We start from the raw sequence: 142,791 nt of genomic DNA, 5'->3' as shown, positions 1-142,791 counted from the left end.
CCTCGCTTTCTTCCTCTGTCACGCGCGCTGGCTCCTCGGTCGGAGCTCGTGCGCATGCAGGGCTGGCACGTGCATTGCGGCTGGCATCGCTTGTAGTAACGGGGCTGTCGGCGTTTCGCTTGGTTCGCGACGCCTGCAGTGCACAGAGTAGTGCGCGTAGCACTCGAGTGCTGGCAGTTTCTGTGGCAACATGTAACGAATATTACATTGGTACAACTGCGCATAGCCCAAACTTCAAACACAGTTGGAGTTGCCCGAACACGAAGCTGAGCTCAGAATTCGCATTAGGCAGTGTCGTAATCGACGGTAATGGTGGTGGTGGTAACTCTTTTTTAGCAGCGTCAATAATTAAACGTGTTATAAAGCCGCAGCGTCGCCTACCCTAGAGGAAGTTACATCATCCTAATCCGCCTCTTTCATTTTCCTGTGCTGCCCTCTGCCGTTTTGGTAGGGGTTTGGTAGGGGCCGGGACAACCGGTGCTGCCAGAAGCAAAGCCTCCGAGATGATGAGACGTTTCGCTACTTTTCCGCTAGGGGAGAGCTCATGCCCGGGGGCGCCACGAAAAAGGCAGAATGTCGTTGGAACCGCTCTCAGTTTGCTGGCTTGTGTTTTTCAACGGGGAAGCTGTGGAGAAAAATTATCTAGTTTTATTACACCACTTACTGTAGGGAAGTGATCACTTCCGTATGGATTCTTAAAAATCCGGCACTAGAGATAAGGTATAACAGAAGCGGATGCGCTAGATGAGTATATGTTTGGTGCGTAACACTTATGTATGTTTATTTTTTGTTCAGCGGACACTCACCACTGAAGAACAAAATTTTTCTATCAAACGACCTCTCGCATCACAACGAGAATCTCCCCACAAAGTGCTAAGCGCAATTTTTTAGTCTCCAACTAAGAAACAAGGCTCGGGAAGTTCATCATTTAGGTTTTAAGTGCGGAGAACTTCAGGGGCCCGGCCTGTCGTATGCTGTCATCGTATGCAGTGATGTGATCAGGGTTCTGCCCAGAGGACCGGAGCCAGCCAGAGTCCCGGGGAGATGTCGAGGAGAGGAGCCCGGAGCTGTTAACCAGTAACGTTTATTACATTATTTACAGGTAGCGTGTTGCTACATGATGGGGTTAGCATCATGGAAGCTCTCGAACTTCTTGGAGCTTCTCGGAGCTTGTGAGAGCTGGAGAGAACTTGTGAGAGCTTGTCGGGAGCGCATCGGCGCTCGCATTTTATGTCCTGGCCTTCCCAGGGTTCCCTGTAGGAAAAAACAATAGAGGCCAGGACAGTCCAATGAAAATTTCCATCTTCACCTCCGCCCCCAAAAGGGGAAGGTGAAACGCCGCCTCCTTCCCAACCCAGGAAAGGAGAAAGAGGCACATCCAGTTCGTCCCATGGCGAGGGAAAAACACTGCACACCGCGCACACACGGCACAGCACGAAGACGTTGAGTCTTACGTGGAAGTCAATTTCGTAGTCTGTTGCAATGATGGTTAAGCGCGAGGCAGACCACGAATTGTGGAAACAGCGGCAACAAGGCGCCACGGAGAACGTGGGAAATGCATCCGCAGACGGTTCTCAGACGCTGGGTCCTTTGTCCAGGGCACCTTGACGACAAAGCAAGCCGCCTCGACGGCCAACAACTCTTCCTAATCTGTCAGTCGGTCAGGCGTGCCCAAAGGGTTTTACGAGGGGCGCAGACAACCTGAGAATTTTAGACGAACGACTTTCGTGTTGTCGCCGCTCTTGGGGCATCTCTGGAACCGCTGACCCGGAAGAAATCAGGGTAGTCTTAGCCGCAACGTCTCATGAGTCAAAGCGGCGCCAAGCCAGGCAGGCCGATCATAACACCAGTCGTAGCTTGGAGTAACGCAGGCAAAACCACGAATAGCATAGCCATCTGCAGCGAATTGAGCGCGCGCTCGGGCCAAGGAAAAGTCTTCTTCCTCTTGTTCTTCGAGCGCCTTGATGATGATAAGTGCGGAGCACTTTAGGGGCCAGGGCTGTCGTATGCTGCCGACGCTTGGCGTAACGCAGGCTAAACCACGTATAAAAATAGAAAAAAGAGGAAGCAAGCAAGAAATAGAAAGAGAGAGAAAGAAAGAGGGAAAATGCGAAGAAAAATACAAAGAGCAAGAAAGAGAAAGAAATAGATGAAGAGAGAGCAAGAAATAAATAGAAATGAAGAGAGAAAAAAAGAGGAAAAAGAGAAAAAGAAAAATTAGGAAAGAAAGAGAAAACCGAAGAGAAACAAAGAAGACTGCCCAGCTCCGCACTTTCTTCAGGCTTGGCAACCCTACTGCGAAGCTGCCTTAATTTTTGGAGTTCAGTTTTAGTGAGTCGACAGCATCGGCGAACCTACACTAAAGTGTACCTGATTAACTTACCTTCAATAGAAATCGGGCCGCTTGAATAGGGTCACGTCTCTGAGGAATATGACATTGCCTGAGAAAGCGTGTTGGATGAAGGTATATTTCTGGAACGCACAGCACTTTTGGACTGAATTTAAGGAGGGGCTCTGTAACATAGTCCAGAATACTAGATATGTAGAAGACAGCTGACGCTCCATTGGAGTACCTGCGCGTACCCATTTTGAAAGAGAGTTTGGTGCTTGAGAGAAGGCGTTAAGTTACGGGGCTCTTTCCAGGCCCCGTAAGAGAAGTTTTTTTCTTTTTTTCTTTTTTTTTTTTTGGAGCGGTCGACAAAGTCGCACCGCTCCTTTGGCTCATGCTGCGTCGCCTCGCTCGAAGTTGTGTCCATCGCCTAGCGGGGCATTGAACATTCGTCGAAAAGGCTTCACCTCAGGAGGGAGGGGGGGGGGCGGAGCGGGGCAGAGCCTTTAGGCTTGCCTGCCCAGAGGCTAGTGGGATGGCGCGCGGTGCAGCATTGTGTGGGCGGACCATAGCGCTTTGTACAATATTTACTAGAAGGGAACTCTGGCGCTGCAATCGCTCAACCACCATGGGAATGATGGGTAGTACACGGATTTGCTCAATCTTCGTGCTTCCGGCCTCGAACGCACTTGTGGCTTTGTTTACTGTTGTGTTTTGACGTTTGTTTCGGATAAAAGAACGGATCGTTGGGAACTTTCTTGAACCGATTTGAATTGGTGAGCCTAAAATGTTTAAGGTGGTGAAGCGGAACTGCCGAACGTTTACTGACCTTTGTCTTGCCACAAAGCGGCTCCAGGCTATAAGGAGCCAAACGGAGCCGAAATGACGAAGTTTAGCAGAATCCGTGCACTACCCATCATTCCCATGCTGGCTGAAGCGCCATGCTTTGCAGCTCTCATAGACACTAGCACCAGATTTCCCTCTAGTGTATTATTAGGAAACTATGGGCTGGGCAGCTGTAAGAACTCCCCCTTGGCTAACACCCCCCCCTCCCCCCCCGGCTCTGCATCCGTGGTGACGCTAACCGCCCGCCAAAGCAGACGTCCCTGCGAGATTCAGCAGAAGCACATTTATATGACGAGCCGTCCGCGTCTGGGAGAAGACGACGAAGTTGCGCCTCAGTTGCTCCGCACGTTCAAGCCGTTCGAGCGAAGAAGACTCCGGCAAGAGCGATAGCGTCTGTAGTCGTCCATGTCAGAGCAAGGATAAATAAAATATGTGGGAAAGCAAACGTCTCACGTCTTCCCACAGGTACAAAACCCTGATCCCCTTCAAAGTATTCTCCCTGGCAATGCGCGCACTTCACCCAGTGCTCCCATCGTTGTTCAATGCACATCTGGAACAAATATTTGGTAACGGCGATCAGCCGGGCCGTCACATTCCGCTTGATGTCTCCTCGTGACTCTAATCGCGGTTTCCTTTCAGCGGCATTTTGTTCTTTTGAAACAGCCAATAATAATGAGATAATGCTTAGGGTCTTACATCGCAAAAGCACCACATGATTATGAGAGACGCCGCAGCAGAGGGCTCCGGAAATTTCGACCATCTGGTGCTTTTTAACGTGCACCTAAATCTAATGCAACAAGCGTGTTCTCCCACAAACACTTATTATTGTTCTGTAGAAGGCGTGAGACAACCAAGCTGGTTCAGGCAGAAACCCGGCAAGCACGAACCACACGAACGTCAACGTCTTCGTTCACGCTGGCACAGAGCTGACACCGATGTGCTGCGGTACACTAAGTACACGGGCCTCTAGCATTTAGCCTCTATCGAAATGCGGCCGCCGCGGCCGGGATTCAACCCCGCGACCTTTGGGTCAGCAGTCGAGCACAGTAACCACTAGGCCACCGTGGCGATTGGGAACAGCCAAAAGTCAAACACAGCCATGTCTGGAATGTTGAGATTACTCTACACGCTCACTATTCCAGCATATCCTGTGCGATTTCCGGACGAAGTTTCTTCATCTCTATTCACAATTTTGGCACGAACTTTGCGGACACTCTCCTCACGCCAAAATCCACGGTAAAAGTTGAATGTCATGATCCAACGCTTGCCCACTATCTCGTTCGCAAGTTCTCGTGGTGTGATGCGACGGTGGTGCCCGTAAGACAATTTAAGCCAGTGCCCGCTGAATGAGATGCCAGTGCCCGCTGAATCATTTCGCTCACATTAAGTGTTATTAAATGCGAAGATTTCTCAGCGAACCGAAGGAGAAACATCTGGCGTCTTTCGTTAAGCAGCTGGCGTCTTTTCGTTTTGCTTTAGAAACATCAGGCGTCTTTTCGTTTTGCTTTTAGAAAACATCTGGCGTCTTTCGTTGGTTTATTTCATCAATCAACGGCGTTTTGAACAAAATTTTTATTGTTTAATCACGCACAGGAGAAATCTCACCAGGCACTACCTTGGAGGTAAACAATGGCTGCTAATGGGAATGAGAGACAGAAGTCGGCTTTTAGCTAACACTTACACTTCTACTTCTACTAACGTTTCCTACTGGAACATGCCAATGGCTGCTAATGGGGAATGAGAGACAGAAGAATTCGGCTTTTAGTTAACGCGCACTCTGCGAAGCTTTTATTGTTCAACAACGCACAGGAGAAATCTCCCACCGGCACCACCTTGGAGGTCAAGATCTGGTACTAGCGTTAAGACTGGTTACGCACTACGACGGGGACGAACGGGCGCCGCTTTAAGGAGCTTCGCCCCTAAAATTGAAAATCACGCTTAGAGCCGCAGTCGAAGCCAGGCGTGCTGCGTGGCATTCAAGGATTCATCCACAGAGCTACGCCAATGCTTGAAACTGCTTACGAAGAAAGACCCTATAATGGAGTCATGCCGCGGCAACGTCAACCGCGGTTGCGGCGTTCGCTATCGGCGTTTGTAACAATGTAATAAACATTACACATTAATTCCTATGACTCGTAAAGCTAAGGTCAACCACTGCTGAACCGGGAGGAATACGGCAAAGACCGCTTCTTACGACGTGCACGTCATCTCACCGTAGCGTGCAGTTCATTTCGACAAAACTGACATCTGTGCTCTAAGGTGAGTACCGACGTCAGGTCGGACCCTAAGATACCCTTTGGGCGTCAGTGCAGTCGACGTGGCTGGTAAGACCATGATCAACCCAGTAGCCAGGGGGGAGGGCCCTAGGATCCCCCCCTCCCTTCCCTCAAATTGTTGCTCCCACAAATAGGTACTTTCCTCAAATAGCCAAGGCCTTTAGCAAGTGCTCCCCTCCCACCCCCCTTCAATGCCCCGAAAAAAAATTCCTGCCCACGATATACCCATAACAACTCAATATGCGCAAGAAAGTCGGTCCAACTAGCAACGCTTCACTCAAAGCACTAACAAATGGGCCACTCAACGCCTAGAGATTCGCATGACACCGGCTCGCAAAATGAGTGGTATCTGCCGATCTTTTTTTTTATTATTATTGCAGCGTCGGTAGTGTATATACGACGTTCGCACTCGACCAACGGTGTGGGTGGTGGGGTCTGCGGTGAAACCCGCTTTCCCCTCCCCTTTATGAAGTATCCCGCGCACGACTATGCTACCCCACATAAAGTCCCGCTTCTAAGCGGCCTGTTTCAGCGGCGACTGACTATTAGAAACGGGGACTTCCCGATAAAGCAAGGCTCTTTTTTCTCTTGTTTTTAGAAATTGCTTCGTTGTAGCAGCAGACGAAAATTCCAGTCCTAATTGCCAGTGCTGCTACTAATAGACCGACCTCACCAGATCATCTGCGCATGCGCGAGTTTCCGACAGTGGCACTGCCGCCATCTTAGTTGGAGTACTCTGAGCACTGCTGGTGCGGCTGCTTGCTGCAGGTATATTGCCGTTTGGCATGAATGTTCGGCACAGAAGACATGCACTGCGGCAGCGGTGGCGTAGTGCAACTCGCGGTGAGATCGGTCTATTTCGGCTTACTATGCACTTGCTAATTTACACGCTTTTCTTGCTTTTCTCATTTGTTCCTTACTTATCCCCTCTGACCGCCTCCCCAGTGCAGGGTAGAAAACCGTATAATTTTCTTCTGGTTCAAACCGTTAAAACAGAAGCCAGGTTTCTCGCCCCACAGTTTTCATGATTATGAACCCGAAGACACGAGGACAAGCGACGTGTCTTCTTCATCGTCAGTGTCGCGTGCCCTTTCGCTTGCGCCGTTTCATAATCATGAACCCTTACCAACTCGCCCAACTATCAGTGCTACCGATGTTCTTTGTCCTTCGCGCAGGCTTCCAGGAGTGTGAATTTCAAAGCTTAACACGAAACTCGTACCAGGCGGCGCAAGCGAGTTTATCGTAAAGCTACAGGTTTCGATTTTCTCGGCGTGGCACGTTGCTCGATATCATATAGCTGTAAGCCACGGCTCGTGTTTCGCCACTTGCAGTAACGCTAGCTACGTCGATAAAAAAAAATGAAAATCTGGAAAACTAAGATACAAACGCGAGTGTAATATAAAAGCATAAACATCGCAGACAAGCAATAATGTATTCTTTTTTCCTAAGACAAAGCGTTCGAGCAACAGTTCTGAGTCTGAGCGGAGGAAAGTTCTACGCGATAAAACCACGGCGAAACATTTCTTTATCGTCCCACTACATGTGTTGAAACAGCGTTACTAGAACGGTGTAAGGGGGTCAAGCTTAGATAGCGTCAACCTCGCCAGCTTCTATCTATCTATCTATCTATCTATCTATCTATCTATCTATCTATCTATCTATCTATCTATCTATCTATCTATCTATCTATCTATCTATCTATCTATCTATCTATCTATCTATCTATCTATCTATCTATCTATCTATCTATCTATCTATCTATCTATCTATCTATCTATCTGTCTGTCTGTCTGTCTGTCTGTCTGTCTGTCTATCTGTCTGTCTGTCTATCTGTCTGTCTATCTGTCTGTCTGTCTGTCTATCTATCTATCTATGTGCGTGCTGGAAGTTCTTCAACTGCAGCGAAGCACGTCGTGCAAAATTAACCGCCGCTATTAAATTCGGGTATTTCGCCAATAATGCCAATCGGTTTTAACGAGTAAACTTTGTGGACGTGCTAAGCCAGGTATATAAGGCCCTCCTCAAAAAGTTAGAGCCAGCAGCGACGACGACGTAGCTACTGAAGCTGGTTAGCGAAGCTAGCTAACTGCCTCGCATACCCTCTAGTTAGTGCGACGCGCGCCTGGTTGTCCGGACTTCACGTACGACCGGCAAATCACGTAGTGTAAACTAAAGTCAACGGCACGCAGTGTACAGTTGAAGCGTTATCGCACCGCGACGTCTGAACTGTGGAGACGTTATACATACTGGATGAAAAAATGTGGTTGATCCCTCTGATATAGGAATCGGTATAGAACACGAAAGTGAAACAGTTGGCACATAAGCGGAAGTCTTGGAAAGACTCGCGACCGGGATACATTGTCCGGAGACACTACATTGCACGCGCCGGAGCATCACGCAAATCACACGTGAACCACAGGCGTTCGCAAACCGTGCAGGCGAAACCGAACGGGTTGTCACTGAATCGTTTGGTGAACTCGCGGTCCGCTGCAGCGAAGGGTGCATGATTTGCGGGTCGTGGACCATCCTGTGGGTGTGCTGGGCATCCTGCGTCGTATTGTCGAGCGGCGTCCCGCTGGCGGGTCGCTTCGGCGAAGGTATACGATCTTTTCGGTCTTGGTTCGGTGTGTGTATGGCAGCCAGTTGGGTCGCGATGCGGTCAACTTCTGGAAAGCGAGAGGCAGAGTTCTCAGCTTGAGCCGTGAACGCGCGAAGGCCTCCGGCTCCCCCCTGGCGTGTCCATCGCTGCACCAAACTCACTTGCGCGACGTTAGCTCGCCGACGTCGTTGTCTTTCGACGGCGCTTAATGCCGCAGTTCTCGTAGTCGGTGCCATCACACTCGTATCAGTACACAGCGGAGGAACACCGTTGGTGTATGTGGAAGCTGCACTACGCTGCACACTCTAGCACAACGCGAAAGACGAAGCACGTAACTGAATCGTCACCGAGTCAAATCAGCGCGTATAGCGCGTCGCAATTGCAGCCTCCGCGATCAATTTCAGAAACATTTTCAGAGCCAATTGCGGAGGCCACGCTCCGCTGCGCTGAGTAGGGCGAACGCCACCTAGGTGGCGTTGGTAGTGTTGGTAGTGCTTCTTGATGCCAGCGTCCATTCGAATGCTGGCATCGAGGCGTCCATAGAGGAGGCGTCGTAGTCTCGTAGTGCTAAGCCCACCGAAGCGTCCACTGTCGGTGCGCGTTAGTGTCATAATGCAGTACTTCTCTTTTCTGCTCGTAGGCGGCGGCACCGCCCCGAGCAAGAGCGCAGGTACACGGAGGAGTGTTAGATATATAAGGCGCGTCTGTGTAGCTCTCTGCAAATGCGTTTGTGGCGCAATGGGTTAAACGCTCGGCGATCTATCGTCGCAGACCGAGAGGTAGTGGGTTCGATTCCCAAATTTTCCATGTTTGTGGAACTTTTTCTTCTGGTTTTTTTCTTTGTATTATGTTCGTGTACATTTTAAGAACGTCATATCCGTGACGGAAATACGTCAGTGAAGTCTTGGTGGACCCCGGCATACAACACTTTCGTGTTAAAAGGCGTCGCGGCAAAGTTCACAGCGACGGCAGACAAAAAGCATACAGACGAAGCGCATCTAACAACTGATCTGATATTAAACGAACAGACAAAAAGGGGTGGACAAAGACGTAAAAGGAGAGGGCACTGTAGGCAAACATGCGCGGTCTTGTCCACCGTCGTTGTCAACCCTGCAGCGACTTGTCAAATCTGCAACTATCCCCTACAAAAGTTCTGTTATACATACTAGCGTAAAGGCACTCACCGAAGAAGGAATGGAAACGGGCACCGGGCTTATAATTCCGAAAACAACGAATCAGTCGTTGCTACAACACCCTCGGAGAGTTCTGAGCGTCGTGAGAAGGCACGAAGTCCGTCGTATACGCACTCGCGGACGCCCGGTTGCGGACACCCTCGTCGCGTACTTTGGTAAGAGCCGCAAGGCACCCGACTTGAACTGTAACTGATGTCAGTCGTTTTGCACCGTAACACCGTAACCGCGACTGAGGTTCCATCCTCAATACTTGCGGACTCCGAAGCTTGCGCCTTACATTCAACCTCGGGCGGTGACAGCCATGATTACGCGTACAGTCGAGCACGATCTGAAGGTTATCGCGGGCGCGTCGACCAAGAACTACAACAGCGCCATGGCCCAGAATCCTCTTTTGCGAAGAGAGACGTATCAGGCAAGCTTCGCTCACTCTTTTTGCTGTTCCTTAAACGGCGATCACTCCCGTCTAAAAAAGGCGCATTTCGATTTCTTTTTTTTTTTTTTATGAAGACGCGATATATTTCGCGCAACTTAGCAAGCCGTTCAAAAGAAGTAGTGCGAAGCACCAGCTTTACCAGATCTTTCTCAGCGATCTCGTTATCGTGCGCGCAGATAAGAGCCGACGAAAAATACACTTGATAGCAACTAATGGAAAGCTTAATACAGAGAGAAAGGGTGTAGAGTTCGTCGTAGGGGCGATTGTTGTAGCACGGAACAAGCGAGGGCGAGAAGAATGCATAATCTTGATATCAGTGTTCCTATATACGCACCACTAGGCCCCTGGGACGCTAGGCCGGTCGACGCTCGCACGATAATCTCCATGTCGTGCTCGACTGTACTACGTGCACAGTGGCGGAAAGCATGCCGTTGCGGTGTCCAGCCAACACCAGCTATTCGAGGGCCCGGAAACTCTCAAGTTCCAGCCATCGCCGAAAGGGGCGAAAAAATCGACCACACCGCTACTAAAAAAAAGAAAAGAAGAAAAAAAAAGATTAGTGCTTCCCCTCAAAACCCTGCCCTCTTGAACGCACAATTTCCCGCTACGGGCACCGTAATAAGCGCAATATACTCGTAAAATTATTTTTAAGAAACATAACTATCATTTTCGCAAACAAACGGCCCTTTCTGACATAACTGAAAGACAATATTTGAATTCCGCGTTGCGTGTATTACTTATGAGCACCAAATTTGTTGTTTACCGATTGCGATGCAATAATGTTCAGCAGACGTTCACACGTTCGACGCAATCGACCTGCCTCGTGACTTCTGCCTGGAATTCTCTGACCAGTAACGAAGCACGAAAGCTGCGCCGCTGCTCTTCGACGGCCACATCTAACGCGCAAATGCCTAGTCCAGTCCACTGCTTTCCGTTTTTTTGCAAGCACTTTTTTTAACACGAAAGTGTTTTATGCCGGGGTCCACCACGGCTCCACTGACGTATTTCCGTCACGCATATGGCGGTGTCAAATATAAAGACTAACAGTGGGAAAAGAAAAAAACGAGAAGTTTCGTCACCGGGAATCGAACTTACGACCCCTCGCTCAGCAGCACGAAACCTACTGCCGCTCTCTGCAGGAGCAAGTGCAGCATTGTGGCCAACCAAGAGCCCGAAATTCAGCTGTATCCCCCACCAACGGGGGATCGTTTGTCCTGTCGGGCAAAAAGGTCCCCGTGTCCTCTGAGGAGGCGCGGGGGTCACACCCACTTACTAATCCGTGACGTCGCGGTCACGTGATCCGCAATCCCCCTCCACCCCCCCCCCCACCCCGTGTCCCCCGCAGATTTCTCCCTCGTGTGAATACCCCTTAAAGTGCCACACACTTTAAAAATACCGCGCTAAATCTAGCGCTTACGTCGTTCTCGTCTAGGCCTTGGTGTAGTTCTAAATCCTGCGTTTAATGCAGCTTCCCTACCGTGAAACCTGAGGAAGTTCGTAGCACGGGCAACCCAACGATTCCCTTGGCAGTGGCGCGCATGCTGAGGCGGTGGCGCCCTCTGAGGCGCGGCGCGGGTCGCAGCCGGATGTTTCGGAAGCGTTTTTGCGCTATTTGAGCTGAATTATTGCGATTAATTCTTGGTTATTTCTGTATTTTATGTTATTTTGGACCCTGTTCGATTATTTCACACCGGTTTCGAGCATTGTTAGCCTTGTTTTAGGCCTGTATTGACCACTGCGTGACCATGCGACATGAGACATGGATGGACGACAAGCTAAGCCCCTAAAGTGCTACGCACTTAAAAGCAGGCGCTGAATGGTGGTTCGCTTGCCCGGCAGCCGGCGGCTGCGGCGAAAACATGCCGCATACGTTCCTTGGACACCGCGCAGCCACCCCAGCGGGGCCCGGATATATGGCGCGCACCCGATTACAGTGTGACGGGGCGGCTGTTAGTGCGTGCATCTACCGGCGTCTTTCCTTCGTGCGTCGTCATCGCGACTCGCCAAGCTGCATGGACCGTCGATATTGCAGAGATCGACACGGGCGAGAGACGCGCGCGTTATACCGCAAATGCCGATAACATTCAGTTTTCGAATAGCGTACGCTAAGTTGGCGTTAGCGTTTGCGGCCCGCTATTTTCGCCACTTAACGGGAGCCCGCAAGCGGTTAGCGTATGACGCATGCGCAGTTGCGCGAAAACCCAACGTAAAGCTTTGCGTACACTATTCTAAAACTGCCTATTGTCATAAGCCAAGCGCCTAACCCGTACGACGCATTTCTTGTGTCGGCATCGAAACTCCGCTTTCGTCGACTTTCACCAGTCGGCTCTTATTTATATTCGAGTTTGCCCTACAACATGCCATTGAGCAAGAACGAACTCGCCCAAGAAAATATAATTTTGGAACGAAGCACGACAGGAAAGCGACTATGACAGAAATAAAACAGATTGGACGCGGCCATGTTAGTCGTATTGGTCACAATTGTTGACGCAGCGCTGGTTTAATTGTTCTGGGTAAGTTTGATTTAAGCCTATGCAGGATTTGGCTCATTTTTTTATTCTAAATTGCCTTTTGAGTTCACGTTACAATAAGGAATTGTCCCATTTTGATTGCAGATATTTTAAAAGTGAAAGATACTTAGGCGCGCTTTACGCTCCCGTAAAATTTAGCTCATTTTTGGTTTCTGGATTTCGCTCTTTTTTTATAAAAAAAAAACGCCACATATCCAAACCTGGCAACAACCAGTTAAAGCATAGCAGCAACCGGCGTTAGCCTAAGCACTTGAGGATCGACCAGCCTGGCTGTGCCAAGCTTTGTGCGACTTGGAGCAAACTTTACGAATTTCTTTAGGGCTCACAAGCAGGTGCAATAGCTAGTTTGCTACGCTATGTGCGCTACTGCGTACGTTCTTCGGCAGGCTATAAAATAAATAAAGAACAAAATTGCGAGCCATTCCACTCTGCCACGGTGACTGACCCGCAAATCTGTCTAGCACACGGTACCGAGTTGACACGGCGCGGAGGCCTGCTTGGTGTCAGAGGCCAGGTTGTGAACGTGTCCATCAACGTTCGAAAAACTGTACAGAGTCTACCGCGTCATATCGACGATGACGCCGCAACCGAGGTGCACATTAAGCGACGTTTGCCCCTCAAAGGTCACCAACTAGGCTGCATTCACCGCTTCGCGACATACGTACGTCTTGTATGGCTTGCCGCATGCGCGTTCATGCACGATCTTCATTGGTGCTCGCCGCCCGTCGGCGCCGACTTACTCTTTTTAACACAAAAATGTTTTATGCAGGGGCCCACCAAGACTTCACTGACGTATTTCCGTCACGGATATGACGTTGGTAAAATGCATACTTACGAACGAAAAAGAAAAAAAACAAGAAAAGTTCCGTCGCCGGGAATCCAATCCGCGACCTCTCGGTCCGCGACGATAGGTGCTGGCGCTTTAACCTCTGCACCACCGACGCACATGTACGAGGCCCCACAAACGCGCCTTATATCTGTCACACACTCTATCTCGCACGGTGCTCTTGCTTTGCAAGTCGGTGTCGTCGTCTGTGAGCGGCGAAGTACTGCGTTATGACATTAACTAGCACCGATAAGGTGCGATTCGGTGACGACGCAGTTAAGGCGTCTTCATGACAGCGAGGGATGCTGGCCGCGCTAGCATCGAGGAGTCGCCCTAGACACAGTTGCATTCTTTGCCTTTCGCTTCATGTTAGCGTGTGACGGCTCGTTGTCCGAGTAGTGCAGCTTCCACATGCACCAACAGCGTTTCTTCGCCGCCTACTGCTTCGAGTACGATGGTACCGACTAATAAAACTTCTGCAATTAGTGCCGCAGAAAGGCAACGAGGTCGACGGGCGAATGTCGCGCGTTGGTGAAGCGAGACAGACGCCAGCGGGATAATAATAACTGTTGAGGTTTAAAGTCCCAAAACCACCATATGATTATAAGAGACGCCGTGGTGGAGAACTCCGGAAATTTTGACTATCTGGGGTTCTCTAACGTGCACCCAAATCTAAGCACACGGGCCTCAAGCATTTCCGCCCTCATCGAAAATGCGGCCAAGATTCGATCCCGCGACCTGCGGGTCAGGAGTCTACTACCGTAACCACTAGACCACCGTGGCGGGTAGTTGCCAGTGGAAAGGTCCGCCCTCGCTGCCATCTTTGCGCGGGGGGTCACGATATGCTGTCCAGGTATATAAGTTAACTTCAGCTACCACAAAGGTTAAAACATGATCATGGGCGTTAGTCATCGGGATGGAGATGTGCCACTAGGCGTGAACGTGGGTGCATCAACGTCAAACGGTGCTATAGCTGCCACACACCAATAGACATCGTACAAGCTCTCATATATCAATGTACAGTAAATAATCAACTACTTTTGTGCAGACGCGTTTCATTTTCGTGTTATATCGATTCCTATGACGAAGGGATTAGCCATGTATTATTTTCTTAGTGAGTAGGCTTCGCTGAAACACACAATGTGGGAAGGCTCACCTTACAAAGACCAAGCTTACAAAGATGACATTAAAGGAGTACTGACACAGAAATTTTCAGTTGTTTTCTCGCGTCAAATGAAAGGCCAAGCCCTCGAAGGATTAGAAAGTGTACTGGTAAGCATAAGTGCGTCCTGAAAAATTAATTACATCGTAATTTTTGAAAGATACTTTCGGTTCCTGCTGTACCCTGACGTCACGACACGGTATGGGCTTCTCGTCACGTGTTCGCTACTGCACATCTCTTTTGGCAGAACCATAGCATCTGTGCACCATTGCCACTGCTTTATTTTGACACAAACACGCTTCCATCAGCTGTCAACTCTGCCGCGACAAACATCGATATTACGACAAGCCAGGGAGTGCATTTCGTTCACTGTTCGTCGTACCGGTGGACGATCGACGTAACGTGATACTGGTGCGAGTAACAAAAATCATAGGATCATAGGGACCCTTCGACCTTCAACACCAGCGCCCCGGGAGTGAGCAACTTGCCCGGAGTGAGCTTCGGAAAGTGAACTGTCGTGCCCTTGCCTTCCACAGCCGTCCACTTCAGCTCGCCGGGCAGGCCGATCAACGTGATCTTGCCTTCAGAGGCCAGGTTCAGAGACTCCAACTGCAGCTCTTCGTCCGCCGGCCACCTGAGCACGAACGCGTAGACGGCGTTCCCATTGGCCGTGTACCAGACGTCGGGCGCTGCCGCGTCCTTTTGGTGCTTCCACGGCTTCGATCCGTAGACTGCTTCGCCGTTGACGGACAGCCACCTTCCCAGCTGGAGCAGCCTCTCTTCGAAGGCTGGCGCGATGGTACCTTCCTTGGTAGGGCCGACGTTGATAAGCAGGTTACCGTTGTAGCTGATTGTTTTCACCAGTTTGTCGATAAGCTGCTGGGTCGTGTAGTAGTCCGACACGCTGGCTTCGCGTCTGTATCCCCAAGCTGACATGTCAATGTTGACGTACTGTTCCCACTTGCGCTGCTTCAGGCTGCCGCTCTCACCCCCACAGCCGCTGAAGGAGTCGCCATGCTTGCATCGGACGTCCTGACCCCAGTTGTCATTGACCACCTGTCATGAGTAAAGGGGCACGCGGCGCGCGCCGGACAGCGCAAGGCGTCGATGGTGTGCGGGGAATGGAAAAATACCCGATGGTGTGCACCCCCGCCACGTCGACGCAAGCCATTGGCCGGAGGAAGGCGCGTGCCACGCGACCCGAACTGAGGTGCGGAACCCGAGAGGATCAAGCAGTCATTGTTCGTTGGAGTCGTCAAGGAGCAAGGTGTTGCAAGCCAGCGTCGCACCCGCGACGAGTGCAGTAGGGCTCCGTTCTGGGGGCAGCAGCAAGAGAGGCTCGGGAAGGTGGCCGTCGACCTTGGTGTCATCCAAGTGAGGCTCCCCGGGCTTGCAGCAGCCCCGTCACAGCAGTTCGCAGGGCACCTACGGCACTCCCACAGCGCGGCAAGACGACAGCGACCCACGACAATCACGGAGAGCCACGTCGGCAGTTTGACCCGGTGGCACCAAGATGATAGGCCGAGGGTTAGGCCTAACCGGACGAGACGACGTTCTCGAAGGAAGACCGACGGGTCAGCGACGAGGACGACTAGCGAGGCGGCAGCTTCGACGACGGCGACTCCCAGACGTCGAGGAGTAGCATCGACGGGACTCAGCGTCGACTTTGGCGCGGAAGCGAGGCGACGGACTCACGCGAAGTAAGAACGTTCCATTCGCATCGCTAGACTAAGGCGCCATAGTTGCCAGACTTTCGGGCCACTCAGGCCGAGCCTAGTTAGAAGTGGTTGTTATAGTCAGTTGTACCGCTGGGCGTTTTTGAATATGTCACTTGTAATTAATTTTTGGTGTTAACTTCTTGTTTGCCGTGGTGTGTTTTATAAAGTGTGTTTGCCGTGACGCCTCGGTCTCCCGCCTCGCTCACTCTCCCAACTCCATCACACATTGCAAGCGCTCCCGAGATACGTGACATAATAAGTGGCGAGCCTGTGCCAGGATTTTTCCAGCGTTGGGCCCAGTCACGTACCGTCGGGGGTTGCAAGGATGGATTGGGAGAAGTTGGCGGCCGTGGCCAAAGACTTAGGGATGGATAAGGAGGAGACGACGAGGTTTTTTGAGGTCGCTCAGAAGGAGCATGACAAGCAGCTCGCACTGCAAGAACGGGCACGCGAAGCGGAGTACGAGCGTGCGCGTGAAGAACACGAGCGCGAAAAGGAACGTGCGCGTGAAGAACACGAGCGCGAAAAGGAACGTGCGCGTGAAGAACGCGAGCGCGAAAAGGAACGTGCGCGCGAAGCGCGTGAACAGCACGAGCGCGAGAAGGAGATCCTCGAGCTTAAACTGAAGCTAGCCGAGGTGAACGCTTGTCCGCGCAGCGACCCTAGCAACGCGAGTACTCCCACGTCAGCGTCGGCCAACTCGCCTATTCCCAGGCCTAGACAAATTTGCCCGCGTAAGCTAATGGCACCCTTCGATGAGCGAAGGGACGACCTCGATGCATACTTGCATCGATTCGAAAGGATCGCTATTGGGCAAGGCTGGGAGAAGGGCGAGTGGGCAAACGCTCTGAGTTTGTGTCTCGTGGGAGAGGCGTTAAGTGTGTTTGGGCGCATGCCAGCACACGAGTCTCTGGACTACGATATTGTAAAAAAGACTTTATTGGAGAGGTTTCGGCTAACTGCCGAGGGTTTCCGGGACAAGTTCCGAACGTGTAAGCCCGAGAATTCAGAAACTGGCAAACAGTTTGCATGTCGACTATCCAACTACTTTGATCGTTGGATAGAATTGTCCGAGACGGAAAAAACGTACGAAGGGGTGCGCGACAGGATGGTTGGCGAACAGTTCCTAAACCGGTGCAGCAGTCAATTGGCGGTATTTTTGAAAGAGAGGAACTTGCACACGGTGGAGGAGATGGCCAAGCAGGCTGATCAGTTCATGGAGGCACAAGGGATAAGGAATTTGGAAAAAGACAAGGACAACAGTAAGGAAGAAGGGAGCAACAGTGAGGCCCCAATGGGTAAACAAAGGGCACAGCAGCGGTGTTTCTTGTGCGACAGAATTGGGCACATAGCCATGAACTGCCGCACAAGCACTAGTCGACAAGAATCCCATGTGATATGCCAATTGTGCCAGAAAAGGGGGCACAAAGCGAACGAGTGCAGGAATAGACCGTTAGAGCATACGGCATGTGCAGTAAGGGCAGAAGAGAAGGAAGAGGTAGTCGGTGCGGTGATAGATAGGTCGGAAGGGGTTAATATGCCAGTGGTGGAAGGTAAAGTAAACGGCAAACGGGTAACGGTATTGAGGGACTCAGGAGCAGATACGGTGTTAGTGAGGAGAAGCCTGGTGAATGGACGAGATTTCACGGGGAGAGTCGGAACAGTGGTTTTTGCAGATGGGTCCAGGGTGAGACTACCAGAGGCCAAGATAAGGCTGGATACCCCTTATTTCGTAGGAGAAATTATGGCAAAGTGTATGGAGGATCCAATTTATGACGTTATCTTAGGAAATAGGCCAGGGGTACGAAGGGTGGACGACCCAGCGCAGCAAGGTGGCTATGTCAGGCCAAGAAAGCAGTACAGGAGAAAAGAGAAGGCAAACAAAAGCCCTGAAAGCTCAGAAGCTAGAGCGAAAAATGTGGGTGGAGAAGGACAACGCGAGAGTAGATCGAGAATTTTGGAGCAGGTAGGGGTAACCTCAGAGGAGTTCTCGAAAGAACAAAGGTGTGACAGAACCCTGAGGCACGCGTGAGATAGGGTTGGCCGTAAACGTACAAGAGAAGGGTTTAGAGACGGAGTGTTTTACGAAGTGATCAATGATTTGATTTTCCGGAGGTTCTGGAAAAGCGGAACACCCGTCACACAATTGATGGTGCCCACATGTTATAGGCAGGCAATCTTAGAATACTGCTACGCGAGTGGGTTCAGAGATGCCAAGAACCTGCGAAGAGAAGTGACGAGAGAGGCATTTTGGCCAGGGATATATCGAGATGTTAAGCAATTTGTGAAAAGTCGCCAATGAAGCTATTGGTTGTGTCATTGTGAAGTGTGGTACCTTGATATGGATTATAGTGTTTTGGACAATGAACATGTGGTGGGTAGAACCAAGGATAGTGGTGTTGTGAAGTGCAGACAAATTGTGAGTGAAAGCGTGCGACGATGTGGTGAAGGGAAGGTGAGCCTAAGCCAAGCAAGGAAAAAGCACGCATCACAAGCTACGGGACACCGTCAGAAGAGCAGAGGGCCGTAACCCCAAGGAGGAAGATGAAAGCAGTTTTTTACGAAAAAACTCTTCAAAAGGGGGCCCAATGTCATGAGTAAAGGGGCACGCGGCGCGCGCCGGACAGCGCAAGGCGTCGATGGTGTGCGGGGAATGGAAAAATACCCGATGGTGTGCACCCCCGCCACGTCGACGCAAGCCATTGGCCGGAGGAAGGCGCGTGCCACGCGACCCGAACTGAGGTGCGGAACCCGAGAGGATCAAGCAGTCATTGTTCGTTGGAGTCGTCAAGGAGCAAGGTGTTGCAAGCCAGCGTCGCACCCGCGACGAGTGCAGTAGGGCTCCGTTCTGGGGGCAGCAGCAAGAGAGGCTCGGGAAGGTGGCCGTCGACCTTGGTGTCATCCAAGTGAGGCTCCCCGGGCTTGCAGCAGCCCCGTCACAGCAGTTCGCAGGGCACCTACGGCACTCCCACAGCGCGGCAAGACGACAGCGACCCACGACAATCACGGAGAGCCACGTCGGCAGTTTGACCCGGTGGCACCAAGAGGATAGGCCGAGGGTTAGGCCTAACCGGACGAGACGACGTTCTCGAAGGAAGACCGACGGGTCAGCGACGAGGACGACTAGCGAGGCGGCAGCTTCGACGACGGCGACTCCCAGACGTCGAGGAGTAGCATCGACGGGACTCAGCGTCGACTTTGGCGCGGAAGCGAGGCGACGGACTCACGCGAAGTAAGAACGTTCCATTCGCATCGCTAGACTAAGGCGCCATAGTTGCCAGACTTTCGGGCCACTCAGGCCGAGCCTAGTTAGAAGTGGTTGTTATAGTCAGTTGTACCGCTGGGCGTTTTTGAATATGTCACTTGTAATTAATTTTTGGTGTTAACTTCTTGTTTGCCGTGGTGTGTTTTATAAAGTGTGTTTGCCGTGACGCCTCGGTCTCCCGCCTCGCTCACTCTCCCAACTCCATCACACATTGCAAGCGCTCCCGAGATACGTGACACCACCACCGTGGACCGGACGGGGCTATCGTTGAACAGCCAGGCGAGGAATGATGTGCTGTTCCAGTAGGCAGAGCCAGGTGCGTCCAAATCCCCGTCAGTCCGCAGTACATCGGGATGATACCTGCAACGTGAAGGCAGCTGACCATGAGCTTGTGGATTGCGATGTCACCAAAAAACAAAACACCCAGGTTAGGAATAGTTGCAGTCGGTTCCGTTTGTTCCAAGGACCAGACGGGCCCCATTGAAAGCCACCGTCTTTCCGAATGAAATCAATTGGAACCAGTCAGCACCACTTAAAGGGACCCTGAAAGGGTCCGACGATTTCGTATAAACGCATTGAGCCGGTAAAGCAAGTCCTAAGGATCACTTTCAGATCAATTTAAGCTCTCTTCGTGAACTGTGTAATTTATTACAAGGTTTTAAACATGTGAATTGCTACAGATCGCAGCGGCGTAGTCGAACGAGTTTTCAACTTCACGCTTCCATTCTACTAGCATGGTTCCCCATGGCGACCGCTCTGATTGGTTATGTCCAGCCTACGTCATTGAACCTCCGGTGGTCTGCCCGTGTTACAACGTGCTGTGTGTACGTGAGCTACGCCACGTTCTCTATCTCGAGCTCTCTTTTCTCGGACAGCATGAATTGCCCTAGCTGCGTTGCGTGCTGCAAATCTAGCGATTGGTGACTATTGAAGCTGCGACATCGTGTAAGGCATGTAAGGCAACTGGCCAGTGTAGCCCCGTCATCTCGTCGCTGCAGTGAGCCTCGGCTCTCGCTATCTGATCAACGCCAGGATCCACGCGTCTGCGGCTGTAAATTCACCCCTAAAGACTCAACCACATTGACAGAGTATACGTTTATCGGTGATCGTTCTCAAATACTTTTTGTTTGTCCGCATACTTGGTGTTTTCAGATTGTCGGCGTACAAGAGAATAAAACAAGAACAGGTGGTAGTATTCAGGCACCCGGCGGAGCAGATCTCAGCCACTCCGAGCACTTTGCTACATATCCCTTCGCATTCTATGCAAACTGTATTTTCTCAGTATATCTCCCTCAAAAGCTGTATACAGTCGTCGCCTATGCCCACTTCTTTCAATATATCCCACAAGATTTCCTGGTTAACGTCGTCACACGCCCCAGTGATGTCTAGAAAAGCCACGCATATAAGGGCCTGTTTTCTATTTTAGATATTTCTATACACTCAGTAAGAAAAGATAGATTATCGTCTAATTGTCTGCCGATCCAAAATCCATTCTGAAGTTCTTCCAAAATATCGTTATGTTCTGCCCACGTTTCTACCTTTAATTTTACTGCCAGCATCGCCTACCTGTATATTACCGATATAATGGTTAGCGGTATATATGCGCGAATATTATCCTTTTCTACCTTGCCTCTGCAGGTTAAGTTCATTCTACTTTTTCCCAACTGTCCGGTATTTGCCTGTGCTTTAAGCATTTTCCTACGGCTTTCAACAGGGCTTCTTTGGTGTTATGTCCTAATTCGTTGATGAGGATGACCGGCAGTGCGCTGCCTGAGCTAATCGCGGAGGCCACGAGCGCCTGGCTCGCGAGGCGGTAATGTGACCTCACGTGACGACGAGCGTTCGGAAAAGTTATTCTACCTGCTTTTTATATTAAAACACGGTTGAAAATCTCAATATGGAGGCGGTTAACCACAGTTTCACTCACTCCTGTGAAAGCAGAACCTTGAGCGTAATGAACATTTTGCGAGGAGGCGTTTGCGGTTGTAAGTTTACAAGCAGTTCGGAAAAAAAAAGTAGTTTGTCGGTCTAGACCTATTCACTGCTTAACTTTAGTCTACCTTTAATGACGCAGTCTTGGCGACTGCGATATCTCACTGAAAGAAACACAGTAGCAATTGTCAATATCGTAAACGAGCATCGTCGTCCCAGTATCACAACGACACCCCGACAGAAACGCAACAGTATTTCTCGTAACAACATTCGTAAAAGCTTCGTGTCGATCGCCTCGATGACTTGGCACTGTTCTCACCTCTCCACGAGTTCCCTCAGTTCCGGAAAGGTCTTGGCGTGCGGGAAGATGGCCCTCGTGAAATTCGACTCCTTGTCGGCCAGATAGAGCGGGTGGAACCATTCCGACAAGGAGTGGTACACGCCGAAGCGCATTCCTTGCTTGCGCCGCACTGCACTTGCCAGGTCACCCACCAAGTCGCGGTGAGGTCCGACGTCCTGAGAGTTCCAGTTGGCCGACGCGTTTGACGGCCACAGAGTGAATCCGTCGAGGTGCTTGCTTGTTAACACCACGTACCGAGCTCCAGACCTGCATTGTTCATCTTCATCAGAGGCGACACACAAACCGCTACGCGTGCAGAGTGATCAGCCATCACCATGAGTAGGACAGTGCGTGTTAATCTCACGCGCTTTTCGTTAGCATCGACTTGTGTTGTGAAGCAGCCATGCCTTATCATATGAACATAAGCGTGCGCAGGGCTCTCCATTAAGCGGGCGAAGTTTCACCACCGCGGCCCCCCACCCGCTGTCACTAATACCCTTGCAATAAGAACGCAGCTAAAAGACGAGGTATTAGGAGGGGCGGCCGTCTCCTCTGCACCCTGGTGATGCAAAGCTATCGGTAAATTGACCATCGATAGCATCGATAGTTTTTTTAACTATCGATAGTGCAATCGGTAGTACCATCGGTAATATTACTAACGACAATACTATCGATAGTGGTGTGAATAATGATGCTGTTGAGGACCGGTGATATTGCCAAAACATTTCCGATACCCTACTATGAGCTTCGCTTAATTTAAGGGCAATTTTCGTCGAGAGAAACAAATTTTATTCCGCAGTGAAAATGGCAGAATATGTCCATCAATAAATTCCTATTCAAAAGCAACCAGTTACACCATACAATTAACAAACTTAGTTCTTGATATTCTTTCTTTATTTTGAAATCATGAAATGCAATATAAACTTGAAACCGCGCAGTTCCACCACATGTACCGGCTTCCTTTCTGCTACAGATGAACAGTTCATATTATTAATCATATGTCAGCCAAGCATTCCGATGAATAACATAAACACGTAAACTTTCTTGCCCTTCAGCCTGCTCCTCCTGCTCCACTATGTACCACGCATTCGTGGAACCAAGTTTATGCTGCAATGAGTACCATCTAATTTACTATCGCTAGCGCTACCAATAGTAATTTTTTTCACCATCGATAGTTCGATAGTGATTCATCTATCGATAGTATCGATAGTTCTGCATCGCTACTGCATCCCCTATGAACACGCAATGCATATGACGGTTATAGCATGCATGCCGCATCGCGCGGGAAGTCTCGAAGGTCAGTAGTGTAATCTAACACTTTCGAGCAATGGGAGGCACTTTTCGCCAGCTCTGACCCAGAGGTGCTGCTTGCGCTTCTGGGTCACATCTGGCAGGCGGCAGTAGCCAGTGAAGCCCTGGACTTGTGGCCCCACCCACCGAGCTCATGACCCCTTACCCCAAACCCTTATTAAAAACATCACACCATCTCCCGCTAAAGGGGACCATGAGGCGATGGGAAGCAGCGTTTCGGCCTGTCGTGCCCGCGTTTCAGAGGGGGAGTGGAGAGGGCGAGAGAGGAGTGGAGACGGGATGGGGAGACGAGGTGTGGAGAGGGTTTGCGCATGCTCAGTAAGGGTGGTCACGCCGCCCACCACCACCACCGGTTTGAACTCCGCTATAAGATGCTTCGCACCTAACAAAGTTCTTCTTCTTCTCGAAGAACTGGGCTTGCCAAACAAAACCTATATCCGCAGGTCGGTGGGCACATCCGAAAGCCATGACTAAACTAAGAGGAGCAGCGAATGTCTCTGCATTGAGCGCCTGGATTTTTTTGACGCGTACACAAACCTCGTCATACGAGTTCTCACGCATTCCATCCCCACGGCGAACATGGCTATTGCCGCGACTGGTAACTGAACCCAGCGATGTTCTGCTCAGCATATCGCTGTGCCAGGACCGCTCCGAGTTGTGCATTGCTCTAGGTGCCGTGGTCAAACACCCGTTTCATCGTACTGCTGGCCCAGCACAGTTCTGTTCAGTGTAATAAACTAGAACACAAAGAGTAGCCCTGTGCTGAGCTTGGCTACCAAGTACGAACTGTGCATGCTGCGCCCACAGAAACTCACTTTTCGAAGACGTCGGCCCAGCGGTCCGGGTCGAACAGTTCGGCCGTGAACTGCGGCGCGAAATCCTGGTACGTGAACCCGGGCTTGTAGTTGCGCCGCATGAACTCCACGTACTTGGACTCGTTTCCCACGCGCCACTTGTGCCAGAACCACTCGCCGCCATAGCTGGGCACCGAGTAAACGCCCCAGTGGAGCAGGATGCCCACCTTGGCCTCGTCGAACCACGACGGCGTCGGCCGGGCGTCCAACGACGCCCAGTCGGGACTGTACCGGTCGGCCGTAGGCAGGACCGTCGCACTCGACAGTGCGAGGAGTACGAGGATAACGAAGCTAGACGCCGAGGTAAGCATCTCGTCGAGTATATCGTCTTGCAACGACGTACAAGTCGGTCCCTCTGAGCTTCTATATATACACTATACAAAACTACGATATCTGCATTCAAGGGAATCAGTCTAGCCAGGCTTGACAGCAGTGCACTGTCTCCGGTTGCGAGCGGGTGTAATCACCTTCCGATATCTCGAAAGATCGAATGTCGCGTACGTAGTGTTTGTGTCCCGCTCTCTTATCACAGCGCCTGCATTACGTTTCATTTAAGGACTTATATAGATAACCGAAGTGTGTGAAAGACGAGAAACGAGCGCATATAGCGTTTTTTAAAGACGATAGTCTTTCTTGGGATACTTAAACGGAAAAATTTTGGTCTGTCTGTCTTTCTGTTTGTCGGCACGTCACTCGATTCAGCCACTCGGCCAAAGTTGAACCGCTTGCCCAAGGGCCAGCCATCTTGAACGGCTGACTAGGTTCATACTTGTGCACATTGTCGATCAAAAAGCAAACATTACGCATATCTGAGGCGCAACATCACTAGGTAAGTATTAGGTGGTGTGTTCCTTTAATAGAAAATGCATATACATACATAATTCTAAAGACCCTAGTTTCTTTAGCTGCGCTGAAAATGCGACTACGCTGAAACTTGCCTTCCTCCGTGCCCTCTGCACGAGCTCATTGTTGTGTTTCGGTTTCGGTTCTGTATTGCACTGTACGAATGCCATGGGGCGCCGCTCTGGCATTCCTGCTTTACCCAGGCGACGTGAATATAAAAGAGTGTGTGGAGAGTACTCGTTGAGTGCGGACGTTTCTTCTGCTTCAGCGCTTCGCGCCAAATCGCGTGTTCGGGCTGGCTGGCGTCCCCGCCGGTCGCATTGGTCACCGCCGGTCTTCGCCTGCTGCTGTGCCGGGACTACCAGCCCGCAACACAGCACTCATGTTTCCCGACGTATTGCCAGATGGCGTCCATATCTCACGCAGCGCCTCTTCTGTCGTCTTTAGACGACATTTGCAGCGAAGCACGCAGATACGCGGCCAATTTTTTGTTTTCAGAACATCAATAAGGGACTCAAAGAACCGTAGTGATATAGCTAAGAAGGGACAGACGCCCGTGTTGTTGATTTCTACTTCTCGCGTCTCCGTTATTTTATCGTGAATTGCCGACTCGACCCAGCAGTCTGCCCTCCTTATACGTATATATCGCGGAGTTCACTGAAGTTACATCTTGCTGACTTTATTTCTTTTCATTTTTTCATGCCTTTATCGCTGTCTTCAATGAAAATTTAAAGCTAATGTTAAGCCTCTCTCTTACGAAACGCGTGAAGATCGAGAGTGTCATTTTTGCAAGAGCGCAAGGAACTTCGTCATCCTGCACAAAATTAATGCTAAGGTCATCGATTTATGTTATAATCTGAGGAATCCTGATTTTAAAGTGTTCATTCTGTACTTATTTACATCACCAACGAAAGGCTTTTGTCATATAAATAAAAATGGTGCAGTTTTTTTCACACACGTGCGACTACTTTTGGCTACCTCTGCGGTCCTTCGCTCAAGTTGGCTAATTTCTGGCTAGTTTCCCTTTATTCTTGCTTTTCTATTTGTCTTTTCGACCTCGCAATCCTGGATGTGCATATCTATAGTCAAGTGCAACGATCGACTATTGTTTTTGCGCAGTCATAGGTGCACATATGTAATGTTTACTACATTGATGTAAAATCGGACAGCCAATTCTGCAAACGCAATTGCAATTGTCCTGACATAAAGCTTGTACAGGGTCTTTTCCAAAGGACTTTGAAGCACTGGTGTGGCTGTGTGGTATAATACTTTACTGTCATGCAGAATGACTAGGTTCGACTCCGGCTATGAGCCATAATTTTTATGTGCTTCGAATGAGATATATCACCAAGCGACAACGACCACGCGGTCTCCGTTCTGCGACACCGGCTTCCGAATTAAGATCCTAAGCCTGTGGATACACAGTAACTATCCACAAAGTAACACTCTTTTTCTGCCAGTTGGCGTCACGTCACGTCGTGACGCCAACAGGCAGAAAAAAGAGTATTCGACACTCGCCACCATGGCTTCGACTGGCGCTGACTAACACTCCTAGGTTTAAATGAACATATATACCCCATAAAGTGGACGGGAGGATGACCGTCGCCGTAGCTCAGTGGTAGAGCATCGGGCGCGTTATTCGAAGGTCGCAGCTTCGGTCCCTGCCGGCGGCAAGTTATCTTTTAGTCCACTTTACTTTCTTCCCATTTATATTCTAATTACCACAAATAACACCCCCTGTACTTTCCTTGGCATTATTGTCTGTTAGTTCTCATTAATACTGTGTCTAACAAAAATAAACGAGCCCTTAAAAGTCACCTTCTTTCCTACATTGAAAAGATGTAGCAGAACAGGCGGTATTAGTCGCATCAACACGCGGTCGCTGTATTCGCTGCCGTCAGTCATTTCAATACTAAATTAAAATGCTCTGTTAAGTGCTATATGCCCAAGCGCAAACAACACATCATCCTTCCTTGACATTGTGAAGGCTGGGTAGTGGCCACAATTACAGCGATGGGCCAAGATAATGCAACCGATGACGAATGAGCTCAGGTGTGTGCCAAGGCTGCGATGTCATAAGCTGCCGCACCCAGCTTCAGTGTTGGGCTGCGTCAGTCCTTCCAAAGGGCGTATAAACGTTGTACCGCAAAACACGCGATATATATAACACCAGATGCCCAAGACATTCACCAGTACTGTGGCCTGCCGGATCGTGTTCAAGCTCAGTAGTGGTAGGCAATGAGAACTCGCTTGTATTTCATTGCTGGTGGGCATTGTTGCCCCCACATTGGCTGGAGTCCTTGTGGCACACTAATCAAAAAGGGTACGCGTTTCGTTTTAAGACGGACAGAACAGGAAGGCGTAGAGAACACCTCGAAAGCGGTGATGTCGCCACCTGACGTCCAGGTTGTTGCGTCGAACGTGCGGCGTGTTTACAGTAGTAGACCGCAATGTAGTGGTATAAACTCCCTCGAGTTGTAACCGGCATACTGCTCCAATTGCTCTGGAAAAGTCATAGTTTTCTGGACACGCCATGTGCAGTATCCCGGTGCTAGAGAGGCCTTCCACAACGCATGCCCATTTCCGTGCAGTATGCTATGCGTTTGTCACGAACTCGCGAAGAACTGTTCGTATATGTAATCTACATACCGCACAACGGGCCTTCTGATTCCCCTGTGACGCCGCTGAACACATTGCTCACCAGTGCCTTCGATGTGCACCTAACTCCTTATGACACTGTAATGCATTCTTTTTTGTTTTGTCGTTACGGCCGTTCAGGAAAGCGCTACCTGCAGTATATCGCTGATTGCTCATCCACTATGCAAGCCCATTACTGTGCAGAAACTTTAACAGCGAAGCTGTCAGTCAAACCATAAAGACGTCAGTGGTGTTGCAAAAAACTCGCCTCGCCGTTGCCTAGCAACCGCCGAGCGCAGCACGCGCTCTGCGATGGAGACCGCCGCGCATAGCGACCAATGGGGACGCGAAAAGAAACGCAAAATAAAGTGGGGGAATCCCGTTCCGCAAAAGCATGCCTGGCGTAAAGACAATTCGAAATAAACGAGGAGTGGGAAATATGCCAAAATGAGCTTTTGCGTAGAAAACCAATTCTAGGTAAAAAAAAAAGACTGGAGGGTAGAAAGCAGCGCCTGACAGAGCGGGGGTGGTAGGAAGTGAACCAATGTGTATGAATTGTGGCTGAATGTGTCACCCGCAGAAACCCTTGCATATTTGGTTCCATAGGTTAAGCTGTGGTAGAAAGTACCCTTGTGGGGAGGAAACTGAGACGAGATTTGAATGTGTGACGGGCTACTGTTTGATGCACGGGCTGTGCCCTGGCTTGTGTTCATTCAAAAATCAATTGCGATGGTGAGAAATATGTTAGAAAGAAAACAGATGAGAATGCATGAAGAAAGCGAAGTCAGTTGTGTCCATTAAAAAAATTCATAAGATCAATTCTTGGCCAATCCTCCGGAGTGGGTGTTAGCCATGTGGCAGAGGGTACTACAGCAACAACAACGATGAACCGAGACGGTGCACTGCGATGATATTGAACGTCAGTGGCATGGTCCTGCGTCGCGGCAGGCGGTGAAGGTTGCAAGGGTTGATGCCTGGAACACCTAGCGACCTTGGAGAAGTCGATGAGTGCGATGGAGTATTTATTTATTTATTTATTTATTTGTTTATTTATTTATTTATTTATTTATTTATTTATTACATAAACCTACAGCGCCCGAGTTGGGCATTATCGTAGGGGATTATTACACACATAATATTGTAATAAAAATATCACAAATCAACAATATCAAGTAGGAACTGGAACTCTGGACTGCTGAAGGGGACAGACAAGCTATAATACAAAACGACAACAGGAATGGGATGAGAAGTGGAAATATGAAGAAGTGCGGCGATGCACGTGCCATCCCTGCAGGGGTAACCCCGCCTTTGTTGGTTGAACGTACATGGATGACAGCGACATGAATCCTGACTTGCCTGAGAATTAAAGGGGTCTTTTAGGGGCGAAGCACCTTAGGGTCTAGGCTTCTCCGTTGTGTGGTGTCCGAGCTCACCGCACAACACCGTTTAAAATCCCCCAAAAGAGGTTCAACAATAGGCTAATGCCAATCACAATTGTGATAGAACAGTATAAAACACCTAGAAGCACAAACCCTTTATACTAGTCAGCGATTTCAAAGCAGACATTAGGACATTAGGACCTAGCTTTGTCGTCGACGCTCACTGTCCGCTGTCATGGTGGTTAGAAAACCGTTGCTATAGTCGAAACATACGTGTGTATGTGAATTAAAAAAAGGTTCACAATAGACGAACAACAATCATAATTGTCACAAAACAATATAAAACACCTACAAGCACAAACCCATTATGCTAGTCGGCGACTTCAACGTACACAATATGGAACTAAGGACCGAGTTTTGTCGTCGACTCTTTATGTCACTTTATGTCACTCAATTTACATTATATGGGGCAACGCTCGGGCAACATATGTGAGACACAAAAAAAAAGTTTGAACAGTACACTAATATCAATCATAATTGTGACAGAACAATATAAAACTTACAAGCACAAACCCTTTATACTAGAAGTACACGTTGCTGGGCTAGTCGGTTCATGTCATTGCGCTCCCCTGGACCCCTTCCCTCGTTATTTCCTCGCGCAAGAAACAGCCACACTTTGTGGCTTGTACTTGGACCCTTTATACTAGTCGGTGACTACAACCATAGTCTCTGAGGGACTATGCTACAACGTAGACATTATGGACCTTAGGACCTAGCTTCACCCACTCGTCATCATTCACTTCGTGGAGATGCGTTATCTTTCTGCCACAAAATAAACACGAGAGGACGCTGCGGTGCAAATGCGTATGTAAGCGCGTTCCAGACCAAACATTCTCTTTCTGCCATGGATGAAAACGAACGTAAGGCGCGGCATGCGGCGGCTCAACGGGAACGCCGACGGCAAGCTACTACTCCGGAGGCGAGGGCGCGGGAAGCGGCGGTAAAACGGCAAAAACGACAAGCGGACCCGGAGTTGAGGGCACGGGAAGCGGCGGCAAAACGGCAACGCCGACAACAATCTGCTACCCCGGAGGCGAGAGCTCGGCAAACGGCGACTAAACGCCAGAAGCGTTGCCTACCGGAGATGGGAGGCGCCGATGCACTCCTCGACCGGAGCTTCGGGCACAGCTGCGAAGTGCGTGATCGCCTGTGGTACGATGACGCGTTGACGAAAATCGCCAACACACGAAACGAACAGTCGCGAACCAACGCCATCACAGTGCTGCAGCGAGAGAGCTCCAGCGGTGATCATAGTGAGTACATGGTTTGCTCAACGTGCAAAGATTCCTTGGTAGCTGCCAGGTACACACGCGTTGTCACTCATTTACATGCGCGAGTGGGCAATGTCAAGGGAGATTTCCGGTTACCGAACGATCCCCAGTGCTTCGCCCACCCATCGTCATTCACTTCGTGAATATGCGTGGATTTTTTGTTGTTTGTGCAATTGTAGTGGCGCAGGTGCAACGGAAGGTATAGGGGTGCGCTCTGGATATGAAGTGTAATTGTAATGAGTGTTGATGTGAAAGCTTCAAGGCAGAGCTCGGGAAAGGTGAAGTAGGAAATGAGTGGAAGATACATTTAGAAGGCATCTGGGGAGTGATAAAACGCTGCGGCGGTGAAATAATTACAGCGGAATTCTTCATAACTGTTAACGAGTTGGAGTAATAACGCAGGGCACCGTTTTGAATATAGAAAGCGAGTGTGTTCTGAGCGTGTAATTGTTGCACTGTTTGGAAGACGCAAGCGGGAGGATATACGCAGTGTTTGTGAGCGTGCGTTAAAAGTAGTGTTGTTCATCCGAGCAGGGTATAGGCACCCGTCACTGACCAGAGGGCGCGATGGAGCTCTTATCGAACGCCTGAGTGTTGAGGGCACCAGCCGCCAGGGATACCAAGAAAATGAAACGCTCGCTGGACACATCGACGCGCTCAAGTGTCTCCCTTCTGGGCGCCTCTTTCAATGAACGCTTCCTACGTGCGTTCGTAATCACCTCAGGGATGTTGCCACCGCCTTCAATGCAGCACAAACGCGTTTAGAACGCGCTCTTTTCAGGCTGTGCAAGGCAGCAGAAACGCTACAAACGCGTTTCAAACTCACTGCATTGAGGCGATGGCAAGTCACGTTCAAGTCAAGGAGCGTTTCTGAACATAGAGGATGCGGAGGATAGACACTCGATTTTGCTGCGTCCACTCGCTAGGCTGTGTTTTCTGGCGCTACCATCGTATCTCGGAAACTGCATTGCAGGGTGCCTATGCCGCACGCGCATGTGTTCGTTGTAGTGACGTTGAATCATTTGCGGTAATCTTGGAAGTGGCCGTGTCCAGGGTTGCCAGGTTTGGCTACATTGCGCCAATTAGGCAACTTTTTTTTTTCGGCCGGTGACGGCAGAAAAAGCGTCTTGGCTACTTGGCTAATGTTTGGCTACTTCCTTGTTCCCTCGACTCGAAACAAATTATCAATAACTTGTGACATTGCAGCCGCTGCCATTCGAGTTTGCATTGTCAAAACAATTCGTGTTTCCAAATTGAATTTTGCACTTGCATTACACAAAAGAAAACACTTTTGGATACGTGGATGTGACTCGGCGGAAAAGTGTTGCAGGGTGCCTCATTTTGGGGACCACCTGTTCCTGAGCGTGCCTTTAAACTGTACTTAGTAGGGAGCAGGAGAATTGAAACCGCTCCGTCGCCAGGACGCTCTGCACTCATCGACATATTAGAAATCGGATATCCGACGAACTGTCCTGTGCTATTTCTTGGGACTATGTACGGACTGCGACTCGGGAATATTAACTACTCGAACTTAGTCATCGCGCGTGAAACGATTGCGAAAGCGACGACAATTTATGCTTCGATACCAGCAAATATGATATTCAGTGCACTCATCTAGTACTCATTTTCATAGTCGCCACTAGTTTGGTAGTTAGATTCCTTTTAAGAAAAGTCACGCAAGACGCGTTAAGAAAGTGTCACCTCTGCAAAAGCGCACAAAATTATTGCTTAAGTCAAAATTTATACTTGAATTTCCATTTCTTATGATTTTGGGGGACTGTTGCTGTGCTTATTTACACTTCCACTAAAAGGCTCTTCCATTTAGCCATTTAAATAAAAACGAAGTAGCTGTTTTCACTCTCGCATGGCTACTTCTGGCCACTCTTACTGCCCTCGGCTCAAGCTCACCGGGATTGGTGAACAAAGTCAGTGCAAACGAAATAATAACTGGCTCTGTTAACCGAGCTTTCGAAAAGATGGTACTAATATTCTTTTAATATGGATCGTGAAGTGGCAAAAGGATAGAAATAAATGACCAGTCGTTTCCTCTTGATCACAGAAAAAGCACAGAGGAGAGCCCACTCAACCTGACCAGTGCAAGTAAAAATTAACGGAGTGAACGCGGCATCGTAACTTCGTGATGACAACTTCCATCAACCTTGAGTAGGAGAAAACGCTGCGCCAGGGAAATAAGAGGTGCTTATAATCCGGTGAAGCAGTTATCATTGGGGTCCGATAGTCCTTTTCTGAATGAAAGAGAGCGAAATCTCGCCGTCATGGTGTGCGTTGTTGGTGGGAGAAAATGGTCGGCGGAAAAACCATCGTCTTTGCAAGTGAATAGGCAGTTTTCCTTAAAAGCAAACCTTTGCGGCCAGGCACCCGGATTTGATGAATAAATTTTAGATGAGCTAGTAATTCAAAGAGCTTTAGTATAGGCGAGTCACCAAGCTCAGAAAGGGAAGAGCACACAGTTAATGAGTCGGTTATAATAGCAGCTACTGTAATTGAAGCGCTTAATTTGAGCTAAGCTAAAATTATTGTCATAAATTCAGCAAGAAGGATAGGAACAAAATCAGGCAACCGTAATGCAACAGACCAGTCGAGTTCAGGCAAAATATTCCAATGCCGAATCTTTCCTCACCCCAATGCGATGCGTCCATTGCAATGATATCATCTGTGGTTTAAGCATTTAGATTCTCTTGCAAGAACCAAATAAATATACTATTTAAATCCAACAGTTTAGTAGTGTTTTCGTATAGAACCTAATGAAAAAATCAACTCACTACTTCGCCAGTCTCCTGTATTGGGTATGAGCCATCTTCTGAAGCTAAGAGAGGAAGGTGTAATCTTTTTTTTTCTAATTACTATTCGGGACAACGATTAAAGTGTCTCATCTGAATGTTTGAAAAACAATTATTGCACTCTTTTCTTGTTGTGTACGTTTGTATTTATTTATTCATTTTTATTGTTACAACACTGAAAATACATTTTTTAAAAAATCATAAGATCAATTCTTCGCCAATCCCCCGGAGTGGGTGTGAGCCATGTGGCAGAGGATGCAACTACAACAACAACATTCATGCTACTAAACGTATCCCATTTTAAACTCTACTTTAATGAATATTTGTAAAGTAATGTTAAACATTTGTTCAAATCTAACATGTCCATTCCAAATTGTTCGGATCAGATAAATACAGCTGCCTGGTCTGCTCGAAATTGCAGGATTTCGTTAATATATTACCTTTTATTTTCTTGTTTTCTTTTATTTTTTTACTTCGAGATTTTTTTTCTTATTTTTTTATTTACAGGCATTCTTGAAGTTATCATCGAAATGTTACGATACGCAGTCTTGGCCCAGTGTGTGTATGTGCCATAGTCTAGAAGATACAAAACAAACAAACAAATTTTGTCGCTTGGTCAGATAGCAGGAGAGAGATCCATAAGTAAGTCAAGTCGATTTAATAGCTACATCAATCGGTAATAATTTGTTTAACTTATGTCATCATGAACAGCGTACTTCGAGCGGTCGCGCGTGTCCTATGTCGACAGGGCTTAGCAGGCGGCTCATACTTTTGTGCACGCTGTGTTCTCACCGCTCACTCGGCGTTGGCGTGATATAGACAGCAAGAAGGTCGCTTCGCTATAGCTGCAGCAGCGGTCCTTTAGGCCATGGGGTGGTGTTCCATAAGTGCCCACTAAATGGACTGTCCATTTCAGCACGCTCCGATTTGCTAAATCTTGATAGCGAGCGGGCCGGCACCAACAGTGAACCCCGGCTTGGATCTCTATCCAATCGGTTCACGCTGAAACGTAAAGCCCATTTAGTGTATACACTTACAGGATACCACCCCCGTGTTACGCCAGGTCGGATGCTAATGGTCTAGCTGCCAGCCTTACTTCGTATACCATTACATTTTGTTACTATCGCATTCACTGCTTCGCCCTTGCGGCGGAACTGACTTTTTCAAGCGAGCCAATTGTTGATACAGATGACGACGAGCACACGTGGTGCGCGTGGTGGGTTTAGGGCACGCGGGTGCATGCAGCAGTTAGAAGAAGAAGGCCTTCCCTCCTTGCGCAGCAGCGAGGCATCTCACCAGCCAAGTTGGCGGGTCAGTACCAACGAGATTTCTCTTTTCCAAGCGAAGCTTGATTTGACTCACAGGCTTTCTGTAGCGGCGTCGTCCGCGAAAAGCCCGGCGTGCGGCCCTCGAAGGTGTGTCGGCCAGAGGCGTACTTGTTTGCGCCGTGTTTCATTGCTATATGCAATCTCTAGTCACGCGAGAAGTGATGCCACGTGCACAGTATCTGCACCGGTTTCTTAGATCACTCGCTCTGCGGAGCGCGCACTGCGAGTGACCAGCTGCTTTACAGCTGTGTGCCTGACTAGCCGTGTTGTTTGTTCAGGTCATCCAGTCGTGGTCACCATGAGTCTGAGCCCTGACGAGACAAAGCCTGGTGCTCCTTCGGAAGAACCACCCGCTACCCTGAACGACGACGCCGGGTAAGCTGTGACACATGGACTTGCCAAAGACTAGTCATAAACTTTTCATAGGCCATGTAAAAGGACACCCAAATACAGCGCGGACAATGCGCGAGCGCCGCATAGCGCGGCCTGCTTTCTATGATTGTTTGGTTTTACGTCCCAAAACCACTATATCATTGAGAGACGCCGTACACTCTAGACCAGGTCCCGCTTAAAAGTCCTATGTATAGCCAGGACACCGGACATTTTTCGTCTAGTTTCCTGGATACAGCCAACATTTAACCAAACCGAGTACAGTGCGGTGCTCCGAAAACTTAGACCGCCTCGGGTTCTTTAACGTGCACCTAAATCTAAGCACACGGGCCTCTAGCAGTTCGCCTCCATCGAAATGCGGCCGCCGCGGCCGGGATTTGATGCCGCGATCTTCGGGTCAGCAATCAAGCACCGTAACCACTAAAGACCACCGCGGCGGGTAACGCGGCGTGCTTTTCAAAGCAGCCTTTAAACAGGCGAGGGGTGTCAAGGTATAAAGAGACAGCATCCATATGGTGCAATAGAGGAACCAACACCTTATGGCTTAAAAAAAGGCTGGGTAACCATACTAATCAATGCCCGTTTCAAGCGGGATGCTTATGAAGGACATAATTTGAGGAGTAGCCAGAAATAGTTCTGGGGATCATCCAGTGGATGGTCCCCCTGTATGATGACGTCCTCGGATCGTCATGGAGCGCGAAAGAGATGCCCTAGCAGCACACGGCTCAGTTATGCATGGTGCATAGACGAAGGTCGCAGCGGCGCAATTTCTCAGGCGAATTATGCGGAAAATGTGGGGGACGATATATCCCTAGATAAATTTCTAGGCTCTCCTTCAGCAGTACGCGTTCCCGTAGCCTCAGCCGACAACATATCTCGATAACATTCTCAAGTTAAAAGACTGGGCGTGCAAACACGGTGGGCATCAAGTTTGGGGGGGATAAAGTGGCCGCAGAAAGCGCAGGATCGGATTGATTGACGAAACAAGGCAGAGGCCTTTGCCCTGCAGTGGGCACAGTCAGGCTAGTGATGATGATTGTCAGTTAACCGACGGTTGGTTCACGCATGCGCTACCGCTATTATCGCCCAGTCTTTCAACGTGAACACGTACCAACTAGCGCAGCTCTGTTATTCTAAGCATTCTGAACTTGCAGGACCCGTAGCGGGAACGGAAATCCCCCAGAGGATCCACGCGACAACGAGCGCCACGGCGACCACGCGAGTTCCCGGCAGTGCGGCGATTTCTCCAGCAGTTCTGGAACGCGACACGCCATGCTCGACCACACGTACACACAAGCGGTCGAGAAACCGTACCGCTGCGCCGTGTGCGGCGAAGCGTTCACCCGAAAGGAGTACTTCCAGAAACACGGCTGCACCCCCAAGGAACACAAGCCGCGCCAGTGCGACCAGTGCGGCCGCCGAGGGTGCGCTTGTCGCCGGCAATACCTCGCGAGGTACGCTCGCGCGCGTCACACGGGGGGCGAAGAAAAGCCGCACAAGTGCTCCTTGTGTCCCGCGTCGTTCAACGACAAGAACTCCCTCAGCCGCCACGTCCTGACGCACACCGGCGAGAGACCGCACCGGTGCGTCACGTGCGGCCAGTGCTTCCGGATGCCTCACCACCTCGCGTACCACATGCGGGTGCACACGGGCGAGAGGCCCTACATTTGCCGAGCGTGCGGTAAGAGCTTCTCGCAGATCAACAGCCTCAAGGCCCACCACCGCACGCACACCAAGGAGAAGCCGTACGCCTGCCCCGTGTGTTCGACCGCCTTCGCGCGGAAGGACCACCTGAGCAGCCACATGCTGAGGCACACGGGCGAGAGGCCCCACGAGTGTCACACATGCCACAAGAGATTCTTTGAGCGGTCCGTCGCTCTGAGGCACGTGATAGCGCGACACTGCGTCGATAGCTCCGGTGCGGAGGACGTAGCCGACGAGGACGTCGACGAACCTGCAACAACGCCTCAGCAAGAAGCCGCGAGTGCCCCTGTGTGAAAACAGCCAGAACTGTCCCAGCAGCCGCGCATCAGCTTCGGGTGGGGCTTGTGACGTAGTCTTAAGTCTACTACACTTCTTTGGCATCTAGTTGACATTCCCCTTCAGATTGTCGGCGTGAAAGCCGATATATACCTCACGATTCTGCGCACGGAATGTATATGTATACGCACTACCGCTCGGGAAGTTCCCCTTGAGAAATTTTTATCAGCTTTTCATAGGATCTAGATTCTAAGTTAATGTCTTGCCTTTTTCTCCATAACCTGCTTGTATTCCTTTCTTGGCGTTCAATGATTGCCTGTTAGCGCAGTTTTGCCTACGGACAGCGTTAAGGAAATAAACTTTTCGATACGCTCGCTGTTGTTCACTTTGTACTGCCTGTACTTGCATGTTGCATGTCCCTTGATGCGATTTGCAGTTGCGATTGCATGCGCTGCGCTGCATTGTCATAACGGAGGACAAACGATAAGGCACGTCCGTTTCGCATGCTGCTCAGCTTTGGTGTAAACAAGCAGCTCGTTCTGTTATTATAACATCTTTACCTAACGTTAGGTTTCCTTTCTCCTGGCATTAGGAAGCCGGGAACAAATATGGACCAGCCAATACTTTAAAGAAATATTTTACGCTACACTCTCAGCTTCTCCGTGCAATACAACTATTCCCTCACTTCGAATGATAAACGATAACAAAGGGTCTGTCAACCGCAGCCTGGCAAACTACCTCTCCATGCAAACGACTTCCTTTGCAGTCAATAAAGCTTATCCATCCATCTATCCATCTCCTCTAAGTAGAGTCGCAACGCAAGCGAATAAATGCAACGAAGCCTAGCCTGACGTTGCCTGCCTTGTCCCGCTGTACGGAATTCGCGCCACCAACTGAGTTCATCGCCTGATACCACTTCACGATGACTTCACTCCAGTTTCGTAAAGTGCGAAACTGGAGTGGGATGCTGCGACCCACAACGTCCTCCTCGAGCCCTCGAGTTGGAAAGACGAAGCAATACGCTCTTCGGTTACTTTGGCAACCGCAATGCGACAGCATTTCCTTGCTTCCCATAGTGAGTACAAACCATGTAATGAAAGGTCGTCGCCATCTCTTGATGGTCGTTGGGCACTAGATTTTTTTTTTTTTTGAAGCAGGAATGCATGTCGTGCCCTGCTTAAATTTTACAAATTACAAATGGCGCGAACTTAAGTACCATGCTAAATTAATCTCTTCTAATCATGTTTCTCTTGTTGCATTCATTTACAACAAGTTAACGGAACTGCTCTCTACTATAGTGAACTCCGTGGAATCGCTTCGAACACATGTTCTGGATTGTTCCGTTTAAGTAAAGCCGCTCTTCTTATTCTCTCCTTGTGATTTCATTTTACTGTAACATTCTAACGTGTTTTCGCCTTTTGAATCGTATACTGCAATACGCTTATGCTCGGGCTAAAATGCTTGCGGTGTGACGCAAACAAATAAATAAATACAATGCATTACTACTGTCCCTTTACCGCCTTACCTTCAAGTGTACATGAGTATTGTTCTGCTTCTACCGTACCGCCCGGTTCGTGGCCCCTATCCCGCAGTGGTTGCGCCATATATCGCAATGCGATCGGCCAGCCAGTCTACCAGCGCCTATGTGCAAAATTTACAAGCGCGCCCTCGACCTTCCGGTAAACACCTCTAAGCAGCGCCTTCTGGGCCTGGGAATGGTGAACACCTTCCGGTGGCTACAAGAGGCGCACTTGACGAACCAATGCAGTGACTGGACTCTAAGACGCCGTCCGGTAACGTCTATCGTCTATCCCAAACCCTGTAAGGGCCTTACGAAGGCGTAGGAGCGAATCCTCCTTCACCTTTATAACGAAACTCTCTTGTGCCCGGAAATATTGAAACACTTCGACCCCGCTTGCACGGGGAAGCGCCCGCACTGTGAGGAAAGTTCTGACGTTTTTCACATGGTGCGGGCGCACTAAACACTCCAAGCCTACCCCCTCTATAGCCAACCCTACGCTGGAGGACAGGGAGGCAGCCCTTCTCGGCTGCTCTGACCTGACGGCGCAACAGGCCTTGCTCGAGCGGGCCGCTGCCGACGCCAGTGGGCTCCCGTAAGAGGGAGCCCACCTAGTGTTTGCACGGGAAGGCGCCTGCCCTCCTTGTAAAAAGCAGAAAACTGCAAATAAACATCATTTTCAATTTGTACTTTTGCGTTAAACAAGGCGAACACACGAGAGAAGACAGGACAGATGCTACTAACTGGTTAATTGCAATGGTTACAATGAAATATATTTCATTGCAACCATTGCAATTAACCAGTTGTTAGTAGCGCCTGTCCTGTCTTCCCTCGTGTGTTCGTCTTTCTCAGCCCAAAAATCAATATGTTACGTACTCGCCAACTCGCCCAGCAGCAAGTTCTTATGCAAATAAATGTTTTTCAGTCAGTCCGTATAAAGAAGACGAACACTCGGGGTGCGCATGGCGGGTTTTGGGGCACGCGGGAGCACGCAGCAGTTAGAAAAGTGCCTTTCCTCCTGGTAGATTCATTTTATTTTAATATCTATTACTAACATTAATCCAAGCATTTTTACCTGGGGCGGAGACAGTACCCTCCACCACACAGAAAATTAAGCAGACCACAGGCTCTGACACTCAGGCTACTTGAAGTCGGGGCGTACCCTAACCCCGCGCTATTGCACAAGATCTATCCTGAAATACAGCCAACTAATGCATGTTCATTATGCGCAGATATCGCTAATCTCGAACATATGCTCTGGCGGTGCCCCGCGTTACACGGCGGCGAAGTCATCACGCCGTCAAAATGGGAAGATGCTATCACAAGCTCCGGACTCGAAACACAACTATGGGCAGTCCAACGGGCCCGCGACGCAGCAGAGAGACTTGGTCTTTCTGTTCCGACGTGGGAGCGGCCCGCAACGTGCTAGGGCGCGTTCCGAGGGACCGAAATAAAGTTTATTCATCCATCCATCCATCCATTCATCCATCCATCCATCTATTACTAACAAAAAAAACAGCTTTGGTTTTGTTTTTCTTTTACACATTTGATCGAGCGCCAAAATTTCCTATAAAATTTGTAATGTTTCTATTCAACAAGCTCCCTTTCTCTAATGTACTATAACAGTATATAAAACCACTCAATTCTTGGCCAATCCCCCACAGTGGGTGTGAGCCACAGTTGAAAGTGAACAAGAACATGTAGCAGTGAGACTGCGTCGGCGCGTCGCACAGCACCGGCCAAGCCACGTTGACGGGTCAGTATACCAGATTGTTATGACTCAGATCATGCGGTGGCGGTGCGATACGCGAAAAACCCGGCGCCGTTGTGCGGCCCTCGAAGGGGCGCCGGTCACAGGCATATTTGTATGAGCCGTTTCCCAATAATGGATGTTCTCTCGATCGTGGGCCTTTCGGCGATCAGCCGTCTCTGAAATGGCAATCTGATCTTTTACCGAGGCCACTTGTCATTTCACGCTGCCACATTTCAGTGTTGCCTGGATACGAACGCGTTACCGTTGTTGTTGTTGCCTGTAGGAACTGAAGCGTTGCGCTGCTAAGCACGCGGGTGCATGAAAGAATTTAATAGCTAGAAGGGACCATTGCGCAATCTGTTAAATAGAAATAAAGAAGTAAAAAGTATAGTACGTCAGGCACGCACACGCCCAGCTTCGCTTGCCTCCATTTTCTCAATAGGCAAGGACTCCTGATATTTCTTCAGCTGCGGCCCGGAAAGTGCCATAGTATATAAGGCACAGTTTATCTGCAGTAGATTTTGTCTGGAAGTAATTCGGGTCGAAAAGCCCGTGGTAGCAACTCACTGCATTAACAGACGCGGCTGCTGCAGCGCTCAAAGTGACCTTCGTGCTTGCTATGGCTTCGCGCAAATTGTCACGATGAGAGCAAAGCCCGTACAAAACTAAGAGCCATCTGTTGAACCACCCTCTAGAGATAAGCGCTTGAGCACAGGCCACCACGCCATGTAAGTCAAAGTACGGGCGCCCTCCGGCTCCTATATTCAGGGGCGCGACGAAATATGACGGGGCGATGCCTTTTAAAGCGCGCCCTTGGGCCCTTTGCACCGTCTTGCGGGTGATATCGAACAAGCCTCCGCCACACTGAAGCACCTCCGAGATGTGCGTACCATTAAAGGTAAATGGTGTATAAAAATAGCTTGCCATTAATATAATGGATGATGTAGTTGTGGTGGCCGAGTTGCATAACTCACCGCGCCGCAGGCCGAGTGGTCGCCGGTTCGAATCCCCTGTCGCCCGTTTTGGAAGACCTTTCTTCTAGATCATTTATTCTTTATGGGTTTTATATGCATAGCTACACGTATACCAGCGGTGTTCCAGACAATTTACGATTGGGAGCAATTTTTGGAGGAGAAAAAACTGTGTTTTGGAGAAGTTTGGAGGAGTATAGCATTATACCTGTAATGTTTTGGCACGTATTCCTATTAATGCGTAAAGAGGAAATGCTGCTATAATGAACAAGGAGGCAACACCAACAGACACCAGAAGGAATCAATCAGGCTCTTCACGTGGAAGAATTTCACATGCTGGCTTCACTGCAATATACTAGACGTGCATTGCCGTGCAGCAACAGCGGCAAGGCGAGCTTTGCACAAATGGCATCTGTGAGTGACAGGCGCAAAAACATTATTCGAACCAGGAAAACTAACCTAACCTGAAAAGCAGCAATATACCTATTGAAAGAAAGCACAAAAGAAAAAGGTAGTCACGAACGAGAACCTTCTACTTGGGATTGCCTGCATGCAGAATACAACCTACCATGTGCCCAACTTATCAAGGCTGGTCCCACTTCGTGCTCAATAAATGATGTTAACATTTAGTCCCGCAGATAATCGCAGAAGACGTGCATCAAGCACAGGGGCGATTTGCAGTCAACATGAATGACGAGGGCTTCGATGCGCGCAAGTGGCAGCAGCACCATTCCAAAACAGGCTACATGGGCATTTATGCTTAACAATACTATCGCCACATTGTATAACATTGCAGAGCGGGAGCGACATGCAACGTTTTTTTCTTTCTTGTTTTTTATTATCCAATAAAGTGTTGCGCATTCATTCTTTTTTTTTTTTTGCATGAAGACGCAATCTACACCGCACAGTGTTTGCAGCCGTACAACCGGCAAGCGCCACATTAAGGTGCACATAGTGGCTTTGGAGATACTAGCTTTTTTTTTAACGTTTGCACAGACTAAAAATTGTCGCTAGTGCTCCCGTTGGACATTTTCTCATTTACTGTATTCGTCAATGTGGCGGTCAAAGTACCATGATTCACGCCACTTGGCTTTCTCTTCTCTTTCTTATTACGTCATTCCTTTTTCTCACACTTTACATTCACGCCTGTCCGGCGCTTTCTACAAGAGTTGTCATACTGTGTACCTTTTTGCAGGTGACCATGATCATCATCTTGGCGAAGATTATTCTAGCCGCATGTAAGTAAAGCCTCACATTTTTTGGCAATCACGCACACCAAGCCGAGGCTAAATTTTTAGGTAAAATGTAGGTAAAATGTACAAATGTTTAGGTAAAAATGGCACTCCGGTTCCTAACGTGAAGTTGTAATTTGGTGAATAAACTTCTGTTGCAGACATTGGCTACGAGTCGTCGAAGCTGCCCCAACGGTGGCTTTACGATCTAGGCTTTGGCCTGGAAGGTGTGAGGTTCAGGTCGGCGGCGTCATTGGTTCAAGCCAAATGGTACGGCAATGCCATCCCTGGAAACTCCGTCTTCGCCACCCTACAGCGCTGGGGAATGGCCATGCCCGGATATATTCGCGCCATCTTCGCCGTCATCCCGGCTTACGCAGTGCTCACTGCAAATATCTGAGCCACTGCGACCGAGGTGAGCTCTCCTTAATAGTTCTAAACAAACCTTTTGGAGATATAATTTCCACCTCACCACATTTCAGCGCAGCTAGAACGTTTCGCACGCGAGTAGAGCCGAACAATGTGTACAAATGCATGAGCATACACCCGCGCTCCATAGCACGAGGGAATTTTTTGGCCCTCTATGAAAGAGTTAGGTCCCACCTTATAACTTCCACACTGCCTCATGAACTATGTCCATCAGCAACTCATCTACTTCACTCACACGCTTACTTTTCTCTTCAACGGGACCAATCTTCGTTCGTGTCATCTGTCGGTGCAGGTAGTACTGCTTGAGTGTACTGGAACCTTCTTGTTAGACACAACCTAACTGAACCAAGAGAGAATGAAGCCATAGGGGCCATTATTTGTAGTTTCTTAATTATGACGTAAGTGGAAATAAATTAAAGTGAATGAAAAAATTACACCATCTCCCACTCAAGGGAACCATGAGGGGATGCCAAGCAGCATTGGGGGCGCACACCAAGTTTCCGTTACGTTCACTCGGCGTTTCCGTTAGTGTGTGAGGTTTGTATTTAGTGTTTGTGTTATCATTACGTTGTGTTTGTGCGTTGCTTTCCGTTAGCGCCGAGCAGCGAACGAGTGGCGCCGACGTTGACGTTACAACTCATCTGAACGGGAGCGAAGCGAGAATGACGGAAGCCGACCGAGCGCACGCGCTTATATACACATGAAATGGGGGAGGGAGAGGAGAGAGTGGGTTACAGGCTGTATTTGGCTGCAGCGCGGCTGCATCACGTGGGAGGAGAGGCTGCGCCGCGGCTGCAGCGCGGGGGAGGAGAGGAGAGAAGGCGACCTAACACCTGCGTAAAGGAGGAGAGTGGGAGAGAGAGCAGGCGCATGCGCAGTGGCGCGCGGACGCCACCACCGAGGACGAACACAGCCCCGAGCAAAAGCTGTTTCGCATCTAAAATCAATTTGACGCTGGCAGTGACCGAACCTACAACCTTTCGATAACGCCTCCGATGCTCTACCAATAGAGCTACAGCGGCGGTCGATTTCCAATCCACATTAAATTATTGGGTATTTGTGTGCGCATTGGGTATTTCTGCACTACAGCGGCGGTGCAATTTCTTGAGCGACAAATTGAGGTGATTTGCCACCAACCGTTATCGTTAGATAGCATGTTAGGTGCAGTGCTCCAGCCCTTCAAAACAGCGACGGCTTTTAGAGTCATTATTCAATTACCAGTAAGAAACTGGCCTAATCGGAAAGCTTTAGTGACAGACTACTTCATATAGAAAAGCCTAAACTTGCCCGACATCCTAGTCGTTCATGTTATTATCAGGTTCACTTGCGCATTTCATATTTCTTCGTATTCTTTCTTTGTTATTATTTTTCCCTTTTCTTCTGGAATCTTTTAATCAAGTTCCCCATCCCTATATATGCAGAGTAGCATGCCAGCGGGCACGCCGGCAGAAATCTTTTTCCAATAAATAGCCTCACTCTCGGGGCCCGAGACGGCTGTCGGGTCCCTGACAGCCGAATATGGGGACGGCGAGAAACACACCCACGACCAGAGTTGCCAGTTCCGCTTAGAATAAGCGGATTTGGGCTTCTTTTTTCACCGAGTCGCTTGTAGAATTTTCCAGTCGCTTGTCGCGTCTTTTTGGGCTTGTTCGCGTCTTTCCTCCAAATACAGTTATTTTACTGCTCCTCACAGGGGCGGCGCCAATGGGGGGTTCGGGGGGGCTCCAGCCCCCCCAAAATTTCCGCCTGCCCCCCCTTTGCCCCCCCAAGAGCAAGCATAGTCAAAATACAATGCATATGTTCCCAGCCTCTCTGCCCCCCCTGAAGGAACCCACTTGTCGTGGGTGCCCCCCCAGTAAAAAAATCCTGGCGCCGCCCCTGGCTCCTCACGTTCACCAATAGAGGCTTTGTAGATGACTTTGTGTAACTGAGTGTTGTAATCAAAGGCACGCTGGAGTATTCAGCAAACATTATTCATGCACTGGCAAACGTGCATTGAGAAGAGTGGAGACTACCTTTAGGTTATGTTAAAGAGCAAATATGTGCTTTCGCTCATAGGTGACCATATGTTCGCTGTACCAAATAAAGTTATTTCTTTACCTTCTCTTCGTATTTGAGCGACTTCTTATTATATTAAAAAAATATTTTCAAGAAAGAGAAAATTTATTACACTTCCGCTTCTTTTGGCCTTCTTTGCAAAAGTCGCGCGCTTTTTTTTGGACCTCTTTTGGGATGATTATTTGCTTCTTAGCTAGGCAGCATCTGGCAACTCTGTACACGACGCAAGACTGCGAATGCCGCTGCGGCCAACGCCCGGTCAGCGCCATTGAGGATTGCGTTGGTGCTACCTTTAATGGATTCTTTTTGTCTCCAGATAATCTGCTGCCGGCGTTGTTCGAATTCCTATTACAGTTAACTCTCACTTGAGTGAACTTCAAGAGACCTAAAGAATTAGTTCACTAAACTGAATATTTACTAGAATACGGAACATCATTGGGCACAGCAGATGTCAAGTCAAATGTATGAAATGCGATTATTTTTAAAGGAATTGTGTAATTTTCATTTGGACTGGCGTCCTTAAAGCGCAAGAAGAAACAAAGCTGTCCAGATAGTATGTTTCTGTGCACTGCCTCTGGCACATCTTGCTGCTGTGACACGAAGTCTCGAAACTTTCTTGCATATCCTAAAGCCTCGGCTACACAGGATGTGACCTGCCTCAGCCATTACAACTTCTTTGTCGCACTCCTCTTCTTTCGGTTCCGGACGAACACTGGAAACAATTTCCAAATCTGATAGCTCTACGTAGGCACTGAAGCTCAACTGGCTCGTTTTCGTCTGCCGCACGGCCGCTTTGCCTCGGCGGCGCTGCATGCACAAGCGATGTTGCACCGTCACCGTGGACGGGCGATTTTAGGCGTGGCTCGCATCGGCTACGCCAGTGCTGCAGAGAGCAAAACTTCATGAATTGGGGAAGGGGGGGGGGAGGTGATGAATTAACACAACATGCAGCGTGAAATAGCTGCCTTTTAGTTCCCACTGGCAAACAATGGTTAAATTATATGCTACTTATTGCCATACCATTTAAACAATTCTCATTAGCGTGCGCGTTTTTCTTGCTGACCGAGAATGAACCTTAGAAACATTCCGTTTACAAACATTTCGTTTTTGTCGTTATGATTGTTTGCATTTTTTACCCATTATTAACTTCTATTTCTTGTGCGTATTATGACTACATATGTTCTACAGCAAGTTTACATTGTATGTGTTGCAATGTAATAAAACATTGTTACATTTTATGTTAAGACGCGTTTCTCATGTACAACTGCATTACGTCATGTGAAAACATGCGTATATTTTATGTAACATTTTATTCTCTTTTTTTTGTTTCCTTTTTGTATTTGTGGGGGTAAAAAGACGATAGTATATTTCTTGCTGTTTCATGTTGCTTTCTGTTGGTGCCAAGTTCAAGGGACCGTGGGCCTCGTCGAGCCGTTTTGTGGCTTTTAGCTCACGGCCCTCAACATCTGTATTTGTCGAAATCTGATGTTGAAATAAAAAAGTCACAGTTTCGCCGCAACGGCGAAGCAATGAATGCGATAGCAATAAATTGGAATTTAACGCGAAGAACGGAAAGCAGATTTAAATTGCCAGCGCGTCGCTCGAGCCCAAAGGACGCACGAAAAGAACGCACGCAGGACGAGTGCGAGCTATCATGCGTCACAGCTCGACACTTGAAGCGCTACTGCTCAAACACAAAGCAGGACTCACGAAACGAACAGGTACACACAGGACGAGCGCGAACTAACTGTCACAGTTGTTACTTATTTCTGTTTGAACAGCGCGCTCCTTTCGCAAACGCGGCCGCTGCAGCGAGCGAAGTGACCTTCGTACGTTCTGCGACTTCAGCGCGGACATCGCGGGGAAAGCACAAGACATACAACTCCCTGCGCCCGTTGCGCTCCTCGCTGGTAATGAAGAAACACTTATAAGCGCCTGCCGTCTCTGGGTCCGTCCAGCGGTAGCTGGAGGATCTGCGTTTCGTAGCGTAGTGGTTAGCGCCACGCGCTGCGGAGCGAGAGGTCCCTGGTTCGATTCCGCGCTTCGGAAGCACTTTTCTGATTTTTCTTTGGGGCTTCTAGATATATGTATACATACTTATACATATACGGTGCATGACGGCGGCGACGGGGACGGAACAAAAACCAGCCGATACTGTCCATATAATTATCGCAATAAAATGATTCTGATTCTGAAACTACAGTGCTACGTCAATTCGATCTCAACAGCTTCTCAATCAGTTGTGCGATGTGCAGATACACTCAACCTGTTTCTAGCTATGCTTGCTCTTCAAATATGCAAGCCTAGATAAAGTATGCTTGCGTGAATATTTTTCGTAGAATACTGCAACAAAAGCTTTTACAGCAATCTCACGGAGAAGGGGAAATATGAGTCAGCTCAGCCGCAATGCAAAAGTGTTATGCGGTGAAGCATACCAAAAATCAGAAGAGGCCGCTGTCGCGGGACATAGTGTGCCTCTAAAAACAACTTTTTTTTAGGATGGGTTTCGCGGACCCCCAAAAATGGCTTCGCAGACCCCCATTTGAGAACCACTGTTCTAGTATCCAAAGGCTCTCATTCGGCATGTAGGCGTACAGCGGCTGAAAAGAAAGTAAGCACACAAAAAATTACACCATCTCCCGCTAAATGGAACCATGTGTTAATGCGAAGCAGCGGGCAGATGGTTCGCTTGAGCGGGAGATGGTGTAATTTATTGAGAGGACGAATGAGAATGTATTGAGAATGTATAAGAGAAGAGAGAAAGACGTTTTGTACGTGGTGGTTGCGTCTTTATTTAGAGACCGTATGCGATTCCTAGCGTCGGCACACGCGGCGCTTTGAAGACGACGGCCTTGTGGTCGGTGAAGTGTAGCGTCAAGGGCGCGCGAGAAGGGGGAGCGTAGAAGAGGAGAGCGGGGGAGGGGACGAACATGCGCAGTGGGGGTGTGGACGCCTCCCGTGGCGTGCTTGCGCTGGCGCTAACGCTGACACTGGCGGCGGCGTTGCGCAGGAGAGAATGGGGCGCGCGAGAGGGGGGGAGCGTAGGAGAGAGGGGGGGGGTGCGCAGTGGGGGTGTGGACGCCGCGGGAGAGATGGACAAAGACCCCGCCTTAAGCTTTTCGCATCTAAAACGTATCTGCGCCTGCCCAGGAAACAGGCGATACTTATCAATCCGAAACGCCTGGAGGTCTATGTGAGAGATAACTGTTCAGGCCTGTGATTTCTCCTTTAAGCAAGTTAATCGGCGGTTGGCTCACGCATGCGGCCCCACTATTACCTCCCAGCCTAACATGTATACCTACAAACTATAGCCAGTTGCAAACTATAATGTAAGCTCCGCCCATAGCTGCTCCTGGCCTACCCAGCGAGAATTTGCATTAATGCCCAATCCAATGGCAATTGACTGTTCACGTGACGCCAAGCCCCTCCGGCGTACTTGTGGCGCTGATTTCCCCATACAGGCGCACGTTCGTGTCGCTGGTTTGCAGTCAAAAACTTTAACTTCCTAGCAAATTTTAGCAGTGATTCCAACCTCACTACTCAGCCAAACTTAACATTTTAACAAGGGACGACGAACTTTTAATTCACAATATGGCTGATATTAAGTGAGTCGATTCATGTGTCCATTGGCGTAAGATTAGCTTTTTCGACCATGGTGTCAATCCTCCTTAAAGGGGTACTGACACGAATATTTTCAGTTGTTGTTTTTTTGCGTCAAATGAAAGTTCAAGCCCTCAAGAGCCTAGAAAAGGTAGTGCTAAGCGCGAGTTCGCCCTGAAAAAGTAATTACAGTAGGTTTTTAAAAGCTAGTTTCGGTTTCTACTGTACCCTGACGTCACGACATGGTATGAGCTTCTCGTCACGTGCTCGCACAATATACAGTGACGTTTCCACGGCCGCTCCGCAACGTGGCTCCGTTGGTGACGCAGAAGCGGCCATTTTGGAAGTTTTGATGACGCACAAGCGGCCATCTTGGAAGTTTTTGTACCTAACGTCATCACAACTAGCCAGACTGCTGCGTGAAGTCACCAGAATTTGTACTGTAGCCTGACGTCAAGCTAGTGTCGATGTCAGTAGGTGCGCCATGGAAAAATTGACTTTAATATCAAATTAAAATGCCTTATCAGCATTTTCTGAGCTTCACACTTGCTCAGAGCCGTCTCTGCATACAGGAGATATGCATGGCACAGTAAACTCGCCTTCGAAAAAAGGTGTCAGTACCCCTTTAACGCCAATATCGCACATAATCGGTGCTCTACGATGCACCTTTTGATCCTGTACCTTCCAATACGGGTTGTCATCATACATCATATCATCATTGTTATATATCAATCCAGTAAGGACATTTTTATGTCCTTACTGACATTTTTGTCTTTACTGACTCACACGAGATATTTTTATCAAGAACTTCCCATGAAAGAGTTTGCGGAAGGAGGTTATGGCACCCCTTCCCCGAACTCACGTCTCTGATCAATAAATAATGAAGTGGCGCATGAATGCTAGTGTGCTCAGATATGTGTGAATAGACTTGAGCATAAACATAAGCCGATATAAGGCTGACAGTAATGCTGAAGATGAGTAGATAGGACCATAAGTCGGCAACAAAAGGTGCAGCTCACTCGGACTCACTCGCGAAATATATTTTGCGTTTCGGGCTCACCCGGACTCAGACTCACCAATATTTTCCTGAACTGGACTCACTCGGACTCAGACTCACTAAAATTTTCTTCAACCGGACTCACTCGCACTCAAACTCACCAAAATATTACTCTTCCGGACTCACTCAGACTCACTCAGACTCATAGCCCGATCTAAGTCTGAGTGAGCCTGAGTGAGTCGACCCATGAGTGAGTTTGCCGAACTATGCTTGTAACCGACTATAGCTCAGAAAAGCTATAGAAAAGCTAGAGGGTGTTGGATCAGCCCTCTGTTATTCTAAAAATTCTCAACTTGCAGGGCCCGTCACAGAAACGGAAATCCTCGAGAAAGCCCACATGAGAGCGAGCACCACGGCCACCACGCGGGTTCCCGGCAGGGCGGCGTTCGCTCCCGGAGCTTCGGAACGCGTTACGCCATGCTCGACCACGCGTTCACACACGCGGCCAAAAAAACAGTACCGCTGCGCCGTGTGCGGGAGCACGTCCAGAAACGCGGCTGCACACTGCGACCTGTGCGCCTGCCGGCAGTACCTCCCGAGGCACGCTCGCATGCAGAAGGGCGAAAAGCCGTACAAGTGCTCCGAGTGTCTTGCGTCGTTCAACGAGAAGAACTCGCTCACCCGCCACATCCTCACGCACACCGGCGAGAGACCGCATCACCAGCGCGTCACTTGCGCCCAGTGCTTCCGGACGCCGCATCACCTCGCGTGCCACACGCGGGTGCACACGGGCGAGATGACTTACCCTTACCGTGCGTGCGGCAAGAGCTTTTCTCGGAAGATAACGACTTCCCCCTGAGAGTGACTTCCTTTTGAGTGAATAAATTTTATCCATTTATCGAACTCTAAGCGGTGTCGCAAAGCAAGCGTATGAATGCAAGCAAGCCCAACCTAATCTTGCCTCTCTCGTCTCGCAGTAAGGAATTTCGTTTACAAAATTTTCATTACATACGCGTTGCCCTCGCTTGTGCGCCACCCCTTGATCTAATCTCCTGTTAGCATTTCACAGCGACTACGTGGGCGTCGGCAGGGTTTTTTTTTTTTTTTGGAGGGTGGGGGGTGCACACCCGTGTCGCATAGCGGTGGGCAAGGGGGGGCACTCCTGTGGCTTGGGTGGAGGGCAAGTGTTGGTGTGGTTTGGGGGGGAGGGGAGCACCCCCTGCCAACGCCCATGGAGACTATGATGATGATGATGATGATGATGATGCAAACTTTATTGGGGTCCAGAGGAGACTATACCCCAGTTTAGTAAAGTTAATTGGCACTCCACAATGCGGAACTACATTTGACAGTGGAGCTATGTAAGCCGACAGTTAGTCCGTGCGGAGCGAACAAAAAACTATCATCATCATGAACAGGCACATCTTCTGCATCGCTTCCAGAACACGTGCACCGATTTGTCCGGCGTGGGGTGCAATAACTCAGATGGGCGAGAGCACGAGTACAGACAGCGATATATAAAGATAGAGAGAAAGAAAAAGAAAACTACAGAAATTTCAGAAAAAGAATTTGAGAAAGGAAGCTATAGAAAGGAACAGACATAGAAAAGATAGAAGAGAGAGCGACACAGAAAGAGAAAGAAATAGAGAAAGAAATAGACAGAAATAAAAAGAATCACACAAAAAAGAGAAAAAACAGAAAGAGGAGAAAGAGACGAAGAAAGAAACCTAAAAATAATGAAAAACAAGGCAGGCCGCCCACCTCCGCACTTCTTTCAGGCTTGGCGCCACTATTACACAACTGCCTCAACTTCTCTTTTTTTTGTTTTTTTAGAGATTATTGCCACGTTCAGCGAAAGAGTGCAACGAGCTTCCCGCAGCCCCCAATCGTAACCATTCAAGGTCGTCGCCAAAGCTACTTTACGGGTACGCTTAAGTGCTGCCATCTGTGGCTGATAACGCTGCCGTTTTGCATACGTAGTAACTAAATGAACGGCACTATACGGCAGCCTCAAGAACACGAGAACAGCTCTGTTACGGATGCACTCGGCTTTTCCCGGCATTAATTTGACGTCACAGCATACCAAATCGTGAAATCCTTCGCGTAAATGTCCGAGATGGCGGCGCCCAAGAATCAGAAGTAAAACGTATGCGTTTAGTTATTTCATAACAATAGCTTTCCATTAGTAGTGTCTATGAACCACTCATCTCTGTAATGAAGGAAAGAAGACTTTTTTTAAGGGCTCCTTTTTCATTGTTAGACACAATATTAATGAGAACTAACAGACAATAATGCCAAGGAAAGTATAGGGGGTGTTATTTGTAGCAATTAGGATATAAATGTGAAGAAAGTAAAGTGGACGGAAAGATAACTTGCCGACGAAAAGATAACTTCTTTCCTTCATTCATAGCGAGGGTCTCGTTCTGGCAGACTTGATGCCTTCAGGTAATATGCGAGGGATTATTGGTCAGCTGCCGGCTCGTAAAAGATCACGTGCTACGTGACGTCAATAGGCAGAAAAAAAGTGTTCCACACTCGCCGCCATGGCTGCGATCGGCGCTGACTAACACTCCTAGGTTTAAAATGCACATATATACCCTATAAAGTGGACGAGAGGATGACCGCCGCCGTAACTCAGTGGTAGAGCATCGGACGCGTTATTCGAAGGTCGCAGGTTCGGTCCCAGCCGCCGGCAAGTTATCTTTTCGTCCACTTTACTTTCTTCACATTCATATCCTAATTGCTACAAATAACACCCCCTATACTTTATTTGGCATTATTGTCAGTTATCTCTCATTAATATCATCTCTGTAATGTCAGTTTGACCCTGCACACAGTCAATCTTTGCTTACAGTTATCGAAATTTTCTATAACTATGTCGTCATCCGCCTGCGACCCACAACGTCCTCCTCAAGCACTTGAGTTGCAAAGAAGACGAAGCAACGAGCTCCACGGTTACCTTGGCAACCGCAATGCCAGAGCATTGCATTGCTCCCCATAGTGGGTACGTACCTTATAATGAATGCTCATCGCCATAATTTCTTGATGGTCATTAGGCACTAGACTTTTTTTTTCTTTGGAACAGAAATGCATGCGATGCCCTGTTTAAATTTACAAATGGTGCAAATTTATGATTAGCGCCACGCTGAGTTTCTTAACGGCTTCTAATCATTATTAGCATATAGCATCTCTTTATTGACGCATTTATTCATAACAAATCGACTAGACTTCTTTCAGCTACAGTGAACTCCGTGGAATCGCTTACTAACACATGCGATTGATTATTCCGTTTAGATAAAGTCGCTATTTCATTCTTTCCTGGTGGTTTCATTTTACTAGTATTTTAACCTTCTGTCGTGCTCTTGCCATTTGTATCGTATATTTATTCGTGTACTTGACCCTTACGCTCGGCCTAAAAGGCCGGTGGTATGATGCAAATAAATAAATTACTGTGCTATTGTCATTTTATTATCTTGCATCAAAGTTTACTCGTGTATTGTTCCGCTTCTACCGTACCGCCCGAATCGTGGCCCCGTGGTGGGTTGCACCATAGTGGGTTGACCCCGTAGTGGGTTGCACCGTAGTGGGTTGACCCCGTAGTGGGTTGCACCGTATCTCGCAAGTGATTCGGCCAGCCAATCTCCACGCGCCAACGTGGTTCATTCGGCGAAGCTTCTCATCTCCTCGGACGACGCTGTGCGGAAGGCTAACGTGCTCCTCAACTCAGCAAGTCGGTAAGTCGGCGATCGAGGCCACCAGCATGATGAAACGCGACGTGCTTCAAGCGGCGAGGAAGGGAGTATTATGGTAATTAGGATGTGAGCATCGCTCAACACGTCGAAAAGTAGCCATCTGAGAAAGTGATCGCCACGTCACAGCGCGCGATGGGTTTATAGTGCGTCCCTCCGAAGCTAAAGGTATATGGCAGCGCGCAACCGAAAGTCTGCGCATCGATTAGAAACTACCGTGAGCCATACGCTCCGGGCGAATACGGCCTCTCTGTTAACGTGTTGGACAGATGCGGTAAAGTTAACGGCGAAGGGTGTAGTCACCGTGGTAGTACAGTGCAGTAGAATGGAAAGTTGGGCTATTTGGAATGCGTTCATGATTGATGCAGCGCTAAAGACGAAGACTTTAGCGCTGAAGACGAAGACTTTAGCGCTGCATGTCCTCGTCTTTAGCGCTGCATCAATCATGAATGTAGTACAGTGCATGGTTACGGTGCTCAGCTGCCGATCCCGAAGGTCGCGGATTTGATCCCGGCCGCGGTGGTCGCATTTCGGTGGAGGCGAAATGCTAGAGGCCCGTGTGCTGTGTGATTCAGTGCACGTTAAACAACACCAGATGGTCAAAATTTCAGGAGCCCAGCGTGCCTCATAATCATGTCGGGGGTTTTGGCACGTAAAAAACACGGCTATTATTAAAGGGACACTGAAGTGGAACAATGAATCGGTCTAGATTGATAAAGTGTACTCTGAGAACTGTAATGTCGTTAATTTCACCATCATAGGTTTATTAGTAGAGTAGGAAATAAAGGACAAAGTTCCATTTTTCTTTAAAATTACGCGCTGAAATCTCCGCACGTGACGTCACGGATTTCTAAATGTATTTGTCCTATTTTGGCGACATTGGCTCAACGAAATTTCCTTAAACTTGGTAGATTAAGTCTATGACCCCCTCAGAGGTCAATGTAGATAATTTTTACCGATTAGAGACTACGTAGGCCCCAGTAGACGTCGTCAAAATCTATGACGTCACGGTGTTTAGTGCGTGAATTTCAAGGTTGCGTCGCCAGCCGCATTTTTTTTTTTTCTCGCTTACCAAGTGACTACTCGCGGCAAGCGTGATGATTTTGGAATAGTTAAAAGATTACTTTACTAGCATAAAAATCGTTTTTTTTTTCTTTTCGTTTAACAGCGGAGGGAGTGGCATCGCACAGCGAGCTCGCTGGCCAGGCCAAGGCTCGTTGCGCAACGCAATTATGCCATCTCCTAGTTTACCTCCGGCTTCGGTTGGGATTAACGGTGCCTCAACAATGAGGGACGCACGCGCGCCCAATTCCTTCCCTAAACGTGGGCGCGATCGCGGACCAACTCCGTGAAAGAGGTCTATATGTATACTGTAACGGATATCATACGGCTTATAAAGAGCGAGACAGGCGGTACGATTTTCCATGCGATGCGACGGCCGACGCGGCGGTGCGGCAGCCGGAATGGTGGCGGTCCGATGCGATGAAAGGTCACCATTCCGGCTTCCGCACCACCGCGTCGGACGTCGCATCGGATTGAAAGTCGTACCGTCTGTCTCGGCCTTAATGCAAAAATCCGGTCTGGCCGAAAATTCGGAGCAATGACAGCGTCAGCTTGAAGTGCAGCTCAGATGTCTCCATTATGATACGCGCTTAGATGGTGCTTATTGACATTTCTGCTCATATACGTTCAGCAAGTCGGTTTCACCGCGCGACAGCTAAGACAGGCAAGGAAAGGTGGGAAGCTGAAGCAAGTATTAGTGTGATTACCTAACACACGCATGGCGAGAAAGGGCATACACTTTAGCTCACCTCTAAGTTGCTCCGTACTACTGTAGTAAATTACCCTCCTGAAATGCCACAAAAGCCATCTGTAACGTATTAAGTGGTTTGGTAAGCTGGAAGAAATGCAAAGGGCGGCGGTGCCGCCTTAATTGTTCCCGCGCAAAATCGCCTGACGTCACGGACTCCAAGAGTGTGCGCTCAAGCCAAGTTATATAATATGGGCTACATTGCGCCCTAAGTGAGGCAAAGGATGAATTACATCGTCTATAGAAAGATTTACTGCGTCACAAACTCTCCAAGTACGCGCGTCGTCTATAGAAAGATTTACTGCGTCACAAACTCTCCAAGTACGCGCGTCGCAACGCCTTGAAACGCGTGACGCCATGCCGACTAGCGGCATTGGAGTTTCGGCGCGAAATTTGAAAAATGGAAGACCGGCACTTTTTTATTCCTGTAGTTAATCGATTAACAATTAATGTAATCGTTGGGACTCAAAGTCCCAAAACCACGATATGATTATGACGGACGCCGCAGTGGAGGGCTCCGGAAATTTCAACCACCTGGGGTACTTTAACGTGCACCCGAATCTAAGTGCAAGGGCGATGCGGCCGCCGCGGCCGGGATTCGATCCCGCGACCTTCGGGTCAGCGCTCGAGCCCCATAACCACTAGACCACCGTGGCGGGTTGCACTTGATTTCTTACCGCGAAATAAATTAAAAATATAGTTTGTTTGTTTGTTTGTTTGTTTGTTTGTTTGTTTGTTTGTTTGTTTGTTGGTTTGTTTGTTTGTTTGTTTGTTTGTTTGTTTGTTTGTTTTAAAGGACTTTACGCGTTACTGCACCCACAGAGGTGGATCAGTGGCTATGACGTATGGTCGCGGGTTCACGTTCTGGAGCAAAAGGTTCTAAAAACGTTGTTCCGGGGCGCGGCGGGTTTTTCCCCGCCAGAACGATGTTAAGAGTGTGGAACTCCAATCTAATAGTACACAACCGGGGTTCTTTAACACGCACCTGAATCTAAGTACGCGGGTGTTCTTGCATTTCGTCCGGCCCCATTGAAATGCGCCTAACCAGGTCGGCTATCGAACCCGCGTCTTCGAGCTGAGGGGCGCGACACCTTAGCCACTAAGTTTATCACTGCGGGAGCGCCGCACGTTTAAAAATCCCGGGTGGTCAAAATTAACCCGGAGCCCCTTTACAACGGCGTGCCTAATCATCCTATCGCGTTTTTTTTTTTTTTTTCCAGGCCGAAACCCCAGGTTTTTCTTAGGCGTTCCTTTACCGCGGTCGCCCATATCGCTTTCTTTACCTGTGCAGAACATATGGCCCGCAAAGCGAAGACTCCAACCGCGGCGGCAACCACGACGTCCCGCGGCAGCGAACAAGCGGATGCCGAGAAAAAAGACGTCAGCGGCTCCAACGACGCGGGTGGCGCGGACAGGCGACACAGGGTGATTATTTGCCTCGCTTGTTTTTGTTTAATTCATTGCGGTAGCAATTATACTGACACTCCAGGCACATGTTTGCCGTTGCCGTCGACGTCGCCGTGTGGTTCCGTGTAATGTCCGAGAGCGATCACATGGCCCCGCGCGTCGCATGTTGTGTGTGCTATTGAGCGCGTGCGATGGCAGTTGGAGAGGCAAAGCGCCGGCCGTCTTCCGTAGCACAAAAGGGCCAAGTGTCCCGGAGGGGATGCTGCGCGGATCCGGCAGGAACGGCGTGCTCTGATTGGCCGGGCGCGGTCGCCCTACCTTGAGAGGAATCAGCAGATTGCTCATACCCTTGTACGTGCAGCCTTCTCGCCGCTCAGTTTGGTTGAAGCAATAGACAGCACGAAGGTCACTTCGCTCGCTTCAGCGCCTGCGTTTCCTCACACCAGCGTTTTGTTTAGTCACGCCAGGTTGGATGCTGAAGGAGTTACTTCGTTCGTATAACATTCCAATTTGTTGCTATCGCATTCATTACTTCGCCCTTGCGGGAAAACAGCAGTGGTCACATGGTATGAATATACGATAGTTAGACAGGGTTAATATACAGAAAACAAAGTACAGCGGAAGGCAGAGACATCAGTTACAGAAGAAGGGGGGGAGGGGGAGAGGGAGGGGGCAAGAGCAAACAATCGCTCTGTCGTCGGACAATAACACTTTAGGTAATTGATCACCTGCTTTATGTTCTAGACATGCGTACTGCTGGAATGTGCCATGTGTAAATAATGAACCCGCAAAAGGAATGGGCCATAAATTAATAAACTTTCACATTTGAATTCCAAGAGACAGGGCTATGAAAACAAAGAAGTAAATAAAATAGGTTCGTACGTGGTATTAAAAAAAAAGAGGCATTTAAAAGGCCCTTAAACCAACCAGAGTTCGGAATTTAGTTGTGGTGTTGCAGTTGTGCACGAGTCCTCCACACACCCGCAGCCGCAAGAATTTTTCAAAACAGGGCATGTAATAGTGAACCTACACGTGTTTGATAACCCAAAAGCAGCCCCCGCTCATTTTGTTCTTTCCTTCACTAAGCTCCGTTCATCGGCTCGTTTCTCCTCCTGGCAGAGAGCTCGTCCTCGCCATGTAAGGAGGAAGAGCGGCGAGTGTGCATACCTGCGAGCAGGCAAGCAGGTTCTTTTTGTGGATGACGTCACCAGACTTGAATGTCGACGTCACGGCCAACACTGGGGATTACCGAAAGGCCCGTAGAGGAAAAGGGATTGTGTCTTGGAATTTGTGGTGACCCCGCAGCTCGAAGCGCTGCCGCGTTTGGCATTGTTCGTCGCGACACCATTCTAAACTCGATGCGCGCATATACTTGAAATGTTAAAAAGTTATCAGAGGAGGTTCAGGGACCCTTTAACAATTCTGAATTGGCAATGACCAAATGTGGTCACGTATTCGAAATCAATTCCATAATCCCACAGTCTGTAGAAACAAAGTATTTTAAAATGCGAGTCCAAGAATGAAGGGTTGATAGCCGTAGTATGCGAATGGTTCGGGTTGAATGATAAGCTAGCACATATTAAATAGCTGTTCCAACAAGGCATACCATGATGTGTATGAAGAGTGCATCCCAGGGATGCCAGATAAAATTTCACTGGTGAAAAAGTTCTCTCTTGTGATTGTGCCAACTTTGCAAGTGCTATATGGTTCCAGGCAGTGGCAGCATGCTCGAGAATCGCTCTTACAATAATATTGCAAGTTAGTTGCTTCGTTTTTTTTTTTTTAAGAGCTGCTCATGCGTAACCTAGATATCCAAGCTTTTAAGGGCTCTTTTGCAAGCAAGGTTAATGTGGCTTCCACAGGACACATTTGTGATGAGAAGCCAACCAAGATTCATATATGCACTACTTATTGTACTAGAAGAGCATTTAATGCACAATTAAAATGTAAAGGAGGCGACCACCTGATTAAACACACAGCAGCTCTCTTTTGAAAGTGTTTTATCTTCTGGAAACAGGTCTTTCAACACGTCTTAATGCTTTCGAAATGCAACCCTACATTATCCACACCATCGGAACGATTAATTTCATCGAACGTCTAAAATGCATCACTTCTGGCGTGAAGCATGGCCAGCAGGGCTATAACTTTGAAAACCGGTGCACCTATAATGACACTTACAAGCTGCACAAGTAAGACATCACCGCTTTAAGGGGGGACCCTGCTTCGGAGACATATTTCTTTGTTTTTGAGTGCATTTCTATGAAACTTTCGCAGCTTATGTATTTTTATGTCCTGATTTCAAATATGCAATTATTTTTCTAGTACACTATGCTGTTTTCAAGATATCAGATATTTCATGTATATTCTTGGGAGCAAGATTTATTTATAAATTGTGAGAGTTATAAAGCAAATCAGCGTATCACAGTAAGCTGGAATGAATACTGTATGCAATAAAACAAGAATGGATGTTCTAGGCCCATATGAACAAAAGTTATGGTACGTTGAACACTTGGCAAGTGAGCGATGTTGAGCTCGGTCAAACTGGGATCAAGCTGGGAATGTTCAACATACCATAACTTTTGTTCAAATGGGCCTAAAACGTCCATTCTTGTTTTATTGCATACAGTACTCATTCAAGGTTATTGTGATAGGCTGATTTGCTTGATAACAGCTCACAGTTTAGAAATAAAGCCTACTCCTAACAATACAAAAACTATTCAATAGTTTCAAAACTACATATTGTATTAGAACAATAATTGCATGTTTGAACTGAGCACATAAAAATACATAAGCTGTGAAAGTTTCAGTGATATGCTCAAAAACAAGAAACGTGTTTCAGAAGCAGGGTCTCCCCTTAATAGATGAGATGCCAGCAATGACATCATATACGAAGCCTCACTGACGAACTGTGCAATTGAGAGACTACTGCATTACGACAGGAGATGCCAGCAATGACATCAGATACAAAGCCTTATATGGAAAGGGTTCTGTTCGAAATGCGCAACGTAAAATGGCAGAACATGTATGTATTAGCATCAAAGGGCAACCCAATTTAATACTACGTTTAATGAGACATTAAGTGAATTTTTTACATATGGCCAAGCAATGATTGCGATAACCACAAGATATCGATCACAATGATAGCTTCCATGGGAATCACATTTTTTCATAAGTACTGCACCAGCAAATCATTATTTGCGTTGACTCACATTGACGAGGCACATTAATTTATCGTGATAACTGCATCGACAACACTAAGAAGTTAAGACCCATTTTTGCTCCGAGAAAAAGGCTCCAAAATTCCCCTCTTCTGTTGACAATAAGTGAATTTTTCCAAACTTCATTCCACCGACCTATCTCGAAACCATTAAAAGCATTTGAGTTGGTTGTCTGAATGTCTTTGTCTTTCGTGCATTTCTTTGAAGTTTGTATAAATCATGTCACATAAATTTCTATACTTGTACTTCTTTGCATAATTTGTTCATTTGGTTATGCATAGGCAACCATTCTTACTGATGACACCTCAGAGTGTCTAATAAAAAGAAATAAATAAACAATAAAAAAACTGATAGCATGCATTTAGCACCAGCCACGCTAGGCATTTATGCTCCAAGCCAATAGACACAGGCATGTCAATAACAACAACAACTGTCTTCACCTGCATCTTCTGCTGGAGCCTGTATTTAGTGCTACGAAATAAATGAAACGATGTATACTAAGATGTGACAGCTAGCATACAGTGTCCAGCTGCTCTGTAACAGTAGGGCAACAATTGCGCATGACCGTTATATCCTATATTATTCTGTTATAGGGCAGCTACCAACAGGCCTGCAGCGCCACCAGCGAAGCCTAAGCGCAGGCGGAGGGGCATGAGCTCCCGGGTGTGCGGCATCTGCGAGCGAATCTTCAGCAGCCGCTCGGCCGTGCGACGACACCTGGTGACGCACACGGGTCACAAGCCTTTCTCGTGCACCGTGTGTGGCCGCCCCTTCTCTCTCAAAGGGAACCTCATGGCCCACAATCTCACGCACTCGGGAGCGAAACCCTTCGAGTGCCGCCTGTGTCCGCAGGTGTTCTCGCAGCGGTGTTCGCTCAACCGTCACCTTCGAAGAACGCACAAGAAAGGAGGAAAGTGATTTCGTCGAAAGGTCGGACATTTGTCGTCGCCCGTGCCACCAGGGACAGAAGCCTCCGCCTAAAGACAGGAAATGTTAGTTTCAAGATTAAATAACGCCGCAATAAAGCTTTGGACTCGTTGATAGACATTCATATTGAACAAACAACGTTACATCACTCAAGGGCGCTCTCTACCTTTCATTGTTCTGATCGATTCCAACACTGTTTGTCCAACGTGAACAGAATGACCAAAGCCGGCAGGAGGCCAGGCAACACTGGCACAAAAGCATACTGGACTGAATACCACACAGTCAACAGCGTAGTTGTGGCCAGTCAAGCGCAACATGAGTAGAGTTCCAGTGACACTGAGACCGGCCACAGTTGTGTGTCCGTGTATGTCGGGAGAGTTAGTGAGAAGTCTTCCACCCCAGTCCGACAATGTTTTGTGATCAAAGGTGGTGTCTGTGCATTAGTACGATATGGAAAAATGTTTGTTAATGGGTCGAAACAGTGAACCATGGGTTATAGTGTGTTTTCTGGTGTATATTATTTTTTACAGGTTGGTTGTTTTGAAGGGTGTAAAAGTATTTGCTGCACTCTTTCCGTAAGATAAACGTGAACACTTTTTAAATTCTCGTTTTTGTATTCCATGCATGAAGAGCAGCGTAAAGTCGCAGACTTGGCTGATTAACCGACTATTTCACGTAAACACAACTTCTGAGGCTGCACCAAGCAGCACTTCACCATTGCATAGATTGGTGAATCAAAAGAGCTTCATGCACATAGCAGCAAGCTCTCATAGACAGACTGCAAAATGTGGTGATAGTACAGAAAATTATACAGGTTACCACTCTACAAAAGCACAGTTGGCTGAAAAGCTAGTTGAGATTCATAGAACAGTGCCAATCATGTAATGCATGGAGTGCATAACCAATGATCTGTTACGGTAAAGGAAAATGTGTCTCGTGGAAATGCAAATCGCAGTGTCATAGAATTAGATGATGGTGCGAAATTACTCCTACATTTCCATGTACTCACCGTTTGTGATGGAAAGGAAATGTACTCAAGATACATTCTAAATAAAGCTTGTACCCTTCAAAGCTTATACATGTCTCCCAACAGCACACTGTGTCATATCGAGCTGGTCAAAATCGGGCGCTTTGAACACATTCAGGTGGTTCTTTCAGAGCACCACACTCTGGTTCGAAGCACTCCAAGACGTTCTCAAATCTGAGCACAGGGCGCGAGGAAGATTTCCACAGCCCTCATTTTCGCACGACTTTAGCGATGGAGGCATGCATGGTGATCCTTTGGCATCTGTGTACCTTGTTAGTTTGTGACAAAAGATTCACTGTCACGTTACCAAACTCCTCTGGCAAGCGGCTGCACTTTCGGACTGGACATAATTCCTCTGGCTTGGAACAAGAGAGGGCTCCATATCGTCATGATATTAGTCTGAGCACAAAAACGACCAGCTGATAGTGCCTTAAGAAATGTTTGCACTTTGTTGGGCTATGTGTCCTCAAACAAACTCTTTATTGTTTGCATTCTTCTGGCCTTATTTCTCCTCTAGACAAACTTTTCACAAGGAATGCATTTTAATAGCAGCCTACACTAAAAAGCGCACAGTTTTTGCAGAAAAGAAACATGAGCAAACCACATGACGATTTTTGTTGTGTAAAAGAAAGGATCTCATCCTTTCATTCCTCTGTGTATGTGTCTCGATTCTTGCGCTGTTCTTGCGATGAAAAAAAAAAATTGTGCAGCTTGCATTAAGGCACACAAGGCTGGGTCACAACAGAGCTCGTGGGAACCTAGCTGGTCCCGTCTTGGCTAGGCTTTTTACCCTTGTAGCTATATCTTTCCCACCCCTTGCTGTACTATACCATATGCTTGCTTTCTCCTTTTTGTCTCTGCTTATTTCTACTCCATTCTTTCTCTCTCTATGTATTTCTTTCTCTTTCTTGCTCTATCTTTATTTATTTCTTCCCTTTCTTTCTCTGTCTTTCTTTGACTCTCTTTCTGTCTCTTTTCCCTTTCTTTCTTTCTATTTCAGTTTCTCTTTGTTTCTATGCTACGCATTACTCTCTCCTCGCCTCCTTTTCATCCTTCCCACGCTCACATCTCTCCCCCTCACCCTCATTTCCCTTTCTCACCCCCTTGCTATACTATACCTATACAAGGCTATGCTATGTTGTGCTAGTGTGCTTGAATAGCCGAGTTGTTGCGACGCTCCCCTTCGGATCGTGAGTACGTGGGTTCGAATCTCGCCTCACAAAGAAGATTTTTCGCCAAGGATTTCTCTTTCTCACTTTCTTTCTATCCCTTTCTCTCTCTCTCTCTGTACTCTTTCTCTCACCCATGAGAGTTATTGCATCCAATAGGTGCAGATGTTCTGGGAGCAAAGCAGAAGAGGAAGAATGGTGAAGAAGAGGATGAAGAGAACGCGTGTCGGTTCATGATGATAATTTCCTATGTATGACACAAGGCAAACATCGAGCATAACAGCTCTGCTATAAAAATAAGGCACCCCAAGTAAGACCCCCTCCCCCTTTATTTTCTCGTATTTTGTCAACTAATACATATTATAAGAGGTTTGCGCACTTTGGGCTTAAGGTATTTCTAGCACTGTTGACAGAAATTGGTGTGCGCTTCTAGGCAACTATGTGGATGAGGTATGCAATAAAATGCTGGTGCATTCCGGCCTGACCTGGAGTACCGCATTTTCCGATATAGACGAGGCAACCTAAAGCTTAGGTGCGACGCCAGCGCAGGATGCTCCCCTGGTGGCCGATGAAAACGTCTAAGGTCGTCGGCTCGCCCGCAGAGGCGACTGCGCACTGCCACGAGTGCATTTTCGGCGAAGCACGTGCCGCCGGTGATTGCGTTTCAAAGTTGCAAAGAAAGCCACGTCATTCCACAAGTCGGTACACACCGTTCTTATACCACGCAGTGCCGCATCAGCCTTGAGAAGATTATAAGCACTCAATTGAACTGTGAAACTGCATATTCAAGGGAAATGCACAGGCAAAACAAGCGCCAAGCTGTACGCAGATCCAAATTGTCATTTATTTTGCGTGCCTTATTTTGACCATTGTCGTACAGCAGGTCGAGTGGTCCTTACGCATACAGCAATAACGTTTAGTCGACTCCTCCCATATCTTCACGCCCATTCAGTAACTTCAGGAAAGTGCACACTGGAACACCAGCTGATGTGAAAACCCGTTGTGGTACTGCACATACCGCGAAATATTTAACAGTGATCACGATTGCATGTCTGCACTGGTGCTCTCCGATAATCCTACTTGCAGCCTGTGAGCCCGTGAGGCAGCCACGTAACAGAATGGGTTTTGTATTTATTTATTTATTTATTTATTTATTTATTTATTTATTTATTTAGTACCCACAGCGCCAGAGGCATTACAGTGGGGGAGGGGTTTACAGTCAGTTTGGACAGTTCAATATTTTGTCATATATAAAGCGTGGAAAACGGTAATAGCAACAACAACAGCTACAGCAGATCGACAACATAAGTTATTCACAGCAGTATGCAGTATATGTGTGAAAAAAAAAAAAAATTGTAGATTCATCACATAAATGCACAAATGGCGATTGCATTTTTTATCATTACTACCTGCATTAGTTTATTCTGATGAGCCTTTGAAAGTCCTTGTATCATTTATTGTATGCAGTCCTCACCAAAACAGAGACTATTTCTAATCGTTTTGTATATATCGTTCATCCACTATATGATGACAAACATTTGTGTACTTCCCAAAAGCGGCCGCTCAATCTACTTAACTTTTCCTTTTTATTTCAAACCCGTTAAGAGGTCCTATTGGTGCAACGGATATTGCAGCAGTCCGTTATTTCTAGACATTGACTATTGTGTACAAAGCCATTGTAACAGGTTACAAAAAAATCTCGCCCGCGTTTCTGCTAGCCGAAAGAGTGTATGTGTGTGTGTGTATGTGTGTGTACGTGCGTGTGTGTGTGCATGCGTGTGTGTGTACGCATCTTTGTTTTCCCACACATTTGAGCAATGTGGCATTTATGTTGCTGTGAAATGACATTGAGAAGAAATAAACAGCAGTCGTGTTTTTTTCATCACACTGTTCTACTTTCGGAAACCGCAGGACCAGGCAAACAGCAGACCTCAAACTTGGGGAGAACTTATGTGCACAATCAGAATAGTAAAGCTAGCTAACGCGAACGCACCTTTCTTGTTTTGCCCTTGTACATTGCTAACAACTTGATGAGGGCTAGTTGGTTCATAATTAGAGCAGAGAATAAAACAGCACGACGAGAACAAGGACAACAAAAGAACGAAGCGCTTGTCCTAGTCTTCATTCCCTTGTTGTCCTTATCCTCGTCGTGGTGTTTCAGCCTCTGCTCTTGTGCAGCTCACCCTAGAAATCGTTTACCAAGAAGCCCAGCTTAAAACCCGTTTTTGGGGGGACACGCCTGTTTTCGGGTGGTTTTCATGCCAAACTCTGGTTGGCATGAATTAGTCCATGCTGGTTGTGTCATTTATAAACACTTCCCTCACATGCACACACGTTTTGAAACAGGGTGACTAATATGACTTTTTTTTTCACGTTTATTTTCCTATCAAGGTTGCAGAAGTTCTCGTTATAAATGTTTTGCGCGATCGTGGGGCCATTTCTTTCCACCATTCTAAAAGCATGACGCACTAATTTATTTTCACCTTTTCATTTTCTCGAACATCTGGGCATTACCGTCACCGAAAGGGTGACTTTCATGGCCAGTCTCTTGACAAACATGCTCTACACCATCCCCACCGACACCGAGACCACGACCTGCAATTAAATATAACGCTAGAGCAAGCGCAGTGCGAGGTTAACGAGCAAGCACACTCACATAAGCACCGCGAGCAAGAGCACGTGCACTGCTGCTCAGCACAACGCGAGAGGAGAACCCGCGCACGAGCGCCTTGAAGAGCACACGCGTAGCGTGAGCAGAAAAAGAAAGAGGGAGAGAGAGAAAGCACGCGCGCGCGTGCAGCGGGACACAATGCACGCAGCCACAATGTAAACAAACTGCCGGCGGAGCGCCGTGCGCAACCGCGTAACGAGATTTCCGAAACAGGGGGCGCTTTTCAGAAAGGCGCAGCAGCACCCCCTGGCCCAGGTTTTCTCGTCTATATAACACGCATCTTTGTACAAAATAAACCCCCTACTAACCTTTACGACTTTCGCAGAAAAAGATTGTACGTAAGACTCATCTGTGTATAACAAGCATCTATTTTTGAGTCATTCAACAAAATAAAACAGAATTACACAAGTGAGTACACTTATTGCGAGTAGTCGCAGTTGTACCTGGCACTGAATATTCATTTTATGCAGCAGCATAAAAGTTGTAAATGATGCTGTGCTAAAGCATAGAAAAGGCACTGCAGGCTTTTCCGTGCCTTAGGATAGCTCTTACGAATAACCTTTCATTGAACCTAGTTACTTTTTGGAACTCTCAAGGCACTCCCGATTACTTCTAATTGAACCTAATTACCCATTTAATATCTTCAATTACTCTTAATTCCTCCTAGTTATGCTTTGGGACTGTTGAATTACTCACAACTCTACTTATATTTACACTGTCATGCTGATGCTGGCAGCTGGGGTCTCATGTGATGTCACAATTTTTTCTCTTGAACTAGTATTCTTAATTGAACCTGATTGCTTGTTGGATCTCTTGAATTACTCTTAAGTACTCTTGGGACTCTTGAATTACTCTCAATTCTACTTCAACTACACGCTGTCGTGTTGGGCTTCTCATGCGGCGCATCACGCAAGAAGCAAGCGGCATTTTCGTTACCATGTGTTTTGTCAACGCCGATGGCGGTCACACTTTGCATCTCATTTTCCCTAGACACTGGCAAGGCAGGTAGCCGGTATTCTGGACACAATGCCTGATCGAGATAACCACTCCCACAATCCTTTCGTTGAATATCTTAATTGTGTACCAGCATGGCCATGGTGCTGCATATAGGCACCGTACATTGCAGCTTTCCACAGCGCACAGTAGAGCCAGAACACACAACCTAGTTGTCGGTGCAGTGAAAGAAAAATCGGAGGGATTCAATGCACGCTCATCGTGACACCTCAGGGGCTCTGAGGCAAACCCTTTCAGTGACAGAGTTGCTTTGCGTGACCAATAATCTCGCGTGTCCAGCGACTGAAGCGACTAAACTTGCCCACCTTGCGTGCACTGCCAATATGCGTGCACTGAAAGCGTTATTATGACGATATATCCAAAAGTGGTCACCTCAGAATACGGCCCCGCATTACTTAGCACGAGGCAAATGTTTCCAATCCCTCAAGCCTTGCAAAAGCACATGCTTCGCATGACTTGGATGTGTTTATGGTATATATGACGACTCTACATAAGACACGTGGGCACCGCCATCTTCGGCTGTTAAGCGAATGTTTTCCTATTTCTGTATATCATGACTTGAAATAATAACAAGGTCATGAATGCACCAAACCAACTGTTTTCATGCGTATGTGTCTGCTGTAGCAGTTCGTTTAGTTGTTAAAGGGACACTAAAGAGAAATGATAAATTAGTTAAGACCAGTGGTTCTCAAATGGGGATCCGTGAAGCCATTTTTGGGGGTCCGCGAAACCCATTCTCAAAAAAAAAAATGGCGAAACTTGCACTAATTCACCAAAAAAATTTCTGGCTACACTCCTGGTTGCTAGGCTTTAGCTAGGTGATGCTAGGTTGTTTCTACAGTTATTCTCAGCACAGAGAGGTTCGAGTTAAACCATCGACAGTCACAGACACGACACAGATATCTAAACTCCAGAGACGGAAACTAGAGCTGAAACCGAGCATTCACATCTCTCATAGATCAACGGGCATGCCGTCATTGGCGTAGGCTTTCCATCACTATGGGCTCTTCTTGCAGCCACCATTGCCTTTCCCGTTCCTTAGTATTCTCTTGTTGTACGTACTCGGTGTCTTCGCTTCACCGCCGCCATTGCTTGGCCTGACTGTTGCCTTTTTCATTTTTAGTCGACCAGTGGTGAGCAGTGGGATTTGTCCAATTTCTGCGGCGCATACCTGTGATGATAGTCATTCCTTGGGCTAACTGTTGCCTTCTTCATTTTTATTAGACCAGGGGTGAGTACAGGGATTTACCCAATTTCTCCAGGACATACTCATTTACAATGACGATGGTTTTCTCCAGTCACACGTTTTACCTCAGGCTCTAAAAGCTTCGTTGTTAAAACGCGTTTTTTAGAGGCCCACTACATACCCCCACATGCGGGGACGTAGCCACCCTAGCACATATGCTCTGGGAGTGCAAGGCAACATACACTAACCCTGATACTGCTTCAGCCAGGTGGGAGGCAGCCCTCCGCAGCTCCCTCCTGGCTGACCAGCTCTGGGCTGTCCAGCAGGCCCGTGGAGCGGCCGGCAGACTTGGCCCGACGGTCCCGACTTGGGAGTCACCCACTGCGCGCTGACGCGCGCCTTGCAGGACCTCAATAAAGTTTTGCAACCAACCAACCAACCACTACATACCATGACAGAGGCCCCTTCTGATTTTTGGTATGCTTCACCGCCTATCATCTTTGCATTGCAGCCGAGCTGACTTGCGTTTCCCCTTTTCCACGAGATGTCTGTAAAGCTTTTGTTGCAGTTTTCTACAACATATGCACGCGAGCTTAATGTTTCTAGTTTTTTTTTTCTAGACTTGCATATTTGAAGTGCAAACAATACTAGAAACAGGTTGAATGTGGATGCCGACTGCTCAACGTATTGGCAAGTTGTTGACATTGAATTGGCGTGGCATTTTAGTTTGGCAATTCTTTGCCAGAGAGAAACAAAAATGCGCCTATTTCACACTGCATGTTGTTAAATTCATGACACCCCCCCCCTTTTTTTTTTCTCTTACTGCAAAGAGTCCCTCATCACTTCCAGCCCTCAAGGGGTCCCCGAAACCTCCATGGCTGAGAACCACTGGTTTAGGCTGATAAATTATGCTCTAAAGACTCTAGTGTCGTTAATTTCATTCCCATAGGTTTATTGATAGATGAGAAAATTAATGGCAAATGTGTCACTTTTAAATTTTCTGCCTAAATCTCCGATGACGTCACGGATTTCAAGGTGTTTTTTTTGCATTTTGGCCACAGTGGCTCAACAAAATTTTCTGAAACTTGGTACGCTAAGTTTCTGGCTCTCTCTGAAGACAATGTCATACCTGCCAACCTTGGGGCTTCTGAAATAGGAAGACTCGCCGCGGGGGCGGGGGGCAGGCAGAAAAATGTTTCGGGCGACGCCTGTGATCGGTCGACAAGATTGTTCCGCATGCGGCCCCCGCACCCGTGGCCTTGTTGGAACATTCGAAGCGGGCCTGTGGCCTAACTGAAACACTTACTATAGAGGCGTTCCAGGCTCTCTGTTGTTACTGTGCCCTCTCCAAACTGGGCCATAAAACGGAGGACGGCACACCAGCATCAGCTGTTGGGGTGTGTCCGTGTTTGTGTGTCTGGTGAAAGGAGGAGAACCCAGCAAACGAACAGCAGTGGCCAGCAAACCTTTCGAGCTGCGTGGACGTTCCCTTTTCTTTGGTGTGTCATAAGTAAGTTCATGTTGTTTTAACCATTGCTTTTTGTTTCACTGCAGTTCTTTTGCAAAATTGGGGTGAGGCAGTTTATCAGGAGAGTTATGGCCGCGATCATATAATCGGGAAGATAAGTCAGGAATTGGGAGCCTTCCAGGCAAATTGGCAGAGGCAATGTACTTCGATTTTACCACTTATGAACTACATAGGACCTAGCAGATGCCGTCAAAATTCTACGACATCACAGCGACTGGTGCAGGAACTTCAAGGTGGCGTCACTACCCGCATTTTCTTTTTCCGCGTTTTCTCGCTTACGAAGCATCTTATCACAGCAAGTTTGGTGTTTCCAGTATTGTGAAAGAGTAATCTACTAAAACGAGAAAAATTGTTTTTCACTTCCGCATTTAAAGATACAGAACGGCAAGGCAAATGGCCAATTTGACGGTACCTAAACCCATCCGTAAAACAGTCTACAAGCATAAATATCACTATAAATCAGCTTGGCAAAGATGAAAATGTAGCAGACAAGCAATGAGGCTTGGGTTGCTGGCATGTGGAAAGCCATCTCGTTTTTTTCGCTTCCCTAATGGCAGGAGTTTACGACGATGGTATGATAAATGAAAGCGTCATAGCGCCATTTTGCCGATTCACGGGCCTAGACACCAAAAACCTTCGTGTGACAGGAATTATTATCATGTGACGGCAACATCACGAGGAGTACCAAAGCGGAGGCATCAGCAAACCCATCTTTTGCCTGCTACATTTCTTACCGTATTTACTCGAATCTAACGCGCACCTTTTTTCCGGAAAAACGAGTCCAAAAATCGCATGCGCGTTAGAATCGAGTACCAAAAAAAAAAAAGAAACTCGGTTATCGTATTGCCATCGACATTTCAAAATGGCCGCCTCCTATGCGCCTTGGCTATAGTATAGTGTTCTAGAATATTGGGTAGTGAGCCCACTCTCCGGGGAGAGGGTACGTTGCCGCGGCGCAAAAAATGTAAACGAGTTTTCGTTTTCCTGAGTGCCCGCGTGGCGGCGCTACCATCGTCAGCAATGGGAGCCTTCGCGCCTTCGCCCCGCTGCTGTAGGGCTAACCTCCTTGGGCTGCTGCTGTGTTTCGTCGTCGCTGCAGGTTTTCGGCCGCGCATTGCTTTGTCAATACGTGTCATTTTTCTGTTCCTGTAGTTGTGAATAATGTAGATTGGTAGCAAGGCTTGTTCACGGGCTGCTTTTCATGTGAAGAACTCCATGCAGACAGCATTTTAGATGTGCTGACCATTGTGAAAGCAAGGCTTTGGCAAGAGGTTGGGTGCCGAAGCCATGCCTCAATGCTCTCTCAAAAAATAATCCAATTCTATGTTGTTACGCGACTTCATTTTTACATTAAGGGGCTAAACACAGACAGAGCAGGCAAACGCCAAAAAGCAAAGCACTTCAAGATAAGCCGCTGCACTTAATTTTTTTTTTCCTTGCTATAGAAGATTTTTTAAATTTTATTATTGTTCCTGCGTTTAGATTTTACAAGTGTAGGTTAAACTTGAAGTATGAATCTTCTCTGAATATTCTTTTTCTGTTTCACTGACCCAAATACAAGAAAATGCCAGATTTGAAAAACAAACAAGATAGTATGTTAATTGCCACTCGCCATGCATAGTGTAGCAATAAACCCTTAATTCAAGTGTGAATGGTGGCTTTTGTCCTTGGCGTACCATCAACAGTGCGATTAATATGATCTACCAGAACGTCAGTAAATCTGTATAAAAATGCATGTGTTTGAATGGAAATGTGTCTATTATTTGTCATTTTTTTAGTATTTCTTCTGATTCAGTGTCTTCACTTATTGTGTGAACAATATGTGTTGAGTATTCATGTGCTTTTGTGAACTTTTTAAATTTATGCTATGCTAAGTATGCTATTGAAAATATTTAGCGTCTCTTTGTGAGTATTTTTCTAGCATCTATTGGGCTGTTTTAGGAGACATGCTTTTTGCCGCACACGCTGATAAGTACAAAATGGGGCAAGGCCCTCTTCAAGCTATTTCAGCTTTTTTCCGTCTGTTATCACTTTGAAAAAAAAAATGAAAGTGATTGATACGCATGGCTTTTGTGGAGTATATAAGGTCATTGTGCTACCCCACCAAATAAACTTTTCACTTATTTCCGCGAACGATTGTTGTCTACATTTTTCCACACTTTCATTACAAATTCATTTTTCTAAATACAGGAGTGCGGACAAATAGTTCTGTAGAAAAGAGTGCATATGAACCTTTTAGGCATGCATATTATGGTGTCAGCAGAATTGCTAACTGAATTTTGCACTCAGCTGATAGCGGTGTTTGCATGCAATTTCTTACACAAATATAATTTCCAGCATGTGAGGGGTCTTCAAGAAGCAAAATCTGATTGCATGGTCTACCTTTACTTTCGGTCTTTTATTTCTTGGGCATGATTAGGATAGGTCTTTCCTGCTGTGCACTCCCACACATTTTCTTGCACTTTTCAGGAGAATACCGTATAAACGCGTGTAAGGGCCGCACCCGTGTAAGGGCCGCACCCCGATTTTTTGAAGTGCATATTCTAAAAAAAAAAAATCCGCGTAAGGGCCGCACCCACACTTTCCTCAACCAATACGTATTCAAAATGCGCGCGCGCGTAAGCTTCTAGGCGTAGTCGATAGATGGCGCAAGAAAACGCAACCATCGTCACCAGAGTATGTATATATATATTTTTTGGATTTTATTCGTGTTAAGATGTTCGTGAAGTGGGCTAAAAATTTTAACTTTTTTATTAGTATTCATAGACTCGCCAACTAAAGTTAAAGCAGGATTTTATCTTTAGCTTCTCACGTCTCTATACAAACGCGCTATCGGCGCTATCCATATCGGCATTAGCATCACCAACTTTGGCATGGCGTTCGCGTTGTTCGGTTTGTGCAGTTACAGTGTTCTAGAAGTTAGTAAAGTTCAGCCAGCCATTTGCTGTAGTTTTCTGCACTGTTCGATGACCTTCGTGCTAGCTTGTTTTCTACACGGCGTTCACGTTTTGGCAAGATGGGCAAGTACCTGAATAGCTACACTGCTGGCTATAAGTTGAAGGTGATCGAGTATGCTCTCGAGCATCGGAAACGTGCCGCCGGCAGAAAATTCGACGTTGACGAGAAGTGTGTTCGACGCTGGTGTGCTCAAAAAGAAGCCTTGCGAAACACCAACAGCACTAAGCGCGCTTTCCGAGGAGAGCAGTGCAAGTTTCCCTATTTGGAAGATGATTTGCTCCGCTATGTGACTGAAGTGCGGAATGATGGTCTTGCACTCACAACGGACATGCTGCGTGTGAAGGGACTAGCCTTGGCGACTGTACTTGGGTGGATCCTATCTGCGTGGAGCTCGGTGTCGGCGGACATTGTGTCCCGAAGTTTTAAAGTCGCCGGGATATCTAACAGCTTGGATGGCACGGAAGATGACTGCTTGTGGGGTGACGGCGCTTCGCAGCGCACCATCTGATCTCGGACTCCAAGTCTGAGGACTCGCCGAGTGACGACGATTGAGCACGTATGTCGCAAGAAATGTCGTATACTGCAATAAACGCTCTTCGTTCGCTAACTGGTGCGTTTTTACTTAAAAAAAAAAAAATGTCGCGTGTATGGGCCGCACCCTGAAAATAGGCCCTCATTTCTTGAAAAAAAAGTGCGGCCCTTACACGCGTTTATACGGTATATCAACTGAGAGCGCGTAAGGTGCTTAAGTTTGTAGTAATATTGTTTTATTTAGTGAGAGTATGACCTCACTAAAGAGACTACCGAGTACAAACGCTAGCATGAAAATATTAGTCTCTTTTATCTAAAGGCAATCGATGTCAGTGCACGTTAAAGAACCCCAGGTGGTCGAAATTTCCGCAGTCCTCCACTACGGCGTGCGTCATAATCAGAAAGTGGTTCTGGCACGCAAAACCCCATAAATTAATTAATTATCTAAACGCAATAAAACTGCGAGATCTTTTTTTTTAAGCGAGAGCTCGCTACTGCAATACAAAACTGGCGGTTTACGGCGCCCGCTGATGACGCGCTCATGTTTAGCGATACTTCATGCGCCAGAACAACGGCCAAAGCAAGAATATGCTCACGCAAAAGAAAAAAAAAAGCAACGAAAATGGCTATGTACAGGCGTTGCACAAGAGTAGTTTGTGCTTGAAGCGCTGGCAAACTAACCTTTGCGCTGAGGGCAGCAACGCGTCGCTTACATTGCAGGTGGTGGTGGCGCCATCTACCAGGTGAGACATAAAGTGCGTCAGTGCACGGTCTCCAGTCAGCCCACTACCCCTTTCTAGAACACTTTAGCTATAGTGTTCTAGAATATTGGGTAGTGAGCCCACTCTCCGGGGAGAGGGTACGTTGCCGCGGCGCAAAAAATGTAAACGAGTTTTCGTTTTCCTGAGTGCCCGCGTGGCGGCGCTACCATCGTCAGCAATGGGAGCCTTCGCGCCTTCGCCCCGCTGCTGTAGGGCTGCTGCTGTGTTTCGTCGTCGCTGCAGGTTTTCGGCCGAGCATTGCTTTGTCAATACGTTTCATTTTTCAGTTCCTGTAGTTGTGAATAATGTAGATTGGTAGCAAGGCGTGTTCACGGGCTGCTTTTCATGTGAAGAACTCCGTGCAGACAGCATTTTAGATGTGCTGACCATTGTGAAAGCAAGGCTTTGGCAAGAGGCTGGGTGCCGAAGCCATGCCTCAACGCTCTCTCAAAAAATAATCCAATTCTATGTTGTTACGCGACTTCATTTTTACATTAAGGGGCTAAACACAGACAGAGCAGGCAAACGCCAAAAAGCAAAGCACTTCAAGATAAGCCGCTGCACTTAATTTTTTTTTCCTTGCTATAGAAGATTTTTTAAATTTTATTATTGTTCCTGCGTTTAGATTTTACAAGTGTAGGTTAAACTTGAAGTATGAATCTTCTCTGAATATTCTTTTTCTGTTTCACTGACCCAAATACAATAAAATGCCAGATTTGAAAAACAAGCAAGATAGTATGTTAATGGCCACTCGCCATGCATACTATAGCAATAAACCCTTAATTCAATTGTGAATGGTGGCTTTGGTCCTTGGCGTACCATCAACAGTGCGATTAATATGATCTACCAGAACGTCAGTAGATCTGTATAAAAATGCATGTGTTTGAATGGAAATGTGTCTATTATTTGTCATTTTTTTAGTATTTCTTCTGATTCAGTGTCTTCACTTATTGTGTGAACAATGTGTTGAGTATTCATGTGCTTTTGTGAACTTTTTAAATTTATGCTATGCTAAGTATGCTATTGAAAATATTTAGCGTCTCTTTGTGAGTCTTTGTGAGTCTATCTATTGGGCTGTTTTAGGAGACATGCTTTTTGCCGCACACGCTGATAAGTACAAAATGGGGCAAGGCCCTCTTCAAGCTATTTCAGCTTTCTTCCATCTGTTTTCACTTTGAAAAAAAAAATGAAAGTGATTGATACGCATGGCTTTTGTGGAGTATATAAGGTCATTGTGCTGCCCCACCAAATAAACTTTTCACTTATTTGCGCGAGCGATTGTTGTCTACATTTTTCCACACCTTCATTACAAATTCATTTTTCTAAATACAGGAGTGCGGACAAATAGTTCTGTAGAAAAGAGTGCATATGAACCTTTCAGGCATAATATAGTGTCAGCAGAATTGCTAACTGAATTTTGCACTCAACTGATAGCGGTGTTTGCATGCAATTTCTTACACAAATATAATTTCCAGCATGTGAGGGGTCTTCAAGAAGCAAAATCTGATTGCATGGTCTACCCTTACTTTCGGTCTTTTATTTCTTGGGCATGATTAGGACAGGCCTTTCCTGCTGTGCACTCCCACACATTTTCTTGCACTTTTCAGGAGAATATATCAACTGAGAGCGCGTAAGGTGCTTAAGTTTGTAGTAATATTGTTTTATTTAGTGAGAGTATGACCTCACTAAAGAGACTACCGAGTACAAACGCTAGCATGAAAATATTAGTCTCTTTTATCTAAAGGCAATCGATGTCAGTGCACGTTAAAGAACCCCAGGTGGTCGAAATTTCCGCAGTACTCCACTACGGCGTGCTTCATAATCAGAAAGTGGTTCTGGCACGTAAAACCCCATAAATTAATTAATTATCTAAACGCAATAAAACTGCGAGATCTTTTTTTTTTAAGCGAGAGCTCGCTACTGCAATACAAAACTGGCGGTTTACAGCATATATTGCATCCGGCGCCCGCTGATGACGCGCACATGTTTAGCGATACTTCATGCGCCAGAACAACGGCCAAAGCAAGAATATGCTCACGCAAAAGAAAAAGAAAGCAACGAAAATGGCTATGTACAGGGGTTGCACAAGAGTAGTTTGTGCTTGAAGCGCTGGCAAACTAACCTTCGCGCTGAGGGCAGCAACGCGTCGCTTACATTGCAGGTGGTGGTGGCGCCATCTACCAGGTGAGACATAAAGTGCGTCAGTGCACGGCCTCCAGTCAGCCCACTACCCCTTTCTAGAACACTTTACCTTGGCCATTTCTGCCATTTTTTCAGTTCGTACGTGTGCTGAGGAGATTGTCATCCCGTTCTGCGTTCGCATCGACGGCATGGAAGTGCCGACTCCAAATACTCGATGAGTGTACCACAATGCCGCATTTAAAAGAATAGTTATTACATGTGCAGAGAGACGGACGGAAATCGGGCCGCATCGCGGTCGTTCGAATATAGTTCGGAGTTCCCGAAACGTGCGTGCGAGACTGGCGCAAACAGAAGCAGAAGATTTTTTACAGCAAAGCTTCACGAAAAGGTTTCAGTGGACCAAAGCAGGGCCGGTTTCCCGAAATCGAAGAGTGTTGACAGCGACAAGGAGTTGTCCGACAGCGACGAGGACTGATCCATTACGCGACTCGTATCGCCGCCGTAGTGGTGACAGTTTTAGCGGCAAGGCCCGCTTTTTGACTTTGTGTTTTACTTTTTTGAAACTTCAGTTCTTTAAAACCCAAATACTTGTTCTTCTGAATGTGCGAAGTTTGACTCCTACGGACTTTTTTTGTTCTTTTCTCTCACGAAAAATGGGTGCGCGTTACAATCGATGTATTATTATTTTTTTTTTTTTTGGTCGCGGAAAATTGGTGCGCGTTACAATCGAGGGCGCGGTAGAATCGAGTAAATACGGTACGTGCACATCCGCTTTGCGGCATCAGTTCCACTGAAAGGCGTAGCATCATCTCTCAGCAAAGAGATCATGCCATCGTCTCTATCTTTGTCACGCAAATAAGCGTCACGCAAACAAGTGTAGGCGGAAAAGCATTCTTTTTGACACCTTGGCACCGGATGCTCAAATGTTTTTACGCTACACGTGGTCGCGATGGTTTGGCAGTTGTGTTCCCTCAAAAACGTTAGGAATGGGCAAATATTCGACTGCCTTGAATATTCAAAGGAATATTTCAGTATTCGAATTCGCTTCAGCACAAATTTAAATTATTCAAAATTTCAAAGTATTCGAAATGAACAAATGGACATATATTTGACCACATGTGACCCACTTGAAGAGGTAGTTTCACTGCAGCGTGGGGCTGCTATGCCATGAAACCACCTACCTATCCAGGGGAAATCCACACTGCTGATAAGCCACAATAAAAGAACTTGTTGTTGGGCTAGTTGGTAGATCATATCCAAAACTTAATTAGAGCGCAACCACACGACACATTCACACACCCAGGCATCAACCACGTACAGCGCTCACTTCCAACTGATTTAGTCATCGCACGGGCTTGAATATATACATGTGGCACATGTGCGCATTAACATCCGATAAAGCCAACACACACACAATCAAGACATACATTTCCTTCCTGTTCCTTCCATCTCACAGTCTAGATCTGATGAAGTGAAATTCACTGGGAAACAGAGATACCGACGGGGTGCTTACACAGCGGTCCTTGTCTTTTTCTATGGAAAATGCCTCTAACACTTCACGTGCAGTTTTCCTTGTGCTTCTGCCCAGAATCTCTGTCTCAGAGAATCCTGCGTCACAGCCACACATTATAGCATGCGCAACCAGGTGCGCATACTTGTCATCTCGTTTTATTAATTTTTGGGCGTGTTCCCTTAACCGGTCATTAACACATCTTTCGGTTTGACCGATGTACACCTTGCCGCAGGATAGGGGTATGGAGTACACGACCACCGTGGAACATTTTAAAAAAGGCCTCTCATGCTTCTTCTCGCAGCCGCGCTTTTTGCTATTGCAAATACGTTGGCACAACTTCCCGATTTTCTCGGGCGCCGAAAAGACCATCGGTACACCGTGCCTAATCGCGGCTTTCTTGAAATTGTGCGAGAGCTTATGGATGTATGGCACAACTTGTGGCCTAATCCTTGAGGGCTGGGTAGCAGTCGTCGCTTCCCTTGTTCCACGTTTAAACTTCTGCAGCAGAGACTCAGCAACGGCCGTGATGACCGATCGAGGGAAGCCAGCAGCCTCTAATCGGCTAACCTGATTATGAAAACTACGTTGCATGCTGTGTGGGCAGGACCTCCTCAGCGCCGATACCAAGCAGAGAGAGGCTACACCCCTCTTGACAATCTTTGAGTGGGCAGACAGGCCCCCCCGGCTATGGGCCTGTCTTACACAAAGCATTAAATCCACAGAACTGTTGCAATAAATAAGAAAAGGGTACCACACACGGCGTTTCATTGCAATGTTGTAACGACCACGATCTCTGAGTAGGAGGAGGATCAATATATATATTGTAGGGGTGTGCAAATAGTGAAATTTCATCTCAAATCAAATTCGAATCGAATAGTGTTGAATAGTGGCCAAAGATATCGAATATCGAATAGTATATTTACATGAAATGTGTACCGCCAGTTATGGCAAGACAAAGGAAAAATCAGGGACACTACGGCGTGCCGACAGCTTCATTACGCACATGTTCGGGAGTGGCTTTTGTTTCAGCTTTTATGGGCGCGCAAGCATGTTGATAGAAGAGCCGCCATTCCAGTCAGCAGCGCCACTCCTAACCTCCTAATAGAGGGGGGTACGGTAGCTAGTTTTCGTTCCTCAAGGTCATGCAATACGGCTCATCTGACAACGGTAATGCTGTGCTTCATCACCATGGGTGCTCCGGGCCCAAAAGTCTTCGGGGCGCCCGTTCACAGCAGCGTTTTAACTGCGCGCCAGAACGATGAGATTTTCTGAACTAGTTGTGCGGTGAGGCAGTGGCGACTGCCCAGCGTGAACAAATTTTTACATGCAAGGCCAAACACCGAGGGTTTCTCAGGCCAAAGTCAGGTCATTTTACGGCGCTTGCGGGCATATGCAAACGAACTACGCAAGAAGTCCGTGCCTTCGTTTCTGGAGCGATGTTGTGAAGGACTCTACGTGGAGAAATGACATAATCTCCTTTAACATCTACATGCGCTCGCTTTTGAACCAGGATGTCGGTGAAAGTTTAACAAACCGCGACGTTAGCGTTAGTTCTAGCCACCCCACCCTAACCAAGTTTCACTACACTCAAACCTCGATATAACGAACACGGATATAACGAATTATTGGTTATAACGAAGTAACTCAAGAATAGTCTTGTCATATATACAGTGTTACAAGTATATGTTTATAACGAATTTTCGGATATAACGAACTTAATTTCGTGTCGGGTGCGACTTCGTTATAATGAGGTTTGAGTGTATTGGCCTTTGTCGCGTTTTAGATATTCGTCCTGTCGAATTATTCGAAACTTCGAATACTAGCTATTCGAAAGTCGAATCGAATTATTCGATTACGAACTATTCGATTCGAATTCAAAACTCGAATATTCGCACACCCCTAATATATCGCCATCTTTTTTTTTATTATTCTCAGTTGACTATACCAATTCCCTCCCCCCCGGAAGCTCTCTGCACCTACCGTCGTTTTGCAGTGCGTCTGGGATCGGCCCACCTACGACCATGGAGGAAGGAAAAACTAAGGAGAGGCCCTATCGTATCCCAATGCATTGCGAAAAGTGTGGCGGAAGTGACGTCAGATTTATGGGGCAAACAAGCCGATATGGGGCAAACAAAACAGCAGAACCACCGCGGCGTGCTCTCCGCGGTGGTTCGCTTCTGTTCGGATTTGTAGTCCCGGCGTAAACTTAGCGCGTATTGTGCGGTTCGCACGCAGTAAAATGTTGCAAGCAGACGTTTACCTGGCTGTTCGTGCGCGGCAGGCCCGAGCGTTGCGTGCTGAAGTTCTTCGAGGAGCGTTTTTGTGCAACAGTACAGAAATTACCGGTACGTGCCGTAATCAAAAACATTCTGCCCCTGCCACATCGTATTCGAACTCACCTAGCAGTGACTTACGCGTTCTGCTGAGCGTTAGGCCTTTCTTTTCCTTTCTTGTAGCCCGATTTCCTGATCTATTGCCCGATTAGCGGTTCTTTGTTCGTGTATATGGAGTGAGCGCAGTAGCTATTCGGCGCAACGCCAACCTATAGTTGACGTAACTTCACGTCGAAAAGAAGACACCGCCGTATTGTATACGCGATCGTGCACATAAAATTTGTAATTCCAGTGCGCACACAACACAAGCACACAGCGAGCGCACACCGCACGATACATACATCACGTAGTCCGATAACAACAAAAGTTTATTGCGCTTTCGTTTGAACGACACAGCCTCTAAAACGTACGATGTCTTCAGCGCATGGTATGTACGGCGCGTCAGACGCCAAAAACAAAATTTCACGTGTGTTCCGAGTTGACACAACGAGTAAGAAGCAACAGAGCGCACATCCGAGTGCTCCGCATGCAAATACCATGCCTTAGTGATCAGTAATCAAACGAACGTATACGTACACATGAAAAGTGACACCCGGTACTGCTCGCAGTATACACGCGATTTGCACAGGGTATACGCAACAGCTGGGCATTGCGTAGCTTTCCTAAAGAACACACACAAAGAGCAGCATGCGTGAATCGACTACACCGCTAGCACGGCGAAAAACAAACAAACAAAAAAAAGGCTGCAAAGTTTCGCGATGCGCGCATGCGCTTGCGAACGTCGCAACGGAAGTCGCGAAAAGTTTCGCTGCGCCTTCGCTAGGAGGCGATGCGGGTGTTTGCGATGTGGCGGCTTCACGAGTGTGACGTCAGGGCCTCTCCTTAGTATTCCTTCCTCCATGCCTACGACCATGCGACGATGTCATCTGATGATGTCATGTTATGTGACGTCACACCGACATCAGTATGACTTCACGATGAAGTCACGCCATAATGATGATTTTTCGCATAACTCGTGTTGGCATCTACGGTCACTTTTTGCAATTGATGAGGCATCTGAGGCTTTTGCCTCATCAAGGAGTGCAAACACTTCTCTTGCGCATGCATAATGCAGAACGTATTCACAAAAGCTTCTATAAGAAATGCTGTGACACAACAGACATGAAGGGATTGAAGTGCAACACCCGTTACTTTCTATAAAGGCAACGTTTCTACAGCAGCCAAAATGTCTCTCACCATTTAATCCATCACTGTTGGAGTTCCAGTGAGAGGCCAAACCCAAGTTGGCCAGCCATGAAAAGCTGGACAGGCGAACAAAAGGCGATGTCACTCATCCTTGGTGCATAACAGTCAGTGGTCACCGTAGCAGCAGCGGAGGCCGGGGTCAGCGTTTCATCACACCTGGTTCCCTACACGAGTTGGAAAATGCTAAGTTCGTACCCCAAACACAAAAAGAAAATTGCTGGCAATTACAATCTTGCCTAATGCAAGATTTGAGCGCAGCTGAACTCATGTTTTCTGGTTTGCCAGATGACGTAAATTCCGACGGCATGAATGGTGTGCACTTCTGCACAGGTACTCTTAACACGACACTCTTAACACGTGGATATTCCTGAATACGGGTGTCGCCAGAGCCAACATTTCGACAAGTGGTCTTGTCTTCTTCAAGGCAAGTTGCTGCCTTGAAGAAGACACGACCACTTGTCAAAATGTTGGCTCTGGCGACACCCCCTATTCAGGAAGATTAACCCTTTCAGACGGCACGTATGAAGATGAAGAGCTGCCTGTAAATGCATCATATTTACATAACATTAATTCAAGGCACTCTATATTCTATTGCCGCAAAAATAATGCCACAATATGTTGGTTATGTGTTATATAGTAATTAATCTTAATTAATTTGTAATTAAATATCTATTTATCCCGAAGTCATTCATGTTCTGTTTCTGCATAAACAGAATCAAACCTCAGGCTACAGATATAGGGAAAATTTGCTTTCGGTTATGTTCACTTCGAGCAAAGAAGAGTTGTACTTTTGATGTGGCTCGCGGAAAGCGGCACGTGGAAGGACTCGTACAACATGGTTAGTGCCTTCAGAAAAGTGATCAAATGCAACAGTTCACAGCAAAATGATGTTGAATGAAGACACATTTATTACGCAGGAGGTTCAATTCATCCAACCATAATGTATCTTGCTCTATGTTAGCCACTAGTCAGCACAGCTAGCAGTTTACACAATTGCAATTATTTACAAAGTGTCTAAAAAGATTAATTTCTTCAAGCGTCCATCTTCTGCGGAACTTCACTTTTAACATAACACTCTTAAAGTTACCACACACTACCATAAGAACCACTGCCATGTAATCGTTGAACATTCCTTTATCCATATTGAAGACTGTAGAAAAAGATGAACTAATAAACGCGTGCAGGCGACCACTGCGAAAAAGAAGAAGTTGGAACAATAAACGGCTGTCGGTCTGGTTCCTGGGCGGATCGATAGTTTTCTTTATAAAGACTATTGAGAATGACGGCCACTACTGGAGACGCAAGCACTGCGATCGTTTGGACGTGCAGGGTTGGATCACGCGATTTCACATTGCTCCGGCGAAGGGAAGCTGACGGTTGAACACGTTGCTTTAAACCGCGATTTCTGGCGTTTTCCCCTTTGAACAGCGTTGTTTTGCTCTCACTTCATGCATCCAGACACCTAGAGACTACACAATGTGGGAAAGTGCAGTCAAAGTTATCAGAAGCAGGATACTTTATACTGCTCCGTGCCACAGTGCGAGCCTAGCGTGAGCTTTCACTTTCACCGTTACCCTGCTTTGCAAGAGCGTGATACCGCTGCCCCACCCGACATTCCTTTAATGTTATTGCCAGCTCATGGAGTTCCTTACTCATAGAGGACGTCTGTAGAATGAGCCCATCCAGTGACTTCTCCTTTATGTTGCGTTACAGGCGACAATGTGGCCAGCTTCAAACACTGATTCGCCTTCTATAATTCTTGGAGTTTCACATCCCAAAACCACGACATGACTATGAGGGACGCTGTATTGGAGGGCTCCGCAAATTTCGACCACCTTCATGGGGTTCTCTAACGAGCACCTAATCTAAGTACACAGGCCTCAAGCATTGATTTGTCTAACAGCAGCCATGAAGTGTTGTACTGCTTATCAACGAAGTTGTATATGCTGGATACTGGTATTTTCACTGAAACATAAAATTTCCAACACAGCTATCTGACCTAGTTGGAATCGGTTCATGCTTATGAAGTGTGAAACACACGGGGACGAAGCAGAAATACACACAGGACAAGCGCTTGTCCTGTGTGTATATCTGCTTCATCCCAGTGTTTTTCACACTTCATAAGCATAAAATTGCCATCTAGACCATAGTAAGCCACCCCTCGTAGCATGCTAGTTGATTCAAATGCGCAAGGTAATACAGCTGGCTGGCACACGGTGCGTTTACTATGCAACTGAGCCCTATCGGAATCGTATTTCTCTATCGCGACTGGCCCCTGTGTGCAAATTGCATAACAGAGTGAGTCGTCGAAAATTGTCATCCCGATGTAGCTCGATGGTGATCAAAATGCACCGTGTGGCAACCGCAGAAAATTGGCGCAATAAGGAGCAACAGATAAATATTAAAATCGTGCTGCAGACAGACTTGTGCTCACGTAAAATGTTATCTAGTTACAACTCTGAATGAGGCACGCGCATGCATATAGCTCTTGTGCGTTTACCTCCAATAATTTGAGAAATGCTGCGGCTGCATCCAGCTCTAAGCATGCTGGGCTGCTTCCCACAAAGCAGAGAAACCGCTTGCATCATGCTTTATAAGGCTATGCATACTAAAGAGGAATGTAAATTAGCTCACGCCATTGCTTTCTCGTGTCAACCGCGACCCATCTTCAGATGGGAACCTCAATGAATGAAGTTACACGGTGGTCACGCTGCATGCATTTCTTCCAGCGAAAATATGTTATTTTTTGCCTCAAGCACATGCTAAAGCCCTTTAGATGCCTAGTTTCATTTTGACACAAAATGGTTGTTTACCTTTAACAAAAGCAGCGTGCTCGGCCCCCGTGGCTTCCATATCGGTGACCATAGCAGACAACGGCAGCAGTCAAGGTGATGCCCAAGTCATTTTGAGGAACGTATTATTTTTTTGGAGCAGTTATTTATTTTGCATTTCGTACAGCCAGTGACGAAGCCACAGCAACACTTTGCTGACTTCGTCAAAGTGAAGTACAACAACTATAATAAAAAAGATGCGAAAGCGGCTGTGGGCTGAACGGGAGAGGGCTGGCGAAGCAATCCAACCATGCACGTCACACGGACGCCTCCGCATAGCAGCGCCCTGGTACATCCTTGCGCCCGACACAGTAACAAATTAGTTCGAGAGCGATCGATCTTCAGATGTGTCGGAGACACACTCTAACTCTAATTACCGTATTTACTCGCATAATCGGCGCACTCGCATAATAGGCGCACCCCTAGTTTGGTCGTGGAAAATTCGATTTTTTTTAATTCCGCGCATAATAGGCGCACCCCGAACTTGGCCGTGATCGGAAACGATTCTACCCCCCAGCGGTACAGTTGGAACGCGGTCCCCGTACCCTGAAGAAAAAAAGAAGGCAAATCGACGAGCAAATAAAAAAAATTCGAAGTGCAACGACCTAACCAACGTGTTTGTCGAAATAAAACTTGAAAAAAAAAGCGTCCATGAGCGAAAAAAAAAAACGGCTGTTCCATCAATTACTGATACCCCCCAAATCGCCGCGCTTTTTGGAGGTCACGTGTACAACGCCGGGGGCTCGATCGCCATCACCACCATCAGAGAAAAAGAAAGAAACGCCATTTTGCAAGCGGTGTGCGTATGTTGTGGTCGTGTATTCAACTTTGGTTCCACCATGGGGAAGTACGCGAGCTACACGGCTGGGTTTAAACTGAAGGCAGTGCAGTACGCGCTGGAGCACGGCAACCGGGCTGCAAGCAGGCATTTCGGTGTTGGAGAAATCAGTGTTCGGTACTGGAGGGATCAAGAAGAAAAACTTAAGGCGACGAAGAAGACACGACGGGCTTTCCGCGGTGCCAAGACCGGCAGGTATCTGAACGTCAAAGAGCAACTGGTCCGGCATATACGGGAGCTACGGCAAGACGGCTGTGCTGTGTCATTGGATATTGTGCAGACTGAGGCGCGCAGAATAGCCCGAGCGCAGGGCATCGAAGCAAAAGAGTTCAAAGCCAGCTCCGGATGGACAACTCGTTTCATGCGGCGCCATGGCCTCGCACTGCGAAGGCGGACCACCTTGTGCCAGCGCTTGCCCGCAGCATATGAGGACAAAGTGGTGGACTTCCACCGTTTTGTTATAAAGCTCCGACAGCAGAAAGACTTCATTTTGTCCCAGATCGGCAATGCTGATCAGACCCCCCTTTGCTTTGATATGCCTCGGAACACGACAGTGGAGGAGAAAGGTGCACGGAGCGTCATCGTCAGAACGTCTGGCGCTGATAAACAACGATGCACCGTAATGCTGGAGGTGACAGCGGATGGGCGCAAGCTACCGCCTTACGTTATTTTTAAACGTAAGACGCTCCCAAAGGCAAATTTCCCTCAAGGCATCTACGTCAGAGTCCAGGAAAAAGGCTGGATGAGCGCGGAACTCATGGTGGATTGGGTGAAAACAGTCTGGGGTCGGCGGCCGGGTGGTCTGTTGTTGCCGTCCATGCTTGTCCTGGACAGTTTTCGTGGGCACCTAGTAGACCGCGTACGAGATGAGCTAAAGGAGCGGCGCACAGATCTGGCAGTGATTCCGGGCGGCCTCACATCGATACTGCAGCCTTTGGACGTGTCCTTGAATAAACCTTTCAAGGACAATGTTCGAAGGCTGTACACCACCTGGATGGCTGGAGGACAACATCAGCTGACTCCAGGTGGTAAGATTAAGAGGCCGCCTGTGCAAATGCTGTGCGCTTGGATCGTGGAAGCGTGGCAGGCGATCTCCGACGAAGTCGTCAGGAAAAGCTTCAAGAAGACTGGTATCTCGAACGCACTGGATGCGAGTGAGGATGAGATGTTGTGGGGTGCGGATGATTCGGACACCGAAAACGATTCGCCGCTCGGCGAGGATGAATGTGTGATCTCCGACTCGGACTCCGAATAGGGAAAAGGAGGAACACCTACGACTTTTGTGTAAATAAATTTTACGTGTGTGTGTGTGTGCAGTTGACGGCTCTCGCTTGTTCATTAAAAGGTACGTAGGTATGTTTGTTTTATGCTGAATTAATTGGTAAACGATAAAGTCGCCTTTTACTTGACAAATGTGCAGATTTAAAGCGCGAGAACCGAGTCGAAGAAATTTTCGAAAATTTTACCCCGCGTAATTGGCGCACCCCTAACTTCGAGCCGGATTTTCTGAAAAAAAAGTGCGCCTATTATGCGAGTAAATACGGTATGTCACTCTACCATGTTCAAAATGGGTAAAGGAACACTCAACAATTACACATGACAGCGAGAAGCAAAAGGTGGACACAATGCATGAACGCACGTTAGCACCAGCAGTATGTCTTTTCATCGAGAGGTATCAATGTGCGCTGCATCCGGACCGAAACGCACAGAGGACAGGGCCATCTAGCAGCATCAGAAGAAACTAAAATGCCACGCCACGTGACTGCATTCTGAAAATCTTATTAGCAGATGCATATGCAAGGCATTCCTTCACGCCGTTTTGTCTTTCAGTGTGCTCGTTCGCTCGATTACACAGAGGCACACATTGACGCTCAACAAAGGGATGGGCATTTGAAGACCCTTTCACATGACTCAAAACACAGCAACTTTCAGGCTGCGAGGATTCGTATGGGCGCCGCGTTAACTCCTGCCGTCCAGGCTTCATGGACATCCAGTGCACATCCTCCCCCAACGACATGCCCCTTCTGCGTTGCCCCCGCCACAGAGGCAACGATCGATCACCTACTTGGGACATGTCCGGGCCTTCACAAGGCTCGCACCCGCCACCTACGATGCCTTGACTACCACCCCGGTCAACCACCTGACTTAACACGCTGGGCACACGGCCCTTTGCATTGACCGCTCCTGGCCTTTATCCGCGAAACTGAACTCTTTCTTTTTTATTTAACTTATGCCGTAGGGCATACTGGCACCAATAAAAAAAAAAAGAAAGAAACGGCCCATCACTCCCACTGCAACAGTCAGCACCAAACAACCAACATGTTGGAAATTTTTCGCTCTGTTCACAGTGGCGGAGAGATTTTTTGGTCGGGACCTGTCACAATTGCGCAGACGAGTTTGTTTTTGCTATGGCTGCTGGTGTGCACTTTGAAATTAATTTAGATTGGAAAGTGTTCTTAAATGACAAAAAGCGAGTACTCTTCACTAACACTGATTAAAAATTAACAACATCATGATGCAGAGATAGTTGCATTACAATTGAAAAATTACGCAGTGTCTGCCACAAAGAATGGCAGCAAGCAAACTTGCTCGCCGCGCCAGTCGCACAGCGAAAATCGCAGACCATTCGCGTCCTATGCGAAACGAAGCCGCCATTAACGGCAGCCGAGAAGAAAGCGAACTGAGCGATTTTATTCCGCTACGATCGCAGCGTGTAAAACATGCCTGAACATCTGCGCTCTAAAGCGACAAGAAATAAAGTGGGGACAGCACCCACCACCATAAGGTATAGCCCGCTTATACCTCAAGGCAGATATCGAGGTCATGAACGTCCTTTTATGAACATATAACAATGGGCCACTTACTGTAGCAGCAGTATAGTGCAGGCCTACGAGGCATTTGTAGGCTGGAAGACAACAGACGCAGTTTCACATTCTCTGGATCAGCAGTCCAGCAAGAACCGGCCGACCTTGGACACCAACACGCTTGACGGGGGTGCATCCACATTTCGTTGTTACCGCTGCGTGGTGGACACCGTGTTTTCATTTTTTTTTCACACATTTCTCAACATGACTGAAACACCACAGCATACAAAAGGAAAGACTTCTGAGATCATGATAACATGGCTATGAGCAAAAAAACTCACAGGGTCCCTTATGCATTCGCCTAAGATGACTCGGCAAAAGCCACCTTTTTTCTTTTCCTTCTAAGTCTATTGTTTTGATCCCCTGCCCCCTAAAGCTTTCTGCATCTACAGTGGTTTCGCACTGCCTCAGGGATCGGCGGCATTGCAAGCTTTCTGCATTTCATGTGCCTCCGGGATCGGCCCACCTATGACCAAGTGACGATGTCATGTGATGACGTCGTCATGTGATGTCATATTATGTGACGTCACTATGACATTGATGGTGTCACAAATTTTGGTGACCTGTGACATCATAGGGTGAAGTCACCACACAATTTCTTGCATACTCGTGTTGACGCGAGCGCCTACGGTCACTTTACATGTTTTAAGATGCATCTAAGGGTTTCGCCTCAAAACTAGAATTCTGTAATCGTGGCGGCCACACAGAAGTTTTGCATACGCTGAGCTTTGCCACAGTGTTAAGTTGAACAGTACTCAACAGACTCGTCAACAGACACGACAAACAATTCGATAAGCCTCTTAACATATGTTCCAATAGGAACCTGTGAAGTACATGAACAAATAAGTAAATAAATATCAAAGGAACCTGGTGCTAGGCAACTCAGGTCGAAGAAAGACGCATATCTGCAGTGAGACTTCAATTTCTATGTTGGTATAAAGACACCTCACACAAGGACGAAAGAGAGAAATAATATCACGCATCCACAATGCTCCAATGAAATGGCGAGAAAAAGTTGCTCATCACGTTGCTGAATGACATCATGCAACGTATGATGCACTGACACTCACTATAAAGTTGAGTACAAGCTGGTTGCAGCAGGTTAAGTTAAATTACACTTATCATAAATGACAACAATGAAAAGTATCTCATGCTGTACTATGAATTAGAGCTGTGCACGGGCCGTATTTCCGAGCCCGAGCCCGGCCCGGGCCCGCTGACTTTGTCGAAGGCCCGCCCGAGCCCGACGGAAAAGGGCTGCGAGCCCGCCCGGCCCGGCCCGACGTACGAAAACACAATCCCGGGCCCGGCCCGGCCCGGCCCAGGTTTTTGAAGGTTCGCTGTGAAAACAAAACACCGTTTTCCGGTAATTTGGCATTTTACTGAGCATATCAAATATGATCAAACGACACACGATGAACAGTCTCTATTATACACATTACAAATTACACGTAGACGGCCTCGTGCCAGCAACAATGGAGTCCGCTCGCCAAAGCCGTCACGTGTATGGGGTATGCCCATGCAAGCGTCAGCTTGCACGAAGGGGATCTACGTCGGGTCACCGTCACGTGCATCTTCGCTCATATCTAACGCGAACAGTCGTGTAGCGCCGTCACTAGCTCAGGTGGTTACTTCTCTGTTTGTCGGAGTCCAACAGAGCCAGTGCTTCACCTGCTCCCCTTTTGTTTAAAGTAGCGAATGGAAAGGAAAAGCGGTAAAGGGTGGTTCGGAAATGGCGCTGCATGCGTGCTGGAAAACAATTCCCGCTCATTCTCTATATTTCGGGCTTGAGTAGGGGCTTTGCGCCGGGCCCGAGCCCGGCCCGATAAAGCTCCAAGTAGCCCGAGCCCGGCCCGGGCCCAAGGTGAAAATACGTCGGCCCGCCCGAGCCCGGCCCGCGGGCCGGGCTCGGGCGGGCAAACTGGGCAAACATTTTCTCTTTCATTCAAAGAAATCATCTGTGACTCGATAAACTTCTGTGCTATGCCACATGATGCCACAGAATGGTACTATGTTCTGATAGTACTGTAACATAGTAGGGTGGTAGTTTGGGCTAGTTAGTGTAGCAATATTACCGTGGGGGGTGAAAGGCTAAACAACGGACAACTTGGACAAGGTCGGACAAACAACACAGTATAAAGTTGTGCCATTCGTCTGGCCAGTGCTCTGAACTTCACCACACAAAACTGACTAGTACAATAAGTGAAGCCAAGAGAAAGGCCTATCGAGCTGCATCTTACTGGTACTTACCTATGGGGCAGAACCATGCGGACTTACGAAGAGAGTTCAACTTAAATTGAGGACGATGCAGCGAGCCACAGAAAGGAAAATAATGTGCAACCTTAAGGGACAAGAAGAGAGCAGAATAGGTCAGGCAACAAATGGGTGTTGAGGACATCTTAGACGAAATCAACAAGAAATGGACATGGGCAGGGCATGTAGCACATAGGCAAGATAACCACTGGTCACTAAGAGTAACAGACTGGATTCCAAGACAAGGCAGGTGCATGAGGAGAAGGCAGAGAATTAGGTGAGCAGACGAAATTAACCCATTCACTGCCAGAGCCAGCAAATCGACGGGCGCACCAGCAGTGGCAATCTTGCCAAATCCGCCGAATCACTGGGCTCCTGTGTTCAGTACTTTCTAACGCTACTAAGGGGTGGCACCGCTTGTCAGCTTATCTAAAGACACTTGGATAAATTACCTATAGATGGTAGCAGTTACTTGTGCTGGGTGAAGGCACATTCGTGATGATCTTTTCATTTTGGTGTTCTTTTTCATCTAGTGGTAGAAGAAATGGCGGCACCCAGTGCCTTGAAGCGACTGAACGGGCTCATTTTCCATGCCAGATTCCTATTAATGCCGCAAAAAGAACCCCTTGAGGCAGTGTCAAGTGTGCGAAGCACAAGGAAAGGAAAAAAAAAAAGTGCAAACCGCTAGGAGTGCGAAAAGTGTGGTGCTGCCCTCTACAGGTCACAGTGCTTCAAAATTTTCGACACTTTGAAATGCCTGTGAACTGAAAGAACTTCAGAGATCAAAATGTGAATTTTTGTGAGATGCAAATAAATGTATTTTGATGTGTTTTATAGCAAATACCTTGGCTAGGCGCTTACGACGCAGAGAAAAAAAAGGGAACGTGTTGCACACGCGTGCACTTTCACTGGAAAACACGTGGTACAGGGGGCCCATACAAGCTCGCAACGGGCGGCAGCGAATGGGTTAAGAAGTCTGCGGGCAGAATGTGACTGCAGCAAGCACAGAACCAGCTTAATTGGAAAAGCATGAGAGAGGCTTTTGCCTTGCAGTAGTCAGGCTGATGATGAAGATGAAGATAACTTACACCAGACTTTCTTCAGTACAGCTTTGTTCTGCAGGCCCGAGGTCAGGCATGGTTGATCGATATGGCATCCTTGATGAGAACTCAGGCCCAAGATCAGGCATGGTTGATCGATATGGCATCCTTGATGAGAACCCAGGCCCGAGATCAGGCATGGTTGTTCGATATGGCATCCTTGATGAGAACCCAGGCCCGAGATCAGGCATGGTTGTTCGATATGGCATCCTTGATGAGAACCCAGGCCCGAGATCAGGCATGGTTGATCGATATGGCATCCTTGATGAGAACCCAGGCCCGAGATCAGGCATGGTTGATCGATATGGCATCCTTGATGAGAACCCTGGTTGCAGCACAGACATGTAAAAATTGCAACCCTATGAAACATAATCTTGACTAAGCCGAAGCAAAGGTCATCGTGACAACTGCCACATACATACTTGATGTATGAAGGATAGAATCCATGCTGAAATTCCCTTATTTACTCTGAATGAAAGAAAGAGTGTGACTTTCTTAAGGCCTCGTTTTTTCTTTGTTACACACAATATTAACGAGAACTAACAGACAATAACGCCAAGGAAAGTATAGGGGATCCTATTTGTAGTAATTAGGATATAAATGAGAAGAAAGTAAAGTGGATGAAAAGGTAACTTGCCGCCGGCAGGGACCAATTGTGTTTCTTCAATCACTGAGTAGAAATTCGGAGGCAACTGCGTGACACTCAACTCTCATACAAAGAAAGTATATCAAAGTAGTCCGTTGTCCGCTTCCCCTTTTTCATGCTCGTCGTTTTTTAGCGCTTACTCTTTCAGTGTTCAAACAGTAAACAGCAGGCGAAAAAAAAAATACAAATTCAAGCAATGGTTTCGTCCGGGCTAGTTGTTTCATGCTTACTGCAGCATATGGCTAAATGTTTACACATAGAAGAAGGAGCCACAGAACGCATTGTTGGCGCGTCTACCAAGTTATCTCTTCTGTGCCCCACCTGGAACGTTTGGGCTGTGTGCGACAGTAGGCGTGAAAGATACGTACATGCAACATAGTTGTGGAGTTTCAAAGAGATATGTGTGTGCTTTTTCACAATTTCATGTCGAAGTTGTTACCTGTGAGCAGATACACATTCGGGCAATTTAACTAAAATGTTTGCCTTCATGCTACGTCTTTTTTTCGCAGGCAACCATCGCCCGTATAACGGATACCGTCCAATGAACATGTTTGCTCTACACTATGCGTGTAAAGACACATCTAGAAATCACATTTGAAGTTGCTTAGCTTTTTTTTTCCTTTTTCATTTTTGTAATATAGAGTTCATTGTGCATACAGCTCCACTTATTTTGCATATGATCGTGTTACCTATTTAGTATTCGTGCTTTCCATTTGCTTGGACCTTGAAAGAAGTACGTAATCAATCAATCATTTCAATAACTGAATAAATCAGGCCCGCGCGCATTTCAGCACATAAGTTCCTCCTAGAGCCATTAAAGTTTGTTTCCACAACACCAGTCATAGATGCACAAACAGTTTTCTGAATATTCTCCCGATATGGCTTCCCACACCAAGAGAACACTGATGTCATGCCGCACGAACGGCATGGTAATAAAAATAAATGAAAGCGTGAAACGAAACCACATGTATGCGTTTCGTTTCTGCGCAGGACACGTTTTACCCTGGAGTTGTAACTACAGCTTCATTTAGGCTCCAAGACGTACACTGAAGCCTACTCCGTGCCTATCAACCAGCAACACAACAATCAGGTGTCGCAATTCGATGTAATTACGCTTAGCGGGCGTTCGTGCTTGGTGTGTCGATGCTACTTTATGGCACAGGCGCTCCTTAGGCCACAAAATCCCGCATGAAACTACGTTCACGCGGCTATAAGTGGCTGTGATTGATAATAATGAAGGAAACTTACCCGTAGGTCACGTTCAAAAGTGATACAGGCAGGAGTGAACGTTTTTCAAAGGTAATTAAGGCGCCCGACACGAAACCAGGGAACAATCGCGCAACTGAAAAAACGCGCAAAAAATGGTGCGACAGCCTACAGGACATTTGTCGTAGATGCTGATGATGATATCAGCGGCCAACGCGCAATCATTTGATTCCGCGATTCCGCAAAGCAACAAGTCTCAATCATAAAGACCATACTTTCGAAATGCTTTCGAAATGAAAACGTCAAACACGCTGCAGTCGCTGCAGTAAGACAAAAAGCATGGTGTTTATCACGTCAAAATAAGCGTAAAAAAGCCGCTTTAATGGCGTGTCAAGTCACCAAACAATTGAATTTATAATTATGTTTAATTTTCTAAACGGTGTTATAATAAATTATGACAAATTTCACGTCCAACAGTGCTCTCACAAAATATTGATACCCAATCTCGAAGGCTATGCTTTTCATGGTACCATTCAGCCGTGATGACGATGACACGCTCCAGTTGAAATAAAAAGTTAATTATTTAAGTTATATTTGAATAGAGAAACTGTATAATATAAATGAAAACTAGAGAACTGTGGTATCGCGCGCTAAGGCAAGTCGGTGTTAGTTTTACTTCTTGAGGGTAGGCGACGCTGGCCATCTGTAGTTCACGCAGCCAACGCAGCGCCTAACATCTCTCAGCAACAATGCCCGCTAAATAAATAAATAAAAATATTAGAAGCCCTTATTCTTCTCGGTGCATATGGCTAAGCAATTGCCGGATCTGGAAGCAATGTATAAATATTGAGTTTAAGCAACAGCTCCCAAATAAGTGGCGGCAACCTTTGAGGCCATGTGTTTGTGTACAACAAATGTGCAAAACTTAAAAAGTTAATAAATAACACACATCGACACTGTGCATAATCGGTACCCGACACCTATGCCCATACCTTTTCTCTTTGATTTCACTATTTCGTCTGCTCCGATTTTCCAAACTTATGGGCCCATTAAAATTACTATTATTTTATTCTGCGCACTCTTATCCAGAATGACCCGTTTGGAAATTTTATTAATTTTTGACAGCGTTGTCAATTTGATTTCGACAGGCGCGAGCTCGCTTCAGCGCGTGCGCCTCTGCTAAAAGTTTACACACAACTTGGAGGCAACAGTTAACTTTGAGAATAAACTTTATTAGGAACAAAATACGCGTTACATCACATGTACTACAATAACTATCGGGAAGACAACAGACGCCTTAGTTATCACAAACGCCCTCTCGAACGCGAAGACCTCCCCGCAAACGTCTCCCATGCTTAAATAAAATAAAATCGCTATGTTTGTACATGTACGTATTGTTAATGTGTGGATAAACACCAGCACGATACTAATGATCCATGCAGTTCCTCACGTATCATTACCGCAATTTATCGACAAATTCCAGTTTTGGCAAATTAGCTTTTGAATGGCCGGATATCGCGCATTCCGCGTTTAATTTGACCAAATGGTAAAAATGAGGTGTCTTTCACAGGGACGACGCCACCTTCACGTTAACGTTCGTCACACGTATCCGCGGAAACGAATAAAATCGAGGATGTTTTTTGGGATTAAGCCGACTTCTTGTCTCCGCCTGCGCTGGATTCGTGACCGACTTCGATGGGGATAGGCTTGTTCGCGTCTTCCACTTTCTTAGGACCGTTCTTGCGAGGAGCTTCGAGGGAAAGGTAGCCCGACGGATTGAGCTGACACTTGACGGTCTCGGGGTCGACGTCTTCGGGAAGGACGTATCGTCGGGTGAACTCGCGCTTGATGTAGCAGCCGCGGTCGTCGGACTTCTCTTCGTGCCTGCCGTGAATGACGACGCAGTTGTCCTGAGTCTTGACGGTGATTTCTTCGGGAGCGAAGTGCCGGGTGTCGACGTTGATGGCGAACTTGTCCGGAGTGCAGGCGACCGCGGAACCCTGTTGGGCCAAGGCCTGGCTTGCGTTCGAACTTCCGCGGTTCGAAGGCATCACGTAGAACCGCTGATGGAAGAAGGGTGGTTCGAACAACTCACCGTCGAGCAGGATTTGACCGAAATCGTCGTTGAAAAAGCGGCGCGCCAGGTCCGACGGGCCCCAAGTGTCTCGGTAGAGCAGCGGGAACAAAGCCATCTCCGCCGTTTAGAAGTAGTAAACGCAGTCGAGGAACAGTCTTAGTAAGCACGGACGCCGTTGAGCTTCCAAAATTCTAGCAATTCTAGCCCACCGCGCTGCGTCGTCTGCTTTTTATACCCCCGGCGTCGTCTGCTGCGCGAAAGTTCTCGAAACATCCGGGATCCTGACGCGACAGCGGATTGGTCGGAGCATGTCACGTGCCCACATTGGCGCATGCGTTGTTTCTTTTGTTTTGCGTCGTCTGCTACGAGTTCTCGTTTGACGCGAATGCGGACACGACGTCGGATTGGCTGGATCGTGTCACGTGGCGTTGTTTGCGTCGTCTGCTACAAATTTGACCCGGAATGGCGACGATTGTTCGCCTGGAAATTTCGGGAAGCTCCGCGCAGCGGTGTACCTTTGTGTTCACCCTGTTTTTATCTGAGCGTCAACGACAGGCAGCGCCAAATATACCGGCGAGACGCGCGAAACAGGCGCGGTTAACCGATAACGTTGACCTTTCGGGAGAGCGGCTTTCAAAGGCGAAAGCGGATTACCAGCCCGGCGCCGGCAACAGCATTCGCGGCGTCATGTGTTATCCGTTAATCCGGTGCGCCTCTAAACGGAGGTTATCCCGTTTCAAAGCTAAGTCGTTCGAGTAACTATTCACTTTATATTGACTCTTGGTTGCATAAGCAACGCTTTTATACAAGACGGTCGCGTTGACGTTGGTTGGAGCCGGACAGCGGCGGACGATCAATAGGGACGAGACGCGCAGGTTTGTTACTGATTATGAAATAAAGGAAGCTCGAAGCAACGTATACAAAGAGTTGCACAAGACATCTCCAACTGATGAGGTAAACTAGCGCTATAAAGGAACAACGGGCAGAGGAAACGAAAACAAGCGCATGCATCTTTTCCTGTGTCCTTTCTGCTGTTGTTGTTTCACTCTAGTTTATTTCATGACCGATATAAGACCAGTTATACCGAAAAATGATCCTTCAAAAGGCTACGATTGGTGATTGACCGTTTGAAAATTGTGATTCCTCATGACACGAAAACCGTTGTACCCCTGTACACCGGATATTGTTGTTGTTGTTGTTGTTGTTGTTGTTGTTGTTGTTGTTGTTGTTGTTGTTGTTGTTGTTGTTGTTGTTGTAGCCTAGGAAATCTGGCTAAGCTCTGGCTACATTTGTTTTTGCTCCGCAAAATTTGTCTTTTTCTCTTACTATATGTGGTCGGGGAAAGGGGTTTATCCAGAATTTCAATAGGGGATGGGGGTGGGGGGTACCTGAACGCAGGGGGGTTGGGGGTGGGCTGCGTTTGGAATAAGTTTTGGGAGTGGTGTCATGATTCTTCTGTGGGGTGAATAAATCCCTAGTCGGTGATCTACCAGTTTCGTCGGGCGACATTAGAGCCCCTAGAAACTGTGGCTCATACCCACACTGGGGGATTGGCCAAGAACCGGTTAGTTTTTAAAAGGCAAACTTGAAATTGAAGTTCAAACTTTGTTTATTAATACGGAAGAGGCGGCGGGGGTACGACATTACAAGTGTGTTTATTTATTACTGCGTTTTCTTTTTTTTTTCTTTTTTCGGGGACCATGCATGCGGTTTTTTCATACTTTACGGTCTCTACGGTGTCTCGGCATCAGGATCGTTGAATTATATTAACGTATGCACAGATATGCCACTCTAACAGCGCCTTGTCCTATACCTTTTTTTTTTTTCTTGCATCTACGTATAGGATAAGGAATGCATGTGAAGCAACAACAAGGAAACAGCAACCATGGCGTCGCACCGACGAGACCTTGACGAGCTTCGTTGTCATTTTGCAGACGACCGTTAAAATCCAGAACGCGTCGAGTTTCTCGTTCGCGACGCTTCTTCTACACACCTGCGCGCATGCGCACTTCAGCAGACGACTCGCTGCACCGCGGTGCGGCGCTCTTGCCGTCTCTTGACGCCAGGGTCTGCCCTTGGCGCTAATTTTGCGTTACGCAGGCAGTCAACGTTTTTGTATACTTGTTGCACGCAGCCAGCTGCAACAGCGCGCGCAAACAGCAACGTGCTTCTTGGTCAGTAAACAAGGCCGCCGTGTGAGGAGCGGATGAGGCAGTAGGGACGTACTACGCGGCTCCAAAGCAAGGCCAACGATCCCCCTTCCCTCCTAATCTTAACTGCACATTTCTTTCTCCGGAGGTTGGCGCGACGGAGCGCGCTAAATATATCGACGGGATAGCGTCGTTCTGTCCTTTTATTTGTTTATTTTTATTACGTATGCACGTCTCCCGGCGCGACCCTTTTGTGGGCTTTATCGCGACGGTCCGCGAAGTCGCCGGGAAGTCAGCGAACTGTAGTGCAGGCGGCTGAGACGTAGAAATAAATAGGCGTGTGTATCCGCGCCTGTGGTCGCTTAGCGGCTAACACTGTTGCGTAGCAATAAACACAGAGGACGCGGGTTCGATTCCCGGTCACTGCGGCCGCATTTCGATGGCAGCGGAGTGGGCGCGTTGAATATAATTAACGTTAGGAGGTCGAAATTAACGCCTGCAGTCTGCCACTGTACGGCGGGGGTCATAATTGTATCGTAGTTCTGGCGTCTAAAGATTCCAAAATTTTAATATAATTAGCGCCAGCAGAAGCGTATATACTTATGCATGAAACAAGCTTCCTTCCCAGGTGACGCCCCCCCCCCCCTCACTTCTCAGTGCGAAGAAATAAGTATCTTAGAGAACAAAACAGAATGTGCGTTCGTTGCCAAGTCGCGCGTGTTTTAATCTGTTCACCGTTGCCAAACAAAAGGCTACAATGTTATCGTGCGTTGCTCTCCCGCCGCCAAGCAGGTGGCACGAGCTATTTATGTAAGGGCACTTGCATTCCAAACGTTTGTAGAAGAAACACGCGACAGTGTACCGGACGTCGAGGACTGTTCCATAGGGTTCCATACGAAGATTTTCTCTCTTTCTCCTCTCTCTCTCTAAGCAGTTGTCTGATTCTTTTGCAAATCCGTTTCCGGCGCTTCTTTGTCGTTCTTATTTTCGATCAGCCATACACGACATATTACTTAATCATTAATTAACTAAACAACAAATTAAATTATGGTGCATCGTTTGCACTTCTCCGGTATTAATTGAGACGACATCACGGTATCACTCGCAGTCGCATGCAATGTTCTTCCTCCTTCATTTCTTACATCAAACGAATCACAGAAAGAAAAAGTCGGCCATGTGTACATCTATAGTTCTTTTTATCAGTTATGCCCGGAGTATTACTGAAATTAATACGTAATAGTTAGGCAGTGACATCTCGCCGTACAGCTCAGCCCACCCAACCACTCGCCTCTTCGTCTTCGCCTTCCAATTTTGTGCGTGCGAAACGGGAGAGAGAGTGTTGTACGCGAGAAAACGCGGTACAATCGATCCAGACGATACGAAAACAAGCAAACGAAGAAACGGGATGCCGCGGAGTGCCGTCCGCAAAAAAAGCACGCACTAAAAGGGGTGTGAGAGAGGAGAGGGGTGGGGAGAGTTCATGCAACTTGCATACCGCGGCGTCGTTATATACCATTTGTTATTTTGTTCACGCTGCACGGCTGCGCCGACTCGTAACAAGATCAAAACAAGGAAGGGAGAGGGTGATGGCGGCCGCCACACTGTGCTCGTCAAACGTGAGGCGTACGGGCAACGGCAACAAAAGGGGTTAAACAAAAGCAAACGCTCCGGCGGTGCATATATGCTCTCCGCTCGTATCCGCCACGGGTGACTGCAGTTGCTACGTGCTCTCCAAAGCAGTGCTTCGAACGTCTTCTGCTCTGCCCAACGTACAGGACGATAAGGCTGTATTCGAAGAGCAGATGCCGATATGCGAAGGAACGTATGACCGCAAAGCACTAAGGTCCCAAGAAAGAAGTCGCCTATAGGGACCTGAAATAGCACGCACTTACATATCCAAGGCACACCTCCTGCGCAGTGGCCCGTGATAACCATGCGCAACACACAACTATATTATCTATATTAGAGTTTTAACCAGTTGCGTAAATCTTGGAGGGGGGGTGAGTGGGGGGGATTCAGGGGGAACCTGACCCCCCTTGCACTGGTGTAGCCAGGGGCGGGTCGGGGGATGCCTCAGCCGCTAAACTATATACCACAATGGGTCGTATAGTGAAGGTGGGGGTCAAATTGGGGGGGGGGGGGAATGGTGTGCCACTCCTGGCTACGACACTGGTGATAAGATGTACAGTGAACCATCGTTATAACGAAGTCGTTAAGACAGGAGGATAAGCGATATTTCATTAAAGGTGAAAGAATATATTAAACAATCATAATCACGATGAGAGTATACTGTCAGCATAAACTGAAATGTTGAACGATTCCGAAACTATACTCCAATGCGGGCTGCAATTTTCTGTCTCAGATTGTTATTTCCAGTTTACCTGTAGCGAAAAGCGCATTTGCGGCTGCATGTAGTCAGGAAAATGAAGTTCCAAGTTCAGCGTCGCGTGTGTCTTTCCCCTGTCGTCCTTATCTTCTATACATGCTCTAAAACATCAGCTAAGCGGCCCCAGTTGTAGCCCAAACGTTGAACATTGGTATCCACTTTTTCTTTTTTTTCGGATTCACCCGCATTCGCATAATAGAGGCTGAATTCAGATTCCGACGGTTTCATTTCAACGCTTGGAAACCGGTCATACCGACAGATCACGCGTTTCACTTTAATCTAATTACGGGCGACCGGCATTCGGATCGCTCATCTTCCTCTCCGCGTTTCAATTCATATGCCGCTGATGCATCACGCGTAATCAGCAAGGACACGTGGTTATAACTTGGCACGAAGCCGCCCACATGTGGACTAGCTATAACAGTTAAAGGAACAATAAAGTAAGACAATAAATTGGTTTGGATTGATAAATTGTACTCTGAACACTCTAACGATGTTAATTTCACTACTACACGCTTATTAATAGCGAAGGAAATCAAGGGCAAAATTTTCACTCCTAAATTTAGCGCCGAAATCGCCGCACGTGACGTCGCGAATTTCAGAGTGTATCTTTCGTATTTTGGCAAAGCTTGCTCAACCAAATTTCCCGAAAACTTGGTACGCTAAGTCCATGGCCCCCTCAACAGAACAATGTACTTCATTTTTACCGATTACGACCTACGTGGGCCCTAGCAGACGCCGTCAAAATTTATGACGTCACGGCGATTGGTGCGGGAATTCCAAGGTGGCATCGCCACCATCGTTTTCTTTTTTGCGCGTTTCAAGCGTGTTGATCTTGGTATTGTGAAAGAGTAATTTTCTAATACTAGAAAGATCACTTTTCTCTAGTATCCCTTTAAGTGCTAATAATGCACTCAACGCATACAGATACATTTTTTTTTTCGTGCCCATGTAGCTATCTTCTATGGTATTTTTGGTATCAGGATGTTTTGTAGTAGTTTTTATGTATGCACTTTTTCTTACGTCGCAATTTAGTATTACAAACTAGTTATATGTATATGTTTACTTTATCGTGTATTACACATCTTGTAGATAATGTCACAGTGTCCCAACAGCCTTGTAAAGGTATCACTGGCCTCGTAAAGCTGTCCACAAACAGATTTTAGCCAACGACCTCTCCAGAACATGTTTCTTTCTGGGAAATAAAATGATTCGATTTGATACTGGAATCATCTTAAACTATAGAGAGATATATGCCTCATCGTTAATAACAAAAGCGAAAATTCTCCTTGAGAGCCAGCGAAGAATTCGTACAGCGTTGCTAGATAAATGGCAGCAACTGTGGCACTCGCACACAAATAATAAGCTCCCCCTAGTAAAGCCCGATTTTTTTTTTTTTTTTTTTTTGAGAATGGGAGAACTGTCGTGTCCAAGAACGTTTTGTTGAGGTCATTTTATGCCCACTCCGAATAGGACACACACACTTGACACACAATTTTTTACTCGCAAACGATGAACAACCCACCTCTGAAAAATGTCAAGAACCCTTAGCAGTTATACACGTCCTAATCACATGTCCCTACACTGCTATACACAGATACGAAACTATTTCGGCCAACTATACAAACAACACACGTCTATCCACCCTCCTCTCCTTCTTGGAGATCACCCTCTTGTACACCCTTGTCTGCTGTATTGACATTTTTTAAAGAATGTGGCTTTTTAAATGAGCGGTAAACGGCGTCATTTCATTGCTAATGACCTAACACCTTGTGCCTGGCGCAGCACAGCCTCGGCTGCTTTTGCACCAAAAAAAAAAAAAATCTTAACTTAACTGCGCAGGAGTATAGCGTACGCGTTTCGACGAACCGATTCGGTGTAGCGAGAGCCGTAAGCAATGAACGGTGAGTGCAGAACGACATAAAGAAATAAATAACGCTTTACAAATTAAGGTTATGCGACGGGGGGAGGGAGTAAATATAGGGAGCCTAGACAATGGAGAGACGCAAGGACGCGACCCCCCTCTCCACATTTCCCTTTCCCCGTTGTAGCCGTAAAAAGCGGTTCCGTTTCGCGAGCATCAAGGTCAGCCCCAGTTCTGCCGCGCACGTAAACATCGGATCGAAATGACGCCATATCAGAGCACCCACGACTTGAGTTTAGCGGTAAACTCTGTCAACAAAGCGTTGGCAAGGAATACGTTTATTACAGTAAAATTGATAGTTGGGCAACTAGTTGGTTCATATATTCACCGCGAAATTTCAGCGCGCAGAAGAAAATTGGACACTGTGTAGGGGGACGAACGAACGCTTCAACTGTTTATTTTTGGAAGTTACAGAACGTGTAAGCACCTGCAGTGTTGACTGAGCATGCGCGAAAGGAGTCATGAAGACTGCAGGCGCTCATGTGTTCTCTAATTAAAAAAAAAAGAAAGAAGATACTGCTGAGGTTTAAGTGCTCGGTTGTCCCCTACATAGTGTCCAATTGTCTCCTTTTGCGCGCCTAAATTTCGCGTTTACTACACTTGGATGCGATGCATCGAGCAATAAATTTTCACTCAATAGAAGTCTCAGCACAGGCACGTCAGTTTTAGCATCGATGAAATAACAGAAGACTATCGCAAGGCGCGTCGCACCTTATATTTCACAGATAACAACCAGACTTGAGGACAAGAAAAAAAAAAAAAAGCCAACGTAATTACTCCCTCCGACGATCTAATCGACTACAGTTGCCAGTGATCGGTTCAAGAATTTAATCGGGGAATTACTGAAAGCCGAAATATTAGTTATCACGTATAATTCGTTACTTACCGTCGGTCTCTCATAACGACGCCCACAAACGCTGGGGCAACGCGTTGCCCGTTTGGCGGCGTCTGCAAATCCGGTTACGTACGCAGTCGAGGTAGGTTAATTATGACAGTGGATGAAATGACATTGTTACAACAGCTAGCCCTGAGCTTCCAGGTAACGTTGACAATAACTCCTGGGGGTTACACACAGCAGACCGCTTGACCACCTTTCGGTTAACGTGCATGGGCGTTGTTTGCATTTCGATGCCTCCCCGTCCCCTCGAGGTGCGGCCGCCGTGGCTCGGAAACGAGACGAGCTTTGCAGTGCAATACCTATGGCTAGAACAAGTGAAAATTTTGACTTTAGCAAGCAGTGGCTAAATTTGATGGGCGTACTGAACCAGCAGTCCTGAGCTGCCGGGTATCGGAGAGAAAAACGAAAAAGAACGAAGCAGAGTTCGTGGAGAAGTAGAACGCCTCACATGTTTATTCAACGCACGAAGCATACAGAGACTGGGAAAAACATTGCACAACAGTCCTCTGGACAAGTAGAAAAGGGGGGAAAAAATGAAGGCACACAAGTTCCGTGGCTACAACCGCTTGTTGTCGACGCAACAACAACAACAAAAAATGCAGTAGTTGACAGTGTCGTGAGAGTTCGTGCACTAAGATAAGTGACTAGGACAGGCTGCCGGCCTCGCGAGCTCACTTCTTAGCGACATCGCCGCTGGCGCCTTCGTGCTTCACCTCAATGGGAATGGCCTTGGGCTGCTCCTTGGGGGCGTTTTTGCGCGGTGCTTCGAGGGCCAGAAAACCGTTGGGCTTGAGATGACACTTGACAGACTCCGGGTCGACGTCCTCCGGCAGTACGTAGCGGCGGGTGAACTCGCGCTTCACGTAGCAGCCGCGGTCGTCCGACTTCTCCTCGTGCTTGCCGTGGATGACGACGCAGTTGTCCTGAGTCTTGACGGTGATCTCTTCGGGAGCGAAGTGCCGAGTGTCCACGTTGATGGCGAACTTGTCGGGTGTGCAGGCGACCGAGGTGCCCGGTTGGCGGGCGGGGACAGACGCTACCTTCGGCCGCCTGACGCGGCTGGATGTAGAACCGCTGGTGGTAGAACGGCGGGTCGAAAAGCTCGCCGTCCAGGAAGGAGCCTCCGAAGTCGTCGTCCAAGAAGCGTCTCACCAGGTCGGTGGGACCCCAGGAACCGCGGTTGTTGAGCAGCGGGAACAGTGCCATTGTCGTTACAGCGCTTGCAAACACACTCAGTGCGAACAGCGATGCAAATCTGAACCGGAGACGCGAGCAGACGCCCCTTTTTATGAGAGCGTCGTCTGCTTCGAGAAGAGCGCGAGAAGGTTCGAGAATCCGCGAGAAGAGAGGGGAAGAGGAGCGGGTTAAAAAAACGCGATTGGTCAGATTACATCACGTGGGGGGCGGTGGCGCGCCGCCACCCGCGCCATCTCGAGGAAGCCGGTAGTAAACAGGGGACACGGCGGCGCGTTCCACGGTGAAGAATGAAAAAAAAAAAAAAAAAGGAGGATGGCTGGAAGGCTCTCGAATGTTCTGGCTTCGCTTTACTAGCTTCTTCCTGGAGCGTTTTTTTTTTTTTTTTAGCGCTTTGCCATCAGCGAAACAGCTGGGAAATGAATATTTTCTGCTTCAACAAATGTTTTCGACTACCATACTACTGATCTGCTACTAGCATTAATTACCACTCCGAACGGAGGACTCGAAAACTAGATTTTTCGAATACAAGATTCTCGCGTTCTTCGGCTTTGAAATTTGCGGTTGTATTTAGTGCAACATTCGCCTGTCTAAAGCAAAGCGAATTTTTCGAGCAGAGAACTTCGAGGTATCGAATCGGGAAAAATATACGTAGTACACACGACGCAGTTATCGACAAGTCTCATTTCCGTAGATGTATGTTATACGATTTCAGCTTTTCTATATACTTTTTTTAAAGAAAGAAACGCATGTAATGTCCTGCAGCCGTACAAGCGACGCGGTTTATTGTCTTCTTGGCCTGACGCAACCTATTTCTATTTTCAGGTTGATACTACAAGCAACGCCTCTTTAATGAAGGAGGCGTTGCTTAACGCGAGCCGGAGACCACCGGCCGCGTCGGTCGTTAACTGATGGTGAACAGACCGCGGCTTTAAGCAATGCAGCGCTTCTCTCACAGCGTGAATATGGCAATTGCAAACAGGAGTACGGTCACTAGATATTACCGCAGACTGAAGTGAAAGCCTTACGTTAACCAGTAGTATACATAGCCCTTGTCGAGCTAGAGTAGTCTAGTGTGAACATGCCTGTGCAAAGGCACTGTTTCGGGCATGCTGACTAGGCCATGTACGCGCGTTCGAATATGGGAGCAAATGGCTCTGCCGGACCACGGAGCAGCCCGGCCTGCCAACGAAAAAAAAAAAAGAAATTGATGTTAGAAGTGAACACGTGTCATGTTTATTCACTGTACCAAATATACAAAGAGAAAATGAACGAAGAGTCCTCTGGACAAGTAAGAAAATAAATATAACGACACACAAGTTCAAGGGAGATATTTGCTCCTTAACGAAAGTTCTTTGAGGGCAGTTTGTACACTAAGAAGTGACTAGGGGTGGGCTGGGCCGCGAAAGCTCACTTCTTGGAGACTTCTTCGTGCTTCACTTGGATCAAGATGGACTTGCATGGTCGTGATCCAAGGTACGCAACGCCAAACCCCCGACGCCAGCCTCTTCACTTTTTCTTGGCATCGCCGCTGGCACCTTCGTGCTTGATTTCGATGGGAATGGGCTTGGGCTGCTCTTTCGGCGCGTTCTTGCGCGGAGCCTCCAGGGCCAGAACACCGTTAGGCTTGAGATGACACTTCACCGACTGCGGGTCGACGTCCTCCGGCAGTACGTAGCGGCGGGTGAACTCACGCTTCACGTAGCAGCCGCGGTCGTCCGACTTCTCTTCGTGCTTGCCGTGAATGATGACGCAGTTGTCTTGAGTCTTGACGCTGATCTCTTCGGGAGTGAAGTGCCGGGTGTCAACGCTGATGGCGAACTTGTCCGGCGTGCAGGCAACTGATGTGCCCTGCTGGCGAGCGGGGCAGACGCTACCTTCGGACGCCTGTTGCTGGTGCCGAGGTTGGATGTAGAACCGCTGGTGGTAGAACGGCGGGTCGAACAGCTCGCCGTCAAGGAAGGAGCCTCCGAAGTCGTCATCCAAGAAGCGTCTCACCAGGTCGGTGGGACCCCAGGAACCGCGGTTGGCGAGCAGCGGGAACAAAGCCATTGTTTTGACAGCGCTGGCGACACTCTCAGTGCGACGAGCGATGCAAATCTGATACGGCGAGGCGAGCCGACACCGCTTTTTATACAGAGAGTCGTCTGCTTCGAGAGAGTTCGAGAACAAGCGGGAAGAGAGGAAGGGGAGTGAAATGGGAGAAGGCGATTGGTCAGGCGTCGGTGTTGTTAAATCGCACAAGTTGCGAAACTCCACTCCGAAACCTGAACGTGCCCCCACACAAATCTGCCTATATTTGCGCGTCAATGCGTCACCTAGGAGTGCTGGCTAAAAGCTCATCTTGTAGTTGCAATTTTCGTGTTCACGATGCAGTTGCCGCAGCTAGAATTCAGTTAAGTACTTTCAACGAAAGCCGCAGGACGCTATAACTGCTATATAACTGTCTGCAAAGTGTAAACCGCACAAACTATAAACGTAAACCCACTGCTCACTTGATCAAGCAAGCTGCCCTCAGCAGCGCAAAACACACAAAAATGAGGTATTTTAGTTTGTTTAGTTGCCGATAGATGGTGCGACAATCGGCAAATACTCATGTTCGAATGATGTGGTGTTCGTGTTGTGATTTATTGAGCCAATGGGTGGTTTCGCAACTCCTACGATTGGATAACTTTGCATTACATCACGTGGGGCGCGGGCCCGCGCGCTTGGCGCGCTTTTGCCGGCGCAAGCAACGAATGCCGGAAAATACGGGACGCGGTGGCGTGGAAGCGGAGGGGGAGCGGCGGATTCTCGAATGTTCGCGTTTCTTCCCGTCGCGTCCGCTGTGCGTGTTTCGCGTTCGTCCGACGACATATCCAGGTGATTTCGATACGTGGATTCCACGCATTTCAGCGGCATTTCACGCTCAAGGGAAGGCAGTTTCGATAAGAAATTCTTGCGATGCCATCTTGCTTTCAGTTTTAGTAATTTCGTAGCGGACGTGTCGATAGGTAACCGACCTTTACGCTAACAAGCCATGACTGCGCTGCCGTTTCTTAATTAGCGTTCCAACGTGGCTGTGAAAATTACTCGCGTATGAAAATTGCTGCTGCCTCAACAACACCTTGACATCGCTTGGTTCATACTAAAATATATGCTGCCTACCTGCGTGTACGTTGCGCTGCGCAGCGCATGTCTCCAAGCGTTAGTATGAAAGAAGACTTTATCAAAACCAACTTAAAGACGTAATGCGTTTGACAGGCTAGGTTTCGAACGTCTAATGAGTGCATTTAGGTCTTTTGCACTAAGATGCCATCCACCGGTGAAGTAGCTTTACACTGCTTCAACATACCTTCTCTTTGATGATTGAATAAACGCTTCGCACTACTACTACTGCTGCTGCTACTACTACTACTACTACTACTACTACTGATATAACTGCCAATTCACGCAGCACCCTTGCAGTTGTCATCTCGAGGTTCACTCGCTTCCCTGTCGTCAATAACATTGCTCGAGCGTAGAAAAATCGACTCTACAATGTTTCCATGCCCTTTATGAAGTGCCACACATCCACAAACCTGCAGCTCTGCAATAATTAACGTGCGCTCACTTTTATTCAGTAACAGGCTCATCCTAAAGTATGGCTGCCAAAAATAAAAATGAAATAAACTTAGTATGCCTGAAATGGTACGATGGCTCGAACATAAATACATATGTGCAAGCGTGTAACTTCGGCTTTTTGAAAATTTGGCGTTAACATACATCAGGTATAACGCAAGCAGGTGAAGATATAGCTTAACAAAGGTTAGGTGTATCCTCCACGTACACTTAATTTTTGTTACTATCCGCCACGGTGGTAAGTGGTCACGGTGCTCGACTGCTGACCCGAAAGCCGCGGGTTCGATCTTGGCCGCAGCGGTCGCATTTCGATGGAGGCGAAATGCTTGAGGCCCATGTAAGTACAGTGCGATGTCGACGCACGTTAAAGAACAACAGACGGTCGAAATTTCCGGAGCCCTCCACTACGGCGTGCCTCATAATCATATCGCGGTTTTCGGCAACTAAAACCCCACAAATTATTATTAAGTTGAGTTACTTGCAAAGACAGTTATCGCAATCGACAGATCGGTGTAAGTTTTGACGTGACGTATATTCTGCGGCTGATATCGGCACGATAACGCGAATAGTTGAAAATTCTTTGGCGCAGCTGAAACATTAATAATAATATTGGGGGCTTTACATCCCAAAACGACGATATGATTATGTGAGGCGCCGTGGGCGAAGGGCTTGGGTTGTTTAACGTGCACCTAAATGTAAGCACACAGGCCTTCAGCATTTTGTCTCCATGGCCGCCGCGGCTGGGATTTGATCCCGCGACCTTCGGGTCAGCAGTCGCCGTGGTGCGCTTGATGAATCGCGAAAATGTTAATCGATCTGTGCAAACAGTTGCGTAAAAACGGACACGAATGCAGTTGTATGCAAAGCAACCGAGATAGTGTCATATTAATGCAAGGAGAAGTATGCAGCTGTGCCTTCGTCGCCGGCGAACAAGCTCACGAAGAAACGAGCTGCTCCCGCGTTTGTTTTGACTGCTTGTAATAGTCTACCGTATGGTCAATGCTCCCGAATGACCTTGCCGCACTGCGACTGTTTATGACACGTGACCCAATTCCGGCCAATCAGCGCCGTCCAGCTGCTTCTTCCCTTCGGTTCCGTGTTCGATCGCGTCTGCCGCCTCGGTCACCTCGGTCTTCAGAGCAGACGACGTTGAGCCACTGCTCGGAGCAGACGATATTCGGGTTCTCGAATCGCCGTTGGCATTCTCGGAGGCTATATCTAAAAAGGTAACACATTAATACGTTACCGTTGCACTTCCGCTCATACAAGAAAAACTGGGCATTAGCGACAGCCATGTCGATTGATGGCATTAACGCCGTGGAACACTGTCAGCGTGTAGTTTTCATCTTGCGCGTGACAAATATTTAAAATGTCAATGAAGGTCAGGCGATGTCACCTGTATTGATCACTGGCCTAAAAGTCATGTAGTTAGTTTGTGTATTCCTTCGAGGTTTGCGCGCGAAGGCGCAGGTTCGATTACCGAACGCGGCAGCCGCATTTAAATGAAGGCGAAAACGCTCGTCACTTGTATTTTAGATGCACGTTAAAGAACCCCAGGAGGTCAAAACTAATCCTCAGTCCCTAACTATCACGGCGTGCCTCGGTCGTAAACATATCGTCCTTTTTTGCGCATAATATCCAGCGATTTAATTAATTCTTAAATTTACACTCAGTCTTTACCGTGCTATGTCCTAAGACTTCATCTCTAATTAATCGTCCTATTGGGAAGTATTAAATCAGGCCTAAATTCTTCTTCGAAGCCTACAGCTGTGTAGGTTAACGGCGCAGGTGACGTTAACCTTACGTCGTCCGTAGATCTTCCGCGCCATATATATAAACGCGTTTATGACATTTTATTTTCTATTTCTTTTACTCTCGCCCTCTAGCTATAGAAGCGTCTCTACAAAGTCGTTTTGCAAGCTGCGATCGAGAGCGGCCACCTGCAGAAAAAAACAACCGGACCAGCTGCGGCTAGCAGGCGACCTTTCTTCTTTCTGAAGCAGACGACGCGTCCCGAATAAAACCACAAGATGGCGCTGTTCCCGCTGCTGCAACGCAACCTGTTGGGCGGCTCGGAGCTGGCAAGACACCTATTCGATGACGACTTTGGAGGTTCCTTCCTGGACGGCGAGCTTTTTGACCCGCCGTTCTACCACCAGAGGTTCTACATCCAACCCCGACACCAGGAGCCGGCCCTCAACAGCGTCCGTCCGTCGCAGCAGGGCGCCTCGGTCGCCTGCACTCCGGACAAGTTCGCCATTCGCGTGGACACCCGGCACTTCGCGCCGGAAGAGATCAGCGTCAAGACGCAGGACAACTGCGTCATCATCCACGGCAAACACGAAGAGAAGTCGGACGACCGCGGCTGCTACGTGAAGCGCGAGTTCACCCGCCGCTACGTCCTCCCCGAAGACGTCGACCCCCAGACCGTCAAGTGTCACCTGACCCAGGGAGGCCTCCTGGCGCTCGAAGCTCCGCGCAAGAACCCCAAGAAAGAGGAGCCCAAGACGATCGCCATTGACGTCAAACACGAGGGCAAGAAGGCCTAAGAAAATGGAGAGGAATTAGCTCTATATATGTTTGGTTTTTAGTGTAATTGCCTCTTGGAAAGACACGTTTGAGAACTCGCTCCGTGACAGACGACATGGTCATCTGTAGCTATATGTCATTCGGTAACGCTGGAAGAATCCGATGGAACTGATTAGGCTTAACAGCTCTTCCATGGTTTAACACTTCACTTGTTCACTAGGATTTTGGTGGTACATGCATCAGTAGACGAAAAAAGGGATGAAGGTGAGCTCTACATGAAGTTGAGAAGAGAGTTGAGCTGATAAGAGAACTCACTCCGTGGCATGCAGAAGACAAGGTCCCCTAGGCCATTCGGCACAATATAGAAGCAGGCTTAATTGGTTAAGTGTAATCTAGTCCCAGCGTTAACGTACTTCGTTTGTTTGCAAACACTGGTGGCGGGCATATTATGTAATGTGGCGTAGTTGCTCGGTGTGTATACCTCTAGTTTATGCCTATATAGATGAGTACTGACGTCATGTCACTCTTTGCGTGCATTATGGGCGAGAACATGAAATGCAAGAAATAAGTGTGGATGGGTAGCAGAAATATGATCGATTGTGCGAAGGCATGTACTGGGCGTATTCTTATTATAGCACCGACGTTTCCGCTGCTAGCGCGTGGTTTCGGGCGAGAACCGTCTCTTATGAAAAACATTATCGATCTGGGTAGCCGGCGCGCCGTTCTGACCTGCAAGAAATGGCGGGAAAGCTGCTCCCGGGTCAAGGACACTTCGAGTCGCGTTCTCCTGCTCCCGTGTGTATACACTTGTGGCGCGCGCACCGCCAAGGATGCTTTATATGGAACAGCGCGCGAGTATCCGTTGTTTAGTGGTCGTGGTTTCACTATTTCACTCGTTTTCTTTTCTAGGATGATGTTCTTCTAGGTCGCTTTTCTTCTTTCTTGTTACGGGATGCGGACGAAGACCGACAAGTAACTTCTGACCGAATTCAAGTACCGGATTTTTACTTTCATGCCCCCAAACCTTGTTAATGTTACATATCCGCCTTTATAACAGCACCATATTGTCTCTATTCAGTCCACTGATTGAATCGTCTACTTTCTATGTCTCTCTACCAATTTGCTGCGTGCCCTTCCAAAAATCGCTGCCGTCGAATCGATCGCATATATATTTACACTGATCGATACATCCTACAAGCGAAACTGCCTAAGGCTATCTGTGATATGGAGAGCGTGAAATAAGGATTAAACGAGGGAAGACATGAGAAGTAAAACAGTTGAGAACATCTAGAGCCTGTGGTACCGGCGTATCGCATATGCGAATGCATAGTGGAGTGCGCTGGTTTATGCCTTCAGGGACGACAATATCACTTTTTGTGGTCATGTGGCATTTCGTGGATACGTGAGAGAGAAAAATGAAAAAGAGACGCCCTCAGGATTAGATGCAGGTTGGAGACACTTGGTTAGTGCGTGAAGCAGTGCTGCAAATCCTTCTTTACAGGATATATATTTCATACAACTCGGCTTATACAGCTATGGTTTCTGAATGAGAGCTAGGGCTCAAACAAATGTGATAAGGATGTTTTTTTGTTTGTTTTTTTTTTTCGAGGTTCAAGATACTAAAGGGGCCGAAGAACGTTCACGAAGTGAATATGTGCTTTGCGGTGAAGGCTTTGAATGCATGGATTTAGATAATACGAAGGTCGTAGTATACGATCAGGACGCTGGAATTCTGAAATATACTGCACAGTACGATCAGAATTTGAATTTTAGAGCATTTTATCAATAATGCTGAAGTAGCTATCGGTGGACTATAACTTGGAGATTTCTGAGGGGCCAGTGGTTCGATCATCAACATTGTGTCGATGCGCAATTGAAGCTATGTCGAATAATTGAAGCCTTTATGTGTCGATGCGCAGTTGAGGCTATGTCGAATAATTGAAGCGCTTAGCGGGAATAACGAACGCATGCGCCGTTAACCGGCCTTTTGACGTATAGTTCAGGTTATACCTATACCGCCTGGGAAAAAACAGGAAATATGCGTTTAAATAAATTCTTCAATACTGGGCAGTGCGAGGATGACACCTCAGTAGTTTCTTGGCATTTAGCATTAGCGTTCTGGTCTGTCTGCACCGATAAAAACGCTTCCCAAGAACTATTCGGGGCACGTTAATTGAATAAGGTTGCGTTAGGTGCCGATAAATTGACGTGTGTTTCAGCGCCCGATCTTAACGAGGAATCGTTGGTTAATCGACGTCTCATTCCTCATTCCGTAGATTTGCTTGACAGTTCGGTTGACTAACAAACTTGTAACGTTACGTTGCGTTGCATCATTCGATGTACAGCTGCCCTCCCCGTCGTTTCGCGGCAAGCATATCCCTAAAGGAGACGTCCGTGTCACGTGGTATTAATGACGCTGTCGCATGATGGTCACGTGACTCGTCGTGCGGTCATCGTAACCAAACGGCCCGTGGTGACTCACGTATTGCATCGCGATGACGTCACCGCGACCAAATCTCGCGTGACGATCTCGTATTACGACCACGAATGAAATGAGTCATGTGATTTCATGACCACGTGATTCATCCTGAAGTCGTCATGACTGTTCCTCCAGGTGATTGATTCGTCACGAGGCGTAAACTAAAAACGATGTCACGGAGCGAGTTCCCTCACCTATTCAAATACTGTAGCCCTCTCAGCCAACCAATCGTCGAAGCCACTATATACTCGCAATGTACTGCCAAAGAAGGAAAGAAAAAAGTAGCCTTGTGCTCGTGCACATACGACCACTCTATGTAACCTATCTTTTTTTTTTTTTTGTTGTTGTTGCCGAGCAAGGAATCTTAGGGGCTTTTCTCCAACATAAAGTACTAAGTGCACGGGTGTGTTTGTTTCATTCAGACGTACGGTGGTCAGACGCAGATCTGGCACGTTGTTCTTGTGGTTACGGGTCTAATAAAAGTCATTGCTGTCCACAACGTCCCGTTGCTGGTTGTATCTGGCCGTAGTGCCAATCCTAATAAAGTGCAGGAAGCACATTTCGCTCCATCTTGACCAAAATGACCATCTTCGACTCATAACTCGTGAGTAGAGCAAGCAGCAATCAAAATTTCTTTGGAATATTCACCGGAACCGTCACTTGGCTGCTATAGATGCCGATACAATCAACACGCGTAGGAATAGACAGTCCACCTTTGTAGGTTCTTACAGAATACTACCCCAAACGTAATTATGACAACAAGTTACAGGCGTTTCAGAACGAAAAACGAAACAGTAGATGACACGAAAGGTGCAAGCTCCAAAAGAACTCAATATTGGCGTGCTAGTTATATATTGCGAGCTCCCGTACAAATCGACAGTCGCCAGCCAGTTGAACTTTGTTGGTAGACAGCGTATTCATATTCAAGTCAAGAAAATTATAAGTGACCGTTTAATAATACTGCGTTTATTTGCACGCGGTTACGTCGCCGGCTTCGTAGCAGACGACGCCATAACGACGCCTCCGAATTTGCCAGAACGTGCGAGCAAAATCGTCAGGCGCGACGCGGAAAAAACAAGTCACGTGAGTTGAGCCGACCAATCCGATCGCATTCTGAGCTTCGCTTCGTTCTAAACGCGACAGATGGCGCAGCGGCATGAACAAAAACAAAACAAGGGAATGACGGCCGCGCGCTGAGGGAAAGAACAAACCAGAAAAATCGCGAGCCTTCCCCGTGCCGCCCGCGCCAAAACAGACGCCACGTGACTCCATCGGACCAATCATTGTTCGGCGGCGCGCATCTGCCGCGATCTTTCTGGAAGCAGACGACGCGCTATATAAGCGGCGTCTGCTTGCCCGTTCGAATCAGATTTGCACTGATCCCTGCATCGAGAGTTCAGTGTGCGTAACAAAACAAGTTGTCCAAGCGTCATGGCTCTGTTTCCCCTGCTCAGCAACCGCGGATCCCGGTGTCCCTCGGACCTGGCGAGACGTTTCTTCGAGGAAGACGACTTCGGAGGCTCCTTCCTGGACGGTGAGCTGTTTGACCCGCCGTTCTACCACAGGCGCTACCACCTCCAGCCGCATCACCAGCAGCGGTCTTCATCGACGGGTTGTCCCGCTCGCCAGCAGGGAACCTCGGTCGCCTGTACTCCGGACAAGTTTGCCATCCGTGTCGACACCCGACACTTCACCCCGGAAGAAATCACCGTCAAGACCCAGGACAACAGCGTCATCATCCACGGCAAGCACGAAGAGAAGTCCGACGACCGCGGCTGCTACGTGAAGCGTGAGTTCACCCGTCGCTACGTCTTGCCCGAAGACGTGGAACCCGAAACCGTCAAGTGCCACTTGCAGCCCAACGGACTGCTGGCCCTCGAAGCTCCGCGCAAGAACGCCCCCAAAGAGCAGCCTAAGGCCATTCCTATTGAAATCAAGCACGAAGGTGGCAGCGGTGACGCCTTGAAGAAAAAGTGAATCGGCTGCCGTCGTGTGTTCGCGTTGCGTGCCTGGGACTGATCTTCCAAGGTTATGTGCGGACATTCCAGTGTGTTTTTTTTGTTGAGTGAAGGCCGGCCTTTCCTCTCGTTTTATTTTTTGTGTGTTTGTATCGTGTGAGAGTTCACGAATGTGACGCTGTTACTTTTTTTTTTGTAATGAGTGTGTTTTGTCTTGCAAGGTGCGAGTGTTGAGCTACTAAATTTATCAATAAAAAAACTTTCTTTCATATTCCTGGCTGGTTGTTTTTGATCTAGTGTTATTACAGCAGCGTAGTGCGTGATGCGTCATTGTGATGCACTGCAATCGCGCTATGCTGCCGTCAAAACTACGCGGCCAACAAAAGCAGTCGACATCATAATTGTTCAGACTAGTTGCGCAACTCGATTCCGCAATCCGGACAAAAGGTGCACCGGTTGTCAGCGAGCCGACGCGACACCTGGGAGCAAGGATGCAAACACGCTGCATCGCCGCAGTGCTCACTACCAGTAAGAGATACCTTTGCGATAGTGACAAGAATCACTTAAAAGAAAGATCCGAAAGCCGTGTGTCTCAATATCATCCAGGAAAAATTTTTAAACCGTGAACGGTTTTTTTTTTAAGCTTGCGGTCCCGTGCGCCGTTTTCACAAGAAAAATGCCCTTTATTAGTTTGTTTCTCCGCCGACAGGTGACGCAACAATCGGTAAACTGCAAATTCGTATGGGGGTTGTGTATCGCGGACGAAGACATTTGCTTGGTTATATACGCGAGCTACGCCACGCGAATGAGCTAAACTGTACTGTACTAAACCCCGACCTTAATAAAATTTGTGATAACAGTATCTAGCGCCACGCGCTGTCGCGTTGCTGTTCGTTGCACTTTTAGAACAGCTGTGGCAACCCGTTTCCTGTTGACTGCGGAATGCTTTTGCTTTCTTTATTGTTCCTTTTTTTTTCTTTCTGTGTGTGGTTGGAGGAAAATGGGATGTGATTACCGCAGCTATTACCTTTGGCTACATCTACAGAGCACAGGACGTACGAAACAAATTCCCGTCGCATTGTCGTTTCTCACAGGAGCATCGCTGAAGTTTTCTTCCTTACACATTATGAGCTCGTGTTCGTGTATTATAAAAAAAAAAAAAAAACTTAGTGCTGCATGCCAAGTCTTTTATCTATTTTTTTTTTTCCGAATCGCAACAATATTACTTGCGACCAAGCAAGCCATCTTAATAAACGTTCTATCAGTACACCAACGTGCATACAGTTGCACTACCCCTTTTCAGTGTGAATAGATTATAAATTTGCGCACTGATCTGTGGAGTTTTGTTTTCTTGAATATCGCGATGGTACATTTAGTGTTTGCGCTTAAGTAGCATGTAATTCTGCGTTTTACGTTTGTGATATTTGATTAGAATGAGGAAAGGACTGAGACGTTCTCAAAGAAGCGTAATATACCGTAAAGCTTTCCTAAATTCTCTGTGGAGCATCCCAGCGAATCAGAAAGAAATACAACGAAAATATCGACTTTTTTTTTTTTTTTTTTTTTTGTAGAGCCAAACGTGCCATGCCAATGATTGTAGCCTAGGTGAGTTGCCGATATGACCAACAAACTACAATGGGTAAATGCAAGATGAGTTTAAAGTATAAAAACATTGCTTAAAATGTTTCTGTTAAAATTACGATGACTTGAAGTGCGGCGGGCTGTGAACATAGAGTATCTCGCAGTGACTGTGAGGTAAAAATGTCAGATGATGCGGGCAACACCACAACGGAGCCCTCGAACTCAATGGCCGGGAAACACGTGCTTCGAACGCGGCAACTGCTGCGTCAGCAAGGCCTGATAAGACAACGAGCTAGGGCCCACTTGAGAGTGTAGCATGCGATAACTAGACACTGTTCAAAAAGAAGAAATAAAGAGTGAATAACTGTGAAAGTGCGTCATACTGCCGAGCATTCAGTGGACTTTGCCGATGGCATGACAAAGCAAAGTGTTGTTCTGTCTTATTCTTACCGACGACATTCAATCGAAATATGGAGGAGAGTCTCATAGCTTCGCCACATATACATACGCAAATGGGAGTTCATCAACGGTCTTGAGGTTATTGTATTGTTGGATAAACACACCAAATGGGAGTTCATCAACGGTCTTGAGGTAATTGTATTGTTCGATAAACACACCAAATGGGAGTTCATCAACGGTCTTGAGGTAATTGTATTGTTGGATAAACGCACCAAATGGGAGTTCATCAACGGTCTTGAGGTAATTGTATTGTTGGATATACACACGCAAATGGGAGTTCATCAACGGTCTTGAGGTAATTGTATTGTTGGATATACACACGCAAATGGGAGTTCATCAACGGTCTTGAGGTAACTGTATTGTTGGATATACACACGCAAATGGGAGTTCATCAACGGTCTTGAGGTAATTGTATTGTTGGATATACACACGCAAATGGGAGTTCATCAACGGTCTTGAGGTAATTGTATTGTTGGATAAACACACCAAATGGGAGTTCATCAACGGTCTTGAGGTAATTGTATTGTTGGATAAACAGACCATCTGGCTTTACAGTCGTTGGCGTACCCTGTATATTGGAGTACCACGCCCCAATATAGTGAAACGCTTTGTATAGTTCTCGGAAACGGGTGTACAGTTGAAGCGTCTGAAAAGCCTTGGGTACAGACAAGCGCGAAAGGTCTCCCTTATGACATTCAACGGGCGTGACAAGCTGCAAGGTGCAACAGCGCATGCGCCGAACGCGAGCGGAGCGTAGGGATCAGGGGGTGTCGCCAGAGACGCAGAGTCCACTTATGGGCTGCAAAAACAACAAAGGACAGCGTATGCCCCGCTCCGCGCTCGGTGGTTTTGCACGTCAGTGATGAACGAGTTCGCAGGAGTGAAACTGAATCGGCTCGCGCAAGACATGGTAAATTGGCAGAGGTCTTCGTCCCGAAGTAGACATAGAACAGGTTGATGACGATGATGATTGGAGCTGCACAATTCACAGTCATCTCGCGGCGCGGCGGCGACACAGATAACGAGAGACCTTGACCTCAGAGACCGCAACGACGCGGCTTTTGCATGGAAACGAGAGCCGATATGACTGTCTGGCTGATACGTTGCAGCTGCTAGAAAGTACATCCCGTTTTATGATACGCAGGCAACGAACGCCGCTTAAGTTGTCTGCATGTACTACAATTTACGTCTCATACCCGTCTCACTGAGCAGTTGTCGCGAGATGTGCAGTTTTGTTTGAGAAGATAAGCTAATTGCCACCAAATTAACTTTATACTTCACAACCCGAATGTGATGGCTTAGAGGCTACGTCGTTGCGCTGATAAGGTCGAGGATGTGGGTTCGATCCCCGTGCCAAGGCACAGCCGCATTACGTTGAGGGCGAAACGAAATACCACCGGTGTTTACATTTAGGTCTAAAAGATCTTGTTGTGCGGCTAGTTCGTAGTTAATTTTCTTATAAAATTTTGTTATAAAATTAACTGTGCACCATCGCTACCTTTGTTTCCCGACGGTTTATCAAGTCTAGGCTGTGAATAAAAACAAAAAAACAACCATGTTCTTGATAGTGTGTGCAGGTGGCTTCGTTGGTGTTAATACGTGCAAGCGTCATCACATGGTGTATAAATTCCAGCATTCATGCGATAAATAAACACTTGGAAGTGAGCGCTGTAACCATATTGGTTGAGTGAATGTGCGGGTGTATGCGTGTGCGAATGTGCCATTTTCGCGTTTGATGAGGCACCTAAGGGTTTCGCCTTAAAAATGTCTTTCTTTTTTTTTGCGATTTTGCCCGCTCCCTCACTGCTTCAGTGCATTTCTTTCTACGTTGACCCCCCCGATTACAGTTACCCAGCAGCTGCATACGCGAAGCGACAGCTGCTATACGATAAGGCATTGCCCTCGACCCCGGGAACGAGCGAAGAGGCAAAATGGCGGTCGTTATCTGCCTGGCTGTGCGCAAAATATTGATGCTGTAAAGAGGAGCGTGACTCATAGGCGGCGTAGATTGCGACAAAGGTGACCGCCGCGGGGCACCGCGAAAATAAAGAGAAAAAGAGAAAGGGGAAGCAAGATATCAGACGATCTCTTGTTTGCCGACTCCGACAGCTCAGATAGACTCACGAGCGTACAGGTATAACACTCTCGGAGGGCTTCACGCAGATGACAGAGTAGAAGGGAAAAGATAACTGGGACCCGATCATAGGTCAGGTTAATACAGCTGTTGGGTCTGCTAGCGCAATTTCGCACAATAATTGCAGTATTTCTTCGATGTATTATCTATTATTTCCTCTTTATATATTTAATTTGTTTCTCAATAAGCGTCCTTCAAGTTATCATCGTAATGTTAAGATGCGAAGTCTTGGCCAATCCCCCAGAGTGCATATGCACCATAGTGTTGAGGAATCAATCAATCAATCAATCAATCAATCAATCAATCAATCAATCAATCAATCAATCAATCAATCAATCAATCAATCAATCAATCAATCAATCAATCAATCATAAGCCGTTAGTCTCTGCAGTTTGTACGACTGTATATATTATACTAACAGTAATAATTACTGCGGTTTTACGTGCCAAAACTTAGATATTTGCATTTCGATATTTAGATATTTGCAGCGGCTGCATTTCGCCCCCATCGAAATGCAGGCGCTTTTACTGGGAGAGAGAAAGAGAGAAAGAAAGAGCAGAGGAAGGCAGGGAGGTTAACCAGAAGTTTGTATCCGGTATGCTACCCTGCACTGGGGTTGGGGAATAGGGGGTTTAAAGCGAGAGATAGAAAATAAATAATAAGGAAAAAAAACAATCATAATCACACACACACACGCGAGAGCGTTCCGCTCAGAGGCGCTCTGACAGGCTAGTGGATCGCAGGAAGGCTAGTAGTGCTTGTAAAGCCTTCTTCTGCGACGTTATGTCCGGACGATGGCGGAGTAGTCTTTCTTCTGATAGAGGCTGGCTGTCTAACTTGTTGAAAGCATGGCAAAGAGATTGTCTCTGTGTGCTATACTCCGGACAGTCACACAGAACATGCCGAATTGTTTCTTGGTCGCCGCAGTGTTCACAGGCGGTGGTGTCGGCCATCCCTATGCGGAATGCATACGCATGGGCAAACGCGACGCCCAGCCATAATCTACACAGAACGGTAGCGTCACCTCGGGCAAAGTCTTGATGGCAGTCGAAGGCTTAACGTGGGATCAAATGAGTGTAGTCGTGCATGCATGGAATGTGGCTCATTCCAATTTGACATGGTGCATTGGCGAGCGAGCATCGGAGCTTCCGAGCAGCGTCTGTCCTAGAAAGAGGCATCGACAGGTCGCGGTCCTCTGTATGGGCTGAACGGGCAGCTTGATCGGCCCGTTCATTGCCGATAATCCCACAGTGACTTGGAGGCCATTGAAATGTAAAGCAGTGTCCTTTCTCGGTGAGGTGGTGGAACAACTCGGCAGTCTCAAATACCAACTGTTCGTGCGGACCGCGGCATAAAGTCGACAGTATAGAGACTGCAGTGCTGCCTTGGAGTCGCAGAAAATCGTCCACCTTTTTCGCATTTGGTCGTTAATGAAAAGCAGCGCGGCGGGCGCGAAGCGCTGTGAGCTCTGCTGCCGTCGATGTTGTTGGGTGAGCCGTCCTAACCTTGATAGTTGTGGCGATCGTTGGAATCACAACCGCCGCTGTTGAACTGCTCGCTAGGACGGAGCCGTCGGCTTTTACCGGGAATCGAACCCTCGCCCTTTGACCTTTGAAACTGTGACGAGACGATGGAACATGATGATGATGATGATGATGTCCTCGTCCTGATGGCGCTCAACCACAAAGGGGGATGGGCCAAGAACCGGGCGGCAGGATGCTTTAGGTAAACACCAATGATACTAAACAAATCTTTAGATTTAGGTTTTTAAAAGAATGTAATTGTTGAAGGAGCAAACGATAAATCTTGTGCGGTAGCAAGGAAGACGACGAACACTCGGGGTGCGCGTGGCGGGTCCAGGGCACGCGGGTGCACGCAGCAGTTAGAAGAAGAAGGTCTTCACTCCTTGTAGCAGCGAGGCGGCGTCGGCGCGCCTCCCAACACCGGCCAAGATGGCGGGTCAGTACCAATGAGATTTCTTTTCACGCCAAGCTTGCTGAGTAAGACTCGCAGATTTCGGCGGTGGTGTCGTACGTGAAAGACCGTGGCTAGGCGCCGACGGGCGTACAGAAACGCGGTCTTCGAAGGTGCGCGAGTCGCATGCGTATTTGCGTGCGCCGCTTGCCAATAATTGATGCCATCTCGGTCGTGGGTTTGTCGGCGTTCAGCCGTTTCTGATATGAAAATCTGATCTTTTATCGAGGTCACTGTTCAGTTAACGTTGCCGCATTTCATCGTTGCCTGGATATGAGCGCGTGACCGTCGTTGTTGCCTGCAACAGACGTGTCGCGCTGCTGAGCACGGGTGAAGGTCCAATTCCCGACATGGAAGAAAAAAGTTGCGAGCACAAAGCAATGCGATGAAAGGAGGGAAAGAAAGAGAGAAAGGAAGAAAAAAAAGGAAGAAAGATAGGAGGAAAGAAAGAAACGGTAGCACGTCAGGCGCGCACACACCAAGCCCCAATTTTCTCGACAGCGCAAGGGCTCCAGCATTTTTTTAAGGGGCGAAGCTCCTTATAGCGGCACCCGTTCGTCCCTCGTAGCGTAGTATGCAACCAATCTTACGCTTTGACCTGCAAGGTGGTGCCGGTGGGAGATTTTTCCTGTGCGTTGTTGAACAATAAAAAATTCGCAGCGTTAGCTAAAAGCCGACTTCTTCCGTCTCTCATTCCCATTAGCAGCCATTCTTTACCTCCAAGGTAGTGCCTGGTGAGATTTCTCCTGTGCGTGATTAAACAATAAAAATTTTGTTCAAAACGCCGTTGATTGATGAAATAAACCAACAAAAGACGCCAGATGTTTTGTAAAAGCAAAACGAAAGAACGCCAGATGTTTCTAAAGCAAAACGAAAAGACGCCAGCTGCTTAACGAAAGACGCCAGATGTTTTCTAAGCAATGGTTTTCTAAACAATGAAAATTCACAGCGCAGGGGCGTAGCCAAGGGGGGGGGGGGTTGAGGGGGTTCAAACCCCCCCCCCCCCCGAAAATTTTCAGTTTTGCTTGCGTATATATACACGCACACATACAAACGCACGCACGAACATACATAAACTTTGGTTGAACCCCCCCCGAAAGAAATTTCTGGCTACGCCCCTGTCACAGCGTACATGTAAAATTAAAGTGCGCTGCAAGTCGTCATAACTCATCGAACCTTTAGTATAAACGCGCCCGATCTCACGTCGGTGATGATGTACTGGGCAGAATTCACGGAAGATTCACGGTTTACCGATGAACCTCCGCAGCTTCGCCCACTCATCATCATTCACTCCGTGGATATGCTGTGATTTTGTGTTGATGGGCCAGTTATGCATGGGTGACCGCCACCGCAAGCCATCTTTTTAATTCTGGAGTGTAAGCTTTCGCGACTTCTGAGCAAGGAAACGCGAAGCTAGCATTTTCCTCTTCTTTACCTAAAAAAAACAAAAACAGAAACATAGCCTTCTCGTGTGATGCCCGATTACAGATAAAATGTTTTTGTACTGCTAACATAAATACCAGGTTAATTATAAATTAAAAGATCGCTGTTCCCGACGGATGCAATATATCCAGACGAGTATTGACAATGCGATCTCCAACGAAATTCAGCGAGACCTTGAGGTCGCTCAAGAAAACCTGCGACACGGACGCGTCGAACAACAGAAAGCGTGACCAACGGATAGCTAGCGCGTGACGTAATGGACTCGGTTTTTTAATGTACTGGCGCCCCACGATGGCGTTTCTAATGACAAACGAGTTACGGTTAACCTGCTTCAATGTCATAACGACGTGACAGGAACACCTCTGTGCGCGAATAGCGAAAGAACCTACACGCGATGTTTTGATAACGTTAATATGACATCGCAAACGTCGTTTCCCACCATGCTGGGGCTCCAACACAGCGGTTTCAGTGACGTAATTGCGAGCCATCTATAGCCGACATAAATCCAGACCTGAGTTTGGATCATGGGTGCTATTCTGGACACTGTCGAATTCCACGATGTTGTCAAATTCCGCCATTGGTCGACTTTGATTAGCCCAGAGGGCTGCTATGGCCTCTCTGGTTGGCTTAAAATGCCGCCATTACAAATTTTGACAGTATGGCGGAATTCGACAGTGTCCGGAATATCACCCCAGATGCGCTTCTTGTCACGGCGTGCCACTGCACGTGCCGGCGCCGCGCTCCGTAGAGTCCGCTAACATTACACAGAGAGCCACACCCGCGCACACGTTCCGATCCCGTTTCATCACGCGTGTTCGAGGCCATGACACGCGCTGACGTAACTTCTTTCCCCCCGTGCCGGCCCTCCCTGCTTAGCTTTCAGAGCGCTCGTCGGGACGAGAGAAGAGCGAAGACACTTAAAGGGACACTAAAGAGCAAAACGATTTTTCTCATATTAGTAAAGTACTCTTTCACGATACCAAAAACACCACGCTTGCTGCGAGAAGACGCTTAGAAAGCGAGAAAACGCGCAAAAACAAAATGTGGGTGGCGACGCCACCTTGAAGTTACCGCACCATTCGCCGTGACGTCACATGTTTTGACGGCGCCTACTAGGGACTACGTAGGTACTAATAGGTAAAAAGTACATTGTCTTCTGAGGGGGCCGTAGAGTTAACATACCAAGTTTGGGGTAATTTCGTTGAACCAATGGCGCTAAAACACGATAAATACACTTTGAAATTCGTGACGTCACGCGGGAAGATTTCGGCGCGGAATTAAAAATGAAACTTTGAACTTGATTTTCTCATCTATTAATAAACCTACGATGGCGAAATTAACAACATTAGAGTTCTCAAAGCATAATTTATCGATCTAAACCAATTCATTGTTTCTCTTTAGTGTCCTTTAAAGCGTGGGATGAATACCTGTAACTTCACACGTTCTTTACGGATTCGAGAAATTTTGCGGCAATCGATTCGGAAGTATTGAACTTCGATACTGATGCCATGGTCCAGGCCTCCTTTAAAGGGGTACTGACACAAAAATTTTGGCCTCACGTTTATTTTTTTTTTTTTGCTGCAATGTGTTGCTGGGGGCCTGTTAGTCATAACACGGCACATCGTTTCCTGCAGCGCGCGACAGATAATTAATTACAGGCTCTTCATTACCGACCAGTGTCAGTTTCGGTTTCAAAAACGACAAGCCTCCGGGTGCAACTGTCACCACCTAGCGGGTGCAGCTCTCGATACGTCAGCACACAGAACTGTGGCGCACTTCCGCCCGGTTCGCGAGCAGCCGCCGAGAAGTCTTATTCTTATTGCCTCTTTCTTGCTTATCGTTGACAAAGTGTCTATTTAATACATCGTATATCTTTTTTTTTTCATGTGCATTTGTAGCACTAGTATAAGAAAGACCTGCCATGAAACTAACTAACTAACTAACTAACTAACTAACTAACTAACTAACTAACTAACTAACTAACTAACTAACTAACTAACTAACTAACTAACTAACTAACTAACTAACTAACTAACTAACTAACTAACTAACTAACTAACTAACTAACCAGCTAACTAACTAACAAACAAACAAACTAACTAACTAGCTAGCTAACTAACTAACTAACTAACTAACTAACTAACTAACTAACTAACAACAAACAAACAAACAAACAAACAAACTAACTAACTAACCAAATTGTGTATGAGTTAAACGAGCTCATTTCTCGGTTTCATTTTTCCGGTATGCGCTCAGACTGGTATTTTCTTTTCTTGCAGATGCGTCGTCGATGTCGTCGGTGTCGTCAATGTCCAGCGCGGGTAAGAAAAAGACTGATATTCCTCTGAGTGTGTGCGTGTGTGTGTGTGTGTGCGTGCGTGTGTGTGCGCGTGTGTGTGTGCGTGTGTGTGTGTGTGCGTGTGTGTGTGTGTGTGTGTGTGTGTGTGTGTATGTTTGCGTGTCCGTGTGTGCCACAACAACGAAGAACACAGCGCATCACGAAACTTTTAAATCCGCCATTTTGTTTTATATCATTTTCCCCCCTAATTACCGAGGCGGTCTTCATTCCAATTCTCGGCGTCGTCGCCATAACGGTCCTTCCCGTGCGAATCGATCAGCAATTCGCACGCGTTCAGAATCAAGGAAAAAAATGTCCGTGTGTTCGTTTGTTTGTGTTACTCCATCTGTAGTCACGCGTTTTAGATAAAAGTCGAGAGTTCCGATGCAAGCGCATGGTGTTACCTACAGTGAAAAGCGGTGTAGGCGCTGTCACTGTGAATTCTACTATTCGCGCCCCTGTCGACTGCTTGGGACATAACGAACGCCAATAAGACGTATTCAGTACAACTTCTTTGAGCTCGTCGGGTTCAATTCGTATTTTCCTGTGTATTCGATATGCTCGTACGCAACACGTACATATTCACGCCTTATTAATGCTTCCTGTTGGACCATGTGATGTGCATGCATGTATACCCAGGTTTTTGTGACGAATAATTTGCATATGTGTGTAAATATGTGAAACATCAATTGTACGTGTTGACTCCACGTCGTTTCATGTTTGATTTATGTCCGTGTAACTGAAGTCTGCTTTGTCATTCTCGTAAACGCATGCCTAACAAGCAAATGTTAAGTTGAATTGTTATTGATGTTAAACGTCTGTGTTAACATAAATATTTGTAAGCTCATACGCAGTTCAGCGACAGCTTGTCGCTCGCCCACAGCAGAGCACATAGCTATCTAAATCGCCTTTTGGAGGGACAGACAACCGCTCAGAACACGAACTGAGATAACCCCACTAACGGAAAGATTGCCTATTGTATTGTCTAAAACGAACCCTGTGTTTCTCGTTAAACGCGGATTTAGATTTTTATTCCTTCGCGCAAAAAAACTTTTGGCGCCTCACGCGACAAAAAAAAAAAGAAAAAAATCGAAGATGCACTTGATGGTGATCACGTGACCTCGTACTGGTGTACGCTGTTAATTGTCTCTATATTAGCCTTGAAATGCAGTGCACTTTTTTATTATAATTTTTTTTTCTCACTTAAAACGTCCAGATATGCTTTCGTTTGTGCTTAGCAGGAAAGTGGCGCCGCCTTCGCGTGACGTATGATCCGATGCTCATGAGCAGCAGCATGAGCGTTGTTAGCTGAAGGACTAGCGGCAACTGTCGACGAGCTGGACAAAATACGAAGAGCGCCTCGTGGCCTCCGTGATTGGCTCCGGCAACGCGTTGTCGGAGCTCATCGCGGAGGCCACGAGCGCCTGGCTCGCGAGGCGGTAAAGGGACCTCACGTGACGACGAGCGTTCGGAAAACTTATTCTACCTACTTTTTATATTCGAAAACGGTTGAAAATGTCAATATGAAGGTGGTTAACCATAGTTTCACTCACTCCTGTGAAAGCAGAACCTTGAGCGTAATGAACAGTTTTGCGAGTTTGCTGGAGGATGCCTTCGTACGTAGACATAGCCCAATGAATCAAACAGACTATGAAGCCAGGGAAAGCATAGGGACAGTCGGTCGTTGTCCTTAACTGTAGTGTAGTTATAATGAGGTAAATTCAAATGAATCAAAGTGGACGAAAAATCACCCTTCCCATCTGCGGGATCCGAACCCACAACCTTCGAGTTATGTTTTCCCTGGCTTGTCTATTGGATTCATTCGGTTGTGTCTAACAAAGGAAAGATAATATTAATCAGAACTAACAGATAACAATGCCAAGGAAAGTATAGTGGATGTTATTTGTAATAATTATGGTATATATGCGAAGAAAGTAAAGTGGACGAAAAGACAACATCAGGGACCGAACCTGCAACCTTCGAATACTGCGTCCGATGCTCTACAAATTGAGCTATACGGCGGCGGTCATCAACCGTCCACTTCATTGGGTATATCTGTGCATTTAAACCCCCGGGGTGTTATCAGATACAGGTAATATCGATATCGTGAGATAACGGCGTTTACAAGACAAATGCTAGACGAGGCTGACATTTTTTTCTTTTTCTTAGCTTTCGCTAAACAAAGAGTTATTCTTAAATTTTGAAAATGAATTTACTGCTATGCAGAAGTTGTGTTTCCTTACACCGCGTCCTTAAGGACATGCCGTTCGATTTTACAGCTTGTGTCTGACCTATACTTTTCTTTAATATCATTATTCTAGCGGATGCCCCAGCGGGTGAGTATTACATGATCTCATAACTCCTCCAAAAAAATTAATTTGCACAGCCTGCAGGGAATATTGACGTGCTTCTATTCGATTCTATAGATAATTTATAGACCGCCCGTTACAAGCACAGCATCAAACATATATTGGCGGCGGACCACTGTCCAGAGACTTGAATCTGTGGTTTACGGTGCTAGTAAACAGATGAAAGAAACGTCTCACCTATTGACCTTATATATGAGAGGAGAAAACAAAAAGTCTATAAAGTCACTATAATTGTATTTTATTGTTTCCATCTTTTATCTTTTTTTTTTAAAGCTGACAAGTAAGTTTCAACTTTTGCAACTTCGCTCACGCTATGCATAGTGTACATGAGCAATACCCTCCCATTTCGTGCGCTCGTAAACTCGTCTATATATTGCGGAACTTTTAGCGCAGCTGAGGCAGGGGAAACAGAATATCAATTTACGTTTGCTAAGATGCTGTTACAAAAATAAACACCCTTTTTATTTGACCAGTGTTTCGAGCCCGGCTTGCTACTTATGCCAAGGACGCCGGTTGTAATGAGGTGTCCTAAAATTCTTAAATATAAATCTGCCAGGTCCGGTCTTTCAGAAACCGTATGCTGAACTGTTAATGCGTCACGTCCACGTAACTAGCCAGCTATAGATTCCCCACTAGTACTTTTAGCGTAACTCCCCAGCCACCGGGATCGGGAGGTGCGAAGCAACTGCAGTTGAACCTCGATATAACGAAGTCGGTAAAATGGGAAATTTAATTCGTTATATCGAAACTTCGTTAAATTAAAGTTCGAGCTTTTAAGGAAAGTACAGTCACCAAGGCTTTTTATCTTTGTTCGGGAAGTGCCGGAAGAACGTTTGAATAATACGGCAGTGCGAAAAGACTAATTGCAAAAGCGAAAAAAAAAAAGTTTTTTGAACCTGAGATCCGGCGACCGCGGCTTGATGCTGCGACGGCGAAGAGGTCCTCTTACCAGCTGCCGAACGTCACGCTTGCACTCGAAAAAAAAAAAAAAAAAAGCAGGTCCAACGCCCATTGTGGTCATATTGGATAGGCGTTCGCAAACAACCGCATGCAACTTAACCATATGGCCACCGGCCCCAGCAGAAGTTTCAATTTATGGCCTCGGTCTTCCTCTGGGGTAGCACTGAAAGTTCGTTATATTGAAATCACGGATAAAAACGCTTCGTTATATTGAGGTTCAATATATGTGGTGTTTTAATGAGGAGAACTCGTGAAAATTGAAGTAGTTCGTTATATCGACAATATGGTTATATTGAAGTTCGTTTCGTTATATTGAGGTTCGTGAAATGCCTCGTTATATCGAGATCTCGAAGCTCTTTATATTGAAGTTCCTTATATCAAGGCTTAAGTGTGGTCTAGTAACGGTGGTGCGAACGTCGCCCAAACGCGTCGCCGATTTCGGAGGCCACGGCAAGCAATCTCGGAGGCCGTACCTTGACCCCTTAACGCTTCCCTTCGGCCTCCACCAGGTCGAACCGCCCTCCAGCCAAGGTGCTCATTGCCGGCGGCGTCGTGGTGGTGCTGTTCATCGTGCTGCTGCTTCTTTTGCTCCTCGGCGGAGGTATGTACACTTCGAGCACGCATGCGCTTCACTGAAAGGAGCCGTGACACGGTTATCCAAAAATTTGCGGTCTTCAGAGACATCTATAGAAGTAAAGGGTCTATAGTGAATATATACATATGTGAAAGATGGACTCTAAAAGAATAAGTGAGTAGCGATTGAATTGCAGTTAGCGTGGAGAAGACAAATACTACCAATAGAAATTAATTTTGAAGCAAGAAGCCCGATAACTTTTATTTCACCGAAACAATAGGTCATTGCTTGCTTGTTTGTTTTAAATAGACATGTACATCGCGAGAAGAAAATGATTGCCTTTTGTCGCAGTGTTGTTAAAATCTCATTTTATAAGCGTGCCTTGGAAAGAAAGAGTGGGGGGGGGGGGGGGAGATTTCAGTGACGTCAACGCAAGCCATGACTAGCGTTGCGTTGCACGCAAAGCTGGTGACGTCACGTTAACGTTAGTTCATCGCGTGCAGCTTCTTTCGTTGTTTATGCACAGAGGTCAATGACGTTCCGGCCACATCTTTTTTGCATTGAAGAAAGTTAACCGCAATGTGCGCTGCCTTGATATCATCATAGTCGCCATGTCGGAGTACCAGTATATTTTAATGGGGTACTGAGACCAAAACTTTCGGTTCTCGTTTTTTTTTTCTTTGCATCACATGAAAGGCCACGCCCACAAGAGCCTAGAAAATGTACTGGTAAAGCGTGAGTGCGCCCCGAAAAATTAATTACGGCATGTTTTAAAAGCCACTTTCGGTTCCTACCGTACCCTGACATCACGGCGCGGCGTGGGCTTCTCGTCACGTGCTCGCGCAAGACGTCGCGACGTTTACTCGACCGCTCCAATCCGTGTCTCCGTTGGTGACGCCCAAGCGGCCATTTCGTATGTTCTGGTACCTTACGTCATCACCACTAGCCATACTGGTGCGTGAAGTCACCAGAATTGATACTACAGCCTGGCGTCGCGCTAGTGTCGATGTCAGCACTTGCGCAATGTGAAAATGGACTTTAATATCAAAATAAGATACCTTATCAGCACTTCGTGAGCTGTATGCTTCCTCAGAGCCGTCTCTGATGCAAGATGGCAGACTGCATGAGTTGGTTGAAATGCGTGGTGCTTGAGCAACAGTGCAAAAGACAGGACTAAGGATGAACCAAGGATGAACAGCACGAAGAATGTCTTTTTCTCCCTTGATTCTGCCTTTTGCGCTGTTGTTCAAGCACAGGACCAAGGAAGAACCAAGGGACAAGGATGGACCAAGGATGGGCAGCACCAAAAATGTGTCTTTTCTTCCTTGGCCCTGTCTTTTGCGCTGTTGCTCAAGCACAGGACCAAGGGAGAAAACACACATCCTTGGTGCTGTCTAATTTTGGTCGATCCTTGGTCCTTGGTTCTTCCTTTGTCCTGTGCTTGAACAACAGCGCAAAAGACAGGACCAAGTAAGAAGCAAGGACCAAGGATGGACCAAGGATGGGCAGCACCAAGGATTTGTCTTTTCTTCCTTGGCCCTGTCTTTTGCGCTGTTGCTCAAGCACAGGACCAAGGAAGAAAAGACACACCCTTGGTGCTGTCCAATCTTGGTCCATCCTTGGTCCTTGGTTCTTCCTTGGTCCTGTGCTTGAACAACAGCGCAAAAGATAGAATCAGTTAAGGAAGAACAAAGACTGGACAGCACCAAAGATGTGTCTTTTCTTCCTTGGTCCTGTCTTTTGTGCTGTTGTTGAAGCACCGTCTCTACATAGATTTGTTTGGCAGAGTAAACTCGGCTTCGAAAATTGGTGGCAGTACCACTTTAAAAAAAGCTGCCTCCATGAAGTCACGCGTAAGCCATCAATACACATACAACAACCCGAGGCCGGCCTTTTCTTTCTCACCCCCAGGAAGTGCCGAGTCCAAGGGCCACAAGGGCACTGATGGCGGTGGCGGCGGTGGCGACGGAGGCGACATCAACTTTGGTGGTGGTAAGTGGCGCACCAACAACGTTTCGTAACGAGATGCAAGTGCCAATATTGCCTAGTCACTATAGTAGTCGGTCACAACCTAAGAGTAAAGGCTCCGCCTGCAAAACTGGGGCGCGCTTGTCAATCACATATGTAAGAGTCGTGAAAGGACCCCTGACAGCGAAATTTTTTGCTTGCGACATTTTTACTGTGACGTACGTTCACCTTTGTGTCTGAGAATATCGAAACTGAATCACAAATGCTTTAAAGTATCGCATAATTAATGCTAGCGTCGTTAACTGCGACCAATTTTGCGTCACTTCGAAACGCCCGCCTAAAACCATAAGAAATTAGCGCCCCACAGCGGGGGAGCGCGTAAGATCCACTCAAGCTTTGGTTATGTTGAAAGTGCAGTTTTCAAATCAGGGCCCCACGCGCGGTAAAATTTCAAACGATGTGGGTGCTTCGGAACAAGCTAAGCCCGTTTCCTATCCCCTAAGGAAAAAGAAAAGCATGCCTGACCTAAGCCGCCAAAAGTACCTTGAGAGCAGCCAAACAGAGCGAGAGGGGTGAGTAACAATAGCCCTAGCCGGGTGCCAGTCGTGGTATTGTGTTGCGCCCCACAAATCTTCTGTGACGTCGACAATACCCTCTTTACTCGTGGAACGTCAGACGGGGCCTCGATCTACGTCATACCAATGGCGATGTCGCGAGGTGCTGCCAACTCAGATGAGCACTCACGCTTACTTTAAAACCAAATAAAAAATCTTAATGCTCACGTCCGCCGCTAATAATCGGTCAGAAGTGCCCACGTATACAAGACAATCAAACGGCACATACATCTAGAGGTTTCAATTTTCGTGTCAGGGGTCCTTTAAAGGTGGTTTCCTTTCGAAATGTAAGTACTTTTTCTGTCCTAATGTAAATACACGCATATCAAAAACTAAACGTTCGTCGTTCTCCCCTAAATATGACCTTGGGATAAGCAGCGATACCAAAATCTTTCCTAAAGTTTGCCATGACGTTCAAGTTCTTTTTGTTCAAAACCAGCGTCACGAACATGTTTCTCTACGAGAACACCAACTATATTATACACGCGAACCCCCTTACCCGAAAATTTTCAATTATTTCGCATGTTTATACATGCACACATACAAACACGCACGAATGCGTCAGTACGCCAGTGCACACGAACGCAGCGAGGTGCGAGTACCCCTACCAGAGCCTAATCAACGATTAGGGTCTGGTAGTGGTTAGGGTCACCTCCAGAATTTTTAGCGATAGCGCATAGTATGGCCTGTGTGGGTTTAGTTAAACGCCCTGTGGAAAATTTGTTTCTTATGTCCAAATGCAGGAGGGAGTAAGAAGAAAGGAGACGATAGTAAGTATACAAAACCAACTGGTATTACATTGCAATCGAGAACACAACTCAGTATGTATGTATGTATGTATGTATGTATGTATGTATGTATGTATGTATGTATGTATGTATGTATGTATGTATGTATGTATGTATGTATGTATGTATGTATGTATGTATGTATGTATGTATGTATGTATGTATGTATGTATGTATGTCCTCCACGGCGCAACACTTAGTCTTATTACTGCGTTTTACGCCTCTGGGCAGCCATGATGAACTCTCCACAGTCTTGAGCCATTCGCATGCATATCGCCATTGCCACCACCTCCAGAGCCGACGCCACCACCGACGCCGCCGCCGACACCGGCGATCATTCCCATCAAACGACCGGAGTCCTTCGTCTTCTGCACCGTCGGCCCTTCCCTGGAATCGGGCTTCAGGATGTCCGGCGTTCCTTCGTGCGACTACTTCGTCTACACGGACGTGTTCGCCTACAAGGGCGACGCCCACAGCCAGGAAGATCCGGTCAGCTACGCCGTCTTTCTCGACGTACGTTTGCTTTGATCTATCTATCTATCTATCTATCTATCTATCTATCTATCTATCTATCTATCTATCTATCTATCTATCTATCTATCTATCTATCTATCTATCTATCTATCTATCTATCTATCTATCTATCTATCTATCTATCTATCTATCTATCTATCTATCTGTAGATAGCCAAAAAGTACAGGGACGACCTCGACTACCGTGGGTACCCCCCGGTCACCAACTCGTCGATCAAGCTGCAGCACTACGGACTCAGCTTCACCACCGACGACCTCAAAGACTTGAGCACCCAGGTGGGCTCAGTGAACTTCCAGAACCTGTACAAGCAGTACGGCATCCTGACGGCCGGCATTGCCGGCTACAGCAGGGGCGCCGTCGCGTCGGACTCGACCAACCTGCCCCTGTTGAAGACCATCCTCAAGGTTGGTTGGTTGGTTGGTTCCTCAGTGACGTCAGGCTAGCGTTGGTTAGGCTACGTTCAAAGAAGCAATAGCGCTGAAAACACAGGGACCAAGGAAGAGGACAGGACGTGCGCTACTAAAAACTTGACCGTCGGCGTCGACACGATGTGATGCAAAAGATCATGACGTGAAGACGTCATCATGACGTTACAGATCACCAAATCCTATGCCGTCATCGTGACTTCATTACGCCGTCATGATGACGGCACATGACGTCACGTGATGACGTCATCGTATGACTTCATCGCGAGGCATCATTGCCGCCCGAAGGACCTGGAAAAAAAAAATTCATGGCGCTACAAAGCATCTCGTGGAATCCTGTGGCTAACTCCCCACCAACGTATCTATAAACGTTGCTCCCCACGGTACTTCTCGTTGGACGGACCCGGTACTTTAAGATTCACGTTAATTTCTCGCGAAAAAGCGCACAATTCTAAGAGTACAGACGCTTTAAAGGGCCCCAAACCACTCCGAGTTTAAAGACGAGAGTGGTTTCTTTCTCATATTCACCACCCTTCCTACAGGAGCTATTTCTTCCTCTCCACTTATTTCTTAATAAACACGTGGACTATATTAGCACTAAGCAGTGAGCTTATAATTATTTCGCGCTATTCGGCTACACGCTGTTATCTCCGCTAGCGCAGTCGAAGACGCACAAAACGAAGTGAAATCGGTCGATCGCGCACGATGGTTACGCGAGAAGGGGCAGAACGGGCTTGCGACTGCATGGCAGAGCAGGGTAGTAGACAAGCCACAACTGATATCCCTCGCATATGGACCAATTGAGAGCATACTTTCATCATTGCGTCAAGTGAACAGACGTCACAAAGTGACGTCACAAATTCGGCCGGAAGAACGGGAACCACCGGGAGTGACTATAACACGCTCGTTTTATGTATTTTCAGAGGTTGGTTAGGGGCCCTCCTAAGAGATAGCGTTTTTCTTTATTGCCACTTTCAACATGTTATACAAAAGCTTCGAAGAAACATTTTTGGTCCCATAGCCTGGCTGGCTAGTGTCGGGACCAATGGTTAGACATACCGCATAACTCAGCAAACGGTACCAACAGTGACAAACGGAAAAAGTATAGATACATTTACTAGATTACACAACGCACTTTTAGATATAGAGAAAAGCAGGTAGATTATTTATCAAACTACACAACTATCAGCTCGCATAGAACGCTTCATGTCCGCAGAAAAGTTGTGGTTTGTCCCCCTTTAAACTGTGCCTGATGCTTTGTGCTAGCAAACGGGAATGTTAACAGAAACCAACTATAGTCCAGCTTATTATCCTTTACCGGTATACCTTGACGTGCAGGCAATAAGCGACGGCCTGACAGGAGCACAGGCGGGCAACACGACGATCCTGAAGACCGTCTTCTTGGGCGTCAAGCTTGCCGGAGCGACGGCAAGCTCGCAGTACGACACCAGCGCCATGAATGAACTCAAGGGGATCAGGTGAGGCCTCGTAGATCCGCGCACCGTGCACCTGTACACTATTAACCGGGTCCTACGTTAACACGTTAGCGACATCTAGAAAACCGGACCCTTGGTTCTAGTTTCTTGGATATATCTAGCACTTTACCCAGGAGCTGGTAAGAGTGTATGCAGGGCACATTGTTCCCTTGCATGTATAAATTAGAATTCAGAGCTTTGAAAACAGCGTAGCACTAGCGTGTGTGATACCACCGACGGATCCAGAAGGGCGGAATGGGTGGCGGGGGGCGGGGGGGGGGGGCGTGTTTGGATGTCCTAAGGCATATCCCTCCGCCCTTTATAATGTAATGTATACTACCTTCAAGTAGGACACCTATCAGGTTTTCCCATAAGCTGACCCCCCTCTTTCTTTAAGCTGATCAATACCCCCCCCCCTCCTCGGAAAAATCCTGTATCCGGCCCTGTGTGACACTCATGTGGTACCAGGGAAGGGCGGCTGACTTTTTTGTTGAGCTATGCCGCATGTATCGCGTTTTATGCGGTTTTTCCGCCTTGAAAGAATTACAAACTCGTGTAGGACTGCCACTTAGAAATGATCTTTAGAAATGATTTTTGAATGAGGAATCTTAGTTGGGCACGGAACTCTAATCAACTTCGTCCTTAACCGGCGCAGCGACATCGATGTCTTGATACTGGTGAGTCACCTGCTGCAGCCCATGGTCTCGGACAAGTGCACCATCCAGCCGGTGAGCGTGTACAGTGGCACCGTGGCCGCCGACGAGGCCCCGCCCTCCTGGGTGAGTACTGTAGTATACATGTTGAAGACAGTTCTCGCGGAAAGCTCTCTCGCGCCTTGCTTGCTTCTTCAAAGTGACTGCGCCTTCTTTGAATATTCTTCCACACCACCCACCCCGTTTTCCCGCAGGCACACGCTCATACACACGCCACGAGTTGCGGATGCCGGTAGCATGATGCTGCTGCCTCCTCGCTGATTACCGTATAGACTTGTGTCTGAGGGTCGCGCAACAAACCCCGTAGTTCGAATTAGGAGGAAAAAATCACCCATGCAGCCTCTCTATTAAACACATTGTATTGGCGAACTATGACATGGACAGGATAAAAAGGCACAAAACGCCAGTGCGTCTCTCTTCTTAGAGGCACACTACACTCTAAAAAAAACAAAAAACGAGTGTGTGTGACTCCTTTCGTGGAGTACGTCTTGCCTTGCCACGTATATGACACTCTTTAAAGAGTCACGACAACTCTCTTTCGAGATGATTATTCTCTCTTCGGAGAGTCGCGTGACCCTCGAGAGTTAACGTGTCTCTTTAAAGAGAGTCGTATACGTGGCAAGTCAAGACTCCCCGAAAGGAGTCACACACAGACCCATAGCCAGGAACTTTTTTCGGGGGGGGGGGGGGGCACATGCTGAAAACCTTGACTACTCGATAACAAAACCCATATTTATTGTTTATTTTTGGTAAAAACACTTCACCAAAATTTCGGGGCGGGCCCGGGCCCGGGCCCCTAGCCCCCCCCCCCCAGGCTACGGGCCTGGTCACACATACTCGTTTTTTTTCTTAGAGTGTAGCGTTGTGTGACTCCTCCTGTCCTGTCCATGTCTTTGTTCCCTAGTACAACGTCTCAGTATTAACCAGAACCGACTAACCCAGCTGTCAACTAGCACAGCCCCCAACCCCCTCGCCTAAATTATTTAAAGTGGCCCTAGCTGCAACACTTTTCCAAGTAACAATCGAATGGCTCCATTTAATTAGTTTATTGTCGCACCAATCGACCGCCGCAAAAGTAATCAGAATCCGTCGAGTACGAGCGGAGTTACAGAGATTTGTCGCACGCTGTAATTGCTTTCTCTCTTCTCTCGTCCCGACCAGCGCGCTAGAAGCTAAGCAGGGAGCGATGGCACGAGGGAAAGAAGTTACGTCACGCGCGCGTCAAGACTTTCAGCACTTTTTCTTTCTTGTTTTCTTTTCGAACGCGCGGCTTACTTCAGTGTGATCGCGGGCGCGGGCACGTGGCGGTCTCCCTCGGCGGTCGCGGTAACTATGCGGCCCACGATGCTCAATTCAGCCAATGGCCGTGAATTTGGGTATATGGCGCGGTCGTTTTGGTATATAGCATCATTTGTGGAAAGAAGAGAAAAAGATTTCTAGCTCACTTCGAGAATGAAGTGCAAATTCCAGGTCGCGCTCCGCGCTTATAATGTTTGGCTCGCGTGTTCTCGGGAGCCTCGACAACCGATCGGCAGCGTTTTCTGAACACGCTGAAAAAGTGTAGCAGGGTCCCTTCAGGGGGGGGGGGGGCCAAATCCGCGCCATATACCTTTACTCCGTCGGACCTGTATCACATCGTTCGAAGTGCAGGGCTACGACCGCGAAGATTTTTGACAATAATGGCGGCCATGGGCACCTGCTGTTGTGTACCAAGAACTTTTACCATCTTTACCCCCGGTGAGCCGGGGACCAAAGGCAGGCCGTTATGAGAAGCACGTTTTGGTTTTTGCATTCACTGCGAGGTTTGTTAACCTTCGGACTCTACCAGAGAGGAGGAAGGGCGTCGGGGGCTGCTGTGATACATGGCTCCCTTTAATGGAGAAACCTTCGCGTCGGTGGCGTAGCCACAGGGATGATTTGGGGGGGGTCTCACTTCCCCCCAAAATTTTTGCGGTTTGTATGTGTATGTGTATATGTATACGCGCACACATACACACGCACGCACGAACATAATGAAGGGTTGTCGGACTCCGCTCCCCTTCCCCCTAACAGAAGCGTAGCCAGCCAGAATTCTTTCTGACTGGGGGGGGGGGGTTCAACCATACTTCTCGTATATTCATGCTGTGCGTTTGTATGTCTGCGTGTATATATCACATGTAAAATCGAAAAACTTGGGGGTAATTTGAAACCCCCCCCCCCCCCCCCCGCCGCTAGCCACGCCAGCGACCCCGAAGAAAATTTCTGGCTACGCCCCAGTTGCGCATGCCTACGTCTCTGATCCCTTCGTATCCATTCTGTTGCCCCAACTGAGCGCCGGTTAATGCTGCCGCGTACTCTCGATATGCCACGCGCAGGAGCGGCTGACAGCCTTGGTGGTTACAAAAGGCCTGCCGTTCCGCGTGGCCCTGTCCATCACCATGAGCGTGTTCCTCTTCACCACCACGTCGACCGCGACCGCGGCCATCGGCCAGGAGTGCGTAATGTACCACAAGCGTAAGTTCGGAACTCACGTCTTCGCCACGTTGACGAGGGCGAGAGAATTTGGGGTTCACGGTAACATAAGGCAGGCGTCCAGACACGGACACTAGAGTGCCTTTTATAGTAATTGTTGGGGTTTTACGTCTGCGAGTCTATACCTTCTTTTATCATGAATCGGTACCATCTGTCGTTCTTACAAGCCGGCGTCTTTAGGGGTATACCCCTAAATCACCTCGGACGCGCTATAGCGCGTCTGAGGTGATTTTGCACACGTTCTGGCACAATGAAGTCGCAGGAAGTATATGAATGCATTGTACCGACGACTGTAACACAATTCAAGAGCCGAACACATGCTGTGAGCGCTTAAGGTCGTCGGTCGCAAGCAGTCTAACTGATGTGGGGCGAGCCGTTATTCGAATAAGAGTGCGTTGCATTTTTTTTAAACTTGCAATTGACACAAAACGTTGCAATTGCGATCAATGTGTTCGCACGACAGCTGAGAGTACGTAGCGCGGATACGTAGGCACAAGAGAGGTATACGTAAAGACTCGTTCACATCTGCGACTGTCACCGGTCGCGCGACCAAGTTAGTCGCAAAGAGACTGCAGTCGCAAGTGGCCGCTTGGTCGCAAAGCGACTACTCTGGCTCGGTCGCTAGCTGCTCAATTTTTTAGTCGCGCGACTGCAGTCGCAAGTCTCTGAACCAATCAAATGCGCAGGAACAGGACGTCTACTTATTTTACGGGGCAATAGTAATGCGAGCAGAGCTGAATTCTGCCTGTCGACGGGCATAAGTCGCACGCAGGTGTGAACGTCAGTCGCAAAGAGTCGTTTTTTGGTCGCAAGGCGTAAATTGTCGCGCGACCGGTGACAGTCGCAGGTGTGAACTGAACGTGTCCTCCTCTTTGCGTCACTAGTATAGTTACAAGCACGTCTACCGCGCTAGGTCCTGAACAAGTTCTATAGAACTTGTTCTATAGGTCCTGAACAAGTTCGTTAGGTCCTGACGTTAGGACCTAACGCGGTAGACGTGCTTGCGAATTAAATCTACAGAACCACGTATACGTGGTTCTATAGATTTAATTCGCAAATATGCCGCTTGGTGTCGCTTAAACTGCGCCTCCGACATCTGCGTGCAGTCAGCTACAGTGAACTCTGCGGAGTGGACGCCACGAAGATCACCGTGCTGAACCCGCCACAAGGTACCGCCACAGCCCTCAGTAAATCCGGCACCGCGTTCATGGTCTTCGAGACTGCGGACACCATTCAGGCCAAGGTACGGCTGAAGGCATGCTATACATACGGGGACTGATTGCCACCTTTGATTCGACAGTCGGCACAGTCGCGAGCTTCGTTTACACGAAGTCGACGCGATGGTGGGTCGAGTAAGTTAAACTTTCACCGACGATTACGATACTGCTTAATGCGAATTCTGAGCGCGGCTTCGTCTTGGGGCAAGGCCATAAATCATAATTTTTGTGAAGTAGGACATCACCCACTACGCCATCATTAGGCTTTCTGCAGATAAGCGAGGTACCCGCTGCACCTCTGCAACGTATTATGTGCACTTTCTTGATGCTGCATGTGGCTGATGACAATGAAGGATTATGGATGAGCACTCTGCAGTGGGTGGGAAGCATTAAACCACACACACGTTGTGCAATTAGCATTGTGTGATGACTGGTTGCTAGTTTACTCATCTGCCACACTATATTACACAGGTTAACGCGATTCCTTACCCGACATGATGCCTGTATAGGGTATTTTTGCAAATAAGTTTCAAGCACCAGCGTGGCTCTCTGGTAGAATACCCGACTGCCATGCAGAGGGCCCAGGTTCAAACGCCTTTCGATCCTGGCTACTTTTTCTCATTTTATTTTTTCATGTCTATTGATTACGCCACTGATGGCGACGGCGCTCAACGCAGGAACGGGCGCCTAAGAGCTGCGCTCTAAAAAGAGTCCAGTTGGTCCAGTCAGACTCGGCCTCGCTCACATGCCCGGGGACCCTTAGTAGATGGGTCCCCACACTCTTGCGTTCTATTGCGGTCTTCCAGCTTTCCTCTGTTCGCCAGTCGCCCCAAAAGTATGCGCAAGCGGCTCGGGGTCCCCAGCACTAAAACTCTCTTAATAGAGAGTTTTAGTGCCGGGGACCCCAAGCGGCTTGCGTACGCGCGCTCTCGCGTTCCTCTGTAATTCTAGCTGCACACCAAGGAGAATACAAAAAGAACGCAAGTGCTCAAGTACGCAAGCCGCTTTCGGGTACCGGCACTATAAAACTCTCTGATAGAGAGTTTTAGTACCGGGGACTCCTAGCCATTGGGTCCGCGCGTTCTTGCGTCCTACTGTACATCTCCACGCCTTCTTCTGTTCGATGGCAGCACCAAAAAAGAGCACAAAGGAACTCAAGGGCTTACGCACGCAAGCATCTTGTGGGCGGAACTAGAGTTTTACGTACGTAAGCCCTTGCGTTCCTTTGTGTTCTCCTTGGGTACAACTGGAAGTACAAAGGAACGCAAGAGCGAGCGTACGTAAGCCGCTTGGGGTCTCCGGCACTAAAACTCTCTTATGACCCGAAGGACTCTACCTTCTTAAGGGGACACTAAACAGAAAAACATTTTTCGAATATTAGTAAATTACAATTTCACAATACCGGATACATCACTCTTACCGCGCGAAGACGTTCGGTAAACGAGAAAACGCGCGAAAAGAAAATGCGGGTAGGGACGCCACCTTCGAATTCCCGCACCAAATGCCACGACGTCACATATTTTGACGGAGTCTACTAGGTCATATGTAGTTTCTAGTCGGTAAAAATAAACTGCATTGTCCCCTGCGGGGGCCCCATAGACTTAACGTACAAAGTTTCAAGAAATTTCATTGAGCCAATGTCGCCAAAATACAAAAAATACAATTTGAAATCCTTGACGTCACGTGCGGATATTTCGGCGCGAAATTTATGGTTATTTTTTATGGTAACTATGGTAACTTTTTATGGTTAAGTTAACGTCATTAGTGTTCTCAGAGTTCAGTTTATCATTCCAAGTCATAGGTCGGCAAACTCACTCATGACTCGACTCACTCACTCAGATTCAGCCGTGAGTCTGAGTCCGGCTGAGTTATATTTTGGTGAGTATGAGTCCGAGTGAGTCCGTATTTGAAGAAAAACAGCGCTGAAAAAGACGTAGACAAAAAAAAAAAGAGGGAACGCACACTGCGCTGCACTCACAACTGAAAGTTTATTAGAAGGAAACATGAACTTATAAGCGAAAAGCCGCGCATGACAAGTGAGGTCAGAAAAGAATAGCCCAACTTGCCATTTTTTACGACTGAGTCCGGCTGACAAAAATATTCACGAGTCTGAGTCCGAGCGAGTCCGCTTGGGAAAAATTTTTGGTGAGTCTAAGTCCGAGTGAGTCCTGTTGGCAAAAATATTCGCGAGCCTGAGTCCGAGTGAGTCCGAGTGAGTCTGGTTGAAGAAAAAGTTATTGAGTCTGAGTCCATGCGAGTCCCTTCGAAGAAAGTTTCGGTGAGTCCCGAGTCCGAGTGAGTCCTAAGCAAAAAATATTCTTGAGTGAATTTAAGTGAGCTCAATTTATTTTTCCGACCTATGTTCTAAGTCGGTTCATGGCTTCGCTTTAGTGTCCCCTTAGGTCAGTTTTAAAAAGAAAAGAAGTCAAGATCGTTCCAGTGTCCATTCGTAAAAGACGTTGCTGTACGTGCGAAACATGCGAGTGTATACGTGAGCCCCGATCTTTTTTCACCGGCGCGCGCAGATGACTGCTGAGCTTAGCGTCGTCCGGGCGGGGGGCGTGTCTATGGTGTGGGCAGTGTACGACTTGCACAACGACGTGGCCGTGTGCGAACTCACCGACCAGCCCCAGCAGAAGTCCTACGTTCGGTTCAAGGTCGTCAACGACACCATGGCGCAGGACTACAAGAAGAAGGACGATGACGACTCCGTGAGGAGGGGCGTACTCCTGAAAAGGCGGCAGCGGCAGCTTTGGTGACGGCGAAACGCACGCCGCCAGGCGTTCACACCATTGCCAGGAGATGGCCCCTGCGGTCGCCACTTCTCGCTGCTTGCTGTAGAACAAAAAAAAAAAAGCCCTCTTGGCGGTGTTGCTGTTTCATCGATTGAAGGAAAACTTTAAGGGCTTGTCTTTCTTTGCTAGACGCAACATTAATTAGCACTAGCAGACAAGACTTAGAATTCCTTCGCTTTCTTGTCTGTTAGTAGTAACTAATGTTTCACCGATTGTCATTTTACGTGTGTTGCACGCACGAAGGAGGAAAAAAAAAAACATGGTGGGATGCGAAAGCATCGCGGGAGGGTGCGCACCGAGTTTCGGTATCTTTTATGTCAATAATGAGACAGTGCTTGTCGAGGCGTTTGAATCACCGCTTGCCGACGCTGACGTTTACGTTCGGCTTCCGGAGCCTCCTTCTGCTCCGCGGCGGTGGCGCTGCCGCTGCAACTAGCGCCGACCTTGACGTTCATGTCGTTTCGCACACCGTTGCACCGAGAGAATGACGGAAGCACAGCGAACGCGCGTTTTCTCAGCCTCGCAGCTTCGAGATTCGTTTGCCGGCGTTGCCGTTTACGTTCAGCTTCGCGAGCCTTCCATAGCGCCGTTGCGAAGGAGAATGCAACGGGAGTGAGCGCGCGCCGCATTATATACGAACGCAAGCTGTGACGGAGAGAGAAACGGGAGAGGAGAAACGAAGCTGAGGCAGCGCTTACGCCACCTCCTCGCGCTCACGCGAGGAGAAGGGGGAGAGTTGGCGCATGCGCAGTATGGGTGCGGGCGCCACAGCACGGACACTGCCCCGAGCATAAGATGCTTTCGCATCTAAAAAACTAGGAGGCAGCGTCACGTGACAATATTGAAGCCCGGCCGTAGAAACTGAAACGGGAGCATGATGGGAATTATGCCAAGAGAATGGAGCACGAGGAGGAAGCGGCGTCAGAGAGGAAAAAATATTTTCAAAACCCATGCCCGGGTCGGAGCTCTTGGTTGAGGTTTTACTGACCTCCCCCAAGGTGGTGAGTATATGGTGAAGGAGAGTTGTCCACGAGGAGGTGGTTTTGCCCAGGTTCGCAACCCAGGCCTCGCATGTGCGTGCGTTAGAGGAAAGTGAATGGCGTTGAGGTATACACCGGGGCATCAGACAGTCTAAAATAATACCTAGCTAAATTCTGCCTGCTTTAAATATTTCATTACCAATAATTGGTACATCGATATCTTAATTATAGCTTCTACGAATGACACACTAAAGAAAATATTGGAAAAATTCACCCCCTGCTTGGCCAATCTCTGGCATTGCGTATGAGCCATGCTCGAAGGAAAACAACAGTTCCAGTATGTGTGGGACAGAATCGGTATGTAACGGCACACTTGGCAATTTGGTGTATTTGGGGCTTGTATTTTGTGTAAAGCCATCGGAGGTTTACTTGTGGACGCAAAAAAAAAAAAAAATGAAGCGAACAACGGGCTGTCTTTTGTCCTAACAACGACCTGCTCCTATGATTATGGGGAGAGTGACCCTTGTGCGCACCTATACATGGGCAAGGTGGCGTACAATCGTATCGACAAAGCGCCTACAGACTATCGAAGCACCGAGGTTCGGAGAAGCGTAGGATTTTTCATGTTGCGCTGCCCTCCATGGCACAACCGTGGGATCCCTACGAAGATTAAAGGACGGTGGGAAGGGGAGCAAGGGGGCACATGAACGGTGGCTGCCGTGTGTGGGTGGAAGCTGAACGAACTTGCACATTGAGGTAAGCACAAAAAGTCACTCCGTCATCGTAACAGTGAAAACTCGGCAGTGTCTTTACGCATGGCTCATTCCAGCAACGTAATCGCATTAATTAAATGTCGCTCCCCTGGGACTGTGCGCCACCGCCGGGCAGCCAAGAAGAAGCAATGCCAACTGCCATCAGCAGCAAGGTCATCAGCCGTGAGCCAGGCAACCAAAGAGACGTGGTCCAGCACGTGCTTAGCATCTTGGAACGCCAGCGGCCGAAAGCGGCGCCCCCACGGGTTTGACGCGAGTAGGTTGCTGCTCCGGGACGTTCGAGCACGCTAGTGTCTCGCTTTAATTCCCCTACCCCTTCCCTCCTTTATGCCGGATCGTCAATAAAGTTGTTTTACTCACTCACTCGCCCCATCTCCTTCGTTTCGCCTTAGTCCGATTCGCGTCCTCACTTTAGAAGCTACGACTCTGCAACTAGTCCCACAAAAAGTACTCTCAAGCTCTCGATTATGGTCGCTAAGGTATACAGATAGGGGTGGGGGGGATGGGGTGGCGACTTTCGCGTTAATTTACGGGCGATCACACACTCCCCTCCCCCTCCCACCCCCACCCCTTTCCCGTTTTCTCGCTGTAAATGACGCCTCTGGTTGTTTGCGTTTCCATGCGATCGACCGGTCACCTGTGAGGCTTTTGGTCCTCCACAAAAAAAGTGACCTCATAATTATTATTAACGCGCTCCGACCGCGGAACAATTGGTTTAAGACGCAAAGTCGTCTTGAGCCGGAAGGGCACAGAGTATAAGCCTGTACGGTGCCAGAATGAAACACGAAATCAACAAAACAACGTATAACAGCCGATAAATGCACAATTGCTCAAGACAACTGCGCTCAGTCGCTACGAACCTGGCCACAAAACGTGGTGCTGGCTGTGAGCTAAGTGTACGAGCCAATATTTTACGCCGATGCGACACACAGAGTGCAAGGTCGCAGAGTGTCTCACCTAACTTGCGCCAACTATATATATATATATTTTTTAAATTTCGCGCACTCTAACGAAAAGCTGAAAAAAAAAAGAAGGCAGTTATCTTAGTGCAGATGAACTAATCCGACGTTGCTGAAGAAACGTTACAACCTTTCTACTGAATATTTTTTGTTAGTGTTAGTATATTGTAAAAGTTAAGCAATCTTTGTTAATGACCCAGCTTCGTGGATTGGCAGTTAGCA

The 142,791-nt window shown here is 47.6% G+C and overlaps 9 protein-coding genes and 1 long non-coding RNA gene across 10 annotated transcripts; 5 read left to right on the top strand and 5 right to left on the bottom strand.

The window, feature by feature from the left end:
- Window positions 1–14,630: 14,630 nt before the first annotated feature.
- Window positions 14,631–23,939, bottom strand: LOC119404715 (tissue alpha-L-fucosidase). The gene is made up of 4 exons (XM_037671361.2): window positions 23,577–23,939; window positions 21,430–21,717; window positions 19,421–19,538; window positions 14,631–15,251 (listed from the first exon to the last, which is right to left on the bottom strand). Exons 1-4 carry the CDS (start codon window positions 23,924–23,926, stop codon window positions 14,631–14,633), a joined length of 1,377 nt encoding a protein of 458 aa, XP_037527289.1. The 5' UTR covers window positions 23,927–23,939.
- A 10,293-nt stretch (window positions 23,940–34,232) lies between these two features.
- On the top strand, window positions 34,233–36,670 carry LOC119404091 (oocyte zinc finger protein XlCOF19). Its single transcript, XM_037670693.2, has 2 exons — window positions 34,233–34,309; window positions 35,479–36,670. Exons 1-2 carry the CDS (start codon window positions 34,233–34,235, stop codon window positions 36,320–36,322), a joined length of 921 nt encoding a protein of 306 aa, XP_037526621.1. The 3' UTR covers window positions 36,323–36,670.
- Window positions 36,671–41,748: 5,078 nt separating this feature from the next.
- LOC119405380 (zinc finger protein 135) lies at window positions 41,749–59,965 on the top strand. Its single transcript, XM_037672218.2, has 5 exons — window positions 41,749–41,785; window positions 41,941–42,006; window positions 49,223–49,675; window positions 56,916–57,006; window positions 59,641–59,965. Exons 1-5 carry the CDS (start codon window positions 41,749–41,751, stop codon window positions 59,963–59,965), a joined length of 972 nt encoding a protein of 323 aa, XP_037528146.2.
- A 20,215-nt stretch (window positions 59,966–80,180) lies between these two features.
- LOC125759798 (uncharacterized) lies at window positions 80,181–91,951 on the bottom strand. The gene is made up of 4 exons (XR_007417491.1): window positions 91,833–91,951; window positions 89,927–90,263; window positions 86,586–86,740; window positions 80,181–80,216 (listed from the first exon to the last, which is right to left on the bottom strand). It is a non-coding gene; the product is annotated as an uncharacterized LOC125759798 (long non-coding RNA).
- Window positions 91,952–93,001: 1,050 nt separating this feature from the next.
- On the bottom strand, window positions 93,002–94,057 carry LOC119404714 (alpha-crystallin A chain). The gene has a single exon (XM_037671360.2). The coding sequence runs from the start codon at window positions 93,980–93,982 to the stop codon at window positions 93,437–93,439; it is 546 nt and encodes a 181-aa protein (XP_037527288.1). The 5' UTR covers window positions 93,983–94,057; the 3' UTR covers window positions 93,002–93,436.
- Window positions 94,058–101,656: 7,599 nt separating this feature from the next.
- On the bottom strand, window positions 101,657–102,488 carry LOC119404713 (alpha-crystallin A chain-like). The gene is given in 2 exon segments (XM_037671358.2): window positions 101,657–102,253; window positions 102,255–102,488. Coding segments are annotated over 2 exon segments (534 nt in total). The 5' UTR covers window positions 102,432–102,488; the 3' UTR covers window positions 101,657–101,896.
- A 1,144-nt stretch (window positions 102,489–103,632) lies between these two features.
- On the bottom strand, window positions 103,633–104,511 carry LOC119404712 (alpha-crystallin A chain). The gene has a single exon (XM_037671357.2). The coding sequence runs from the start codon at window positions 104,469–104,471 to the stop codon at window positions 103,929–103,931; it is 543 nt and encodes a 180-aa protein (XP_037527285.1). The 5' UTR covers window positions 104,472–104,511; the 3' UTR covers window positions 103,633–103,928.
- A 2,622-nt stretch (window positions 104,512–107,133) lies between these two features.
- On the top strand, window positions 107,134–108,784 carry LOC119404711 (alpha-crystallin A chain). Its single transcript, XM_037671356.2, has 2 exons — window positions 107,134–107,245; window positions 107,906–108,784. Exon 2 carries the CDS (start codon window positions 108,050–108,052, stop codon window positions 108,566–108,568), a length of 519 nt encoding a protein of 172 aa, XP_037527284.1. The 5' UTR covers window positions 107,134–107,245; window positions 107,906–108,049; the 3' UTR covers window positions 108,569–108,784.
- Window positions 108,785–112,406: 3,622 nt separating this feature from the next.
- LOC119404709 (protein lethal(2)essential for life) lies at window positions 112,407–113,005 on the top strand. The gene has a single exon (XM_037671355.2). The coding sequence runs from the start codon at window positions 112,459–112,461 to the stop codon at window positions 113,002–113,004; it is 546 nt and encodes a 181-aa protein (XP_037527283.1). The 5' UTR covers window positions 112,407–112,458; the 3' UTR covers window position 113,005.
- A 16,296-nt stretch (window positions 113,006–129,301) lies between these two features.
- LOC119405379 (uncharacterized) lies at window positions 129,302–139,912 on the top strand. Its single transcript, XM_049419370.1, has 7 exons — window positions 129,302–129,357; window positions 130,439–130,676; window positions 130,871–131,125; window positions 132,485–132,624; window positions 133,277–133,400; window positions 135,689–135,827; window positions 139,588–139,912. The coding sequence occupies exons 1-7, from the start codon at window positions 129,302–129,304 to the stop codon at window positions 139,596–139,598; spliced, it is 963 nt and encodes a 320-aa protein (XP_049275327.1). The 3' UTR covers window positions 139,599–139,912.
- The last annotated feature ends 2,879 nt before the right edge of the window (window positions 139,913–142,791 follow it).

Source organism: Rhipicephalus sanguineus, chromosome 9 (assembly GCF_013339695.2).
Source record: "Rhipicephalus sanguineus isolate Rsan-2018 chromosome 9, BIME_Rsan_1.4, whole genome shotgun sequence".
NCBI lineage: Eukaryota > Metazoa > Arthropoda > Arachnida > Ixodida > Ixodidae > Rhipicephalus > Rhipicephalus sanguineus.
Note: the sequence above shows the minus strand (reverse complement) of the source record. Positions and strands in the feature narration are given on the sequence as shown.

Excerpts from the sequence above, each read along its gene's own strand:
- LOC119404715 (XM_037671361.2), bottom strand. The coding sequence starts at position 23,926 with ATGCTTACCTCGGCGTCTAGCTTCGTTATCCTCGTACTCCTCGCACTG. Across the intron at positions 19,539-21,429 it reads CTGAGGGAACTCGTGGAGAG|GTATCATCCCGATGTACTGC; the intron begins GTGAGAACAGTG and ends TTCACGTTGCAG. Across the intron at positions 15,252-19,420 it reads GCCCCGTCCGGTCCACGGTG|GTGGTCAATGACAACTGGGG; the intron begins GTGGTGTCACGT and ends TACTCATGACAG.
- LOC119404091 (XM_037670693.2), top strand. The coding sequence starts at position 34,233 with ATGAGTCTGAGCCCTGACGAGACAAAGCCTGGTGCTCCTTCGGAAGAA. Across the intron at positions 34,310-35,478 it reads ACCCTGAACGACGACGCCGG|GACCCGTAGCGGGAACGGAA; the intron begins GTAAGCTGTGAC and ends CTGAACTTGCAG.
- LOC119405380 (XM_037672218.2), top strand. The coding sequence starts at position 41,749 with ATGATCATCATCTTGGCGAAGATTATTCTAGCCGCAT. Across the intron at positions 49,676-56,915 it reads CGAGATGACTTACCCTTACC|CTCCGTTCATCGGCTCGTTT; the intron begins GTGCGTGCGGCA and ends TCCTTCACTAAG. Across the intron at positions 57,007-59,640 it reads GTGTGCATACCTGCGAGCAG|GGCAGCTACCAACAGGCCTG; the intron begins GCAAGCAGGTTC and ends ATTCTGTTATAG.
- LOC119404714 (XM_037671360.2), bottom strand. The coding sequence starts at position 93,982 with ATGGCTTTGTTCCCGCTGCTCTACCGAGACACTTGGGGCCCGTCGGAC.
- LOC119404712 (XM_037671357.2), bottom strand. The coding sequence starts at position 104,471 with ATGGCTTTGTTCCCGCTGCTCGCCAACCGCGGTTCCTGGGGTCCCACC.
- LOC119404711 (XM_037671356.2), top strand. The coding sequence starts at position 108,050 with ATGGCGCTGTTCCCGCTGCTGCAACGCAACCTGTTGGGCGGCTCGGAG.
- LOC119404709 (XM_037671355.2), top strand. The coding sequence starts at position 112,459 with ATGGCTCTGTTTCCCCTGCTCAGCAACCGCGGATCCCGGTGTCCCTCG.
- LOC119405379 (XM_049419370.1), top strand. The coding sequence starts at position 129,302 with ATGCCTGACCTAAGCCGCCAAAAGTACCTTGAGAGCAGCCAAACAGAG. Across the intron at positions 131,126-132,484 it reads TGTTGAAGACCATCCTCAAG|GCAATAAGCGACGGCCTGAC; the intron begins GTTGGTTGGTTG and ends CTTGACGTGCAG. Across the intron at positions 132,625-133,276 it reads AATGAACTCAAGGGGATCAG|CGACATCGATGTCTTGATAC; the intron begins GTGAGGCCTCGT and ends TAACCGGCGCAG.